General features: G+C 32.6%; 2 protein-coding genes and 1 long non-coding RNA gene across 14 annotated transcripts; all 3 read left to right on the top strand.

Annotated features, from left to right (window-relative positions):
* The first annotated feature begins 20,921 nt into the window (after positions 1-20,921).
* Positions 20,922-26,197, top strand: LOC143066940 (uncharacterized). Its single transcript, XR_012975801.1, has 3 exons — positions 20,922-21,024; positions 24,387-24,439; positions 26,007-26,197. It is a non-coding gene; the product is annotated as an uncharacterized LOC143066940 (long non-coding RNA).
* A 7,531-nt stretch (positions 26,198-33,728) lies between these two features.
* On the top strand, positions 33,729-42,196 carry LOC143066941 (uncharacterized). 2 transcript variants are annotated; one of them, XM_076239814.1, is made up of 5 exons: positions 33,729-33,801; positions 34,368-37,106; positions 38,681-38,786; positions 40,702-40,757; positions 41,243-42,196. In XM_076239814.1, the coding sequence occupies exons 1-2, from the start codon at positions 33,741-33,743 to the stop codon at positions 36,134-36,136; spliced, it is 1,830 nt and encodes a 609-aa protein (XP_076095929.1). In that variant the 5' UTR covers positions 33,729-33,740; the 3' UTR covers positions 36,137-37,106; positions 38,681-38,786; positions 40,702-40,757; positions 41,243-42,196. The 2 variants fall into 2 exon arrangements, with proteins under 2 accessions (XP_076095929.1, XP_076095928.1); XM_076239813.1 differs by lacking the exon at positions 40,702-40,757.
* Positions 42,197-51,561: 9,365 nt separating this feature from the next.
* Positions 51,562-137,255, top strand: LOC143066935 (serine/threonine-protein kinase mig-15-like). 11 transcript variants are annotated; one of them, XM_076239795.1, is made up of 37 exons: positions 51,562-51,840; positions 54,051-54,116; positions 61,605-61,661; positions 62,059-62,103; positions 62,795-62,875; positions 63,401-63,449; positions 64,439-64,500; positions 67,926-68,016; positions 68,742-68,814; positions 70,263-70,320; positions 73,550-73,604; positions 74,036-74,114; positions 74,685-74,854; positions 75,365-75,446; positions 77,591-77,886; positions 78,536-78,553; positions 79,973-80,008; positions 81,817-81,899; positions 82,630-82,784; positions 83,356-83,411; positions 83,667-83,714; positions 86,154-86,227; positions 86,866-86,892; positions 123,782-123,908; positions 124,180-124,319; positions 125,518-125,755; positions 126,162-126,227; positions 126,641-126,786; positions 127,215-127,278; positions 127,799-127,899; positions 128,695-128,844; positions 130,811-130,867; positions 131,951-132,029; positions 133,390-133,470; positions 134,134-134,273; positions 134,996-136,024; positions 136,064-137,255. In XM_076239795.1, the coding sequence occupies exons 1-36, from the start codon at positions 51,790-51,792 to the stop codon at positions 135,077-135,079; spliced, it is 3,285 nt and encodes a 1,094-aa protein (XP_076095910.1). In that variant the 5' UTR covers positions 51,562-51,789; the 3' UTR covers positions 135,080-136,024; positions 136,064-137,255. The 11 variants fall into 11 exon arrangements, with proteins under 11 accessions (XP_076095910.1, XP_076095913.1, XP_076095911.1 ...); XM_076239797.1 differs by having other exon boundaries at positions 51,563-51,840; positions 124,180-124,307; XM_076239798.1 differs by lacking the exon at positions 78,536-78,553.
* The last annotated feature ends 6,924 nt before the right edge of the window (positions 137,256-144,179 follow it).

The following is a 144,179-nucleotide window of genomic DNA, read 5'->3' as shown; positions in this document are numbered from 1 at the left end:
CTTGAAAAAAGTATTCAATATATCAGTTCGGCGAAACAGACATTCCGGTCAGACATGGAAACCTCCGCCCCCCTCCCCCCCCCCCAAAAAAAAAAATAATACGCCCGTTTTTTATTCATCATGTTCATTTAATGCTTAATAATTCTGTTGTATATTCGTTTCTAATAGCAAAAAAAAGGACAAGATTATTGTTTTCAATCCAGATACGGCCAGAATTTTTGTTAAATGCAAAAATCAGGGTCAATTTTTTATCTCTCAAATATCTCAGACTGCCTCCTCAAATCAAATGGTTCGTACCTTAGACTTTAAATCTATCTAGAGCTTATACTGACTGGGGATCATTATTCAGCTGCTATTTTAAAATAGGATGCCGATCATGGGGCGTTACGAGTTTAACATGTTTTCGTAGGTAAATATTATAATATTGCTGAGGAACTTTTTTTCATGAGAGTGTACTAATTTAGAGTATTACTGTTTGGTGGACTAATGAAATAGAAGTCAATATGTTCTTGCTCAATCCCGTGTCGCCTTGAAGGTGTTAAGATTGTCATGTTCAACCTAAGCAATTTGTGACAGTAATTTAAATTTCAAAATGACTGAGTGACGTTTTTTCGACGCACTGGTCAACTCCACCATATGAATCACATGACTTTCAGTTAGCAGTGGCGTAGCTTGCATGTATGCTCAGATGCTCAAGCATCCACATCATTTTGGCAAACAATTTTTTTTTTTAATAAATATATGATTGCATGTGTTCACAGCAGATACAAACGGTGATATCCGAATGTTACAAGGGTGAGGATTTGAAAATATCGTCCAATCATTTACAAAGCAGTATGCGTGGTCTTTCCCATAGGATCATTTAGTGTAGTTAAACAAGATGGATAAATCGCAAAAAAAGTGTTCTCTACTTTTTCGCGAAAAGTCTACGTCGTAGCTTGTCGTCGGCTATGACAAGCATAGAGGGTGCTTATAACAAGTCCGCATGTTTAGTCTGAAATCGAGCAAGTTGACAATTAAACCGTTACTAGAACACACCCGCGAAATCGCGGGCATTCAGAGCGGAGTTAAAAGTATGTAAAGTGTTGTTTGAAGTTTTATACCTCCTCCTTCATTTCCAAAATTCTTTGGTTTTCTATCAATTTCAATATGAACATACATTTAGTATGTTATGAACATTTAAGTAAGGAGCCTGTAGTTCAGTGGTTGTCGTTTGTTTGTGTGTTACATATGTGTTTTTCGTTCCTTTTTTGTACTTAAATAAGGCCGCTAGTTTTCTCGTTTCAATTTTTTTACATATTCATTTCGGGGCCTTTTAAAGCTGAGTATGCGGTATGGGCTTTGCTCGTTGTTGAAGGCCGTACGGTGACCTATAGTCGTTAATTTCTGTGTCATTTTGGTCTCTTGTGGAGAGTTGTCTCAACATGGCAATCATACCACATCTTTTTTATGGGCCAAGTGAGCTTTTCTCATCACTTTGCGTCCGTCGTCCGTCGTCGTCCGTCGTCGTCTGTTAACTTTTACAAAAATCTTCTTCTCTAAAACTACTGGGCCAAATTAAACCAAACTTGGCCACAATCATCATTAGGGTATCTAGTTTAAAAATGTGTGGCGTGACCCGGCCAACCAACCAAGATGGCCGCCATGGCTAAAATAGAACATAGGGGTAAAATGCAGTTTTGGGCTTAAAACTCAAAAACCAAAGCATTTAGAGCAAATCTGACTCGAGTAAAATTGTATATCAGGTCAAGATCTATCTGCCCCGAAATTTTCAGATGAATCGGACAACCCGTTGTTTGGTTGCTGCCCCTGAATTGGTAATTTTAAGGAAATTTTGCTGTTTTTGGTTATTGTCTTGAATATTATTATAGATAGAGATAAACTGTAAACAGCAATAATGTTCAACAAAGTAAGATTTACAAATAAGTCAACATGACCGAAATGGTCAATTGACCCCCTAAGGAGTTATTGTCCTTTATAGTCAATTTTCAACAATTTTTATAAAATTTGTAAATTTTTACTAACATTTTCTACTGAAACTACTGGGCCAAGTTCATTATAGATAGAGATAATTGTAAGCAGCAAGGATGTTCAGTAAAGTGAGTGGTACAAACACATCACCATCACCAAAATACAATTTTGTCATGAATCCTCTAGTTTTTGTAATCAATGAATTTTGTAAAATATTTAATGAATGGAGAATTTCAGAAAAGGTATCAAAAGTTCACATGAATAATTTTTAGCGCTTATCTGTATATTACTATATAAATAAAGTGTATTTACTTTCAATTCTTAGTTTAGTAATCGATCCATGGTGGTCAATTGACATAGTATACAGACCCTCTCCATTTAATAAACTCTGAACAGAATTAAAATACACTTTATTCGTACTATTTGTTTGTTCAAAGTATACAGAAAAACGCAAACCGGAAGTATAATCTGACTTAAAATTTCGTCCAATGACGGGACAATATCCGGATGCCTTTTTTCTCGATTTTCTCCCAAAATAACTTAATCTGAATAATCATATGAATGGATGACAAATGCGACTATGCACTGTACATATAGGACACAGAGTCGTGTTGATTAATTTATTGTGGAAAGAAGAGAAGCGACACCAAAAATGAGGTCTTCTCGTTTAATAGTATAGATATCCTGATAACGTTTCCTGTGACGCGAAAGACGACGTGATAAAAACTGTATTTGTATAATGGAGTATCATCATTTCTTTGCTTATAAATACCTTCTCCATCAAGTTACAAATATTTTAATTTTATTTTCAAGAAAAGAGTACCTATATCCCAGCATTACACTTATTTTATTTATCGAAGATACAAAATATCTGGAGAGAAGTAACAGCTTCAGAACAAATGCAATTGGATTTCAGTTATAATTTATATTTCCAATGGGTTCAAAATAGATGATCAGGACTTATTTTCGCAATTGTCAAAGACATTGCTGATGATAAAAGTTTCACAAAAAGCTGGCAGGAATTGTATACATGACAGTGCTAACAAGACCAGACGGACGCAGGCCGCCCGGTATTTCCATGTCCACTGCAACGCTTTAAGACAGTTAATCAAAAAAATCATTGTGAGGCTTATATTCCGAGAAAGGGGATCACTTCGGTTCCTATATTCCGAAGTTCCATGAACAGAGGTGCCGCTGTACTTGTTATATTTTTGTGATGTCAAGTGTGAAAATTTAACATTAAATATTTTTGAATTGAATGAAGGTACTTTCGAGAAAACAATAAAATTCTGTTGGAAAATGAATATATTTGGTTGGTATTTTGAAATTAAACAAAAATCTAACTAGTGTCGGATTCTAGGGGAATACTCATGCATAAATGGGAAAATGTCCAAAAAAATATAATTTTCTGCATAATATGGTCCCAACATTTTTTTCGCATCCACATCATTTCAACCCTGGCTACGCCACTGATATATATGTTCTATGGGGAGAAAAAGGAAAATTGAGTAGATGAGGGTAATATTGAGAGTTGTATGTATGTAAAGTAGTTGGGGACAGAATGTTAATTTCTTTATAAGGGCTTGATGTACTGGTCTAATGGAAGTGCAGTTTTCTTTGTTCTCTTGTGTAGTTCTTACTTTCTTAAAAAATCTGGAGTAAACATTTTAACTTCTTAAAGTACTGCTGTCAAAAATTAACAAGTTAACAGCCTTTCTTGTTACTGATTATGTGCTGCTTATAAATTAACAGTGTAGCACTTCTCAGTGACTAGATAGGGTTGCAGCTTTTCATCAATTTTAGCAGCATTATCTAACAGTTATAGATGCAGTGATCAACACACTTAACACCTGATTAATGTTTCTTTCATTCTGAGAAAATTTGCTTTCCAGTCTTTTATAAATTTCTTGGTCTAATGTTTCTTCTGTATCTTTGCTGTTAAGTTTGTAGTTCATTCTCATCATATGTGATTTTTATCAGTCTTAGAAGGCAGTAATAGTGTGTAGGGTGTATGTATCTAACATTTCATGGTTAATTTTCAACAGTCAAATCAAGTCTGTAAGCATATGCTTTATTATACCAATTACAAGCAAAATACAAAATGGGTCACTAAGACATTCTACATTGGCATACATCATTTTACATCAATGCCTCTTTTAAACTTTTCAAAAACAGCATCGGTACTCCTGTCAGTGTTTGAAACAAAGCAAAGTGGAACTAGCTTACAGTGACCTTTTAACACCTACATCATGAAATAAGTACCTACTAATTTGTACTACTAGTACATAGTAATAACACTGTCTGTCATCTGACTCTTGTGTAACCTCGGATCAAGAATATCGTGACCTGTTATGTTTTGTGCACAGTATACCTTTAAAATGAAGGTACATTATCATTAGACAATAATCAACATTTGATAGTTATTTCAAAGCTATGTGGAGGTAATCTGACCAGCATTTGTATGACATAAATGTGTCATTTTTCATGCAAAGACTTGCAAGGCAAAAAGAAGAACCATATTGCATTAGATACCATAATCGTTTATTGGGAAAGACTGTACTTTGACATTTTCATAGCTTTCTTTTGGTTTTACTCTATTGTTGAGTTACTGTCGCATTGTATGTACCCAAACGGTGACATATTCTTGGATCCTTTTGAAAACCTTCAAGGAAACCAACTAAAACTGGACTACTGAGTACATTTGTACTTTAATAAAAAAAAATATTTCACTTCTTACCACAGGAAACTTGGATGCAATGTTTTTATTTTAATTATTGTGGTAGGTTTTTCAGTAGTTATTTTATAAACATAACATATCAGTAATAGCATTGGATACTTGATTACATGTATGGGAAGTTAAGTCGCCATCTGTGTTGCGGGTTCACAGATACTATACCTTCCATTTAGGTATAGTAACGTCCCCACCATACATATCAAGTATCTGCTAATACTGATATGAACTGAGTGAGATAGATCACTCAGTTGGACCGTGACCAAGTCAACATGACCAAGTCTGTTGACTTGGTCAGACCAATGGTCAGACAGCGACCGAGTCGTGGTCTAATCCTTTCCTTTGTACCATGCATGAACTGAGTGAGCTCGATCACTCAGTTCGATTTTAATTGGGGATGTTTTTAATTTTTATCCAAATTTTAATCGGGGATGTTTTAAATTTTTATCCATATTTTAATTGGGGATGTTTTTAACTTTTTATCCAAATTTTAATCGGGAATGTTTTTAATTTTTATCCATATTTTAATTGGGGATGTTTTTAACTTTAATCCAAATTTTAAACGGGAATGTTTACAATTTTTATCCATATTTTAATTGGGGATGTTTTTAATTTTATCCAAATTTTAATTGGGGATGTTTTAAATTTTTATCCATATTTTAATTGGGGATGTTTTTAATTTTTATCCAAATTTTAATTGGGAATGTTTTAAATTTTTATCGATAGTTTAATTGGGGATGTTTTTAACTTTTATCCAAATTTAATTGCGGAAGTTTTTATCTTTTGGGGATGTTTTTAATTTTTATCCAAATTTTAATCGGGGATGTTTTTAACTTTTTTCCAAATTTAATTGCGGAAGTGTTTATCTTTTGGGGATGTTTTTAAAAGATAATTGGGGATACATGTATTTAACTTTTTATCTAAATTTTAACTGGGGATGGGCTTTTTAATTTGTTAACTGGGTCAGGTTTTTTTTATATTGGCTGTATAAGTCATGCTTTAGTCAAATCAGAGACTCTAAAATTGGTACTCCAAAAGGAAGAGACTGGTGGTCACTGCGGCCATTTGTTTCGGTGAACTAGCACCTTAAAGTCCAGATAACCCTCAGGCCAGCTGGCTAGTACATTAGCAGACAGGTACTTTTGTGCCATTTGGCATTTTTTAAACTTTTGGCAATTTTTAATTTAGACTATTTCCTTTTTATTTTAAAATATTTTTTACACCTTTTGATTAAATAGATATATTTTGGCTTCAAAATGGTTATCCAAGGATAATTTCTTTAATTAAAATTTACATCACACATTTTGGCTTATTGTAACTTTGGCTGTTACCTTTATTTTCAAAATAATGATAACCATTTAATATTGAAATAAAAACTACAACTCCAAATTGGCTCAATATTAAAAAAAAATAATGTATATGTTGAAAAGTTTAGATCTTCTTTTCAGTATTGATTTTTTTCATTCTTCCATGCCTCGTACTTCATGATTAAACTCTTTTCATCAACTAACACAATCTCATGGGGATATTTAACACACAGAGTAGGCTAACCTAGGTGGTTAAGGTTGGTATGGATATGAGAGAAATGGAGGATGGGTGAGGGTAAATAATGAGAGTGGTATGTATGGATATATATGTTCTATAGGGAGAAAAAGGAAAATTGAGTAGATGAGGGTAATATTGAGAGTTGTATGTAAAGTAGTTGGGGACAGAATGTTAATTTCTTTATAAGGGCTTGATGTACTGGTCTAATGGAAGTGCAGTTTTCTTTTTTCTCTTGTGTAGTTCTTATTTTCTTAAAAAAATCTGGAGTAAACATTTTAACTTCTTAAAGTACTGCTGTCAAAAATTAACAAGTTAACAGCCTTTCTTGTTACTGATTATGTGCTGCTTATAAATTAACAGTGTAGCACTTCTCAGTGACTAGATAGGGTTGCAGCTTTTCATCAATTTTAGCAGCATTATCTAACAGTTATAGATGCAGTGATCAACACACTTAACACCTGATTAATGTTTCTTTCATATGAAATACTAAAGACTGATCAACACGATCCCAACAAAGAAATACTAAAGCCTGATCAATATGATCCAAACAAAGAAATAGTAAAGAATACGATCCCAACAAAGAAATACTAAAGACTGATCAGCACGATCCCAACAAAGAAATACTAAAGACTGATCAACACGATCCCAACAAAGAAATACTTAAGACTGATCAATACGATCCCAACAAAGAAATACTAAAGACTGATCAATACGATCCCAACAAAGAAATACTTAAAGCCTGATCAATACGATCCCAACAAAGAAATACTAAAGACTGATCAACACGATCCCAACAAAGAAATACTAAAGACTGATCAACACGATCCCAACAAAGAAATACTGAAGACTGATCAACACGATCCCAACAAAGAAATACTAAAGATTGATCAATACGATCCCAACAAAGAAATACTGAAGACTGATCAATACGATCCCAACAAAGAAATACTCAAGCCTGATCAACACGATCCCAACAAAAAAATACTAAAGACTGATCAATACGATCCCAACAAAGAAATACTAAAGACTGATCCATACGATCCCAACAAAGAAATACTAAAGACCGATCAACACGATCCCAACAAAAAAATACTAAAGACTGATCAATACGATCCCAACAAAGAAATACTAAAGACTGATCAACACGATCCCAACAAAGAAATACTAAAGACTGATCAATACGATCCCAACAAAGAAATACTAAAGACTGATCAATACGATCCCAACAAAGAAATACTAATGACTGATCAATACGATCCCAACAAAGAAATACTAAAGACTGATCAACACGATCCCAACAAAGACATACTAAAGACTGATCCATACGATCCCAATAAAGACATACTAATGTCTGATCAACACGATCCCAACAAAGAAATACTAAAGACTGATCAATACGACCCCAACAAAGAAATACTAAAGACTGATCAATACGATTCCAACAAAGAAATACTAAAGACTGATCAACACGATCCCAACAAAGAAATACTGAAGACTGATCAACACGATCCCAACAAAGAAATACTGAAGACTGATCAACACGATCCCAACAAAGAAATACTAAAAACTGATCAACACGATCACAACAAAGAAATACTAAAGACTGATCAATACGATCTCAACAAAGAAATACTAAAGACTGATCAATACGATCCCAACAAAGAAATACTAAAGCCTGATCAACACGATCCCAACAAAGAAATACTAAAGACTGATCAACACGATCCCAACAAAGACATACTAAAGACTGATCCATACGATCCCAATAAAGACATACTAATGTCTGATCAACACGATCCCAACAAAGAAATACTAAAGATTGATCAATACGATCCCAACAAAGAAATACTAAAGCCTGATCAACACGATCCCAACAAAGAAATACTAAAGACTGATCCATACGATCCCAACAAAGAAATACTAAAGACTGATCAATACGATCCAAACAAAGAAATACTAAAGACTGATCCATACGATCCCAACAAAGAAATACTAAAGACTGATCAATACCATCCAAACAAAGAAATACTAAAGACTGATCAATACGATCCCAACAAAGAAATACTAAAGACTGATCAACACGATCCCAACAAGAAATACTAATGTCTGATCAACACGATCCCAACAAAGAAATACTAAAGACTGATCAACACGATCCCAACAAAGAAATACTAAAGACTGATCAATACGATCCCAACAAAGAAATACTAAAGACTGATCCATACGATCCCAACAAAGAAATACTAAAGACTGATCAATACGATCCCAACAAAGAAATACTAAAGACTGATCAATACGATCCCAACAAACAACACGGGGTGATCTCAAATGCTTTAGAAGTGTAATCAGATACTGCTTAACATATGGCACCCCTCTTGAATAAAATAACGAATTGACAAGAAAAGGAGCACAGTGGGTTCCAATGGGAATGTCGATTGAAATCGCTTTCTCCTAATGTTATAAAGATATCGAATATATTGAATATATCAAAAAGCAAAACACAAAAATACTGAACTACGAATAATATTTCTAATCGAATGGCGAAATCAAAAGCTAAAACACATCAAACGAATGGATATCAACTGTCATATTCCTGACTTTGACCAAGAATTTTCATACTTCGAAAATGGGGAATTCAACCTGGTGGTGTAACTAGCTTAACTTCTCCCTTGTGTGACAGTCGCATCATATTGCATTTTATTGACACTGATGCGTGAACAAAACAAACAGACTAATACTGTAGGTAAAAATGTACAATGCAGGGGTACAGCAGTCAACATTGTGTTATAATCTTAATCACAATACAAACAAACAAATATGTAACAAAGAAGCACAAAAAGGCATGTATCAAATTAAACAAACTCATTCATTGAACAGAATATAGTCTATAGTTCTTTTAGGCATAATTATCTTCTGCATTTTAATTTTACTCCGGTTTTAAGAGGCATAAGATATCAAACTCATTAGTTGAAAATAAACTAACAAAACTTTGTCAATAAGACCAAAACACAAACAACAGTATACAAAACACAACCTAGAAATTTAGAGACTGAGCAACACAAACTGCACCCAAAACGGGAATGTAATCGCAAATCCAGAATGGTGAACAGAATCTACTCCACATGTGGCAACTGTAGTGATGTTTATGTATGTACATATTCTGTGGTAAGTCTCGTTCAGTGACGTCACATTCGAATAAAAGTGGACAGGATTGTGGTTACAAAATTTGGGACAAATCCTAGGAATGACTAGATAATCCATAACGCTCATCCGTCAACTCTTACATGCGTCTATACTTTAGATGGATATATGTTTATCTTATTCTTTAAAGTCTAAAATTTGTTATTGGTAGTCTTTTGTAATATCTGGCATAAAGAATATAATTGTCCATATTCAAAAGTAAAAAAAAATACAATTTTAGTTTGTCTTTCCTATGGACAGAGAACAGTGTATATAAAGTGCGAATCCAGCTAGTTCATTTTCACTGTCATATGCGGGTATGTCTATTGTAGAATAAAGGATCATGGGAAAACTGTATTTGTTTACGTTTTGAAAATACCAAATTAATTGATTTGAAGGAAAGTTTTTACATATTTTCATTGTGATATGTCTTTATTATGTACAAACAAAAAAAAAGTTCAAATAAGTGTTATAAAAGCAACATAATATAGCATATCGACTTTTGAAAGCGATCCATTTTAACTATAGATGCGATGAATTATCACTGTTAGTGCAGTCATTTCTGATGTGGAATTTTCGAAGATGCGAGGAATTTTTATTGTAGAATTATGTGATAAATGCACTTGAAACAAATGAAAAAACTTACTTGATGACTTTAGAATTTATGATAAATGTATTTTCAAATTGAAATACAAACTCCTCATTCATTCTTTACCAAATATATAATAGCTTTCCAAACTTGTAACAAAAACGCTTCTCAAAATGTCATATTGTATTCTTCAAATTACGTTTTTCCTTGATTTAAAAAAAAATTAAAAGATATTTCTGTATTTTTTTGAAGTCAAAGATTGATATTGCGGAGTTTAAGTGATGTCTGTGTAAAATAGAGACGAGTACATTTGAGGACGTTATAATGTGATGAACATGGTTCATCAGTTTTATTTTACTAGGGTTCATCTTATTTCTTTCATCAAGCTGAAACATTGTTATACGAACTCGTTATGTTTGAAAGTTGAACAGTTGTCTACTTTCGATTTTGTTTTGTTTACATTGCTATGGATATTTATAATATTTAGAATCAGTAACGGACCGGTCGTGGTTAGCATACCCGGAAATATTCCGATCGGTAGTCGTAAACATAAGGGCCGTCATTCAAACGTTTTAGCATTAAGGGGTAGGTAATTATAAACACTCATATGAATAAGACATATGGTATCGTCCAAATTAAATGGTATGGTCCAAAACCTTAGTATATAAGCTGATGTGCTGTCAGAACAAGGGTACAATGCCATCATTACAGTCACGTCTCAGTCATTACAGCTGAACGGACGTGCTGGGCCAGCTCTCCTTTACCCGCTATCTTCGATGAGGGTTTACAGTTAGATATCAACGACTTACTACTTAAGATGACAGAAACCGATCCATGCCGTACAGATAGACGTAGTAGTTGGCGTACCCGCGTTAACATGCACTCCAAAACCATTGTATTATGGGGAGTGTTATGCCGATTAACGTCCGAGGGCTGTATCCTAGGCTGTTGGGTGATACGACCTTCATTTCACTGCCTCACGGCTTTGGTCCTGATAATGCTTCCTGTCATCTTTCGAACTACGTCCGAGATCATCTACCAGTACTCCATCATCGAGGCTAGCGGGCTGCCAAGCTGACCAAACTGGCCCTGAAAGCAGCCGTTAGTGAAGAATAAACAACAAAATAGTCAAAAACCAAAAACAACTCACCAAAACCAAGATGGCGGCCTCCATATTGCGACCTCCACTACTTGTTCCTGACCCATGGCACCAGAATATTTAAAGCTCACCAAACGCCTTCGGGCACCGAGCCGACCGTGCGAGGGCTGAAAGGCCAGTCAATGTCGTTAAACACCACCACATATAACAAGGGTCGCTTGATGGATAATCCAGACGCCTTAAAGAAGGGAAAAGGTAATTATTTACACTTTATAAAAGAATTAATAGAATCTGAATAAGAATCTATCTGCGTACCTGAATAAGGTTGCAGGAGTATTAAAGTTGTATTTACGCACCGGGTAATAGGTGCATAGGCGACTGTGCGGAAATACGTGCACTGGTTAGGCAGTGCACAGGCTGAATAAGCCAGATAGTGCACAGGATAGCGGTGCACAGGATAGTAGCGCATAGGTAGACATTAGCAAGGTTTGGAATAGTGCACAGGTTAGCACTGGTTGTTGCTTAACACAAGGTCTGTTCAAAGACAGCAACACGTCCCACAAATTGTTATTGTGTGTCAGAGGCAAAAGTTAACAAATTAAAGATAAAAATATAAGAAACGGTGCAGCTTCCAATATCCAGGGGTAAACTTTGGTACGATACCCAGAAGTCACTACCCCGAGTACGTGACATAATTTTGGTGGCAGCGGTGGGATATTGGCAAGTACACCTATACTTGATTAAACATGGACGATTTACAACAGCATATAAAGCAAAAGATAGAAAAGTTGAGACAAACTCAAAATCCTAGGTTTTTGACACCACAACACTCTACCCCAAAAGAGCAACCAAGAAACCTGACAGGTTCTGGTATTGCTCAGACGAGGCGCACGGATTTCGGCGATGTCACAGAGCGCACAGTCCAAACACAGCTTCAACGAGCTGATGATGCACCAACATTGTTTGGGCCTTACGTAAGTGAGCACGAACAGGGAGCCCGCTCTAAGCAAGGGCATTACAAAACAACTAGCGCAACGCCCGGTACCAGTAGCGGAGGTTCAGTGGAGATTTCTCCTATCTTAAGACCTAGCCAAAGGAATGCAAAACAGGCTGTCAATAACCAGGAAAAAGTACGCACGCCTGGAAAGAATACGAGAAGAGAAATCAAACTGGCCAATTATGATGGGTCTGGCGAGTGGGTTGATTTTAAATCGCACTTTGAAGCATGTGCTATCATCAATAATTGGGACGAATATGAACAGGGGCTTTACCTTGCCGCTGCCCTTCGCGGGCACGCACAGAGTGTCTTCAGTGATTTACCAACTGATAAGAAAATGAATTATGAGACCTTAGTGAAATCATTAGAAGAGCGTTTTGCTCCGCCAAATCAGAACGAACTATACAGAGTTCAATTAAAGGAGAGACGCCAGCACGCAAGTGAAACCTTGCCAGAACTAGGACAAACTATACGACGATTAGTAAACAGAGCATACCCACTAGCACCCACTGATGTAAAAGAAACATTATCAAAGGATTATTTCTTAGATGCATTGCACGATAGTGAGATGAGGATAAAAATTAAACAATCCAGACCGCAAAACTTAAACCAAGCAATCTGTTTAGCTGTCGAACTTGAGGCGTTCTACAAAGCAGAGAAAAGACAAGATTTTGTTAAACCTCAGATGCGGGCTACGCATGCAGATAATATAACAGAAGAATTATCTAAGGACGATAAGTTTACAGAAATGATGGATTCGTTTACTAAGCAATTAGAATCACTTCGAATGGAGTTAAATGAATTTAAAAACAGCGGACAAAGAAACACTGCCGATCCGGAATGGAAACGGAATCAGCAATGTTACAATTGCGGTAAATATGGACATTTTAAGCGAGAATGTAGGCTACGAAAGCAAGGTGGCAACGGGAACGGTCAATACAGGAACCACGAGAATGGCTCTGCAAGGCCAGTACATTCTCGAACAAAAAGACAGCGGAGAAAACAAATCAAGCTCAAGGTTCAAAATAACTCGACGAAAGAAGCAGGGGCATATATAGACGTAGCTATAGGAAATATAAAAGCCAGTTTTCTCGTTGACACAGGCGCAACTGTCACTCTTATATCAAATAAACTATTCAATAGTTTGAGAAAAGAAGAGATGCCAAACCTCAATCAAGTGGTTCAAACTATTATGTCAGCAAACGGCTCTGAACTAAACGTTACGGGAAAAGGTGAATTTCACATCTGGATTGATCATAACGTATATTTAGCAGAGGCAGTAGTAGCGGATCTTGCTTTAGATGGCATAATTGGTTTAGATTTTCTCAAGAAAAATAGATGTCTGATTAATTTACAAGAAGAACATATGGTTTGCAATAACCAGGTGATACCACTGAACTTCACTGGACAGCTTGGTTGCTATAGAGTGTCTGTAGTTGAAGATACACGCATACAGCCAGGCACAGAAGCTTTGGTCCGGGGTCACATTAACGAATATCCGTCAACAAAGAATGAAGTAGGCTTAGGAATCATTGAACCCTGTGACAAATTTGTAGCAAAGGACAGTGCCTTAATGGCAAGAACTTTAGTTAAAGCCTCAGAAACCGTACCACTGCGCTTTATGAATGTATCGAATGTAGTGAAGATAATAAGAGCTGGGACAATTGTAGGAAATATAAGCCCTATCCAGGACGTGATAAGCGACGACAAAAATATTACTGATATACATAAGGATCAGAACCTAAGAATTGAATTGCAAAAATTACTGAGTAATTGCAGCGAAAATCTTAGCCAGGAGCAAAAACGTGGAGTTGAAAATCTTCTCAATGAATACAAAGATCTTTTTGCAGCATCCGACAGGGACTTAGGTAGAACTAATTTGGTGCGCCACACCATAAATACAGGAAATAATGCACCAGTAAAACAACCGCCTCGCCGCACCCCCATTCATATGCGAGAGGAAGTCGATAGACATATCGATGACATGCTTGAACGCGGAGTAATTGAGTCAGCCGACGGTCCATGGTCATCTGGGATAGTACTGGTAAAGAAAAAGGATGGTACTACACGCTTTTGCGTTGATTATCGCAAGGTCAACGATTTAACAGTAAAAGACGCATATCCATTACCCCGCATCGACGACTCATTGGAGCAATTGTCCGGAAATAAATGGTTCTTTACTTTAGACCTTTGTTCGGGATACTGGCAGGTGGAAATGGCAGAGAAAGATCGCCCGAAAACTGCATTTGCCAGCCGAAGGGGACTGTTTCAATTTCGACAGATGCCATTCGGCCTTGCCTGTGCACCAGCAACCTTTGAAAGATTAATGGAGAGATTATTGGCGGGACTGCAGTGGAGTATATGTCTAGTTTATCTGGACGATATAATTGTGGTTGGAAAATCGTTTGAGGAAATGCTCGAAAATCTGCGATCGGTTTTTGATCGACTAAAGGGAGCTGGCCTTAAGCTCAAACCCAAGAAGTGCACACTATTTTCAAAGAAAGTTAACTTTCTTGGACATGTCGTCACTGAGGAAGGTGTAGCCACGGATCCAAAAAAGATAAAGAGCATAAAGGATTGGCCCATTCCAGTTGATGCGAGCGAATTACGTTCATTCTTGGGTCTCTGTGGATATTACCGGAGGTACATAGAACATTTTGCAAAAATCGCCAAATGTCTCCATCAACTAACAGAAAAAGGACGAAAGTACTTATGGACAGAAGAATGTCAGGAAGCTTTTCAAGCCTTGAAAGGAAAACTAACTAAAGCACCCATTCTTGGACATCCAGACTTATCTAGACCATTCATCCTAGACACTGACGCAAGTAATAACGCTATCGGAGCTGTGCTATCACAGGAAATTGATGGTAAAGAGAGAGTCATTGCTTTTGGAAGCAGAACATTATCAAAAACAGAACGGAAATATTGTGTCACTAGAAAGGAACTCTTATCAGTAGTACACTTCGTCAAAAGTTTTCGTCATTTTCTGTATGGCCGAGCATTCATCGTTCGAACGGACCACAGCTCATTGCAATGGTTGTTAAACTTCAAAAACGCAGAAGGACAATTAGCAAGATGGCTTGAAGTGTTGAGTACATATGACATGAAAATTAAACACAGGCCAGGAAGTCAGCACCAGAATGCAGACGCGTTAAGTAGGATACCTTGTAGACAGTGTGGATATAGCTCTGATTGGAAGGCACAACAACTTGTACAGACAGTGTCATCAAAGCCCGATGAATGTGAAAGAGACAAGGAGGACGACACAGAAATATCCCTCAAACATCTTCAAGACAATGACAAAAATTTGCAAATTGTAAGACAATGGGTACAAGATGGGCACAAGCCTAACTTGAAAAATCTAGGAGAGTACAATTATGTTATTAAAAGCTTATGGTCGCAGTTTGATGACCTGAAGATTCAGGATGGAGTACTTTGCAAAGTGCACAGAGACAACAACAAAAGTAGAGTGATAGTGCCCCTTACAGAAAGACGTCGAATACTTCAGCAGTGCCATGATAACAAGACGTCAGGCCACCTTGGCATCAAGAAAACGCAATCTAGAATCAAAGATAGGTTCTACTGGCCTGGTGTACGACATGACATAGTAGCCTATATAGCCGGTTGTGAAATTTGTGCCCAGAGAAAAGGTCCGAATAAACGGCAAAGGGCTCCTATGCAGTTGCAAAAATCGGGTTACCCAATGGAAAGAATTGCTATGGATATATTGGGAGAACTACCCGAAACCGAGAGAGGGCACAAGTATATCCTAGTCATTAGCGATTATTACAGCAAATGGACGGAAAGCTTTCCAATGCCTAACATGCTTGCATCAACTGTAGCCAATATATTAGTAGCAGAGGTTATTACGCGTTTCGGCGTGCCTACTGTAGTTCACTCTGACCAAGGCTCGCAGTTTGAGAGCGAATTATTTCAGGAAATGTGCCACTTATTACAGATAGACAAGATAGAACCACACCCTACCATCCGCAGTGTGACGGAATGGTAGAGAGATTTAATGGAACATTGGCCAAAATGTTGACGGCTTATGTTGACGAACACCATTCGAATTGGGATTGTTTATTGCCCTACGTTATGATGGCATATAGATCAGCTCAACATGAGACCACAGGATGTACGCCTAATCGCATGATGTTAGGTCGCGAAGTTGCTACACCTGTGGACCTCATGTACGATGTACCTGATTATTTAAAGAAAATTCCACAAAACAGATGGGCATGGGAACTTCAAGAACGAATGGAAGAAGCTCACCACTTTGTTAGAAAACACGTAGGACAGGAAATGGTGCGTCAGAAAAAGTATTATGACAAACAGTTAAACTGGAGCAAATTTAGGAAAGACGACCAAGTATATGTATTCTTTCCAATTCGAAAAGCTGGTCATTCTCCCAAATTCACATCTTACTGGCGTGGTCCTTTTCGAGTACTCAAAGAATACTCGGATGTGAATTATCTCATTAATTGTGGTAGACGCGGTCGACCACAGGTTATACATGTCGATAGAATGAGGTTGTGCAAGGGCCAACATCTGAGAGGAGAAACAGAGATGAATGAACTCGAAATTCAAGATGATGCTTTTGTGCCGGAAAGTGTGTTGCCCGAAATTTTCAATGAGGAGCTTGATAGTGCTGACAACATTGTTGATCAAAGTGATTCAAGGGATGAGTCAGGCTACGCAGGGCGTCCACGCAGGGTTACCAAGCATCCGGCATGGCTTCATGATTTTGTTCGATAATTTGGATCTCATTGTTGTATATATATTCCTATCATGTACATGATGTATATAAATATAAAAAAAAAATAGTAATGGAAAAGTGAAGGAATCACTATCTAAATGTTATTTGGTTGTATATTTTAATATTATGTCCGTCGGATGGGGACGTTCAATCCGATGTCCCGTGTTCAAGGAGTACCACGCTTTGTGCACGTTAAAGAACCCTCTCAACAAGCTCTTTGAGTGGTCCATAAGTGGCCGGTTGTTAGGCAAAATTATTTCATACCGGTTTTGGCTTTGATATTTTCAGTGGTTTTCAAATGTAACATTTGGCTTGTTGGTTTTAAAGGTTAAAAATTGGTGGCTCTAAAATATTTCAGCATACATGTTTCAAATAAAGATGTAAAACGATGTAAGGGTACTTATGATTAAGTTGATGTGTTTAAGTTGATGTCCGTGTTTAACGTTTCCTCCAGTGTAAAGACAATAGTATACAGTTGAGTGGGAATCTTGTCATGTCGGGTAGATCATACATCTACGAGTTGTTCTAGTGGTTAGCTACTGAAGAAGTAACGGTTATAATTGTGGTTTTTAAATGGCATGGCTCGAGGCAATACCCGGATAGAGTTTGGGACTGAAAAATGTCCACTTGATGTAGATGTTCTCAATTGATTTCGATAAATGCGGGGACGAATTTCCTGGAGGCGTGGGTAATGTGATGAACATGGTTCATCAGTTTTATTTTACTAGGGTTCATCTTATTTCTTTTATCAAGCTGAAACATTGTTATACGAACTCGTTATGTTTGAAAGTTGAACAGTTGTCTACTTTCGATTTTGTTTTGTTTACATTGCTATGGATATTTATAATATTTAGAATCAGTAACGGACCGGTCGTGGTTAGCATACCCGGAAATATTCCGATCGGTAGTCGTAAACATAAGGGCCGTCATTCAAACGTTTTAGCATTAAGGGTTAGGTAATTATAAACACTCATATGAATAAGACATATGGTATCGTCCAAATTAAATGGTATGGTCCAAAACCTTAGTATATAAGCTGATGTGCTGTCAGAACAAGGGTCGCTTGATGGATAATCCAGACGCCTTAAGGAAGGGAAAAGGTAATTATTTACACTTTATAAAAGAATTAATAGAATCTGAATAAGAATCTATCTGCGTACCTGAATAAGGTTGCAGGAGTATTAAAGTTGTATTTACGCACCGGGTAATAGGTGCATAGGCGACTGTGCGGAAATACGTGCACTGGTTAGGCAGTGCACAGGCTGAATAAGCCAGATAATGCACAGGATAGCGGTGCACAGGATAGTAGCGCATAGGTAGACATTAGCAAGGTTTGGAATAGTGCACAGGTTAGCACTGGTTGTTGCTTAACACAAGGTCTGTTTAAAGACAGCAACACGTCCCACAAATTGTTATTGTGTGTCAGAGGCAAAAGTTAACAAATTAAAGATAAAAATATAAGAAACGGTGCAGCTTCCAATATCCAGGGGTAAACTTTGGTACGATACCCAGAAGCCACTACTCCGAGTACGTGACAATCTTCCACGCAATAAATACACTTGCGAACAGAGAAATATGCATCTTGAAACGCAATGGTGACAGAAAAGCTTATAAAAGATTAACTTTCCCCAGTTGTACCCTCAACTGCTTCAATTTCCATATTCTGAAAAAGACAGTTTTGGTAGAACAAATGTTCTTGACTCGATTGTTGCTTGCATGATTTTAACTGTATAAGGTGAAACAGTCATTAAAACATGAAATGTAAGGTGTGGGCGAACTTTTTTGTTTGCATTGGTACGTGAAGTAGAGCACCCTTGATACAAAAAAAATTATCCGTAATGAACAGCTCAATACCAGAGGAGGATTTAGGGGGACAGGGGGTTGCCCCTTTTTGGGAAAACATTTGGTTACTTTTATATGGAATCACTGGAGCGGGCCCCCTCTTACATGTAGGTAGTCATTGGACCCCTACTTATAAAAATTTCTAGATCCGCGAGTGGATACTACCACAGAGGTCAAACAATGCACATTTGGATAATTGTACACAACATGCATGCTACAATTCATGTTTGATGATCTTAGACCCTTTTGACCTCTATGTGGGCTATTTCGGTAACTTGGTAAAAATCCCCAAACTAGATACAAGGTTAGATTCAGCATGTCAAAGAAACCCAAATATCCATAAGGTCTTTTGTCTATAAAAATGCATGCAATGAATACATTTGTTATTGAAGGCATGGCTGTAACAATAGGATGAAGATAAAAAAATATCTTATTCTGGGGTCTCATTGGGGAGTGTCACGCTTACAAAAAAATTGGCAATTCCGCGTCACGCTTATACCCCAACGCGACCCACTATTCTACTCTTTTCTGACTCATATTAAGCCCATTATAAATATATTAAAAAAGTGTGTTTTTAATCCCTTTTTATCCCGTCTCGTTTCGGGTTGAGCCACAAATAGATAAGATGTCATATGTGACAATGAGACAACTCTCAAAACGAGTCACAATTTATAAGAGTATACCTTTATACGTCAAAATACGGTCTTCAAGATGGAGTCTTGGCTCACACCGAACAGCAAGTTATAAAGGGCCCCAGTGTAAAACCTTTTAAACGGGAAAACCAACGATTCAATCTTTATCAAGATGTACGTAATTAGTGAAGTGTCATGGAAATGGATAAAAAAAAAACAAGGATATGGAAATGGATAAAAAAAACAAGGATATGGAAATGGATAAAAAAAACAAGGATAAAGATCCCTATACGATTCATAAGAAATTTTAAAATGGAATACATTTGAAATAAATGTTATTTCTATTGAATTTATTTAGAGTGTTTTAAAACCAAACTTTCCTCCGTAAGTTAAATTTTATCAAATCCGTCTCTTACTTTATCTATTGTTTGAGCAAGTCGGCTAAATTAAGGCTTTACGGCTAATTTCCTAATGCATGTAAAGCAAAACTTTGGTTGACTTGATTGCTTAGTTTGTATAATTGTTTATACAAACTTTGTAAATAAGATTGACATCTTTAAACAATATGTATCGGCATAGTTTAATCTGTATTTATATAATTATTATATTTGAATTAAATTGGGTGTTATCATAATGATTGTACAAAAAAAACCCAAAGCATGCACGCTAACTAAAGTCTTGCTTTACATGCTTAAAAAAAACGCTGTAATAGATAAAAAAATAAATATATCATACAGTGAAAATGCGCCGCATATACAATACTAATGAATCGCTCTACAGTGAAAATGAAAGAATAGTATCATTAGTCGACAGTAAACATGACTCGCATAAAGAAAGCATCATAGTGGAATTCAGTTCAATATGAAGAAACTGAATGACAAAACCTATTCTACGTTATACAACTTTAATAATTGTGTTGAAATGAATATTTTTTCTGCAACAACATCTTACCTGTTACGTGTTAGTTATAAAACACCTGCACGATCTGTTCGTGAAATGTCCTAAATATTCACCTATTTTGGTATATATTTCACAGCTATTTGGATTTAGGCGCAAAAAAAAACCCCGTTCGCATCTCTTACTTTGTTTTATTAGTATTATGTGTTTCTTAACATATACTTTTTAACTCATTTTCTTCATTTTCTTCAAAAATAAAAAAAAAGTCGTCTGTTTATTTACCATTCTACATCAAAAATTTCTGGCATATACAGTGAAAATGATATTTTAGGATCCGCACTTTACATACACTGAGAGAATTGAAGCTATTATTTATTTTTACTTGAATTTTTTCTTGATTTTGGCAGGTTTTAAAAGCATCCATCTGTTACACGAAACAATTCAAAGGTATTGTGATTTATAGAATACTTCATTCAATTCAATTTAGTAAAATATTGGTTTTTAAATGATTATTATTGACATAGGTATAATCTGCCTTCTTTAACACGATAAATGTTGTCTCGAGTTATATGATAGGATCGGCACATCCCTTTTATTGCATGTGCATATTGTGTTTAGTCTGCAAAAGTTGATGAAACCAGGGCGTGGCACTAATCTTATTAGCAGTAAATATTTTCAATTTCTATCACATTTTGTCGACCTTTTAGTAAGACATTAAGCTATTTCATCAATTTACAATCGGAGTTCCGTTTAATCAACTGTACAGATCTGAAACCATATTTGTGGTATGTAAAAGGCTTATATTCTATTCTGCATAAATATGCATTCATTTAAGTTCATATCGTTAGTATGGAGTATAATTTCTTTGTGTTATTGCTAATTTTTTTTATCTAGTTTTTTATATTTTTTTATTTAATTATTTTCTTATTGTTACTCGTAACTTCATTGTTACATATTTTGATATTACTCGAAATTAAAAGGGTAGGTGTGAGATATAAGAGATTTTTATAAAAATAACCACACGTTAATGTGTGTGATGGTAAAGTCACAAGTCCCATTAGTAGATTGATATGTTATGTTATATTTTCATGTTTTTTAATCAATTTGAGGAAATTTTGTAAATCTATACACAACTTTTCCAGACTATCTTTGTCTTACGATTTATTTCTTGTTTTAATGGAGACACTGCTGTTATTTTATTACTGACGGACATATTATGAGTTCTATCTGCCTTAGTTTTTGTTTTTTTTTTTATGACGTATGGTGCTGTCACATTGGCATGATGATATAAGTGAGATTCTGGTTTAGTTTTGTCTAAAATTACAAATTGTAAATGAAATTTGATCAAATATGTCTACTCTATCAAATTTATTGGACGACGTAAATAGTGACATTGCACGAGCCGTTTTTTAATGAATAGAAGCAACAAAATTATTCTTTTCTTTTAATTTCCATTTATAGAATAAAATCACTTATTCATTGCCCTATTGTTTTCTATGATAAATTCTGCTATTTTAAGCATTCGTAGCTATTTTGTCTTAAATTCAAAAAAAGAGACTGTCATTTCATGTCAAGGCGATGCTTTATTTTGTATATTAGAGCGCCAGATCCCGGAATTTTGGTAGTACAATATAATGCACTTATCGTAGCAACATATTTCCTCCTATACAAGTTTCATAATTTGTTTTATTATTCAAAAAAACATTTCAACAATGGTTTTTTAGTGATCTCAACTCATTAAGCTTTAGTTTGAAATATATATGGAATTTTTACTTTAATTCACTTGAATCAGTGTTTATGTGAATGTCACGTAACATTAAAATTAACTTAAAATATGCATAACTGTAATTTGAAAGCCATGCACTAGAAGACAGTCCAAATGCAGGCTTTTCAAAATTCGCTGTGGTCATCTTGCGAAGAGTTTTTAATGCTTCCCCGTTTTCTATATGTATGTTGTGGTGTCTGGCTGTTTCGCAATGATGTTAATTTGTAACAATTTCATACGTCCAGTAACAATTTACTTACATAGTGAACGAACATTTACATAAATCTGTAAATTAAATATTCATATCAGAACGTCAAGTTATTATATGTATTAGTGTTATTTTGGTCAAATCTCATTACATTTGGGTTTGATGTGTGAAATTTGTTTTTACTGTAATTTATATCTTTCTTCCAGGAAACAAAGTTTTCACATAAAACCGAAAAGGTTGTCGAAAAGGATTGTCTGGTATTCTTTCTTTAAACTCTTCCCCAAATAATCCAGACTATAATGGATGAAAATTAAGCTTCACGTATTAGAGTCATACCTATTAATTTAATCTGGTAGCAGGGAAGCGACACACAATCTCACTTCCAAGCGTCACAGGTGGAGCAGATATTTTAAACGTTGTTTTTATTTAGATAGAATGCGATAGAGCAATATTTGACTTTCTTCGTTTTTAGTTTAGGTATTTTTGATTTTGTTATTATAGGTACATGTATGGATTTACCACGAATGAAACGATCAGATAAAAAAAATGTAAAAGCCAACAAGCTATAATAGGTCGTATCAATGATATGCACATCTGTTGAGCAAGACTATTACACGCCGTGGGTTATCTTTTATCACTCATTATCCTGAGTAAATAAAGCGAAAATATATAAACTTTTTAAATAATAAAATCAATCTGTGTAGTTATGGAACATATTTTCTCATTGAAAAATAGGCGTAGCATCTAAAGAAAAGATTATATAGTGTTGCACACAATTGAATATATTATCTTCAACAAAGGTTTTAAAGGTCTATTCACTTAGTCACTCAGCCAATATCACCTTACGGAGTCCAGACAACACGCGTGTCTATTGAAATATCAGCTACCGATATATATTCAGACATTCATTTGGCAAAACTATAGTCGATAGAGAGTATCTTAAATAGTTAACAGCTAGAACTATTAACGAGACAATAATATCATAATTCAATAGGCTGACAATATCAGTTGACTTATTACAGAAGTTTTATAGATGATTATTTTGAACGACTATTTTTATACATCTTATATATATTATCTATACTATTAAAGAAACTCTAACCCTCCAAGAGAATTGAGTGTATGTGTGTTTAACTTTCAAACTAAAGAACAGAAACGTGCACCCCTCCCCCGACTATGAGAATTTAGTTTTTGTGAAGGACGTTTAACAATCAGACTTACTAACAGAAACTTTTGATTTGGAAAATTTGTTAGCTTAGAAAGATATAATGATAAATATGAATGATCGAAATCATCAGTAGATTATTTATTAGGAATTATGGTCCTTCAATTACCATTTTTTGTATTTTTGAGTAGAACTACTGTAGTATGTAGAGAAAAACTATAGGCAGCAAAGAAAATCACCAAAATAAAATCTGCAAATACGTCAACATGGATCCACTCTATATATGAACTAGTATACCTAAATGTATTCTTATTAATCAACTTAATAGGTGAGCGATTCAGTCTCCCGGGAATCTGAAGTTAGTTCTCTAAAAACCGATGTCTATGAAACTAAATGATAATATCATTATATTATGTCGCTTCTCAGTCTTCCGTGTCAAACTAATCACCATGGCTCTCTATCATACATGTCAAACTAATCACCATGGCTCTCTATCATACATGTCAAACTAATCACCATGGCTCTCTATCATACATGTCAAACTAATCACCATGGCTCTCTGCCATACATGTCAAACTAATCACCATGGCTCTCTACCATACATGTCAAACTAATCACCATGGCTCTCTATCATACATGTCAAACTCATCACCATGGCTCTCTACCATACAGGTAAAATGCAAATTGTAGTTAGCTATTCTTTTCTGGTTAGAAGGGAGAAATGACTTGCATGATTTTTTTAATTTAGTACATTTATAAGTGTTGGAGTTTAGTATGGCCTCCATTATTACTAAACTAGTACATATTTTGTTAAGGGTCCAGCCGAAGCACGCCTACAGGTGCGGACCAATTGTTGGACTTCGGGGTTTTTTTTACACTTCGGTCGGGTTGTTGACTCGTTAACACATTCCCATATCCATTCTCAATGTTATTACATCATTCACCCTCAAAAAATAAGATGAATTGGATTTCTACAATATGTATGCATTGTATTTATTTATGATTACAGATAGAAAATGAAAATGTTATTGGTTCTGACGATGTTCTGTATGGTAATACTCGGTAAGTATAAAATTATCGTCTACTTAACTATAGATAACGGCTTTCAACAATGAGCAAAACCACATAGTCTCCTTTAAAAGTCCGCGACTGTCAAAACTAATGTTAAACAATTCAATGAGAAGACAGTTTGATTACGGTAAAAATAATGAACGAAAATTAAATATGGTTTACAACACACGACAACCTGAATTAAAGGCACTTGACGTGGGACAGGCACATACAGAAAGTTGTGATATTAGACTAGTTTGACAGTAAAAAATAGGAACAAACTTAAGGGCTTAAATCATCAGATCGATACAAAGCATAAGTACATCTAACAAAAACACAGACCGGACGTTGCAAGGTACTTATACATTCCCATAACGAAAACGACACGAAGTACAGATCTGGGAGTACTCGCAATTACTGGCAGCTAGTTCAATGTCAATAGCGACTATTAAAAAAACATGCATCTTAGACTAAACTATCAGAAAACATCCAACATCCAATGAATTTAGTGTAGACATCATTCACTTGTTTAATGCAAAGATACAGGAATCGACAGATTGTTGTATCAATTAATATCATTTGAGTATACAAATAATATTTAGATTGATTTCAATTCACTGATTACAAAATCAATATTTTTACCAATAAACATAAAATTCAAATATCAAATTACACAGTTGAATTGGTAATATTTTAGAATAAGTTTATTTAGAATGAAATTCAAAACAGTGTGGCTGTGGCCATTGATTGACACATTAAATTCATCCATTGACTGGGAAAATTTAGGTGAACGTTTGTATGTAACGACCACTGCTCACTGTGTACTTTTTAAAGACACTTAAACTATGGGGTCACCAAAGGTTCTCAACACCTTAATAAAGTAATTCGAAAAATTAATCAGAAATAACACGATGTGTTGATTTATATCAATTATATAAATCAAAACATAAAGGTTATTCCTGATTAATTTTTCGAATTATTTTATAATTAAAGGCGTTAAGAAACCTTTGGTGACCCCACAGTTTAAATGTCTATCGTAGGTACGTCGTGAACAGTGGTCGTTACAGACAAACGTTCACGTAAATTGTCTCAGTCAATGGATGAATTTAATGTGTCAATCAATGGCCACAGCCACACTGTTTTGAATTTCATTCTAAAGGATCTATTAGTTTACCCGGGTCGTAACTAAATTTCCGGGCTCGGTAAACAATATCTCATGTAATAAAATTTAGGCTGTGCTATCCCGTTTGAAATTTTTTAACTGCAGGCACAACCAAACTTCATAACTTAATATGTGTGCCTATGGAAGAATTTAGTAAAGGTTTTAAGTAATTGATGGTAACGAAATTTCTGACTTAATAATTTACCAGCAACACATAGACTACATTGATATTATCGAAAATAACACACAAAAGATACTTACGCGACACCGTTAAACATCAATTGTATTATAATCAGTTTTATTTAGTTTTGTTGCTTTTATCATATTTAATTATTTATAAACAGAGTAGGTCAGACACATGTATTGCTACTTTGTGGTTTGTGAATGTCTATATTTGATCTTATGTCTAATCCAAAGGTACAAGTTCTCAGTATTTGACAAGTGAGTACTGTCAGGGTATCTATTGTGGAGATATGCAATCGTCAACAAAATGTACCAGCTGTTGTCAAGCCACAGGATTTAGTCGAGGTGGAGAGTGTTCTTATGACAAGTGTTTATGTTACCTTAACGAGGGGTACGTGTTGTTTAACATTAATACGTTCTTATGACAAGTGTTTATGTTACCTTAACAAGGGGTACGTGTTGTTTAACATTATTACGCTCTCATGACAAATGTAAATGTTAGCTTAACCAAGGGGTACGTGTTGTTTAACATTATTATGTTCTTATGACAAGTGTTAATGTTACCTTAAAGAAGATACGTGTTATTTAACATTATAACGTTCTTATGACAAGTTTTATGTTACCTTAACGAGGGGTATGTGTTGTTTAACATTATAACGTTCTTATGACAACTGTGTATGCTACCTTAACAAGGGGTACGTGTTGTTTAACATTATAACGTTCGTATGACAAGTGTTTATGTTACCTTAACGAGGGGTACGTGTTGTTTAACATTATAACGTTCTTATGACAAGTGTATATGTTACCTTAACGAGGGGTACGTGTTGTTTAACATTATTACGTTCGTATGACAAGTGTTTATGTTACCTTAACAAGGGGTACGTGTTGTTTAACATTATCACGCTCTCATGACAAATGTTTATGTTACCTTAACCAAGGGGTACGTGTTGTTTAACATTATTATGTTCTTATGACAAGTGTTTATGTTACCTTAACGAAGGAACGTGTTGTTTAACATTATAACGTTCTTATGACAAGTATTTATGTTACCTTAACGAGGGGTATGTGTTGTTTAACATTATTATGTTCTTATGACAAGTGTTTATGTTACCTTAACGAGGGGTACGTGTTGTTTAACGTTATTACGTACTTATATGTTTATACAACAAGTGTTTATGTTACGTTAACGATGGATGCGTGTTGTTTAACATTATTATGTTCTTATGACAAGTATTTATGTTACCTTAACGAGGGGTACGTGTTGTTTAATATTATTATGTTCTTATGACAAGTGTTTATGTTACCTTAAAGAGGGGTACGTGTTGTTTAATATCATTACGTTCTTATAACAAGTATTTATGTAAGCTTAACGAAGGTACGTGTTTTTAACATTATAACGTTCCTATGACAAGTATTTATGTTACCTTAACGAAGGTACGTGTTGTTTAATATTATTTCGTTCTTATGACAAGTGTTTATGTTACCTTAACGAGGGGTATGTGTTGTTTAACATTATTACGCTCTTATGACAAGTATTTATGTTACCTTAACAAAGGTATGTGTTTTTAACATTATAACGTTCCTATGACAAGTATTTATGTTACCTTAACGAGGGGTACGTGTTGTTTAATAGTATTACGTTCTTATGACAAGTGTTTATGTTACCTTAACGAGGGGTACGTGTTGTATAATATTATTACGTTCTTATGACAAGTGTTTATGTTACCTTAACGAAGGTACGTGTTGTTTAATATTATAACGTTCTTATGACAAGCGTTTATGTTACCTTTACGAGGGGTACGTGTTGTTTAATATTATTACGTTCTTATGACAAGTATATATGTTACCTTAACGAGGGTACATGTTGTTTAACATTATAACGTTCTTATGACAAGTGTTTATGTTACCTTAACGAGGGGTACGTGTTGTTTAATATTATTACGTTCTTATGACAAGTATTTATGTTACCTTAACGAAGGTACGTGTTGTTTAACCTTATAACGTTCTTATGACAAGTGTTTATGTTACCTAAACGAGGGGGTACGTGTTGTTTTATGTTATTACGCAATGTAATGTGTATTTATAAATACTTACTTCATACACTAAGTAGATAGTTGACAAACATTCTTAAGCTGACTTAATCAAAAAAGACAAGCCAAATCCGAACAAGCAATCAGAGCTGTGTAATTTTAATACAAAACTAGAAACAATTTACACACTTGAAAATATTACTGCTGTAAAAAAATCGACACCGCGAACTTCAAAGACAAGCATATTTTATAGAACATAGGCACATATTTTATTTCAGCAAAATAAAACTTAAGCTGTAGGAATACATCTACGATATAAGTAATGCTGTATAATTGATATGGCGAGTAAGAGAAACATTCGATATAACTATACTGATGTCATTTCGGAAATGATTTAAAGTTAACTAAAGTAAGTTTATGAACATTTTCAGTCTCTAGAAAGCAGAGATCCTAACGTGTGCTTTCGGATATACTGTTGACCTATAAGACTGCGCCAAAGACCGATTTACTTGTTTATTATATTTATCATTCATATATATTTTTGCAGATAACATCCAAGAAGACACCGGACAGTTACACTTCATGAATAAATAGCTGTTACTCTTACATTGTTATTTGAATTTTTTTTCTTAAGCCTCCAAATTCATGACTCTTCTAACATTTACGTTTTTTTTTCTGGTAAAAGGAGAGCAACAATATCGGTATACAAACTCATAACAAATACAGTGTAGTACGTAAATAAAGTTTGTTTTTTCTGTTTACACCTTGTCATATGATATAATATCAGTATACTTTTCTGTGCTGACTACAGGGCTGGTGATACCCTCTGGGAATTAAAACTCCACCAGCAGTGGCATCGACCCAGTGGTTGTAAATAAAATCATCATATAAACCAGGTTTAAATTTTGTATTTACACCAGACGCGCGTTTCGTCTACACAATACTCATCAGTGACTCTCGAATCCAAAAAGGTTAAAAAGGCCAAATAAAGTACGAAATTGAAGAGCATTGAGGACCAAAAGTCCTAAAGGTTTTACCAAATACAGCTATGGTAATCTATTCTTGATGTATAAAAGCCTTTAATAGTAATTCAAAAATTTAAAAGTTTTGTAAACAGTTAATTCATAAATATGACCATATCAATGATAAAAGAGGGACGAAAGATGCCAGAGGAACAGTCAAACTCATAAATCGAAAATAAACTGGCAACACCATTGCTAAAAATGAAAAGGACAAACAGACAAACAAAAGTACACATGATACAACATAGAAAACTAAAGAATAAACAACACGAACCCCACCAAAAACTAGTGGTGATCTCAGGATAGTTCATGTCAGCAGAGCATAGAAGTGCTGACTACTGGGCTGGTGATACCCTCGGGGAATTAAAACTCCACCAGCAGTGTCATCGACCCAGTGGCTGTAAATGAACTCATCATAGATACCAGGATTAAATGTTGTATTTACGCCAGACGCGCGTTTCGTCTACAAAAGACTCATCAGTGACGCTCGAATCCAAAAAGTTAAAGATACAGTGGACGTAAATAAAGTATGTGTGTCTGTCTACACCTTGTCATATGATATAACATCCGTTTACTGGCTACAGATTCATAACAAATAGAGTGTACTTAGTGTGTTGCTCGATGCGTGCAATTTTCATCCTGATATCCGATACGCGTCCTGATGCATGTAATAATATCTCTGATTTATGCCATACTCGTCCTGCTGTATGCGTTACTCGTCTTGATGCGTGCGATACTCGCCTTTATGCGTGCGATACTCGCCTTTATGCTTGCTATACTCGCCTTTATACATGCCATATTCTTCCTAATGCATGCGGTACTCATCCAATTCTCGTCCAGTAATACTTTGTCCTTAATAGTGAATCATGGTAAATGTGCAAATCATTACGCATAATATATCCCATATCTACTGTGGCATAATCATCTAAAAACGATAAAACTATTCGTTATATTTGAATTCATTTTAAAGTTTTGCGGTTTTTTTTTTTAATTTAGTTTCCTGATTACGATGATAAAATTCTTCTCATACACATGACTATTTATTTTTTCATATCAAAGGTGATTGCAAGAGAGTCTTCTATCAGGAGCCTGTATGAAAACATAATTCCAAATATATCTGTAATTGTTTTGCTTTATAACTATTTTGATCTGAGCGTCACTGATGAGTCTTATGTAGACGAAACGTGCATCTGGTGTATTAAAATAAAACCCTGGTACCTTTGATTACTATTTACACCACTTGGTGGATGCTACTGCTGATGGACGTTTCGTCCCCGAGGGTATCACCAGCCCAGTAGTCAGCACTTTAGCGTTTTTTATTTTTTTATTTTTATAAATTTCCTGTTACAAAACTTTGAATTTTTCGAAAAACTAAGGATTTTCTTATCCCAGGATTACCTTAGCCGTTTTTGGCACAACCTTTTGGAATTTTGGGTCCTAAATGCTCTTCAACTTTGTAATTGTTTGGCTTTATAAGACAATAACAATCAAAACTAAGTAGTAAACAAAGACTCAAAAAAACGAAAAAAAAAAGGACATTTACATCAACAGTTATAAATAATAAATAATAAACACGAACTCCACTAAAACCCGGGAGTGAAATCAGGTGCTCCGGAAAGGTAAGCATTTCCTGCACCGTATACGACACCCGTCGTGTTATTTCTTTGTTCAGTTCGGTAATGATGGAAGGTTATGACTGAGGAAGAATATCAGATATGATTTCTGACACACTTTTGTCATAATGGCCTATCAGCTCATGATGGCGACCGTAAAATTTCTTGAGTGATGACCTTAATTTAATGGATTCATAGCCCTGTCTTCGCAACTTTTGAGAAAGCAGTATTCCTCGTTCAACAAAATCAACGTACTTTGAGCTAGCTCTAGAGTAACGTATCAATTGAGACACATATAATCCATATACTGGTGCCGCTGGGATATTGCTACACAGAAATGGAAAATTGACTATAGGAAAATTAAAATCATAGCGTTTGTCAAAAATTTTGGTATTCAACCTACCATCAGTAGTCATTTCGAGAAAAAGGTCTAAATATGAAGCAGATTTATCTGTGTCGGTAGTATCTTTAATTTCAAGTTCACTTACTATTGTGACCTGAGCGTCACCGATGAGTCTTATGTAGACGAAACGCGCGTCTGGCGTATAAAAATAATAATCCTGGTACCTTCGATTACTTTTTACTCCACTGGTATCACCAGCCCAGTCGTCAGCACTTCGGTGTTGACATGAATATCAATTATATGGTCATTTTTATAAATTTCCTTTTACAAAACTTTGAATTTTTCGAAAAACTAAGGATTTTCTTATTTCAGGAATAGATTACCTTAGCCGTATTTGGCACAACTTTTTGGAATTTTGGGTCCTCAATGCTCTTCAGCTCTGTACTTGTTTGGCTTTATAACTATTGTAATATGAGCGTCACTGATGAGTCTTATGTATAGACGAAACGCGTGTCTGGCATATTAAATTAAAATCCTGGTACCTTTGATTACTTTTTACTCCACTGGGTCGATACCACTGCTGGTGCACGTTTCGTCCCCAGGGTATCACTAGCCCAGTCGTCAGCACTTCGGTGCTGACCTGAATATCAATTATATGGTCATTTTTATAAATTTCCTGTTACAAAACATTGAATTTTTCGAAAAACTAAGGATTTTCTTATCTCAGGAATAGATTACCTTAGCCGTATTTGGCACAACTTATTACTATATCACCTTTTCCCTCACAATCATTTCGGAATATTGAATTCATGTTTTATTAAAACTTTACAAAAAACCCAGAACTTTACTACAATTAAAACGTGACTATATCTTATTCTAATTAGACATATGGGCATAATTGGAAGACTTAAATCATATTAGAATTAATGTGTTTAATTGTTATTCCATATGGAAGATATAAATTCGACTTTCACGTACAAAAATGTTGTACTTTCAAGGCCAGTGTCGCATCAAAAGATGTCATCATGTATTGCCCCCCAAACACAAGTATTAACTAGTTCTGGTACACCTACATGCGTCTGTTGTAACCACAATGTATGTCGGTGAATCCGTATTACTAAGAATTAACAAGACAGAGGTCGGCAGGTCATCTTTTAATTATTCTGATTGGTTTGGATATTGAATGAAATGATTTTTATCGACATTTATGTCCGTATTTGTCATAAGATGATGAAACACACCCTCCCGTGTTAATTCTTAAATTGCAATATGGTCATGTGGTTGACTGTGTGGTTTCCATTTTGTAGCAGCTCGTCTTTGGTTTGAAGTTCCCGACTCAAAGTAAGTTATTATTAATCATAATCAAATGTATTCAGTTATCAAAAGAACAGCTTTTTATCAATGCTTTATAGCAAAAGTTACCAAACTAAAAGTATATAACCGAGAAACAAAAAACTGAGTTTATAAATCTATACAAGGTAAATGAAACCAATGATATAGGACGGACATACCGAGAGTTGAAGTGAAAGAAATAATGGCTACGATTTGGACAAAAAAATAAAAGATGCGTTTGTTGATTTCAAATATAAATATCACAATTTCGTAAAATTATATCAGAGGGAAATTTGCTATAATTATTTACTTTCATTGCCAGTTTGGCGAAGTTTTGTAAATTTAAGTTTATAAAGCATCGCTGGTGCATATGTGTCTTGCAAGAAAATAATTCGACCTCAATTGGTTCCGTTACAAGCAACATTTTATTTTACCCTTAAGCTGGGGTCACACATTCAAGATTTTTACTGCCGTCCTTGACGGGACCATTCCCGATTAAAATTTGTCAAAAGTCTGATCAAGATCCTATGAATCGTGGATGGAAATTCAAACTTTAATTAAAATTTGTAAAAAAAAATATCTTATCACGACAACAATCAGATATTGTTCAGGAAGCATCGATATTCAACCGTTTCCAAGCGAATTTGTCCCGATAACCCCGTTTTCAATCCGATTCTAATCCGATTTGTATCTTTCGCATTGTAAAATTCGACCGAGTCTGTCACGACTGCGTCCCGATTTTACCGAATGTAATCCGACAGAGACCAGACAGTGACCAGACAGTGAACCGACATTGATGGAAGTTATCCGTTTGAAAACTGTCGCCATATTCGGGATAATCAGGTACTGTCGGTACGCAATCCTATCACGGTCCGCTCTATCGCATTGCAAACGGCTTTGTCTGGTCTCAGTCGTATTGTATTCTGTAATTGTCGGGACTCTGACGTGGGTATCATTGACGAATTTCGTATTAATAACGGGACTGTTCCGGGACGGTTTCGGCAAAAACGGTTCGCAATCGACAAGATCTGAATGCCATCTGGACTCAATCGGCAAAACATTTTTACAGCAATGAAAATTTACTCATGCCCGTTCCACAGGACACCGTCCAGAATATACAGAACATTGTTAGGATTTTGATCCGATACAGCAGAATCTGTCACGACATAGTCACGCTTGTAATCCGACTAGACAAAATCGGCTGAGTTTCCCCGAATGTTACAGGACGCACCTAACTGTCGGGGTGCTTCGCCAAACTATACGGACCATTCCCGACCAGTAGGAATCTGTTAAGAACTTAAACGACTGCGTTCAGACAATGATAGGACATTCCAGATAATTGAGGATAGTAATCCGACTTTTTCACCTTTCGTGTCTTATCGCTGTCTGATCTAAAACGGGAGCAATAATCGGCAATGTGTGAACCCCGCATTAGTTGGAGATACCTGCAAAGCCAAAAAAGTAAAAAAAAAAAAGGAGGTATCATCGGAAAGACAAATAATGTTGATTGATTCGATAGAGAAAATTAGTTTAAAGCAATTTATAGGTAAATTATTTAAATTGAAAAAAAAAATGTAAACAGGTACTTTCTACAAAGAATACATCTTCTCATTTCAGACACGTTTTCAATGATGATGCTAGTGACCATTTGTTATCAACTGATATTGAGTAACATAGCGCTCTACTCAGGTAAGAATAAAGTCAATTCTTCATATTGTCCAGGTCCACACCATACGTCAATGTTTTAAGCTAACAGAATCAATACTCGGTTTTTCGTACATAGAAATAAGAAGATGTGGTGTGAGAATCAATGCCAGAGCCTAAATGATGTTACGTCGTAGAAGTTTTAACTACCATAGGTCACAGTACAAAATGTCTGTTTATTTGAGTTTTTTTGTTTATGTAATGTGTGCATAAGTAAATGCTATGAGTAAACACATTTTATGCATATATTGTAGTCAGAGTTTCGGCATTCACATGATTTCTAATACTAAGTATTCTCCATTGATAAATTCAGATATGGTCTCAACTCCTTCAGACAAAGCCGCCCTTTAAAATAAACTTTAGCTATCTGCTTTAGGTCCTTTATGTCATATAGCTTACATACACATTTAGGTCTTATACATTCTTGTCTTTCAAATGTTTGGAATTTAAGCATTCTTGGTAGATAATTCCTGTTTTGTGTTTCAGACACTTCAAAGTGATAAAGTGTTATTTTCAAATAAACTGTAATTGTTGAGTATTTATTTTTGCAGGAATAAATGGCCAGAGCCAACATGTTATTGATACAATTACACTTCCCTGGGACATTAATAGACAAGACAAACATAGACCTAAGTCTTTTGAGGAACCAACACCTGGCCATACTGGACGAAGAGACCACCATCTTTCAGGACAGCCTACCATGAATCCTTTAGGAGAAACAATAGATATTGTAGATGAATCGATGGTGAAGCGAATTCCTGATAACATGACTCACAAAAACGTTTTTGACCTTCTGAATTCGCCTAATATAAACGATCATAATACCCAACAACGTGGTAGTAAAAATGCGTCAGATGTGGCTAGGATACCTAACATACAACCGATTGATCACTCTTCTAAAGCAGCACATAGTGCGGGGTTAATAAACAATAAATTACAAAAAAATAAGTCATTTGCAAGACATATTGCACATCCTCTAGCGAATCAAACAATTTCAATAAAGCCGAATGAATCTATAATGAAAAGCGAAATGAAAGTAAGCAAACTAGGTGTAAACAAACCAATAGTTATAGCAGCTTCTTTGGATAAGATACAAGATTCTGTTCTCCAAAATAAAAACTCTGAGCATGTAGTTTTAGCACCAGATAATAAAACTGTGAATAAATCTTTAAGTAAGAAAAACTCAATCAGTAATATCCCAAACCAAATTAACGACAATAGTGCTCCCCTCTTGAAGACTAATTCGCCAAATTTCTTCTCGAAACATTCACAGCAAGGTTTACCCATGCAAATATTTACTGTGCCGTCAGAAGTGTCTGGTGATCTTCCTTTTAAGTATAATTTTTCCAACACTCATACAAACAGCCAGTCTTCTAATTATAATATGTCTTGGGATGTAGACGGCGTGGAATTTCATTCTTCTGATAAAAGCCATCAGCAAGAAAGACATGGACGTCATCGTACTGTCAATACAGGAAAAGATGTTCTCACGTTTTCTGATAAGTCAGAGCATTCTAATGATAAACAGAGGACGAAAAGTCTCCACCAAACCTCCGGTGCTATCCAACTGTTAGCGAGGAACCGCTCTGTTCTGTTTAACACTAACGAACGTACTAGGCGCGTTTTGTCGAGCGATGTGCAGTCAATCATTCGACATAATGAAACAGATCAAACGAATGAGGCTGAAAAAGTTGAATTTGTTAAAAAAGAAAGTAGCAAGCCATCAATAAGTCATTCAAAAGAGTTCAAAACCTCGCACAACACTGGAGTGTCCGTTGAAAGGTCAATTCCAGTTCTTCAAACACATCGAAAGGTCAATGGGAGACTAAGTCGACAAATATTTGGCGAACGGAATTTGAAAAAGACAGAAAAACAACTCCCACCTTCGGAAATAGTTACTCGTTTTCAGGTAAAGCGGCCTTCTGGGAAAACAATAAACGTAAGACAAGCACATAGACAAAACATCGAAAGAAATCAAGCATCCAGGAATGCAGCAGGCGTTAATAATTTTAATACTGAGATCCGAACTACAGGTGCACACAATATTAATCAGTGGAAAACAAAGTCACCATTTTCCCTTGATATATCCAAAAAAGATAATTCTGTACTCGGACATAATAATGTTGATAACATCCTCAATGTCGACTGGAAAAAGACGTTTCTAGGAGATACCCTTATAGATAATAATAATCAACACAAAGTAAATGAAATAGGATGGGAAAAACATGCAAGTCAACTTCGAAAGATACACACTAATTTAAACAATAAAAAGCCTCAAAATTTCCAACGTTCTTGGCATAATTCCTGGTGGACAACATAGAATTGATAACTAATATACATTATTAATACTTGTCGTTGTATAAGTATCTTCGACACAACTTGGTTATGAAGCCTCACAGGCTGATAAAAAAAACGATATTTGTAAAGATTTCATAGTAAATATGACAACTGAAATGACAGCTTTAATTGATGAACAAAAAAGATCATAGAAACAATGATACGGTATTGTGAATATTTTGGAGATATCATACTGGATAGTGTTATTATTGTGTCTTTCTCCTAGAATAAAACTTTAATTGAAGGTCGGGCCAGACCAGTTTGTCACCCCTTGTCACTGACCTTTTGTCACTACCAAGTAAATTGAAACAACTAAGATGTATGGATGTGTACAGACAGCCATTCGTGAAGGGTAGAGGCAAATAACTCAATTTGTTTCACTCGCAGGTTAAACATTGGTTGATGTTTTTTTTAACTAATTATTGAAAAGTTTGCATGTTTCATCAAGATATATAAGTGTTATAACAGTTGAAAATGACCCTAGTGTTGAAATAATTTAGGTAATTTTTGGGGGGTCATAAATAAATGTATCAAAATAAAAATAAAGCAATGTGCTATAAATTGATGCCATTTTTTGAAATCTTTGGCTTTGGTGCTTTTGAAAAATTCACGTTTTCTCCTGCAACAATTCTGTCCTACGTTGTGTTTTTTGTTTTTTTTTGCCACTAACTGAGTTTGTGAAGAAAAAAAAATAATGTTCGTTTACAATGGAGGTAGCAATGGACAACCCTGTATAGTATACACAATGAAATATATATGAAACATGTATTTTATATGTGAATCATTATGTATGTAGCGTCACATGACCGTTGATAATTGTATATATGATGTTAATTCAACCGTATTTAATGTACATTTTGTATTTAATTGTGATATTTCCGTCTTTAATGTAATAAACTGTCGTAAAAGAAATAAAATTAAACATAACAGAACGACTATGTTAACTGTGTAAGGTAAGTTTACATATATGTGTGTTGTTTTCAAAAAACAAATGTTCTATATAAATATTCAAAGATGAATTAGTAATACGTAAAAGATGCAAATTTTTCTCTTTTTTTTTCATTCATCGTTTTAGAGGATGATGATTAGAAAATTAGTTTGCAATATTGCATTAACCCAAAAAATAGAATGACAATTACCATTTCAAGAACACAGTCCTCGTGTATATTCATTATGTACTATAGAAGGAGAAGATATTTTATTTTACATTAAATAGGCTCACAGAGGGCATAATACCATATAAACGATTAATTAGACAACAACAAAACAAAAGTTTCAAAAACGGCTTCAGGAGAGAACACTTATGGTTACAATACTTCTTCATCTTCATATTTCATAGTGCCGATCGTGCGCGGGATTACCAGACATTCAAGGTCGTTTAAAAAAAGACTTGCAAAATTTATTTGATCATCAATGTTTTCTAGTAATTTGACCTTCAATAGTCCAGACGTTATTAATTTTATGCATCATGCACATAGGTTATATATTAGTGAGGATCACTGGAGCCCCGGGGGTTACTTCCTATACTTTAGTGGTACGAGTGTGACGCAAAACAGGGTCGCTTTTTCATGCCCTGCGGATTAGAACAGGGTCCCTTTTTTATGTTCTGCTGGTAAGAACAGGGTCGTTTTTCATGCCCTGCTGGTAAGAACAGGAATTTTTTAAAACAAAGAATTTGATTAGAACATGATCGCTTATCTAACTGTTAAAAATACAGTCCAGAACCCGGTGTAGAACAGCATCTATTTTATACGGTCTAGAACTGGGTACGTTATTCAATATTTCTGTTTACAACAGGGTATGTTTTTCAATGTTTTCTAGTTAGAACAGGGTATGATTTGGCAAGTACTGTCGGCACAGTTATACACAAAGGGATAGTCAGTAACCCCCCCCCCCCCCTCCCGCGCACTGGTGCCCAAGTCAGATTGTTGGTGTTTTAACGCCACTTTTAAGTGTCAATTCGTGGCGGCCAGTTTTATTGGAGGATGGAGGAGGAAGCCGGAGTGCCCGGAGACCTTCGATAGGAAAACTGACAACCTTAGTCGAGTGCATGCACCCACACAGGCAGGGTTCGAACTCAAAACATCAGTGTTGACTAGCTAGTGATAACAGTAGTTACTACTTAAACCACTCGGCCACCGATGCCCAAGTCGAAGTTGACAACAAATGGAAGTTTTTAACGACATTGACTGGCTATACAGCCCTTGCACGGTCGGTCAGTCCAAGTAAGAGACTTGCTCTCTACTTATATAGCTCATTGTAGAAGGTCATCAAACATTTATGGTATCAGACCCCATGTCACTCCAAAGTAGCCGTACTCTGACACAAAATTCTAAGTGTGCTTTTGATGTTGAAACTGTGAAAATTGCAAAATTTGATTGAATAGATAGGAAATTTTAATTGGTGGTCTGACATAGATATTAAAGTATTGGGGTTTTATGGTATATTTTTTGGATTTTTTTTATAAGTATATTCAACGTATATCCCTCTTTTCTCGCGGTCATACTATTTATTGTATTTTTTCAAGGTAGTGTATGTTTAAATTGTAATGATACTGGATTTCCTGCTGATATTGTCAGTGTACCTACCGTTTGTGGAACTGGCGCATAATCATCCGAGCTTCATGAAATCAGGTAAGTGTCCAATATAAGAGTTTTAAAATGTTCTGTACTATATATTACTTTAAAACCAAAACGACTTCAACTATTTACTTAATCTGTTACTTAATCTTTATCAAGATTAATATTAAATAAAATTCAAATTGAGAATGGAAATGGGGAATGTGCCAAAGAGACAACAATAGAGAGACAACAATAGAGAAAAAAAACAACAACAGAAGGTCATCAACAGGTCTTCAATGTAGCGAGAAATTCCCGCACTCGGAGCCGTCCTTTAGCTGGCCCCTAAACAAATATATACTAGTTCAGTGATAATGAACCCCCCCCCCCCCCCGAGTAATGAATGCTATATTAATTTCCAAATTGTACCCAAGAAACTAAAATTAAAATAATACAAGACTAACAAAGGCCAGAGGCTCCTGACTTGGGACAGGCGCGCAAAAATGCGGCGGGGTTAAACATGTTTGTGAGATCTCAACCCTCCCCCTATTCCTCTAGCTAATGTAGAAAAGTAAACGTATAACAATACGCACATTAAAATTCAGTTCAAGAGAAGTCCGAGTCTGATGTCAGAAGATGTAACCAAAGGAAATAAACAAAATGACAATAATACATAAATAACAACAGACTACTAGCAGTTAACTGAGATGCCAGCTCCAGACTTCAATTAAACTGACTGAAAGATTATGATTTCATCATATAAACATCAGACACAATCCTTCCCGTTAGGGGTTAAGTATCATACCATCATAACATATATGAGAAGAACATAACCCGTGTCATGCCAACAACTGTTTTTTGAATAAATGTGTTTAATTCCGATGCAAAGACCCTATAAGTGAATCAATATTAACGCCAAAATATGCAATCTTTAATGACCTGACAACCGTATCGTAACTATATCCCTTCTTAATAAGTCTATTCAAAGGTTTTGTTAGTTTTTGAGGTGAATACTGACACCTTTGTGCTTTATAAAGAATATTTCCATAAAAAATTGGATGTGAAATACCTGAACGTATAAGAAGTCTGCATGTTGAGCTATATTTACGAATGATGTCCTTATACCGATGATAAATTTTAGTAAATGTTTTGACTAGTTTGTGATATCGAAAACCCTGGTGTAATAATTTTTCAGTCATACATAAATTTCTCTCGTTAAAATCTAAAACATTGTTACATACACGAGCGAATCGTACAAGTTGAGATATATAAACACTGTAAGATGGTGACAAGGGAACGTCACCATCTAAAAATGGAAAGTCAACTTTTCATATTAATCTACTACAAAAAATGTATAAATAAATAAAATTATACCTTACAGCAACATATAAGGAAAACCCTTTAACTTAAAAGGAATGGGTTGGGGGTTATTTTTTTTTCTTAGTCAGAAAAATCTTTCACGAAAGAATTAAATTAGTTTTTCGACAGTATCAATCAAATTATTTTTTTCAAAATTGACCACTTTAAATAATTGAAGGTATGGGAGAATATGCATTCAGAATAATTGTTTTCAACAAATTAGTTATCAGAATATTTATTTAGGGGAAAAAAACATAACTCTCTCCTGATGTTAAATGGTCGTTCACGAGAAAAATATTTAATAAAACTAGGATTTCCAAAAATTGCTCTCTTCTAATCTTATTAAAGTGGACTGTTGTTAATTCCTGTGTCTGGATCATACCTTTCACAGATTACCACCACAGTCCGTGAACATTAATTTCGATATCACTGTGGATGAGTTCATCTGAAAATACCATTACTACTGTACATATAGGTTTTTAAAATGACACGTGTGGGACATCGAATCATCGATGTAAAAAAAAGGTCACAACTCAAAATTGAGTGTACAATACACAAACGAGACAAGTATAAAGCAATCAGATAAACAAGAAAAGACATGAAAACAACAGATATACTTTATTTATTACAGGAAGTGACGGAAGATTCTCGTGAAAAGAATGAATATCCTGCTTCGTATTCGACAAGGTAGAATTATCCTTGGTTGAAACTGATTAGATGTGGGGTAAAATCGATTAGGTCTGAATTGTGTCTGCTGCAATGTAGAATTAATTTCCACCATAGCAATAGGCACCACCGTTATTGTAAAACTTTTGCCTCGTACTATCATTTTATATTGACCATAAAAATATTGTTTATGAGTATTCATTGAAAAAATAAATTTATAACAAGCGATAAGGAATGTTATTTTGCACTCGATAATGTCCGCGTAATTAAACGATCGGTAACCAGTCAAAAACGAAATTCAAATTTTTCTGGCAACAATACATCGGAATTGCCCTCACGGTCAACGCGATGTAAAAAAATGAAATAAGTGCATCACAGCTATGTCAAACAACTTTTATTCTCAGTTTCTGATCTTAGGAAAAAATGGATTAGCGCTTCAAGCTATTACTTAATTATTATTTAAATGTCTACTTCACACTGGAATTGTTCCTTCTTATTTCATATAGGTATTGGTTTTCCATGGAATACTCCGAGACGTGACCACAACCTTGGTCCTACTGCTGATTTATCCCTAGGGGAAACAATTGCTGTTGTTGATCCGTCGGAAGTTATAACATTGCCGCAAAACACACACGTGTCCGGACTATCGGAGGCAATAGTCAGTGGTAAACAATCATCACCTTTTTTACAGACTAATAGCGGAGGCTTTCCGAATGCACACTTTGAGGAGGATAGACATGATTTCTCAAATGGATTATCCCACTCAGGCAAAACACAAAACCTTGCAGGATTAGAATTACAAAGTAATGGCCACATCAGAGACAATTTAAACAATCAGGTACATCATGGCACAGGACAAACTATCACAGACCTGGCAAATATAATTAAAACTAATGATCAAGGACTAGTAAATAACAATAAAGCGGATGTCCAACCTGCCATCAAACTTGGGGAAACATTATTACAGACATTAGCGAAAAAAGTTGTGTCAAAATTAGTTGATAAAATTGTAAATGTAATTAAAAAGGATAAAATTGTACATGTAATTAACCAGCAGAACCCAGGTTTAACACGACCTGGAAACTCGAATCCAGGTTTTGTCGATAGACATGGTTTTAATCTACCGTTCCTTCCCGTCGCTCACTCACATGGACCACGTGGTGAAGTCATTCCAGTTCCACGCGCAGATCATGTACATTCTCCCCACGGACATATTATCCCCGTAAGGAATCATAGACGTATGACTTGGCGGCAAAGGTACCCACATGGTTGGATTAAGTGATAAAAATAACCCGGGGAAACAATGATAAGTTAAAAGTTTCATACAGTATAAAAGTTAGATATGCAGTAAAAATAAAATTGAGAATGGAAATGTGTTTGTCTGATTTAATGTTCATTTGTATGCAAGTTGGGAAATCATGTTGGAACCCCCGTCTCCTGCTTAATTATTCCAGGACCATTCAAATAAAAACTCTTTGAATAGATATGAGAGTGGCGTATCTTTAATTTAGACGACCGACGCAACTGTAGTTTCCTTTAAATTCAGTTATGCAGGTAATCGTTTGCTTATCTAAGGTTTTCGGAATCCTGCTGAAACTTGGTAAAACAATATTAAATCTACGGACACTAGTTACGAAGTTGACAAAAAAATGAAATATGATTATTTTTTCAATAATTTACACAAGCGGAATTATAAATTATATATTTCGCTATAAGCAGTCAGTTTGGTTCAACTCATCTGAATCCGTATTCATGCGAACTTCAATTTAACACGAGACTAGTGTTATAATATTCTCAAATTTAACACTTCACTGAGATGGCACCTATTAGTGGTACATGTCTTACTGGTACCTTTTGTTCGTAATCTATAATTACAGTTTTATGGAAAATGTGATTTTGTGTCATGGATGAAAACCCCATATCATTTTTTTCCATTTTAATCAAACGAAAAACAAATGGTGAAAATATCATAATTTAAAATGAATACTCCAGAAAGTAGTCGATTGACGATTTCAATTGCTTCATTTAAGATAGTAGGAAAAAACTATTCCTTTCCAGGAAAAACACCTCCTGGACTTTTATGAAGATTTTAGGAAGACCTAACGAGTATAGATAGTCGCATCGAATACTCTGCAGATCTTGTCTTGTGTTGCTGGTTAAAATTTTTTATCTATCCACTAGTATAAAAAAAAATAAGACTTTAAGCAAAACAACTAATACTAGAAAACTATTTCCATTCAAGGGAAATAATTCATATAAAATTTTATTGACAAATTCTAATTAATTCGTTATTGACTTGTCTTAACTCGAAATGCTGTTAGATATATCTTTCGTAGATTACAGATATACTAATGTTTGCTCAGCGTTCAGAGGCAAATATGTCATGCATATTCTGGATGGGAAGTAATTACTAACAATTCTGCAAACTTGGTCGAGTAGAATGAAGGGCGGAGTAAATAAACAAGACAAAGAGTAGGGATAACATTTCAGCCTAAATTGCAACAGGTCGCATATAAACCTTCCAAAAGCTGCTCCAAGCCGGTGAAAAAGGCGTGACTCTCCCAAAATGAGGCTTCGGATTTAACTTTCCACTTTTCATTTTCGAAATCCTCTGGTTTTATCCATTTATCCAAATGCCTTGAAAAAATTTGCCCGGTGACCCCAATTTTTCTTTTTGTAAATCTTTTACATGTATAATGATAAGCCATCTGTAAAAGTCTTTTTAATAGTTTTTGAGAACTATGATAAAGCTAAGAAAAGTCAAGAGAGAATATTTTCCCGCCAAAATTTCAATGGCTAATATCTCGAAAGCAAGCACGGTGACCTATATATTTATATTTCTAACTGCGACAGAATTTATAAATGGTTTGATTAAAATGTAGTTTTACTTTTGCATATAGTATAATTCAAATGATTTATTTTAAGACATATAGAAATATTAAAATGTGGTTCGATTAGCAGTGAGACAAATATCCTCCAGAGAGATTAAAGGACAAAGATATAGACAAGCACAGGTCATCGTATGAAAGAGAAAACCCATACCTAATACAACCAGGTCCTAATACATGTAGTGTTATAAAAGACACTTGCATGACACAATTGGAAACAATTCAAAAGACAAAACGAACGGCTTGCGTTATATGTACTGAACAAGATCCCTCACAGAAATAGGTCAATCATTAAAAGAGTACGGTACAGAAAAAAGCAAAAACATCAAGTATTCATTTTATACATTAAACTGCTCACTACATATTGTCGTAGATCGCGTCCCGCGTAGTCATATTGTAACACAATTACTGTTTTACAATATCACAATGGTATGACATAACGGAAAGTGGAAATGTGTTACATACAAAGTTTCATTGTTCATTAAGACCTTCCACAAAAGCATTTCCATATATTACTTTTCATCTTTCTTCTTTTCTTCTTTTCAAAATCTTTCGTGCTCTGAGAGAAGAACTTTTTATCTTCCGAATAATATCGATATTGTGGAGAATTGTCGTCTACATTGATGGTATTGTTTTTGGAAATGAAGCGTTCTGAATTATTGTTTTTGGAAATGACGTGTTCTGAATTATTGTTTTTGGAAATGACGTGTTCTGAATTATTGTTTTCATCTACTTCACATACATTCATCTTATTTATTTTCTCTATACATCTGTCCTGCGACCCTTGTAGTTCTCTGTAATATTTTTTATGATTTGTAAGTAAGTAGTGTATAATTGGCAGTAAATAGTCCTTTTTAATAAGAAATCCCTTAGTCTTTTTACACAATTGTGGATAGAAGTCTTCAACAACTGAACCTGTAAAGCGATCATCGAGCGCACAAAATGTATTTACTCCCATTCGATTCAACATGTCCAGTTCTACTTGCCAGTCTATCTCCTGTAAGGACTCAGGCTTAGGTTCACAATCTCCTATTATAATTAAGACTTTGGTGGAGTTCTCATTCCAACTTAGCCTTTGAATTTCGTGTAAAATCCATCTGCTTTTAATTGGGTAACTATTGATTGCTTTCATTGAGCTTTTCACAAAATGTTGTAGTTTCTTTATATCGGTTGTAAAGTCTTCTCGAGAAAACAAAACATTCTTATTAGCACCACTAGTTCCATGTAACAGAAAAGAATAGCGTATACTTGGAAACCCTGTTAACAGTCTCTCGCATAGTTCTTCGATTTCAAATTTTATCTTATCTAGTTGAAATGTTTCGATCTCCGATATATTAAAAGAAAATACAATATCCAATGGCTTTTCAGGAAACAACTGAAAGTTTGATACCAGCTCATTCACATACCATTTAACAGTCTCCACACTATAATCACTCTCAGAAAAGAACTTTGGTTCGGAATCACGACATATTTCGAGATCTAAAATACTGCCATCTTTAATATCCGTTTGAAACATAGCTGTACTGCCGACTGAATACGTATGTCCAGCGTAGGACAAAACCTGCCTGGAGTCGTCGATACCTTCAGCTGTTTTCACGGCACGTTTAATGTCATTTAGAGTGCATGTATTTTGTTGAGTAAGCGTTAGCAGTTTATTTTGCTGTTTGATATTTACATACAGGGTAAAATCTCTGTCCGACAGAAAATCGACTTCTAAAATCGTGTCTGCTTGAATTCCATAGTCGTCAAACGTTTTATTTTTATCAAGTACTTTGCCTTGGTGTACTATTCTTACTTTAAATGATAGAATACTCTCACTGTCTGCAATCTCCTGGGTAACCCGTCTTATACTTTCACAACTGGCTATATTTAGGGTACACATTTGATGTTTAACTTTGAAGTACATGTCTAGGTTTTTTCACAAATGATCTTCACTTGTAATTAATTGACCATATATTCATATTATATATGATATTAGTTCTACAGCTAAATTTAACGGACCAATCAAATCGTCGTCTATTTTAAGTCTGTAGATTTAAATAACCTACACCTGAATTTAGTCAATACACTCATAACGTTATACCTATTAATAATAGTTTGTAGTTATGCAAACAAATGAAATAGGTAATTTATCGAACGAGTGCTAGATTTAAGTTTATGGTGCTACAAAGTCATCCTATATTTTGGTAATTAAAAATAATAATGTCTAAAAAAAACAATACACTTATAAAACAAAACTTTATTGGTTGTATTCAAAGATTTGCACCATAAACGGGTATTTTATATATATATATATATATATACATCATTCCAATTTAAATCGTGGAATTGTTTGTCGTCATTTATGTGAACACGTGCTTTAACTATTTATATTACTACGGAAACTGATATTATATATGATAATCGCCAAAATATGTAAATGTGAACCAATATCTTTCGATACCTTAAAATAAAAACCCATATTTCCAAATATATTAAAGTCATCGTAGGCACGGTACAATTTACTTGTTGGAAGGTTCATTCAATAAATACAAAGCAAGTTTATGATATCTCGAATTTTGAAGTAAGCTTTCTAAACTATTCAACAAATTCAATAAATGATTTTTTACAATGAGTCATTAAAAAGGGCGAAGAGGTAGACTATGACAAAGTTAACATTTTCGTGGTTTATATCTATGACACATAGAAAATTGTAAGAGACATTAAATACTTGCCACTGGACACTTAACGAACAACATTCGATCAAAAATCAGTATTTAAATTGTGCTATAAGTTGAAATCACTATTTTCTTTAAATTTTCCAGAAATATGCCACCTTTTTTCAACAGAAAAATGTACAAAACGTATTAGATAAACACAATGCGACTTTACATCCCCAAAAAAGCATGACTCCATCCTCATCCTCTGTAACTGTTTATTCCAGACTGAACACCACTTACCTTTTGAAGAAATACAATTTCACTGAAAACCAACAATTTCAATATAGTAAAATAATTTATATCAAATTCTGTTGACCAAGCATCATCGTGGTCATTACTTGAAACAGAATATTGGAGATGTATAAGAAACGATTCAATGACATAATGAACAAGAATGTGTCCATATTACACGGATGCCCCACTCGCACTATCATTTTCTATGTTCAGTGGACCGTGAAATTGGGTAAAAACTTTAATTTGGAATAAAAATTAGAAATATCATATCATATGGAACATGTGTACTAAGTTTCAAGTTGATGTAACTTTAACTTCATCAAAAACTACCTTGACCAAAAACTTTAACCTGAATTTCGCACTATTATTTTCTATGTTCAGTGGACCATGAAATTGGGGTCAAAACTATAATTTGGCATTAAAATTAGAAAGATCATATCATGGGGAACATGTGTACTAAGTTTGAAGTTGATTAGACTTCAACTTCATCAAAAACTACCTTAACCAAAAACTTTAACCTGAAGCGAACGGACGCACAGACGGACGGACGAACGAACGGACGCACAGACCAGAAAACATAATGCCCTTCTACTATCGTAGGTGGGGCATAAAAACAAATTATAAGACAAACAAGATGCACACCTTACTTGTCTATATCGCTCACCGGCTAAATTAATCGCCAGTATGATAATTGGGAATTTTATATGTACATATTATAGTTACTCTTTGAGCTGCTCATCATTTTTCAATTTATGTGTTTAACTAACCCAGCTCCTATGTACAGGTTTTTAGGTAACAAAAAAAACCCTGCAAAAACAAAATAAATCAACAATTCAGGGACAATAACTCCAAAACGGGTTGTTAGAAATATCAGATACATCTTGTCATGCTGTACATTTTTGCAAATATAGTTTTCAAAATAAAAGCAAACAAAAATGGAGAAATGTGTATTTTAGAAGCAATAAATCCAAAACAACTCAACAGATTTTTCTGGAATTTTACAGATTTTAAAATCGATTTTATAAATAAGAAGATGTGGTATGACTGTCAACAGAACAACTCTCCATCCAAGTCACAGTGTATTAAAAGTTAACAATAATGAATCGGAGGTTAAAATACGGCCTTCAACACTCAGCTTTGGATGCTTGCACGGAACAGTGAAGATATGAAGGGCCATTAGTGTAAAACAATTCAAACAGGAAATCCAACGGTCTTAATATACTAGTATATATAAAGAATAAAGAAACACTAATGAAACACACCGACAAACATCAACCCCTAAACAATGCAACAAGCTCCTTACTTAAGCAGGCTGTCTTTGTGAGCAGTTCTGAAATTAACATATCTGACCTAGGTATTAACGCCACAAACTGTCAAAATGGATTATTCAGACTCCAAAACCGGTCGACAAATGTGTCTTAAATTTCCAGGGTAGATGTATATTGCAGTGCTGAACTCTTTTGCAATGGACACGTTTAATCTACTGCTATATCCTATATCAAGCCGTTGTCGTCAAAACTATGTCTACACCATTTGCCGTAAAATTTAAACACTGAGATTAGAAAAAAACTCATTGAGATGAAAAAATGTAAACCACACACACTGAGAACTTAAAATTACACACTTATATTTCAAAAGGACATACTTAGAAAACCTATAAAAAAATGAAAAACACACACTGAGAACTGAAATTTACACACAGAAGATTCAAAAAGACATGCGCGCTGGATAAAAATAAATTTAAAAAAAAATCCCATTTCGACGGGTGCTACATGTGGAGCAGGATTTGCTTACACTTCCGGAGGAACTGAGATAACCCCCAGTTTTGGGTGGGGTTCGTGTTGCTTAGTCTTAAGTTTTCTATGTTGTGTTTTGTGCACTACTATTTGTCTGTTTTTCTTTTTCTTATTTAATCATAGCGTTGTCAGTTTATATCGATTTATGAGTTTGACTGTCCCTCGGGTATCTTTCACTCCTCTTTTTATATGACGGCAAAAATTTTGGTATTACGTTGTCGTCGTCGTCCGAAGACATTTGGTTTTCGCACAATAACTTTAGCATTAGTAAATAAAAATCTATAAAATATAGACACAAGGTTTATGACCACGAACGGATGGTTAGGATTGATTTTTGGGGTTATGGTCCAAACATTTAAGGAATTAGGGGCAAAAAAAGGGCACAAATCAGCATTGTTTTCTACTTTCCAGACAATTACTTGTGGAATTTGGAATGGTGTGTGGATGTCTCTGAAGTTTCAATACCACAAAGGGATGGTAAAATTTGGCTTTGGGGGATTATGGCTCAAACCGTTTAGCAATGACGGGCAAAAAAAGGGGGAACAAGGGTGTCCTGGTCAATGGACAATTGCTTAAAGGGGCACTAGCTACGAGATATATAAAATATCTAAAGTATGATTTTTTTTTGTTCAATCATTAATGAAAGTGAAAAAGTGAAATAATAATTCACTTTTATCAGCTAAAATGGTTCAATTTTGTCAAATTTAGCTAATAAAAATAATTATTCACTTGCAAGTGAATAACTCGACCTCATTAAACCTGTATTCATGTGAACTCCAATTTAACCCCGTAGAAAAACATAGAATAACGCATGCATAGTCCGTGTACAGTTATTTAAAGGAAAAGAATGTCAACATTGAAAGTGAAACAAAGGTAAATAATTTGATTGACTGATTCGATCCACAAAAAAATCATTCTTATTTAGGAAAAAACGACGATAAACATATGTTTTTAATCTATAATACAAAATTTAGTAGACCTATAAAAATCCAACTGCACGAGTTGCTTAATCTATTTATATCTGTGTTTATGTTTACATCGCTTATATGGTCATAGAAGTTCAACGCGAAATTTAATTAGATGACATCATTGCTAAAATTCACACCAAACGAAGCTAAATTTTATTGAGACCATGGCCTGTAAATTGTTTATTTTATACTTTTGATAGTTTAGAAAAATGTTTTACATTGTTATAAATAAAATATGAGAATTTGAGTCAAATTGGTGAACATGAATTTGACAGTTAGTGCCCCTTTAATGACAATCAGTCTTGCGTTTATTTTTAAAGTTCTTTAATTTTGATAAATATTTACGCCTCTGACAACAAGATAATAAGGAAATATGTGAAACATGTGAACAAAACATGTTTTTTTTAAATATAAAACAGTAGTGACAAGACAAAGGGAATGTAGGGTTGAAATATTCCTTCTGCATTTATCTTATCCTTAAATCATACCTGTTTATGAAATAATATTTTTTTATGTCTTTTAATCTCAGGTAAAAAAATAACTCCGGTTTGTGCTGTTGCGATTTCTTACATCAGTTTCGTTTTTCAAAACACTCTGCGAAAAAAGATGTGGAATGGTCTGAGCACCTATACATTTCTCAGATATTGATTTTTTTTTTACAATGCCAAAATGAAGATTTTTCAATGCTTGTTTCAAAAATATAATAAAAATGTATGAGTCGCCTTGCTATTTTTTATGCTATACAAATCGTGGTCCAAATTTATATCGATTGTATATGAAAAAAACACATTTTTGTAAATAAAAGAAATGCGATAGAATTTTGAAATAACTATGAAAAGATACGTTCTTTAAATGGTGTTTTCTTGATTAAAGTAAAAAAAAAATTTCAATATCATTCCAGTATATAAAAAAAATCTGACACAACAATACAACAACAAGTTCAACAATTTGTTTTTGTCGAGCAAGCGCACCAAGGAGCTGTACAGATAAGATTAAAGTGTACTAAGACATAGTTGAGGTGATTTTTTTTCATCGATCTAACTATTGGAAATTTCGATACATGACAATTAATCTAAAATTATATAGGAGAAGGGAGATTACAAACTCAGTATATTCTCAAAGATAACGAGTGAGTGATCACAATCAGAACCGATGTATTATCATAAGAACTATAATTATTATCTCCCCTTAAAAGGCCAAAATGAAAAATTGATTTTAGAAAACATTGATATTTGATTTTGTTTTAACATTTTTGATAATGCAATGAATCACTTATTTTTCTATATACAAATATGCTGTATTACACAATAATTGCAAATATGTTTCTAAATTTAAAGATTTAGGGAAAGAACTAGACCGATTATGTACTGCTATTGTACAATCCAAGCTGGTGGTATACAGATAATCTACCTTAAAAGATAAATCATATGATTTTCGGCATCTTGAATAATTCTATTGAAAGATTAGTTATAAAATAGATGAAGATCTCAAGCATGAGTTAGGCAACAAGTAAATAAGCAACTCCAGGACTCTAAAAAATAATCGGCTATTGTTTAAGCAGGAACATATTATGTTAGATATACTGTTCCCATGTTTAAGTTTAAAGTCAGACTTCAATGAATTTATACATGTCTGTCAGATATGTGTAACAATAGACATATACACCGTCTAGGAATGATACACGCAGACCAGTATATACACAGCATACCATGGTTGATATTCTCTCTGTGTGTGTGTGTGTGTGTGTGTGTGTGTGTGAGAGAAAATCCTTGCTTTAATCTACTTCTTTGGTCCATTTTTCTATTTTTTGGGGTTTTTTTTTTTTTAACAATTTTAATATTCTCAGTTCTGTAACCCATTAGATAAGAAATTTTATTTCAATGTAACCCGACTTGAAATAAAATTTCTTATCTAATGGGTTACAGAACTGAGAATATTAAAATTGTTAAAAAAAAAACCCAAAAAAATAGAAAAATGGACCAAAGAAGTAGATTAAAGCAAGGATTTGTATAATACGACTATACAAATCCTTGGTCGCATTTAGACCAGTGGAGCTGTATTTGCTCCCCACTACTGTGAATTTATTACAGCATGTAGCCACCAAACCCTCCTGTTACATCAGTAAGAATATAGGGAATAAAAATTATTTTAAAATTTATATAAGCCTGTTTATTTTTTTAGGCGATTGTACTGCAATCTTTAAAACCGGAAACAGCTGTTGGTAGTTTTCTCCCCCTGACTCATGTTACCCAACATGCACCAGCACTGTCATCCTCGTTTGTAATCATAAATTTTGTAAATTTTTAACAAAATAATGACTTTATTCTCATTTTATATTGACAGAATACAATATCAAACATACTTACAATCAAATGTATCATAAAATGTGTCTTTGCATTACCGCAGTCAACAACTTGAGATAATTTTCTCCATTTGTCTGCGGATGAGGATTGTCATTTTCGTTGAGGATGGCCTCCGTTAACGTTAGCCTGGATGATATAGATTTATCTAGTCTCCGAGTAAGTATTATTATATCATTATTCCGGTTAAAATAATATTAAAACATTTGTTTTGGGCAGAGTCTACTGAAGGATTGAGTGTTTTGACAGTTGAAAAAAGTGTAAACAAAGACTTGACACTTCACAAGAAAAAGAAAACACATTCCACAAATATTAACCACAAGTCCAATGGTCTACATGTAAAAACTTGAAGGACCAATATTAAGATTCTTATGCGTGATTAACCAGCTTTGTAGAAATCTTTCTGAAAACCAATTTTCAGTTTAATAAAGTGTTTTTTTTAACCTGCATACAAAGGGACGCAAGATGGGCGCAAGACAACCCTGACACTCTAAGAAAGCTTAAGACTCATGGAACTTCAATAAGTTCAATGTAAAATCAGACTGCCTATAATGTAGTCTCTGACAAAGTTCAAAAGGAATATAACATTTTATATTCAAATAATTGAAGTTGCTCGAATCTATATAGGTCCGCTCCCCCCAAAAAACATATTCGTACCCATTCTTGTCATTCTCGTTCCCTCACTTTCACGCCCTATATGTTCGTGCCCTACACGTTAGTACCTTTTATTGGTTTGGTAAAGGACCAGATATCAAGTTGCTCTAACTCTATGTTTAAACGTTGTTAGAGTTTAGCAATACATGTACGTGTACATTTGCAGTCCAAGGTAACAATAAATTGAGGGTCTGAGTTGACTTATTGACAGATTAGGTTAAAGAAAATAGATTTAAATAAAGTATTCAACAAATGAATAAACTAAATTCGATCTTGACTTTTTAGCTTAATTTACATGTAAGTTTTATAATAATTAATAAAAATCATTTATAATCCCTCTTTGTCAGAGTTTTCTTTATAGAAGGTTCAAGTTGTCTTTCTGGATGGTCCACAGAGCTCAAGATAAGCTGCTTATTTGGGTCACTGTTGGAAGAAATTATCTGTTACTCAAAGCTGTATCCCTGGTAAATCTAGCTATAGGGGACCAGTTCATTAAACGATAAAAAGATGTTAGTCCGCCGGAAGTGGACGATAAATGGCTGATCCGTGTTAAGATAGAGCCATATCTCTTGCACGTTAAAGACATTTAAAAGAGCAGGCTAATCCCCCTACAAGGCAGCACTCGCACCCGCAAAGTGGAAAGGGAATAATATAAGTTGCAAAACTTATTCCCAATCCACAATAAATAAATATGTTTAAACTAAACAGCAAGTCATACATGTAATGATGTATTATCAATTTTCTTAATGGAGAAGGCAACTCCAATAGAACCCATGGCTAAATAAAATCAATTACATGTAAACAGGGTTTTCATATATATATATATATATATTTATAATATTGCTCTCAAAGTAAGACAAGCTTGTGTCGAAGTTCTGACAACAAAATTACAACATCTACAAGTGGTTTTGGCCTCAAAGGTACCCCAAATAGGCCAGCTGTCAGAATTGACAAGACAACATGAGAGGCTGGAGATATCATCAATAAAAATTTACACATTGTCAATGTTGCATCTGATATTGAATGTGATCCAGTCTTCATTCATGCTTAACCACATGTCCACTAGCCCAGGCTTGTAAAATACTTCTCTACAAGCAAACAGACTTCCAACTAAATATTTAGTAAAGTTGAGCTTCAGGCTTGTGGATTCAAAAGTGAAGACTGGACGTGGTACTGATGATAGTGAAACCAAGTCTGACTCATCGTTAACACTACAGTGGGTCACACATGTTACATTTTATAATATCATAACAAATTCATTTAAAGCAAAGTAAAGGATGGAATTTTCATTTTAATGGCCAGACTTGAAAGCCATATATTGAAGGTGAACATGTCTGTCTGACAGAGTTTGTTTGACCTTGACCTTATAATTATTATTCTATTTATATTATAATTGAAATATTATTAGCAGTTGAGACAATAGTGTGTGCACTCTTGTTCAAGTAGCATTCATTTTATTTGTTACATGTACATAAATTGAACATATATTATATGTTGATTTGAGCAAATCAACATGATGGCTTCCCTTTTAGTTACAAATGTATGACTTAGTCTTGTCAAGTATTGCTTTGATGATAAATTGTAGTTAAAGAATAAAAATTGCACGTAAAAATTGTAGTAAAATTTACATGTTTCAGTTACATAAAAAATGTATACACGTACATGTTTTTGCATATTTCATTCAGCAATGTCAAGAAGGTAATATATTATTTTAGGATCCTGCTGGAATTTTTGATTTGGTTGAAGTGGTTGGAAATGGAACGTATGGACAAGTTTACAAGGTAAATACATTGTTCAATATTTATACAGCTCATAGTGGAAGGGAGGGGGGCTTTAAGTTTTATCCTTGTCTGTATGTGTACATCCCGAAGTTGGTTTCCATTATCAAACTTTGCATCAACTAAATGTTATGAAGCATATAGTTTTTATACACATTGGTTATTACTACAAACAAAGATCAAGATTAAATTTTGGTGGCACCACTTTAACAGTTTTAGAGGTATGTCCCTTTACAAGTGGAAATATTGCAGAATTTTTCATTTCCATTCTCTAACTTTAGTTTGCCTCAACCAAATGCTATGTATAAGTTTCATAGCATTTGGTTGAGGCAAACTAAAGTACAAATATACAAATTTTGGTAATTCAACTTTACCTTTCGTCAGTTATGTCCCTTTATAACTGTATATGATAAGCAAGCAGGTCTGTGTCCATTCCCCATTTATTTTTATTTACATTTAATCCTGTAAAATTGTACATGTTATGACAGGCTCTCTTTACGGGATATAAGGGAGCATTATATTTTCTGAATTGTGAATCTGCTAGTCTGTCAGTCATGTATCTGGTTAAAGTAAGGTACATTAGGTTATTAGTTTTGATCCCATTCATTTAGCTCAAATTAGACTGGAGCCTCATGTTTTCCTCAAACCATAAGTTCTTGTTTTTAGTCTATTCTGTATCAGTCTTTTGTCAGAGGTAGTTTACAATGAAGTTGTGGTCTCATCAACTTGAAACAAGTACACATATTGTCTGAGGTAGTTTACAATGAAGTTGTGGTCTCATCAACTTGAAAGAAGTACACATATTGTCAGAGGTAGTTTACAATGAAGTTGTGGTCTCATCAACTTGAAAGAAGTACACATATTGTCAGAGGTAGTTTACAATGAAGTTGTGGTCTCATCAACTTGAAACAAGTACACATATTGTCAGAGGTAGTTAACTTTTACAATGAAGTTGTGGTCTCATCAACTTGAAACAAGTACACATATTCCTTACTATGGTATTTAAACTTAAAATGTATGCCAATTAATGTTGTGGACCCACATAGTCCACTAAACATGGAAATCACAGTGCAGCAGGGAATGGTTGCCTATAGAGTATAGACACACAATTCTATTCAATTTGTTCACAATACACTTTTAAGTTTCTGAGATTTACTATAGTACTATTACATTTTGACCCATGGCCATTATGAGTTGTGTAAGTATTGAAATTTTCATTAAGACTTTAGGATTGGTTAATAGGAGAACTGTGGTATATGATACATAAATTGATGTTATTTCAAATGTACATTTACTTTTCTATCTTATATGATGTTTAAAAATTTGAATAAATTTGTTACCTGAATCATTTTCATTGATAAACATTTAAACTTCCTAAAATGGGGTTACATTTAATGTACTTACCTGTTCAAAAAGTATTTAAGTACATATATATGTAAGGTATTGTCTGATTAAGCTTCAATTTATACCTGAATTCTGTCTTAAATTAATATTATTTATTTCAATGTATATATACATGTATTTACAAAATTATGAACCATATGATATCTCAAGTAAAATGAGCAATATAACTTATGTGACCGCCCCCAGAAATATAACTTATATGACCCCGCCCACAGAAATTCTTTATGATCAGTTTGGAGATTAGTTTAATAGTGTGTTAATCTACCATCAACTTTTTGTTGACATCAGTCAGCATGTAATGATGTTAATCAGTGTGTTTACCATTGCCATTTTAAATCATGAAAACTGATGTCAATTAATATTCTAATCTAACAACTAGTACTACATAATAAACGTACCCTAAAACCTTGTCTTGTGACAAATAGTTTGAACTTTATTTTAAAATGCTGAACTTTGTCAGACAGTTTATTGCTAAAACCTGTTTTAATATTTTGTGTACATGTACAACACATTTTGTATTTATATATAGCAGATGATGTAATTAAAACCCTCTTGCTGCCGGAGGGACACATATGTCCAAACCGGCAGTGCCGGAGGGACACATATGTCCATGGATAAATTTATGCAAGCTTCTTATCAATGCTGTATCTCTTTCAATTAAAATACGGAAGAATAAACAGGGTTATGTTTTTCTCCAATTGGTCCCAAATGTAGTGGTCATTTTGTCGTGACGTCATATATCGAATGACGTTGTTGTTTGGCATGTTACGTCACAGACGTTGAGCTGTCGTATTTTCCGGCATATGAAATGCAACCTTGAAAAACGGTCGGCAGCAAGAGGGTTAAATAAAAAAATATACCAGTATATGATTTTTGAAAATAATGTTGGGTACATAAATTATACTCTAATACTCAGTCTATAAACAATAATAATGATTCCTTTATATAATGGCACTTGTATATATGTTTTAGTATTTAAGCTAATGATATTTTACCCTTTGTTTTAATATACATTATGCTTTATATATGTATAATACCACATCACCCCCACCCCAATTCGCCTCTAGTTCAGACTGATAAATAACTGTTGTAGTTTGATAGTATTATTACAATAGATAAATGATTTATGTCACTCTTGAATGATAGTTCCCAAGAAAGCATCTTAGAAAATAAGATTTATCTCCAAAACCAGTCAGAAATCTGTACCTAGTCACGACATCTGGTTTACAAATGTTCAAATTAAAAAACTTATGAATCCTAAAAGACAGATACATAATATAGAACTCAAAACTTCACACATATAACTTTCAATATTGTATCTCTTTTTGTTGGGGAAATATTTGTTTTTGGGGAAACAAATGTTATTTTCCATGAGTCGATGGTTAAGAAAAAATACTGCAGATGCCCTGATAGTTGATTAAATCTTTTGTGGATAGTTGTCTCATTGGCAATCATACTGTATTTTTAATTGTTCAGATATCTGATGTTATGCCCGTACTGGGAAATTATTTTATATATGAAATGAATGTAAAGTTATGAATAGTGATCAATTTATACAATGAGTTAACGTTTTAATTAGCAGATTGATTTGTTGGGTAAAAACTTGATATTTTAGCTGTCGATGCAAGCACGGTTGTATACAGGGTAGATACTGTATTTATAATATATACAAATGTGTGTACGATTCAATCAATGGGACTGAAATCTGAGTTTGTACATACTACATGTATGTCTGCATGATTGTATACAGGGTAGAAACTGTATATATACATGTACATGTACAATGTATGATTAAATCATTTGCGCTTGTATTGTACAACTCAGTTAGTGCATACTACATGTATGCCTGCTTGGTTGTATACAGGGTAGAAACTGTATATACATGTACATAGATATAGGAAGATTTGGTGTGAGTGCCAATGAGACAACTCTCCATCCAAATAACAATTTATAAAAGTAAACCATTATAGGTCAATGTACAGCCTTCAATACGGAGCCTTGGCTCACACCGAACAATAAACTATAAAAGGCCCTAAAATTACTAGTGTAAAACCATTCAAACGGGAAAACCAATGGTACATGTATGATTAAATCAATTGCGCTTGTATTTGTACAGTTCATTTTGTACAGACTTTGTCTATGAAGGTTTTGTATCTAAACTGTACAGGAGTAACAATGAAATACTACTACAGGTAGAGCATCCTTGTCTTACAGACATACCATCTTAGTGTATTAGATTAATTGTACAGATGTGTAGGTTTTTAGTTTGGCTTAAAAAAAATCAGTAACAAAATGATTTTATCCACAATCCATGTTCTCTCTTACCAGGGACCCAAAGTTTATTCCTGTGTTTAGATTATGATGATTATTGCGTACAGGTTCTATTAACTTGTATAGAAAAGATTTTACCCCTGAAGTGAATAATTTCTAATCTCTATGTTTAATGAAGTGTAGAATACAAATGTAGGTTTGTACCAGATTATTGTGGGTACTGAATCACAAAAACCAAGGAAGTCAATCTGGTCAGGAAGTGTAAACATGCATGTATGGCATGTCTAGACTCATTAAAATGTAAGAAGTGCAAGGTCAAAAGGTCACATATGTTATTGTTTATATTATTTAAAGGTGTAGATGTATAGTTAGAAGACTGATAAACCTTTATCTAGTCAACATTTTAAAAACAGTTCTTGATGGAATCAGAACAGATATCTAGAAATTAATGAACAAAAGAATATGTAAGGTACAAAAGAATATGTAAGGTAGGCAGCGACCAAACAACATTATAAAACCAGAAAAGACATCTGATAGTCAACCAAAGTCTTAACTATACGACAAGCATCTAATTAATATATCACAAGAACTACAGTTACAGTTTTTAAAGTAATTAGTACCACTTTCCTCTAACCTAAACATATGAATCAGAATGATGCAAACATTTTCTCTGTCAAGTGTTGTGTGCTGTTATATTAATTATGTAAAGTATGAGCAGTCAAAAAGAATGTTGTTAGCTTATGAATTAAAGAGATTTGGGTTCAATTACATTTCCTTCATTTTAGAATTTGTAATAAGAGCCTGTTATTGTTTATTCATAAGATTTACATGTGACTTGTGTTGTGTATTAAAAGATTTAGATCTCTGATTTTCAACGATTTCCTGTATTTACACCAAGGAAGTACAAAAACGTGATAAAAACAATACTTCCTTTAATTTATAAGTGGCGTGAACTCTGTGACACACTGATTGGAGGGGATTTGTTGTTTTCTAAATAGCCTATATTGAATTTTAACCTTGCAGAACTAACAAGTTAAATGAAATTATTATTTATGTACAAATGAAATGTATCTATATTAATTTATTATAAACATCTTTTATGTCTGTGGATATTATGTATACTTTTGTCAGTTCCTCTCTCTTTGTGTGTACTTTTGTCGGTTCCTCTCCCTTTCACCTGAAATATTTGATTCTATGTGAATCATGAACTGTATGATTTTACAGAGAATAGTTTTGTCTGCAATAGCATTTAATACCTGAGTTTTATTAGTCATTCTTAGAGGTTTACTGTGTGGTAATCATTGTACATACTTCACCATGGTTTGTCTGAAGGTCAAGTTTTAGGATGATGTTACACACTTTCAGAAGATTTAGAATAGACAATTCAGTCTTTTATTCATGAAATAAATGCATTTTTTTTATTTGGTCGGGTTGTTGTCTCTTTGACACATTCCCCATTTCCATTCTCAATTTTATTTGATTTCTAATAGTGTGTCAAAATCATCATTTTCAATAAATAAAAAAAAAAAGTAAATAAATTTCATTTCAATTGATGTAAAATAAAATGATAGTTTTCTGAACAACAAAAAATACTACTGTGCATTGTACACTAAAGTGCAACTATTTTGAAATGTATATCTATTGACAGTATGCCTTTTATCAATGAACAAGTTGTATCTTACACAAACACAGACTACTTGACCAGTATCAATTCAATGTATCTTACACAAACACAGACTACTTGACCAGTATCAATCCAATGTATCTTACACAAACACAGACTACTTGACCAGTATCAATCCAGTGTATCTTACACAAACACAGACTACTTGACCAGTATCAATCCAGTGTATCTTACTGTAAGATACACTGGATTGATACTGGTCAAGTAGTCTGTGTTTGTGTAAGATACACTGGATTGATACTGGTCAAGTAGTCTGTGTTTGTGTAAGATACATTGGATTGATACTGGTCAAGTAGTCTGTGTTTGTGTAAGATACACTGGATTGATACTGGTCAAGTAGTCTGTGTTTGTGTAAGATACATTGGATTGATACTGGTCAAGTAGTCTGTGTTTGTGTAAGATACACTGGATTGATACTGGTCAAGTAGTCTGTGTTTGTGTAAGATACACTGGATTGATACTGGTCAAGTAGTCTGTGTTTGTGTAAGATACATTGGATTGATACTGGTCAAGTAGTCTGTGTTTGTGTAAGATACATTGGATTGATACTGGTCAAGTAGTCTGTGTTTGTGTAAGATACATTGGATTGATACTGGTCAAGTAGTCTGTGTTTGTGTAAGATACATTGGATTGATACTGGTCAAGTAGTCTGTGTTTGTGTAAGATACATTGGATTGATACTGGTCAAGTAGTCTGTGTTTGTGTAAGATACATTGGATTGATACTGGTCAAGTAGTCTGTGTTTGTGTAAGATACACTGGATTGATACTGGTCAAGTAGTCTGTGTTTGTGTAAGATTCTTACACAAACACAGACTACTTGACCAGTTTCAATTCAATGTATCTTACACAAACACAGACTACTTGACCAGTATCAATCCAATGTATCTTACACAAACACTTTTGACAGACTGCTTGACCAGTATCAATCCAATGTATCTTACACAAACACAGACTACTTGACCAGTATCAATCCAATGTATCTTACACAAACACAGACTACTTGACCAGTATCAATCCAATGTATCTTACACAAACACAGACTACTTGACCAGTATCAATCCAGTGTATCTTACACAAACACAGACTACTTGACCAGTATCAATCCAATGTATCTTACACAAACACTTTTGACAGACTACTTGACCAGTATCAATCCAATGTATCTTACACAAACACAGACTACTTGACCAGTATCAATTCAATGTATCTTACACAAACACAGACTACTTGACCAGTATCAATCCAATGTATCTTACACAAACACAGACTACTTGACCAGTATCAATCCAGTGTATCTTACACAAACACAGACTACTTGACCAGTATCAATCCAATGTATCTTACACAAACACAGACTACTTGACCAGTATCAATCCAATGTATCTTACACAAACACAGACTACTTGACCAGTATCAATCCAATGTATCTTACACAAACACAGACTACTTGACCAGTATCAATCCAATGTATCTTACACAAACACAGACTACTTGACCAGTATCAATCCAGTGTATCTTACACAAACACAGACTACTTGACCAGTATCAATCCAATGTATCTTACACAAACACAGACTACTTGACCAGTATCAATCCAATGTATCTTACACAAACACTTGACCAGTATCAATCCAATGTATATTACACAAACACAGACTACTTGACCAGTATCAATCCAGTGTATCTTACAGAAACACAGACTACTTGACCAGTATCAATCCAATGTATCTTACACAAACACAGACTACTTGACCAGTATCAATCCAATGTATATTACACAAACACTTTTGACAGACTACTTGACCAGTATCAATCCAATGTATCTTAAAAAGTGACATGGTTTATCAAATTATAAGTGTAACAATTACAAAATGAGCTTCGTCGAATAGATGTCGACCTTATACCAATGCATATCAATTCTTCGGATTATTTACTTAGGGTTAAAAAATGCAAAAAATTTAATCTCTATGCAAAGTCTATAAATGTTTGAAAATTGACTTGATATACAGACCAAAATTTATCCTTTTCTTGGTCTATATAAGAATCTGATGTAGGCAACAACTTACATTTTAGAAAATAAGAAATCTAATAATTGAGGACAATCTTGAAAATTGACTTTTATTTTTTCAGGGTCGTCATACAAAAACAGGACAGCTGGCAGCCATCAAGGTTATGAATGTGAATGAGGTAAAGGAACTTCTCACAAATACATGTACATGTATCAATGAAGAAAAGGAAGTCTTAATCAGTCTTGCAACTAAGCCCGAGAAATTGAAGAGTAAAAAAAAATGCAATGCACTCTTAGAAAAAAATATTTGAACATATATTGTTCAGGTACATTTTGTAATAAAAGATCAAATGCATTTAATGACTCTGTAATTATCTAGTAAATGGTCTTGAATTTTTGTAGGTAAAATATGTTATTAGGAAAGATTAAACTTTTAGATATAATTAACTTATTGAAATGTTTAAAGGATTTTTGTTTTAAATCATTGAAATGTTTAAAGGATTTTTGTTTTTAATCACAGAGATATTTATGGATTTTAAGGTATTCTGATTTTGATTAGATATTATTGCATTTCAGGATGAAGAAGAAGAAATTAAATTAGAAATAAATGTTTTAAAGAAAGTGAGTATCTATATAGATCTGTTGATTGTTATGACAGTTGTTAACATGATAACTGTGTGCCACACTTATCTTAGATGACAAATTTTTTATATATAAGAAATTTATTGTGAATCTAAAAGTGACCTAAGCACATGTATTATGAACATGTAAAATTGAAAAGGTGTACAAGCCTTCAACATATTACCATTACTATCTGTAATAAGACGTAAAAAGGGGGGTGAGGCGTGGTGGCGTGGTATTTTAATCCATTAGGCTTTAATGAATATTTGTAAAATAAATTAAAGATCATGGTACATACATTAATGTGATAAGAGTTTGGGGATATGTACCAATGTGAATTATATAAGACTGGTATATACAAGACTGGTATATAAAATGTTGTATTCTGACTGGTTCAAGACCTAGAAACGTTTCTATATTCATTCATATTAGTACACAACTACATTTATTTAGTAAATAATCAAAACTACTTATTTCATATCCTATTGAACTTCATGTTTTGATTTTTACCTAAATTGCCTGATTCTTACAAAGACTGGTACTGAACTTCAGAAAAGTTTTTTTTGTATACTCAATTGATTTTTCCTTGAACTTGGTATTTAACATAATTAGCAAACAGTTTTTTTTTGTGTTTGTTTTGTAAACTTTTTATCTTAATTCTTAAAGAAGTTTCATGTTTTGTTTATTTCAGTATTCCAACCATAGAAATATTGCTACATATTATGGGGCATTTATAAAGAAAAGTCCTCCAGGCAAAGACGACCAGTTATGGGTAAGAATATTTGGATTTGAAAATCTACCAAAAAAAAGCTCATCAAACAAAATATGACCATTAGCGAGTCATGGATATCAGACATTCACAGAAAACAGTAGTATTTCAAAGAAAATTCTAGCCCATATTTAAAGATGACCAACTGAGGGTCAAATCTAGTTTTACATTATAAAGAATTTACAACAAGAAAGAAACATGCAAGCTAAGGTCATAAGATATGTTCTGTCACCTGAAATTGTACTTCATAAAACAATGGAAGAATAATTCAGCTAATTTACATAGTGTAACAACATATTTGAGATATAAATTTATTACAACAGCCTGCTCATTTTTGTCGAGCCTTCGACTTTAGTCGAAAAAGCGAGACTAAGCGATCCTACATTCCATCGTCGTCTGCGGCGTCCACAAATATTCACTCTGACTTTAAAATAAAAGACATAATTCTGATATGTTTGTTAAGTCACTCATTTCTTTCTGTCTTGTTATTTATTTCCCACACATATAGATAAATGTTTTCTATTCAAGCTGGTAATGGAGTTTTGTGGAGCAGGATCAGTAACAGATTTAGTAAAAGGTAACTGTTTATTTTTCTGTGGTTTTCTACTTTAAGTTTTTGGTTGTTTTCACTATAAGCTACAAGTTTGATATTAATTTATGCATGTTGTAAATTTTTGGTATAAAATATTTACATTCTCAGAAATCTATTATGCTTTATAGTGATGTTATACCACTTGAATCAGATATATTGTTTGATTAGCATATTGATGTCTTCTTGACCTACATTTCATGCTTGATAAACTGTTGATTATTTGTGTTGTTACTGTGTGAAACCAAAAGGGAAAAAAATGGTTACCCTTCTTCATAGACCAGCTCCTTTTGATACATGTCACCATAAGACATAAGACACATTTTACACTAAGGAAATTAAACTAATTGATATGTGTCTCATATCTCATAAACTCATTGACTTATAAACAGTTACACTTTCTACCTCTCCTGTCTTGGATCAATTGAAACAACTTTCTAAAATTTGTCTGGATTAATAAAAAGCTCAACAGGATGTGTAAAATAATTTTTATGCCCTCGGTGTATGAGGGGGGATAAAGTTTTACTCATGTCTGTCTGTACAAACATCCCAAAATTGGTTTCTGTTCTCTTACTTTAGTTTGTCTCAACTAAATGTTATGAAACTCATACACAATGATTATTATCACAATACACAGATCCGGTTCCAATATTGGTGATGCCACTTTTACAGTACTGGAGTAATCCTCCTTTACAAATGGAAAAATGGAAAAGCTGATTTTTTTGTGCGTCCATTCTCTTACTTAATTTGCCTCAACAACAATGCTTTTTACCATAAAATGAAGATCAAGTATAAAGTGACACCTTCCCCATTTCTGTTTCTTTTTATAAATATTTTAAAGATGGAAAAATGAAGATCAAGTATAAAGTGACACCTTCCCCATTTCTGTTTCTTTTTATAAATATTTTAAAGATGGAAAAGATTTCATGTACTTGATGAAGTAAAAGAGATTGAAGTTTTTTTGTTTATTATTTCAGCAACAAAGGGTAACACATTAAGAGAAGAATGGATTGCTTATGTTGCAAGGGAAATACTCAGGGTAGGTCAAATTATTTGTTTTGAGTAAGAAACCATATTTTGGTCAGTCTTTACTGTATAGATTAGATTTGTTTGCAGACCTGCCAATTTTCCAGCATTATGGGGGATATTCCCAATGAAAGTTGTTAACCTACAAAATGTATGCATTAGGTCCTCTTGTGCTTAAATTCCCCAATGGAGAATTGAAGAGTTTGCAGATATGTGTATGTACAAGATTATGAGAAAGGTTAATAATGAAAATTGCCAAAAACAGAAATTTTTAAAGTCATCAAGAAAATGCCGAATAAACTGGTTTCTAAACAGCACACATTAACTTCAAAAGAAATAAGTAGAATGCGTTTTAATTTCAAAGCAGAATGTGTTTAAATGTTTACAGATGATTTTACTTTTATTGCTATTGTAGTTGATATTATTAGCTCACCTAGCCCTTAGGGCCAAGTTAGCTTTTCTCATCACTTGGCGTCCGGTGTCGTCTGTTAACTTTTACAAAAATCTTCTTCTCTGAAACTACCAAGATGGCCGCCATGTCTAAAATAGAACACTGGGGTAAAATGTAGATTTTGGCTTATAACTCTGAAACCAAAGCATTTATAGCAAATCTGACAATAGGTAAAATTGTTTATCAAGTCAAGATCTATTTGCCCTGAAATTTTCAGATAAATCGGATAACCAGAAGTTGAGTTACTACCCCTGAATTGGTAATTTTAAGGAAATTTGGCCATTTTTGGTTATTATCTTGAATAATATTATAGATAGAGATAAACTGTAAACCACAATAAAGTTCAGCAAAGTAAGATCTACAAATAAGTCAACATGACCAAAATGGTCAGTTGACCCCTTAAGGAGTTATTGCCCTTTATAGTCAATTTTACCAATTTGTCTTAAATTTTTGTAATCTCTTACAAAAATCTTCTCTGAAACTACTGGACCAAATTGAACCAAACTTGGCCAAAATCATCATTGGGGTATCTAGTTTAAAAAATATGTCCGTTAACCCTGCCAACAAACCAAGATGGCTACCATGGCTAAAAATAGAACATAGGGGGTAAAATATAAATTTTGGCTAATAACTCTGAAACCAAAGCATTTAGAGCAAATCTGACTGGTGGCAAAAATTTTCATCAGATTTAGATATATCTGCCCTGAAATTTTCAGACAAATCTGACACTTTTGGAAATTTTACAGTTTTTATACGACCGCAAATTTTGAAAAAATTTTCGTCGTATATTGCTATCACGTTGGCGTCGGCGTCGGCGTCGTCGTCGTCGTCGTCGTCGTCCGGCGTCCGAATACTTTTAGTTTTCGCACTCTAACTTTAGTAAAAGTGAATGGAAATCTATGAAATTTTAACACAAGGTTTATGACCACAAAAGGAAGGTTGGTATTGATTTTGGGAGTTTTGGTCCCAACATTTTAGGAATTAGGGGCCAAAAAGGGCCCAAATAAGCATTTTCTTGGTTTTCGCACTATAACTTTAGTTTAAGTTAATAGAAATCTATGAAATTTTGACACAAGGTTTATGACCACAAAAGAACGGTTGGGATTGATTTTGGGAGTTTTGGTCTCAACAGTTTAGGAATTAGGGGCCAAAAAAGGGCCCAAATAAGCATTATTCTTGGTTTTCGCACAATAACATTAGTTTAAGTAAATAGAAATCAATGAAATTTAAACACAATGTTAATGACTACAAAAGGAAGGTTGGTATTGATTTTGGGAGTTTAGGTCCCAACAGTTTAGGAATTAGGGGCCAAATAGGGACCCAAATAAGCATTTTTCTTGGTTTTCGCACCATAACGTTAGTATAAGTAAATAGAAATCTATGAAATTTAAACACAAGGTTTATGACCATAAAAGAAAGGTTGGGTTTGATTTTGGGAGTTTTGGTCCCAACATAATAAGGGGCCCAAAGGGTCCAAAATTAAACTTTTGTTTGATTTCATCAAAATTGAATAATTGGGGTTCTTTGATATGCTGAATCTAACTGTCATGACTGTGTATGTAGATTCTTAACTTTTGGTCCCGTTTTCAAATTGGTCTACATTAAGGTCCAAAGGGTCCAAAATTAAACTTAGTTTGATTTTGACAAAAAATGAATCAGTTAGGTTCTTTGATATGCTGAATCTAAAAATGTACTTAGATTCTTGATTATTGGCCCAGTTTTCAAGTTGGTCCAAATCGGGGTCCAAAATTAAACTTTGGTTGATTTCATCAAAAATTGAATAAATGGGGTTCTTTGATATACCAAATCTAACTGTGTATGTAGATTCTTCATTTTTGGTCCTGTTTTCAAATTGGTCTACACTAAAGTCCAAAGGGTCCAAAATTAAACTTAGTCTGATTTTAACAAAAATTGAAATCTTGAAGTTCTTTGATATGCTGAATCCAAAAATGTACTTAGATTTTTTATTATGGGCCCAGTTTTCAAGTTGGTCCAAATCAGGATCTAAAAATATTATATTAAGTATTGTGCAATAGCAAGTCTTTTCAATTGCACAGTATTGCGCAATGGCAAGAAATATCTAATTGCACAATATTGTGAAATATCAAATTTTTTTTTAATTAGAGTTATCTTTCTTTGTCCAGAATCAACTTAAATCTTTGTTATATACAATATACAATGTATATTCACTTTTTACTACCAACTGATAAATTAAAATAATCTTTACCATTCAGTGATAACAAGCAGTTTTTTTACATCTTAATATTTTATGATGTATTTAAATGAGTAGTTATTGTTGCAAACTCCATTAGAAATTTTAATTGAGATTAGTTTTGGAATAAGGGTAAGGGGGATGTGATTAAAAAAATTGGGTTCAATTTTTCTCATTTGAAATTTCATAAATAAAAAAGAAAATTTCTTCAAACATTTTTTTGAGAGGATTAATATTCAACAGCATAGTGAATTGCTCTAAGAGAAACAAAAATTTTAAGTTCATTAGAACACATTCATTCTGTGTCAGAAACCTATGCTGTGTCAACTATTTAATCACAATCCAAATTTAGAGCTGAATCCAGCTTGAATGTTGTGTCCATACTTGCCCTAACCGTTCAGGGTTCAACCTCTGCGGTCGTATAAAGCTACGCCCTGCGGAGCATCTGGTTTGCTATTATCTTTGATATTATTATAGTTTCTAATAATATCTTTTACTATAAATTATGATTTTAACCTTATTTTACATGATTTCCAAAGCATCAGTAAATACAGGTGAGCGACACAGAGCCTCTAGTCTTATGTTATGATTTTTGTCTTTTTGTTTGTTTGTATGAAGCACTTATGATTGTCTGTGTTAGTCAATTAGTATTTCAATTAGAGCACTTGCTCAATTTGATCAAATTAATGAACCCATGAAAAGGTTGTGTATACTTTGCATATATATAATCTGCTAAAACAATGATAACTTTTGTTTGTTATTTTCAATGCTTCAGGGTTTAGCACATCTTCACCAGAACAAAGTGATCCATCGTGATATTAAAGGACAGAATGTCTTGTTAACAGATAATGCTGAAGTCAAACTAGGTAAGAAATATGCTCTATCTGATTTGATTAACACTAGTGGAAGACTAGGTTTCAGACTCGGTTTTATCACTGGTCTTTCTTATAAAATAATATCTAGTTTCTTAATTGCAATACGTCTGGATTTGTTATGTTCAGTTTCATCATTTAAACTTGATTTGATATATAAAGCTTTGAAAGTTAATTTTAATCATATTTTTCTACACATATGAAATTAAAAATGAGTTGGCAATTTGTACCCATTCATATTCATTAAGTATATATAAACATTATGATGTATGACGGTATTAACCAATGAGGTAGCAACCCAAAAACAGATATAAACAAGATCTTAGAGACACCATTCATTAAAAAACCAAACTTTAAAGTAACCAACAATAATTCATTTACCAACCAATAGTAAAGCTCTGGCTTTTGCTGGGGATAATCATAGCTTTTCATAGACACTAGATACTAAAAATACATGAAACTGAAAAACTACCAACAGTGATACAGGAGAAGATATCCAAAGTTTTGTAAAACTGATGTGGTAAAATTGAGAAATGGGAACAGGGAATATGTTCCTCAGCTTGCTCCTAAAAAAAACTGTATACTAGTTGAGTGATAATGGACGACATACTAAAATTGTCCATATTTCATAATATTTGTTATCGCACAGGCTAATCAATAAGTGGTTATCTGTGTTAACAATAAAATTATGATTTTATAATAAATGTTGTTGATTTCAGTTGATTTTGGTGTAAGTGCTCAACTTGATAAAACCATTGGTAGAAGGAACACATTTATTGGAACCCCATACTGGTAAGACCTTATTACATCATAATTATTTTGTGAATAATGTAAATTTTGTAAGAACAAATTGTCAAGATTGTCTTGAACATTCATAAAAAAATGAAAACAACTGAACTGGTTAAATGATCTCGAAAAAAACATTGTGGACAAAATTATTTACACAGAAGTATGACATTAAATGGCCCACCATGTCAAAGTCTCACATTGTTCAAAAACAAATTTTTATGCCCCACCTACGATAGTAGAGGGGCATTATGTTTTCTGGTCTGTGCGTCCGTTCGTTCGTCCGTCCGTCCGTCTGTCCCGCTTCAGGTTAAAGTTTTTGGTCGAGGTAGTTTTTGATGAAGTTGAAGTCCAATCAACTTCAAACTTGGTACACATGTTCCCTATGATATGATCTTTCTAATTTTAATGCCAAATTAGAGATTTTACCCCAATTTCACGGTCCACTGAACATAGAAAATGATAGTGCGAGTGGGGCATTCGTGTACTGAGGACACATTCTTGTTAATCACCTGAAACAATATATATGTAATTGTTTTATCTACATATCATAAATCAAATTACTTCGAAACTGATTGACCAATTATTATTTGAATTTTCTTCAACATTTAATTGTTTGTTTATAGGATGGCTCTAAAAGGAAACCATTATTTGAATTTTCCTTGTAGGATGGCTCTAAAAGGAAACCATTATTTGAATTTTGTTTATAGAATGGCTCTAAAAGGAAACCATTATTTGAATTTTCTTTGTAGGATGGCTCTAAAAGGAAACCATTATTTGAATTTTCCTTGTAGGATGGCTCTAAAAGGAAACCTTTATTTGAATTTTCTTCAACTTTTAATTGTTTCTTTGTAGGATGGCTCTAAAAGGAAACCATTATTTGAATTTTCCTTGTAGGATGGCTCTTAAAGGAAACCATTATTTGAATTTTCTTTGTAGGATGGCTCTAAAAGGAAACCATTATTTGAATTTTCTTTAAGCATTTATTTGTTTATTTGTAGGATGGTTCTAAAAGGAAACCATTATTTGAATTTTCTTTAAGCATTTATTTGTTTATTTGTAGGATGGCTCTAAAAGGAAACCATTATTTGAATTTTCTTCAACGTTTAATTGTTTATTTGTAGGATGGCTCTAAAAGGAAACCATTATTTGAATTTTCTTTGTAGGATGGCTCTAAAAGGAAACCATTATTTGAATTTTCCTTGTAGGATGGCTCTAAAAGGAAACCATTATTTGAATTTTCTTTAAAATTTTATAGTTTTTTTGTAGGATGGCTCTAAAAGGAAACCATTATTTGAATTTTCTTTAAGCATTTATTTGTTTATTTGTAGGGTGGCTCTAAAAGGAAACCATTATTTGAATTTTCTTTAAGCATTTATTTGTTTATTTGTAGGATGGCTCTAAAAGGAAACCATTATTAGAATTTTCTTTAAAATTTTATTGTTTATTCGTAGGATGGCTCCAGAAGTGATAGCCTGTGATGAGAATTCAGAAGCTACTTATGACAATAGGGTTTGTATTCTTTATCGTAGATTGTCCATTACCTTGGTTATAACTGTATTTACTTTTTCATTAATCTGTAATATATTATCTTGGGTTTTTCAAAACCAGTGTTTTAGTATTCAAATATTAAATTAGCAAAGCATTCTGAAAACAAAATTCTGCAGCAAAGTAGACCAAATTAAAATGCTTTCACATGTATGGATCACTAAAAAATATGGAGATTTTAAATGATAGTCAATGAGATAGCCAATGAGACTACTATCCACAAGAGACCAAACGAGCTGAACAGACTACAACGATTAGCAAAATCCATACTACATAGTTCAGTTTAAAAGCTCCTATGAAATTGAGAAACAAGTCCAAAAAGAGGACCAACCATTTACACTTGTTTTCTTATGATTGGAAGGTTTCAAATTTGGAATGAGCCAAAATATTTCTACTGATATCTTTATTCGCATAAAGCCAATGCATTACATCGGTACAGAGATAACAAATACAACAATAAATATTTACAATATGTACAAAACAAGCGAGAGAGGTTACAAAAGTTACAAGCCAGGAGTACAAACACTAGTATTTATATTTTTTATATAAGAACAAAGCTTCTTCAGAACTGGTTTTCTTGTACTTGACATAAGTTCAGAGAATTTAACTGTATTTTGCCGTTTTGTAAAAAATGCAGTTAAAAACTCTTTGCGTTTTTGATGGAAAAAATTGCATTCAAATATAAAATGATATTCGTCACCTATTTGTCGATTGTTACATAGACTGCAATAGCGGTTTTCTCTGATCACGTTTTGCCATCTTCCTGTTTCAATCGGCAGCTTAGTATTAGTCGTTCTAAATTGACAAAAAACAATAGCGTCTTTGAAGTCCAAAATATTAAAATATTCTTCGAATTCCAAGTTTTTCTTAAAAATTTTGTAGTTAATACCTTTTGGTGAATTTTGAATGAGGGAATTCCAGTTCTGAATATATTGATCTAGTAATCTCTGCTTTATAACAGTTTTTAACCATTCTTTATTAACAAAATTTTGTGACTCCCATATGTATGAGAAACCACAATCTTGAAATATTTTTTGTATAAACAGGATCCATTTTATCTGGTTATTATGGTGCTCGTTCATATGACGAGAAAGTTGATATAATATGAAGGAAAACTTTGCTTGTTTACCGGATATCAAATTTGCCCAGAATAGTACTGTTCGAACTTTAATATCTATTTCGATCGGATGACGACCTAGTTCCCCGTAAACCATATAATTTGGCGTTGAGGATTTCAAGTTTAAAAGAATTTTACAAAATTTTAAATGAATCTTTTCTAGGATATCATTATTACCAAAGCCCCATACTTCGCACCCATACAATAGAATGGGCTTGATCATTTTGTCAAAAAGGTCAAGTTGACATTTAACAGAAAGCTGATACATCCTTCCTATTTTCAGGACTTCGTACATGGCTTTTGAGGCCTTATCGGATAAATATTTTTTAGTCATATTAAAGTTTCCTGTTTTAGTAAAAACAATACCCAAATAGTTAAACTGCTTTACTAACTCAATGTTTATGCCATTATAAGTAAATTGGAGATTTTTTGGCAAACGTCCCAAACCAAATACTAGGGTTTTAGTTTTGTCAACGTTTACTTTCAGTTTCCGACCCTTACAATAGTCATGAAAGGCATTGAGTTGCGTCTGTAGATCCTGTGCTGTTTCGGCCAACAGCACCGTGTCATCTGCGTATAATATGATAAAAAGTTTTAGATGTATTTCTAATTCTCTTTCAAGGTCTTCTGATAAGGTTTTAAGTCCTGTAATATTTTTACTAACCAAGAAATCTTCTAAATCGTTTAAAAATAAAGAAAATAGGAAAGGTGATAAGTTTTCTCCTTGTCCTTAAGCCGTTGTCACAAGCAAAGTATTCTGAATTACAATTATTGTATGATATACGAGATTTAGTATCACAGTACATATTAGATATAACCTTATACATCTTACCATTTATATTATTTAACAACATTTTATAAAACAAACCATCTCGCCATACAGTGTCAAAAGCCTTCTCAAAATCTATAAAGGCACAATATAATTTCTTTTTCCTACATTTCAATAATTCAAAAAAAGAATACAAGGTAAAAATACTATCTGTAGTAGAATATTTTTGCCGAAAACCACTTTGATTTTCTTGTATTAAGGTAAACTCTTCTGAAAAATCATTAAGTCTTTTATTCAAAACTGCTGTAAATAATTTTCCCAGACAGCTAACGATAGTAATTGGTCTATAATTCTTTGGATCTTTGGAGTTTCCTTTGTTTTTATAAATTGGTTTAATTGTACCTATAAGCCAGCTATGTGGAATAAGACCTTCATCAAATATAATATTAAAAAGTTTCTCATAAATGCATAAAAACTGGTTTGATGTGGATTTTATGTATTCGTTTATAATTTCGTCTTCACCACAAGCTTTGTCATTCTTCAGTTTTTTTATAGACTGGAGAATTTCATCTTTTGAAAAAGGCGAATTTATATGTTCATTCATCTGTTCACATTGCATGGGATCGATCTCTGGAAGTTGCACATTTTTTTCATCTTCCGGTGCAGCATTTAAATTTTTGAAAAAATCGTGTAATTTTCCAGTGTCAATATCGGGTTGTTTCTTTCTTTTATTCTGATTTAAAATTTTCCAATATTCTTTCGGATTTTTGCCACGCAAATTTTGAATTTTATCTGAAAGATCTTTTCTTAAGTTTCTAAATTTGCTATCGAGAATGTGTTTATATGCTTTTTCGGCATTTAGCATGTCTGAATGGTTTTTAGAATGATTTTTGAACTTGAAACGTCTTTTTAATTTCCTGTAATTTTGACGTGCAAATTTACATTCCTCATCAAACCAGGGTTTATTCTTATTTCCAAAATCCCCCCTTTTCTTATTCTGTTTTACAGTATAAGTACCAAAAGTTGTCTGCCCAGACTTGACAAAAATATTACACAGATCATCTATAAGTGAATTAATCATGTTCTTATTCACTACAGTTAAATCAGTATTTGTAAGTTTGTATTCTAGTTCTGCTATTTTTTCTACATCAATATTATTTTGAAAATCTTTTATCTTTTCAGAATTCCATCTTTTTATCTTCGTAAACGTATTCTTTTTACTATTTACAATTTGTGTAATGATACTTGCTATTTGTAATGAACGTATAAAACTCAATCCACCTGACTTAATGTTTATATTTTGACAGAGTGATTTATGGTCATTAGGGATTACTGCAATAGAAATGGCTGAAGGCAAGCCACGTAAGTAGACAACATAAATATCGGGTTATAAAGGAAAGCTATATATACGTCTGTATTGTTATCATCCTTTCAATATATAAAACACTTTTTCAAAATATTAAAAAAAAAAGAGTTTTTATGCCCAATTTATAGGCATTATGTTTTTTTGTCTGTGCGTTAGTTTGTTCATTTGTTTGTCCGTCTGTCCCACATCAGGTTAAAGTTTTTGGTCAAGGAAGATTTTCTATGGAGATTTTAAGAGGTTAAGCCTGATAAAAAGATAATTTGTATGAAGTAAATCTAACATAGTCTTGTTATTTCATCTGAAAAAATTCGGAGATTTTCATTTGCATTAAAATTAATTTGATTTTTTTGAAATTTTTTCCATCATCCACAAAATAGTATGAACAAATATTAAACGAATTAAATTATTGATATTGTTTTTTTTACAGCACTCTGTGATATGCATCCAATGCGAGCCTTATTTTTAATTCCCAGAAACCCCCCACCAAGATTAAAATCCTCTAAGTGGTAAGTGTATTGTTAAACATTGTAATGATCTGCATTAACCCTTTAACTGATAGCTGCCCTGACAGAAGCAACTCTGTGACAATGGCTTCCCTTGCTATTGTGACACAAGTGAGATTTCTTCTTATTAAATATCAATTAACAAGTTGTCTCTAGTTATTTATTTATTTATTTAATTCACTTACACGGTAGACACAGTTTTATTGATGTTTTGAAGAAAAGAAAAATCATTAAAATGAAAAATGTCTATATTTTTGCGTTTAATCGTAAGAAATTACTGAAATTCGACTTTTTGACCGAAACTTATAATTTTCTAACCCAAAACTGCAAAAGAATGAAAATTTTAACAAGGTTGTAGGAATTCTTTACACTGAATGATGTTCATTCCTAGTATTTTGTACATAAAATAGCATGCCAACAGTTTTAAATATTATAATGAGATATCTTTCTAGTTTTCTCTCTTGAAAGCAATTTATATCTTGGAAACTTTTATATTGGCTCCTTATATTTAAGAAATATTATCACATTTAACATTTGATTTTGAAATCAATCTTTAGCATTCTTACTTTTCAGGTCATCAAGATTTCAGAATTTCGTAGAAACTTGTTTAATAAAAGATTACACACAGAGGCCAAATACAGAAAACCTGCTAAAACATCCATACATTAAAGATCAACCGACAGAGAGACAAGTCAGGATACAACTTAAAGATCATATAGATAGACATAAAAAGAATAGAAGGAGTAAGTCAGAAAAAAGATCAGATCATTCAGATAAAATGATAGAACAAGTAACTGAAAACACACAATAACAACCGATTCCAATTTTTTTTTCATGATTCAGTTTATTAAAATATTTCTTTAAATATTGTTAACAAAAATTGTATTTATACAAATTAACAATAACGGCCTGATTCACAAAGATGAAAAAAAAACAGTCTGATTTTGTCAGAAGAAAATCCTTAATATTTTTTTCAAAGGCATGCAATCCAAGGGAGATAATTGAACTGAAGTATATTGGAAATCAACCAATTTTTGCTTGATTTTGTTTTGAAGTAAAAAAAAAATAAAAACAGCTACCACAAATTTCTGTTAATATTCCAAAATCCATTAATTTGATTATACTCCCAAGTGTTATATCAATTCCTACATATGAATAGGTCTTTTGGGAGTCAACAATTAAAAAAAAACTGAAACAAATTGAGATTTGTATAAGAAGTTGATTATTTATTTTATTTCCATTGTTATTTACAGCTGATGACCATGATACAGAATATGAGTACGAGGGAAGTGATAATGAAGAAGAGGAAGACAATACCACACCTGGGGAACCAAGGTAACGTTATAAACAAATATAGGGAGGGTTTAAGCTAGGATATTGGGGGTTAAGTCACTTTTGTGTGCTATGAAAATCAACCATTTTTTGTGTAATAGCAAGGGACAAAGGATGTAATTTTTGTAACTAGCTTCATTTTCGACTTTGTAAAATTTTGAAGGACTTTAGGCTTGATTCACAATCAGTATTGTATGATTGGACTGTATTAGCCTTTATTATGAAAGATTCTGACATGGGATATGGAAACTTTGTTTACAATTTCTCTTCAGTTAGTTGCTGATCGACAAATGTTGGATTCATTTTTTAAACGAGGAATCACAGCAGAAATTAAATTGCAATGATTATATCACTGCAGAATCATTATCCTTATAAAACATCTAAATCGATATTTGGAAATAATTTCTATTAGTTGAAACTATAAAATCTGTTTTGGAACGAGTATAACGACTGAAGGAGGTGGTAAACAAATCAAGAATAGATCACATTTACTACTTTCTGTTTTAAAATGAAACTAAAACGGGAAGTGACACATGGATGATAAATTCAAAACGAGTCCGGATTCATCAGAAAATTATCATTTTTCGGTTTAAATTCCTTTAGTAAGAGATATATATTTGTATCTCTCATTTAGTTGAGGGCTATTCCAGAAAAAAATGTATGGGGGGGGGGGGGTTGGAAGGCAGTTTTTGTCAGCACCCGCCACCCAGGCAATTGTAATTGAGAATTATAGTGCATTATAGTGTGAAAAGTTGCTCTGATACCCATCACCCATGTATTATTAATACAATGTGCCTTCCAACGTTTTTAATCAGGGTCTATAAATAGTCATAGGAATACTTTAACGCATGCGTAGCAGACAAAACAGAAAGCACCTGTTAAACTCGTGAAAACTTTGAATAAAGTTCTATATTTTAAATGAAAATTGTTGAAAGTTTTTGATGAAAATTTATATCAATTATGACACAAATGCATTCGAATGACGAATCTACGACAATCGATCTTTAAATTATGTAGTTTGAGAAATATTGAAATTCAAATGCGAATTGTTTGGGGGGGTAACAATTTCGATCAAATGACAAAACTATACTCCAGGTTGTGGAAATGTCAACTGACTGATTTTCCTGGGGAAATAGTTATGACCCATCCAATGGCGATAACTGGATTAGTTATAATTACAACTTGTAATACCTTTTTAAAATTGATTTAAACACTTTTGTCAATGCGAAAACTCTTTCGTAAATTACAAAAGTGACAAGCGCTAGCAAAATCACTGATATAGGTCAAACACCACACCTGGGGAACCAAAATAACGTGATAAACAAATATAGGTCAAACAAGGTAACATGATTAAACAAATACAGGTCAACCACCACACCTGGGGAACCAAGGTAACATGATAAACAATATAGGTCAAACAAGGTAACATGATTAAACAAATACAGGTCAAACACCACACCTGGGGAACCAAGGTAACGTAATAAACAATATAGGTAAAACAAGGTAACATGATTAAACAAATACAGGTCAAACACCACACCTGGGGAACCAAGGTAACGTAATAAACAATATAGGTAAAACAAGGTAACATGATTAAACAAATACAGGTCAAACACCACACCTGGGGAACCAAAATAACGTGATAAACAAATATAGGTCAAACAAGGTAACATGATTAAATAAATACAGGTCAACCACCACACCTGGGGAACCAAGGTAATATGATAAAGAAATATAGGTCAAACAAGGTAACAGGATAAAACAAATACAGGTCAACCACCACACCTGGTGAACCAAGGTAATGTTATCAACAAATATAGGTAAAACACCACACCTGGGGAACCAAAGTAACGTAATAAACAAATATAGGTAAAACAAGGTAATGTAATAAACAAAGATAAGCGAACCAAGTTTTTAAAAAGAACAAATAAAAGTCAATCAAGGTAACATAATAAATTTCTAGAAGCAGAGAGGAAACATTCAGGTAGCGAAAATGATATTCACAAAGTGGTGTACAAAGTTAAACAGTTAATTTGTGATAATGTGATGCATGAGTAAAGCCTAGAGTTTCATTATTCAGATCAAATGTAAGTTCAATGAATACGTCCATAATTTTATTTATCAAACATTTATATTTTTATTTTCAGTTCAATATTACAAATACCAGGGGAATCCACATTAAAACGTAACTTCCAGCTTATACAACAGAGGGAGGGTCAACCTGGGGCCAAGCCCACAGCGCCACCACAACAGATTCACAATCAGCAACACAACAGAGGTCAAAGACCTCAGCAACAACAAGGTCATAACCATAGAGATCATGGTGGACATAGACCCCCCTCATCTCATCAGGGATGGCCAGTTTCTAGTCACTTCCAAGCTCAGCCAGTCCACCAACAACCCCAACCACAGAAACAAGTCCCTAGACAGTCCCAGATTATAGGTACGTTAGATATTGACCATTGTTATGGTAAACTTCACAAAGCAATGGGGTCAGGCTAGCTGTTAGATAATTTCTGTATTAAGAGTTGATTGGTACCAAGGTAGCTTTTTTTAATCATAGTTAGTAATCTATATATTTATGGTTAGGAGTTTTTACATTGTTTAATTCAGAAGATAGTTCCATTAGACCACTGGTTTCTTGTATTAAAAATCTGAATACATGTATATCTTCTGCACTGATATTCTGTAGCCTAATTTATAAGTGATGCTAATTTGAATGATTACCAGAATGAAATGTTTTGATTGGGTAAACATTAGAAGTACTGAAACAACTAAATAAGGTAAACTTCCAATGTGACAGCACCGAGTAGTCAATCAGTTTATCAACCATAAAGTATTTGACAGAATGAAGTGTTTTGATTGGGTAAACTTCCAATGTGACGACACCTAGTAGTCAATCAGTTTATCAACCATAATGTATTTGACAGAATGAAGTGTTTTGATTGGGTAAACTTCCAATGTGACGACACCTAGTAGTCAATCAGTTTATCAACCATAATGTATTTGACAGAATGAAACTACTAGGAATAATATCATATCTGTAAACAGAAAACAGGAATTAATTATCAACTTTATTTGTTCTTGTAAAGTTTCAGGACGTTTTATAGGTAATCTATAGTTAATCTTGTAACTAAATGAGTGATGCTTTCTAATCTTAACATCTTTCTAGAAAATTGTCACGACTTAAAAGTCATTTTTTTTTTTTTAAGATTCAAGCAACTTTTTTAGCATGTTGAATGTCTGTAATTATAACATTATTCTACATAGCATTTCAATATGTATGACAGGTATAATATATATACAACACACACATACCTAGGTTTGTTAAACAGCATGTACAATTTCCTTAAAATATTAACATGGAGACAGAAAGTACTGAAATGTTGTGAGGATGAACATGATACTATTCATTGTATTTAATTGTCAAATTTTATTGTGAGCAAATTTTGATTGTATGTGTTTTATCCATGCATTCTATGTGTTTTATCAGAGAAGTTGTGTGTGTTTTGACAATGTGTTTGTTTCTGTTTTATCCGTACATTTGTATGTGTTTAATCAGTGAGGTTGTATGTTTAATCAGTGAGGTTGTATGTGCTTTATCAGTGAGATATGTGTATGTGTTCTATCAGTGTGTTAGTAGGAGTTTAATGAGTTTGTTTATATGTGTTTTAATATTGCCATTGTATGTGTTTTATCAGTTTGTTTATGTGTTTTATTAGTGCGTTTGTAGTTTTTGATTCAGTCAGTTTGTATGTGTTTTATCATTGCCTTTGTATGAGTTTTATCTGTGTGTTTGTTTGGGATATAGAGTAACTATGGAAACCTGACTGGTGTGATCAGTCTTATGTTAATATTTGTTATGAGTAGGTTATATGGTATTTACTCTATTTTTAGTCTGTGCTGTTTGTTATGAGTTGGTTATATGGTATTTACTCTATTTTTAGTCTGTTTGTTTATGTCACCTCCTTAGTTATAGTAATACAAGTCAGATCTATAGGTCAGTTATTCATAGTGATCAGGAATTATAATTCAATAGAGATGATCCCCATGCTATACAATATATGACAGATGGTATGCTGAAACTAATACCTTTAGAATATCACTTTAAAAAAAAAATTCAAATTATATGTCAATTAGAAGTTGTATCAACCAGATGCAATTATGCTTCTTTAATAAAAGGATGATTAAAAAAAAATCATGTATGTTATAGCTTCAATGCCAAACATCTTGCTTATAAAAATGTATGTGCGAATATTGGTGTTGTAACTAATGAATATAGGTTCAATCTCTACTAAGTACAATCTTATCAAAGTATTTTCATGTGAATTACGAATAATTTCTTTAAATTGTTGCTTTTTGAAAACTGAAAAATGGATGTATAAACATGTCAAGAAATTAGATTGGAAGTTCAATATTGGTGAAAAACAATCAGGACATTAAAACATTGGAAAATGATATTGCTGTAGAGATTGTCCTATGAGTGTTGATATTGCTTATTTATTCTTTGCTGTATTTATACCTTGTAGAAGAGGAAGAGGATCAGAATGAGGAACCAGATTCAGGTTACCTCCCTTTGACATTTATACCGAGTGCTTTTATTCATTTTTGCTGTGAAACACATTTATCAACTTTTCTTGAACTATTCTTTATTATTTGAACAGTAGTTTATATAAAGCCTATTTCATTTGAAAATTACCAGGAGTCTGACCATGAATGGCCTACCTCCATCTTGACTTTAGATTAGATAATCAATGACTACAATATGTTATTATCTCTCATGATTTCAGATCAAAAACTTTAAAAATTCCTTGAAATCTATATAAGGAATGGTACTATAAGGAATGGTTACTATTTGTTTTGTTTTTATTCAAAGCATGAAATGGAAAAGTTGATAGTGTAAACATTTACTCAGATACAACATATACAGAGAAAAGTTATTAGTAATAAAGCAATATTTCACCAAATATATATTTCTCATCAGAAATGTTAATAGTACAATAGTTACAAAATGTATCAAAGGTACCAGGCTTATAATTTGATACACTTGACATGTATTTAGTCTACATAAGACTCGTCAGTGGAAAACTGTAAGCCCAAACCATTTGGAAACACCTGACATGTGTTTAGTCTACATAAGACTCATCAGTGATAAACTGTAAGCCTAAACCATTAGGAAACATAGTAATTAGGAGATGTTTTGATATTAATCATTTTGAAGATTGATTGATGATTTATATTAGAATAGAAAGTAAAACCAGTTGTGTTAAAGGAGACAGTATAAAGTCCAATTTGTTTACCCCTATAATTGGATAATCAGTAAAAGTATTCTAAATCTATCAATTAACATCCTACAAATGTTCTCATGTCAAATATATTTATTTGTATGGCTGTGATCCAGGGGATGAGGGTTATTTTATCCAGTCTGTCTGTCCTTATGATTGTCGGCCCCTGAAACGGTTTAAAGTTTGCACATGGTAGTTTACTATGAAGTTATGCTCAAATCAACTTAAACATTGGTAAACATGATTATTATGATGTGAACATTTAAAATTATATGCTAAATGAGGGTTTGAACCTGATTTCATGGAATATATTGAGAACTGGCTATTCTGCCATAGTTTTATGGAATATAGTGAGAACTGGCTGTTCTGCCATAGTTTTATGGAATATAGTGAGAACTGGCTGTTCTGCTATAGTTTTATGGAATATAGTTAGAACTGGCTATTCTGCCATAATTTTATGGATGCAGATTTCTATTTGATAGTTTTCTTTTTAAACAAAACTACAGATATTAATCAAACACTAATTAGAATGTGAAGAAATGATTAAATAAGTGGGTGGATGAGACCTACTACTTTCGTCACATATATAGACTTATCCCTTAAAATATGTCAATCTCATCTATTTTTTGGCACTATAAATAGTAACATGTCAAATATTAATCTGGAATATTTGTTACAATATAGTATATATTATATGCATGATGTGGCAGTAGACAAAAGCTATATATCTATGTTTAATATAGTATAATGGTTTTTTTTGTACAATTAAATTTTGCATGGCCATATTGTATACTTGGAGAATTCTATAGTCTTCAATTAGCTGGACAACATTAAATGAACAGATATTTATGAATGTTTATACATTTTTATCCTTTGATATTAGATAAATTATGATATACCAGCCCATAATGTTGTTAAAGTAAAGTGTAAACTTGATGTGATATTGTTTGCATGACATATAAACCTAGACGCCTGAAGTAGGTCATATATATATTTTGCAAAATTGAACATAGACGTTCAAAAATATGTAAATAATTGGAAACAACACATCATGATAATTGAGTATGTTGGTATTTTTTATATTTCAGAGCAGAGACCATTAAGTGCTGGTCATAAACCACAGGGTGACCCAAGGAACCAAATGAACAGAGGTCATAATAAAAAACCAGAGGTAAGTAGGTCTAAGAGTTTTCACATTTGTTGGAGATATTTCCATAGGGGACAGATTGTGGAAACTTTGGGAACTGTAAAAGAAAAACAGTTCCTATGCTTTATTTTTGCCACATGTATGCTTTCATTCCAATATAGAAACTAGCATTAACTAAATTGGTACATTGAACGGTGGGTCAGGTCATGAAGTTCAAACTGTGTGGTTATTTATGCAAAGTAAAATGCAATTTTATGGATGATGGCCTTAAAAAAATAGTTTGTGTATATGTTGTGCTTTTACACCTCTATCCTAAGTTAGGAGAGGGTTGGGCACTTGATCCATTTTAGTGCCATTACATATTTTAAGTATATGTTGTGCTATTACACCTCTATCCTTAGTTAGGAGAGGGTTGGGCACTTGATCCATTTTAGTGCCATTACATATTTTAAGTATAAATTTGCATGTTTGTCTAGTTTTGCTTCATGATTTAAGTTTTAATTCAATATACAAATACTGTAGATACTGTATATTCATTATTGTGTGCATTTATTATTGTGATTTTGTCATTTTAGACTTAAATGCAATTTTAATGTTTGCAATTTTGAGAAAAATCCTGTTAAATTTAGATTAAAAAAATTTGAAATGTGAGTTTAAATTATTGAGAGTATAATCCTTTCATATTTTTGACATTTCAATAGTTTCTGGAGTTACTGTACTATATTTATCTTAAGATATGTCATGTTTTATGTAGGATTTGGATGTGCTAGCTGCCCATTTGAATGAGTTAGGAGCTGCTGACAAACCAACCACGACAGTTCTTATTGAGGATGACAGGTCAGATGATGAGGAGGAAGAGGTGGTCAACCGTGACGGTACACTTTTAGCCTCTGAGCCTGCTCGTCCTTTGTAAGTATGCAATAGAGTTATTTAACAGTTGTCCTTCCTAAGTCTTTTTGTCAAGGACAAACGTTCTAGATTTGGAAGACCATAGATAATCAGTTCTGGATATTTCCCTAGGCAACAGAGTAAAGGGTCAAACAATTGAGATTCTAAAGACCATGGATAATCTGTTATGGCTATTTTCTTAAGACAACATAAATGATGATATCACATTCTTACTTGTCAATGATAAAGAACCACTTCAAAGTGAGAGAAAAATTGCTTTTGTTGATCATAAGGCTGTGTTCAAATAAATAAAGTAATCAGTTGTTCACTTTGACTTAGTCCATTTATTTATTATAAGTAAGGTATACATCTTATAAGTATATTTATAATAGGCACTATTTAGTTGGTATTAAAATTTCTCCCTATGATAATGACAAGATCAAACAATTTAAAAACAAAATACTTAAATGGTTCTTCTTCATCTAGAGAGTTGCTTGAAAATCTGTAATTAAAATAAAAGTACTTATAACTTACCAACCCACTAGTTTAGATCTGTCATACTCCTATATTATATATTCATGTTTAATTTCAGACCCCCTGGTAATTACAGCCAAGGCACATTAGAAACACTTTCTTCTATGGTTGATGGTAGGTATTACATAAATCTTAGATCAATTGAAAAAGGAATACTATCAACTCTCTTAATCAACTTCAGAAGAAAAATAAATTCAAGCACTGAAATTAAATGACTTAAAAAATGTAAATCGTTAGACTTGGATATATATATATATAGAATAAATGATCAAGAAGCACAAATGTAGATGTAAAACTTTAGGTGCAATATAAGAATATGTAAATCTGTATATACCACTTTATGTATGTGTCAATATTTGTTGATTGTAGACAACACATTACAATCTATGATTATACATGATGTAATAGTTGATGATGGTGAGTATAGATACAACAAGCAGTAACACTGAATGGGCATTAACATCATATATAACACAACGTTAAAAAAAATAAAAAAAAATTCAGCTTATTCTAAAAATAAAATTTGTTTAGCATGTCAAATTCCATTTTGCATATGTTTGAATATAAAGGTAAAGCCAATGATACCAACACAATCAGTATGTAAGGTAGATTGACTAGACAGCTGCCATCTTAGATCTTCTTTTGTAAAATTGGTGTTACCAAGCATTTATTGGGTCACTTTCATTTTCTAAAAGGATTCAAAATGTAAAAGTTTTTTTGTGCTTAGAAAAATTTATTAGCCATCGAAATTGTCCACATGTCTTAGTTATAGGAAAAAAATGATCTGAGTTGTAAAATTTAAAAGTCAATCCACCTTTACTGCAGGCATTAGTATATACCACAGACGTTAAACCTGTGGTCAGTCAAAAATGTTCTGTAACCTGCACATTCACACATAAACCTGGCTTGTTCACTGACATGTTACTATAGTATGGGAACATCAGTTTTACTGCTTATTGTATTGTGTGTGACACATTTTACAAGAATGTTGTATATAATTATGCCTTTTAATTTCAAACCAATATTTCTATATATTTTATTAGGATACCGTATCATTTTCTCAGTCATTACGTTAAGGTATTTGGATAAGATCAGATGAAGGAAAGGTTACCATGTTCGTCACATGTTAGCACCATTTATTGTTTGTTATATCTTCTATGATTTATTTCCTGCATGCTTATATTTAAATTATTTTACTGCTCAAGAAGGGGACATAACTATTGGAGAAAAATGGGGCCAACATTCTGCAGGAATAAACAAAACCAAAAATTAAGCTAGTATTTACTAATACGAGTATGAAAATTACAATTAATTACATTTTTGACTGAGGGATAAAGCTGAGTTATAATAGTGATAAAATAAGAATAAGCATGGTGATCTATCAGCATTACAATATTTATTTTCTGTTGCTATTCTTTTTTCAAAATGTGAAAAAAAATTAATGTTTTATTCTCTAATGGGGTTGATAATATTTTTATTTTTTACTGGTAATAATTTTGAAAAGCAGTCAAATAATAATATTGGTCTGTGTAGGAAAAATTGCTGCTAATAGTTCATGTCAATATATTTTGTTTCTTCATAATTTGCATGATTATATAATTATTTTAAAAGACAGTAGTTATAATACATAACTGATGTGTGTTTAATTATTAGACTTTATACTCAAACTCTAGAACCATTTTGATAACATTCTTATAGAGAAATAAATTGAGTGAACATTCATTATATTTGGGTTTTCTTTTTACAAAGGGATCCCTGGCTTTTGAAGGTTTTATAGTACATACCCTGAGTTAATGTTGTAAATCTGTACAATATTTTTATATTGGAATAGGGATCTTTTTTTCTGCTGTTTCACATCTTGTACAAAATGTGTTGTATTTTTTGTGTTATTTTGCATATTAAGGAAACATGATCACTTGCATAAAGGTTATAAGGTCATGTTCATTATGAGTTTGAAAAGCATAGCAGATTGTTTTGCACTTTATGTGATGAAGTGTTTATTATATACTTGCATATGTCTACACACTTATTATTAGCTCACATGCTTTAAGTAAGGTCAAGGGTTAGATATTGCCATCAGTAAGCATCTGTCATATGTCCATTTGTCTGTATGTCTCAATCAATGCTTAATGCAAAATCTTGGCATAGTTAGGCAGGCCTTATTTATAGTCCTTAGGATGGTAATTTTCAAACTTTTGAAGATCACTTCAAATATTATCATGACTACGCTGCTAGTAAAATTTAGTTAAAAAATGACATAATTTCTTCAATAGAGTTGACCTAAAATTTGAATTAGAATATTTAAAAAAAAATCTTATAGAGGTCCCAAGGCAAATTACAAAATTATGTGGATGGTATCCTTGCAAGTTTTGCTGGGAATACTTCTCTTATTGATTCAAAGCTAGCCATATGAAAAGATAACAGAATATTTAAACAAAGCAGAAATCATCATTATAGAGGGGAGAGAAAAGTTTGACAAATAAGGGAAGTAACTTTTCTCCTTAAATTGTTTTGTAGAATTTTCTTCTTGGACATTTAACTATAATGTCTTTAAGGCCTGTCATGAAATTACCATTGCTTAAAATTAACTAAATTGTAAGAAATGCATGTTTATGTCAATTTGCCTTTTCAGAATCTTAAGGATTGTGTGTAATCTCCAAAATGAAAATACCGATACATCATTGGTTGAATTTAATTTCCATTGTTTAGAACATTTTAAACCAATCACAACGTTTTGGTGTATGCTTTTAAAAAATATTACCCCGAATGCATTAGATCTGAAATGGTGAATTGTGTATGATCACTTTGATACTAATGGTAAGTTATAAATAAATGTAATTGTTTCTGTTTTATAAGATGGAAGTCCAAAGCTGAAGAATAAAGATCACAGTCGAACAAAGGAAGATGATGATACATTGGTTGTACGGAGGGTAAGTACACAAAAAATGTCAACAAAATATTTACAACTTTCTGATTGTTGTGTTTCCATATCTGTGAAAAAATACTACCAAGGTCGGAGAGTGGTAACAACTCAGTTGGGCCAAAGCAATGACTAATCGAATGCCAAAACTCAGTTGATTTCCCATTGTCCAAACCATCTTTTTATCGTCATATTTATCTGCTGTCATGTGTTTGTATTTTCATACTTTCAACATTAGCAGAAATGAATCAGGACTGGATATTGTTGTTGACTTAACCTCTCATTGAAAATATTTCATCCATGATAAGGATAAGATGCAAGTTTATCAATTGATAGATTTCAAAAAAAGTGACAGAAAAATAGAAGTAGCTGATAAATTTCCTAGGATAAGTTCAAACATTTAATTTTACAACCAATTAACCACCCATCAACCGCTCTAAAGGTTGTTTATCATATAAAGAGTGAGACTTTCTCCCAAAACACATTGTAGGCATAGATGGTATTTACATGCCCAATCAAAATAAGAGATGTCAGACATAGTACAACCAGGACTGAAGAAGCATGCTGACAATGTTCTAGTATATAACAAATGTGTACAGAAAAAAAGATAAAAAAAATGTATGAAAGGAAAATTTTATTTTGATTTAGCACTTAAGATCATTTAGTTGGTTTAAGGTAAGTGATGGTATAACTTGAATGGCTGATTTCTTATCTGATGTAAGGATGGATGTCTTCCTTCTTATTATATGGAAGTAAAATAGTTCTTTGACTTTACATGTATCCCAACTCTATACATGTATCCCAACTGATTATATGGCAGTCTTGTTTTTCTTGGACTATACATAATCCCCACTCATTATATGGCAGAAAAATACTTCTTGGACTATATATAATCCTGATATAGGGATGAAAACTGTTTGTATATATTGTTGATACATGTAATAATAAAACAAAATCAAGGATCAACACTTTTGGATGTTTTCCCAATATATACAATTTTCATAGCATGAAATAAGAACAAAAATATATTAGAGTTGTCCCCCTTGCACTAAAAGATATAATCATTACACTGGAATGACAAAACATTTAAACCTAAGTGATACTACAAAGGCATGTGGAACATTAAATTGCATCTATCTTCTCTTATTATTATGTGAGATTAAATACACAGGCATCTATCTTCTCTTATTATTATGTGAGATTAAAGACACCAAGATTGACATCTGCATGTCCTGATATACACTTTTATATTTACAAATGTTATTCTGATTCACCACAAAGATTTAATGCAGGGATTATCTTGCACTTACACAATATTTTATTGCTTTAATAGTGGATTGGCATATCATATGTTTATCATATGTTATGTATAGACAATGTAAAACATTGTTAGTTTGATACAATTACATGGATATATATATCTAAGAACTAGTGGCTATGTAACTTTATTAAGCCATGTTAACACATTTATATCGATGCTGCTGTAAAACTTGCAATTGACAAGTTTTTAAAGACAGTAATGTGTTTTTATCGCCTGTAATTTTAACCTTGACTGTAATTTATATGTTGGAGCATTATTTATAACACCGATGGTATTTAAGTTTAAACATATAATTATAAATTTCTCTGATGGTCTTTTGTGTCAGGAAACTATAGTTTATTGTCAAGGGGGAGGTAACCTCATCATTATTTATACCTTTGATTCAGTCACCCTTCTTAAATCAGCATACAAAATTATAGCTTGTATTTTACCAGCTTTTCCTCTCATTCATCCAAAACAAAATAACAAATGATTTTTACTTTTTTTAATACAAAATTGTCACTGAGTAGGTGGAAACTTCTTTTTAGATATAACATTAATAATTTAAAAGCAGGTGAAATATGTCTTTTGGTTGCATTCAAAATGACAAGCCATTGTTTGTGGAGACAATAAGAGATTTCTCAATACATATGATTTTATGAATGATAAATTATTTTGTTGTGTATTGTAATAGGTGAATCACAGGTAATATTATGCCCAGGTGTGATATCAGGTGTTAACAAGATTAAAGGAAAATATCTTTACACCGCAATCTAAAAGGAAAGAAGTATTTTTGTTAAAAATCTTCTAAACGGCTATTGATCGATTTATAATCTTTTTAATAGAATTTGTGCAAGTGCTTGACACTACACTACTAAGAAATAAAATGCTACAATACTGTTGAGTATCATGTATGTATGAGATCAGGAGTAGAAGCAATGATCATTATACTAATTGGACAATGAAAATTTTTCAATACAGATTCTTTAGTTCTGTCAGTAACACAGTTTGTTCCTAATATTAACACAGGAATTTCCCCTGTCACCTTCAGTACTTTCAGTATCTAAATATTCCCTAAATAAAGTCTTTTTATCATGGAAAACAGACTTAATGAAAATAAAGTGTCAATTGAATAATGGTTTTTTTTGGTCAATTATCTGGTATGATAAAGCACATTGTATCTGTGGACCTAATGTGAAAACAAAATGAGGATATTTATCATTGTAACACTAGTGTTATTATTGAGGCTAGCTGAGCAGGTGCTTGAAACTATTTATCTCAATTATTTAACATAGCTTTATTGCACCAATTTTCATTCTTAGTTTGAAGTGACTTGGGTAATTTTAGTGAAGTGGGTCTTATATTTGTGTATAATTGCCAAGCATGTAATGAAGAAAAATTTACTTAATGTCTAGATAGAATATTTGTTATGTGTTTTTTTATTCGAGTTCATCTTAAAAATGACTTTCGTAAAGCTGTGTGAAGCTTAATTCTTTAGAAAGTAGAAGAGTTAGTTATTTTGTTTATAGATTATAAGGGTTCGAAGTTTCTGTCTGGCATATGGCAGTTGTTCAATGACTATAATTTTACTAAAGACAAGTGACTATAGATTACAAGGGTCTGAAGTTTCTGGCTGGCAAATGTCTGTGGTTCAACATTAAGTTTTCAGGTTGAGGTCAGTCTGTCATTAACTATGAGTAAAAGAGAAATGGGCATAATAAAGACCTGCCATTAAGAGCGCACATTGCATTGTTAGAATTAAAGGTGCACTAAAAGTACACATAATATGGTCAGAAATAAAGATTGGCCTTATAAGTACACATGATGTGTTATTTCTAATTGATTTTCATTTTGATAATCAGTGGAAGACTTAAAAATTGTATTATCTGAAAATCTTTAATAAAACTTGTCATGTGCATGTCAAATTCCTTTTTATATTTGAAGAAAATACTTGAAATGAGTAATTCTTCAGTTCTGTCTGTGAATTCCAATGAATAGACATGATAGGGCATTTCTAAAAGCTCTTTTTGTAATGAATTTTGTCCATAAATGCAATGAAAAACATGCAACAAAATGGTTGAATTGGCATGATTGAGACCTGACATCTGAGTGTTTAATTACATATGCGATTAGCTAGGGAAACACAATCTTCTGGTTGATTGGGATGATTCATGGAAGTAAATGAAATTGGAAGCAGAAAATGGAGACAAGATAATAAATTAAGGGAAATTAGAATTCCTGTAATGAAACAAAAACCTCAGTGACATATGATGATGAGCCAAGAACACTAAAAAGGACAATAAATTAATATTTTATTGAATTATGTTTTCTTGGTTGTAACACAGTAATAACTCTAAGACTCTCTGCTTCTCAAGAGAAAACTACCACAATTATAGCTGAAGAGAATGGATGATTACATATATTGCTTTTTAACTTAATTGAAAACTTCTTTCTCAAAGCTACAGCCATAAAGGTTGCATTTCTGTACATATTGACAATGCAATTTCCCATAGGAACTCCTTTTACGGCTAAAGCTGTACCACTTTTATTATGAAGTTTTGAATAAAATCTTATCCTAGAATTGAAAGTTCATATGCACTACAATTTTTTTCAAAGGTCAAAATGTAGGACTGTGCGGCATATTTTCAACGTTTATATGCCCTGAACTTGTAACAGTTTAAACTAACACTAGTTTTCTTAACTACCCCTACCTCAAATAAAAGGTGACCCCAAATTTCAATATAAACAAATTGCACATGTATATTTACTGGTAAAATTCCCAAGTTATGTCTCTATGAGACGAAACACAGAGATCATAACTGGGAACCAGTATGTAAACAAAATTAATTTTCTATGAATATTCTAAATCTCCCCAAAAGAGGCGTATTTACAAAGTGCAACCTAAAGTTTTTCATTTTCTTTATGTAGTATATCTATGACTATTTTATACTTTTAATCATTGTTAACTCGCTTTGTTTGTTCTTATATAAAAGTCTTATTAAGAAAATGAAAAGTTCTAGTTGACAAAAACAGCTTCTGTTTGTTATGTGTAGTTTATTGATAATAACGAATTTGCATTCTAAGGAGATTTTGTTACAATATAATTCTGTTTAGTGAAAACTAAAGTTGGAAAAAGTGACCTTGTATATCTTTTGTATGTTTTCGTTGTTACTTGAATTCCTCCGATTATTGATAGGAAATAGATACTAGAAAAATATACTATAATAAGCATCGCAACATTTACTAATATTATAGATATATAACTGTGCCAAAGTTTTTTGCTGAAATAATGGAAGAGAAATATAGACCAAGGTGTGGTAAAATGCTAGTTAGAATTGTTAAAGCATAGTTAAGTAATTGTTCTTAAGCTTTGTCAGAGAAAGTCATCAGTCAGGTTAAGAAAGTCATTTATTTGTAACCACACAAAATACCTGTAATTATCACAACAATTATGTCGCCTAGATGCACGAAATTATCATACAAAATAAAAGTATCAAATACCAAAAATGTTCTTTCGAACAAAGGGAAACTTATGTTACACTCTTCAGGGTAAAACACTTTCTGGTTGAAGATAAAAAGTGAAACTTAAGTATAGAAATGTGAGATTTGGGACAAAGTATAAACAACATGCAATGATTGATTCAAGAAAGTTAATTTTATTACTTAATTTTGGATAAATACTTTTAAGGTTATCAAATTATATAAAAGAATGTGTAATAGTACAACACATGTAATTTATAAAATAGCCTTTGTAAAGTATTGTAACTACACATTTAGTTATTTGACATTTGTTTTGCTTGGTATTCTGTAAAAGGTAATAAGATTAGTCAGTTAGTCCAGGTCACATGGAAAACAAACTTGACTCAATTTATTGTGAAGTCCTCAGAGGTACCACTTGTTTTTATAAATCAATTCATTATTAAATCTAAATTTAATTAAGGGTTTTTGCCCAAGAAATTCTGAAGTTCTGAATGATTAATACAGTTGAATACTTTGTTTATTTTGATTAGAAATGGGTCAGAATATTGGCCTATGGGAATAAGCTTAGTTTTAAGTTTAGAAAAGGGGTGATACACTGAAGACTTTCATGCAAAAGCTTTCTTGTGTTATTTGGCTGACTATTGAAAAACACTATTACACTGTTTATTGCCTACTTTGCAGTCTTCAAGTTTCATAAGTGCCCTCAGAGACAAAGCTACACCAAGGGTCACTTAACACTAAGTGATTCTTCTTTGTAAAGGACCAATTAAACAAATATAACTTGTACTATTTCCTCTATCAATGATGAATTGACAACTGTTCTTAATTTTACGTTAAGGATACAACTTGCAGTGTTTTAGAAGAATCAACCATCTAAGTGCTTTACTGTACATGTAAATGTATATTTTATTTTGAAATAATCAAATGGGTTTCTAGTGACTCTTTGTATGAATCAGAACTCTGCATTATACTGGTTCTAGAGAGGTTTCTTGCAGTCTGGGTGAATAAGGTTTTTTTTCTCAGTCTGGTGAAGGATGAGGTTCTACATGTAGTTCTAATTCAATTTGGTGAAGAAAAGTTTTATCAGACCCATCATTATCTAAAAAATGAATGATAAATAGCTTCATTTAGATGGATGCACTACTCAATAACATTTCATCTGAAAATACATTTTTCAATCATTTCAAACTTATTTTCATTTGGATGAGGGAAATATAAAGACGAATACACCATCAGTGGTGAACTGGTAAACCAAGAGTCAACAACAAATCTAATGAAATATCAGAGAAATTAGCAGTGTTAAGGATTTGTCTGTATAAACTGTCAAAATAATGGGAATTAAGGTGACAAAACACAACCTTATCTTCACATAAACTCTTGTTTTATTGGTTAGATAGGAGAACTGATAACTATCAGACTAACTCTTGTTTTATTGGATAGATAGGAACATTGATAACTATCAGACTCAGATAAACAAATATTGGTTCTTTCTAGAATGGAGAGGTGTTTTTGTTTGAAGAAGATAAGGTGCCAATGGATGCTGTAATCGAACTATTGATTTCTTTCTCTGATGTATAAATGATAAATGAGGGGATTTATTTGTGGTCTCCCCATTTAAAAACAAAGATGGAATAACTAAAGTTTATAAATGGTAATGACAAATATGGCAACAATACGATGTTAGTTCATGTCTAATGGCAACAATGCGATGTTAGTTCATGTCTAATGGCAACAATACGATGTTAGTTCATGTCTAATGGCAACAATGCGATGTTAGTTCATGTCTAATGGCATTCATTTGTTAGTTCATGTCTAAAGACTTTCATATATAAAAGTTCATGTCTAATGGCATTCATTTGTTAGTTCATGTCTAAAGACTTTCAAATAAAAGTTCATGTCTAATGGCATTCATTTGTTAGTTCATGTCTAAAGACTTTCATATAAAAGTTCATGTCTAATGGCATTCATTTGTTAGTTCATTTCTAAAGACTTTCATATATAAAAGTTCATGTCTAATGGCATTCATTTGTTAGTTCATGTCTAAAGACTTTCATATATAAAAGTTCATGTCTAATGGCATTCATTTGTTAGTTCATGTCTAAAGACTTTCATATATAAAAGTTAATGTCTAATGGCATTCATTTGTTAGTTCATGTCTGAAGACTTTCATATATAAAAGTTCATGTCTAATGGCATTCATTTGTTAGTTCATGTCTGAAGACTTTCATATATAAAAGTTCATGTCTAATGGCATTCATTTGTTAGTTCATGTCTAAAGACTTTCAAATAAAAGTTCATGACTAATGGCATTCATTTGTTAGTTCATGTCTGAAGACTTTCATATAAAAGTTCATGACTAATGGCAATCATTTGTTAGTTCATGTCTAAAGACTTTCATTTAAAAGTTCATGTCTAATGGCATTCATATGTTCACATCTAACTGGTGAATAAAAGTAATTTGACTGTCCAACAAATATAATATAATAAGCCTACGTTATATAATGGAAGACTTTCAGAAGATCAGCCTCAAAGTTTTGAAGAATATTTAGTAGCATTGAGAATCTGTATCCATGTAAGCTTGTATAGTAAAGATGTGTGAAGTCTAACCTTGAAGAAGACTGTTTTTAAGTGTATTTATATTTTAAACCAGATTTGACTCTTTAATTACTAATCATTGTTGACAGAAAAGAGAAGTTTTTTTTATTTTATTTCTGATGTAACTATGATTGTCAGACAAATGTTTGATTACTACTTTACTTATGTTTGACAGATAGAAGTGTTGAACCTCTATTAATTCTCTGTCTGGTTTCCTGTTTTACTGTGTTTGATCTGGTATCCTTGTATAAAACACATTGAATGGTGTCTGATATCAGTATAAAACCTTAGATGTTTAGGTACTGTAGGAAGTAGATACTTTAATAAGCCATCACACATCAATGTAACTGCATATGATTTATTGTCTTCATTATACATTTAAAAAATTATATCATACTACTGTAACTTTTTATCACAAAACAATGAATATAGTTTTAATGTATCCAGTCTGTACTGAATGATTGTAAGAATGTTATTCCTTAAGCCATTCCAAAACAAGGGAAAGGGTTTTAATGTATCCAGTCTGTACTGAATGATTGTAAGAATGTTAGTCCTTAAGCCATTCCAAAACAAGGGAATGGGTTTTAATGTATCCAGTCTGTACTGAATGATTGTAAGAATGTTATTCCTTAAGCCATTCCAAAACAAGGGAAAGGGTTTTAATGTATCCAGTCTGTACTGAATGATTGTAAGAATGTTAGTCCTAAAGCCATTCCAAAACAAGGGAAAGGGTTTTAATGTATCCAGTCTGTACTGAATGATTGTAAGAATGTTAGTCCTAAAGCCATTCCTAAACAAGGGAAAGGGTTTTAATGTATCCAGTCTGTACTGAATGATTGTAAGAATGTTAGTCCTAAAGCCATTCCAAAACAAGGGAATGGGTTTTAATGTATCCAGTCTGTACTGAATGAGTGTAAGAATGTTAGTCCTAAAGTCATTCCAAAACAAGGGAAAGGGTTTTAATGTATCCAGTCTGTACTGAATGATTGTAAGAATGTTAGTCCTAAAGTCATTCCAAAACAAGGGAAAGGGTTTTAATGTATCCAGTCTGTACTGAATGATTGTAAGAATGTTAGTCCTAAAGCCATTCCAAAACAAGGGAAAGGGTTTTAATGTATCCAGTCTGTACTGAATGATTGTAAGAATGTTAGTCCTTAAGCCATTCCAAAACAAGGGAAAGGGTTTTAATGTTTCCAGTCTGTACTGAATGATTGTAAGAATGTTAGTCCTAAAGCCATTCCTAAACAAGGGAAAGGGTTTTAATGTATCCAGTCTGTACTGAATGATTGTAAGAATGTTAGTCCTAAAGCCATTCCAAAACAAGGGAAAGGGTTTTAATGTATCCAGTCTGTACTGAATGATTGTAAGAATGTTAGTCCTAAAGTCATTCCTAAACAAGGGAAAGGGTTTTAATGTATCCAGTCTGTACTGAATGATTGTAAGAATGTTAGTCCTAAAGCCATTCCTAAACAAGGAAAAGGGTTTTAATGTATCCAGTCTGTACTGAATGATTGTAAGAATGTTAGTCCTAAAGTCATTCCAAAACAAGGGAAAGGGTTTTAATGTATCCAGTCTGTACTGAATGATTGTAAGAATGTTAGTCCTAAAGCCATTCCTAAACAAGGGAAAGGGTTTTAATGTATCCAGTCTGTACTGAATGATTGTAAGAATGTTAGTCCTAAAGCCATTCCTAAACAAGGAAAAGGGTTTTAATGTATCCAGTCTGTACTGAATGATTGTAAGAATGTTAGTCCTAAAGCCATTCCTAAACAAGGGAAAGGGTTTTAATGTATCCAGTCTGTACTGAATGATTGTAAGAATGTTAGTCCTAAAGCCATTCCTAAACAAGGAAAAGGGTTTTAATGTATCCAGTCTGTACTGAATGATTGTAAGAATGTTAGTCCTAAAGCCATTCCTAAACAAGGAAAAGGGTTTTAATGTATCCAGTCTGTACTGAATGATTGTAAGAATGTTAGTCCTAAAGTCATTCCAAAACAAGGGAAAGGGTTTTAATGTATCCAGTCTGTACTGAATGATTGTAAGAATGTTAGTCCTAAAGCCATTCCAAAACAAGGGAAAGGGTTTTAATGTATCCAGTCTGTACTGAATGATTGTAAGAATGTTAGTCCTAAAGCCATTCCAAAACAAGGGAAAGGGTTTTAATGTATCCAGTCTGTACTGAATGATTGTAAGAATGTTAGTCCTAAAGCCATTCCTAAACAAGGGAAAGGGTTTTAATGTGTCCAGTCTGTACTGAATGATTGTCAGAATGTTAGTCCTAAAGCCATTCCAAAACAAGGGAAAGGGTTTTAATGTATCCAGTCTGTACTGAATGATTGTAAGAATGTTAGTCCTAAAGCCATTCCTAAACAAGGGAAAGGGTTTTAATGTATCCAGTCTGTACTGAATGATTGTAAGAATGTTAGTCCTAAAGCCATTCCAAAACAAGGGAAAGGGTTTTAATGTATCCAGTCTGTACTGAATGATTGTAAGAATGTTAGTCCTAAAGCCATTCCAAAACAAGGGAAAGGGTTTTAATGTATCCAGTCTGTACTGAATATTGTAAGAATGTTAGTCCGAAAGCCATTCCTAAACAAGGGAAAGGGTTCTAAGGTATCCAGTCTGTACTGAATGAGTGTAAGAATGTTAGTCCTAAAGCCATTCCTAAACTTAATTCATCTTTCAATTCCAGTAAATCAGAATCACTACTGAATTATTGATGGACTTTCAATCTTCAAATTTTAAGTGATAACACATATGTATATATTGCTGTTGCATTACTTATATGAAATAAGAAATAATCTTGAGGATGAAAGAAAGTTGCTCAAATTGTTATGGACTCTTTCTATCCTATATTGAATCATAAAACCAATACAACAGCTGATAAACTTTTAATGTTAAATAATACAAAATCCAGACTGTTTCCATAAAAATCTAAATGTTCAATTTCTTCACTCTTTGATCAAATAATTAGATTTTGCAGGATTCTTTTGAATAAATTTGTCTATTGCTTCCATATTGTGTTGTTGTTGAGATGTCAGTTTCTCTCATTATATTTACATCACTGTGTATTTGATGGTCGATTTCATGTGCAATTGATCTATCTCCTAACAACCTGCCCATTTACACTTCTGGTAATTAGACAGAACTCATTTTGTCTTTGACTAGGTTTTAACACTTCCTTTGACTAACACCCACTTGTCTTTGAAATTGACATGTTTTATGATCTTGACCAGTCATCAGCATATGTTTTATGAGCTTGACCAGTCATAAGCATATGTTGTCAATGAGTTAGCCAGTGCCATTGTTATAAACATTCTGGATTGGATCCTATTGAAGATACTGCCTATGGAGATTATGATCAATTTATGTTTATTTATTGTAATGGGCCATATCTAAATCATCCATTTTTATGTCATTTTCATCTGCAATTCATTTCAGCTCATTAGACATAAATTATTAAAATGTTAAATTATAAAGCTTTTTCTGTCAAATTCATATGGAAAATTGTGAATGCTGTAGTTTCAATTTTCAGAGCTTGTAATGTCCACACTGGCTGTTACACTAGCAAGCATCACTCATTCTATCAATATGTTATATTCATGATTTCAATTAAGGATTTTATTATACATTTCATTACACAGAAATTATATTAACTTTTTTACAGTAAGGGGTTTAGCATCTGACTTTGTTATTTGTTCAATTTAATACCTGTATAAGCCTTGATAAGTGAGATAAAAACACGTTAGCCATGACAACTTCTTCTCTGATAGTTTTAGATAAATGACGACCTCATTCATTTCTTTTCCCATATAATTTATAGATAGAACACCTTAATTGTTTACAGAACTCTGCTACTTCTGTTTGAAATTACATTGTAAATTCATTAGTCTTGTAATTTAACTTGAAATGAGTTTGTGCATTTTGTTGCACATGTCAAATATTTCATTGCTGCCCTTTCAACATTTGATTATTGTTTATTATTATCTTAATAGAGTTGTGTCCCCTAGTAAAAGGAAAGGTTACATTTGTGTGATGGCTTTAATGGAATTGTAATAGATTAAATATTTAATATTTTAAAATCCTATTTACTAATTAGAAGAAAAAAAACCCATTTGATGTTGGTTTCATGATGTTACAACTGCATTATTTTTTTTATAATTTTAAATGAAATTCTGTGTTGTAAGTCAGCTATAAGAACCTGTCTAATAAAAAGTGATGTCTGAAATAGATGACTATTTTAGACAGTTAAATCTCTCTACAAAAGGCTAAGATAGGTGCCATATTCATCTTTTAAAAGTACTACTGCATGACTTTACTTATCTAGGTTTCAGGACATAAGAAGGGACATAAAATGATAGAATGTTGTACTACTGTTAATTATCAGTCTGAATGAGAATGAGATCAACTTTGAAGTCTGTGATAGTTAAGTCAGATTACATGTTAAAAGTCAAACGAATGTGCAGCAAGCTTTTCTGCAGAACATATGTTTGTGCCATCTCTCTAATGAGATTGATTTCATAATAACATAGTTTAATTTCATACAATTCTGATCATTATTTATATGAAACTAATTAATTAAAGCTGGTGCCGTGAGCTGACTTGATTCATGTTTTGGCTATTAAAAATCTATAGAATACAGTGATTGACAGGTTAGATTTCCAGTATAGCATGTGTTTTGTACTATAAACCATAAATCAGATTTTGTAATGTGCTTAAACTTTATTGTGTGCATCCAAAATCCCGGTAAAAAAATGCTGCACATAATAGAAGTAGAAAATGAAATTAAGTACCCTATTTAGGTCATTTTGACTTCCTGATAGAAAGAAAAAATACATTCCTGTTGAATAAATGTGCATTTCATTTCATTAATAAATTAAAGTACACTGCATTCTGTAGTGGCTGTATTATATGCACATTTATAATTTGAACATTGTTGTGCATAACTTAAAAAGAGGTTTTTTGTTGCATTCTTTATTGTCAAATATATAAGTTATGCATATCCTTTTACCTTTTGAAAACGGGTGAAATATTTTAAAGCAGACAATCTTCCCTAATAGAAATCCTTTGGGTTTTTGATTGATCAGAAAAATATCAATGGTAAGTGTAATTTAGAATGTTCAATTAGACTATATTTGTCTTCAGTTATATTTTTGTTGGTTTTTTTTGGCATACTGTAAAACATGGTATGGTATGATGGTATGGTATGTGTTATGGTATGATGGTATGGTACGAATACCATCATACCATGGTATGCATGAATGGTACCATGGTATGGTATGATGGTATGGTACAAATTCCTATACCATGGTACGAATTCCTATACCATGGTACAAATTATTATACCATGGTATAACTTGATAGAATGAAGCATGGTATGGTTTTTTGAAGTAGGAAATTTTGAAAAATTAATTTAGGTAATATGAACTATGATTTTGTTTTAATTTGTTGACATTATATATATGTTTTATTTATTAAAATAATATTTTACGAAATAGATGTAGACAAACCAGATAGACTATCACTTACATGTATAAAGCTGTGAACAGAAAACAAGAGAAAACTCAATTTAAACATCTCAGATAACAAGATAAGACAGATATAATGTCCTGTTCTGACACATTATAAATGGCTGTCAATTATTCTTTGAAATTTTGGGAAGTACTGCATATCTTTTGATGATAATCTAGATAATGTAGTTAAAGTTTTATTGCATAACCTTCTGTCAATGGTCAACTTTGCCATAGGTTCTAATTTCTCAATGATATTAATGAACGATGTAGTATCCTTAATATATGTAGACTGATTTTGAACTATAAGTATAAGAAAATGATCAACATAATGACCTATAACATGCCAAGAAATCCTCGCTAAAAATTCCGGTCGACCCCCTACGGCAGTCATTAGTAGCTAAAGATTTGATTTCATTGAAGAAATTAATTTATGACCTTCATGTACGTGTCGCTTAGAACACAGCCATATACCAAATGGTCAATATTAATCATCCATGTAATTTGCTCTATGGGGTGTTTGCAGAATTTCAACGGAGGCAATTTCTTGGCATGGGAGAAAGGAAGAAAGACCAATCACAATTTGTCCTATATTTGTTTTTCTCTTTTTTAATTACATAAAAAATAACCCTTTCAAATATAGAGTTAATAAGATACAAATATTCCCTGTGGACCCCCCCCCCCCTTTTATTTGTGCTCTCTATTTTCAACCCTCGAATTAAGCTTTCGAATCTAATTAAAATTAAAACCTTGCTTTCTAACCAATCTATTCATGTACCGGACCGGCAACTTTCTTTATTTAATACGAAAATCTACAGTGCCGTTATACAGATGCATGTTGTTTGCTTGGAGTCTCCACCCGAAAGGAAAGAAATAGTCTAACTCCAAGATATTATATTCCTGCATCACGTGATTTGTACCATGTGGAGCTTACATTTGAATAAATACCGAATATGGAAAGTGAAACTACAATTCAAAACATAAAGTCGGAAGGCACAAATAAGAAAAAGAAATTTTTTTTTTTTGGCAAAAGGTGCAGGTAAATTCTCTCCGTGTTCAAAATATACATGAAATATTTGCCACTGCCCCTTTTTGTGTTAACCTGTTTTTGCTTTTGTGTTTTTAACTGTTATTTGAGACAAAATTAAACTGTTAACTGTTTTCAACTCACTGGCTGTCATCTGTTCTGTTAAAATTTGAAATGTTGTTTACTGTTTATATGAAAATGGGATTCCTGTAATTTGTTACTAGACACTTAAAGTGTTTTTGGACATAATTTGTCCCTGAGAACTGATCTTACATGTACCTGTAGTTTACAAGAATTTTAAGATTCACGCTAATCACATTAAATTTGCTATCCATTTCTTTCTTTACGGTGCTTGCTCAAAGGAGTGACATAAACAGCATATATGTAACTGCCTTTGAGTATAGTAAATCCTTCATAAAATTTAGAATGGAAATGAGGAATGTGTCAAAGAAACAACAACCCGACCAGAGAGTAGAAAACAGTCCAAGGTAAACAAAAAAAGTCGCTTACACAGTGAAAAATCTTGCACCAGGAGGCAAGCTGAAGCTGGCTCCTAAGGGAGCAATAATTTAACTTCAAAAAGGGGGTGGGGTTAGAAGTTATATGGCCGTTTTCTGAACAAAAATGTGTACTAGTTCATATAAAATAAACCTGACAATACACTCCAAAACATATAAATGAACCAAAATTTTTAAAAAACAAGACTAGAGAACAGGTTCCAGACTTGTTACAGGTGCAACAAATGTGGCAGTGTTAAGCATGTTTTGTGAGATCTCAACCCTCGCCCTATACCTCTAACCAATGAAGTTCATTACTGTCTCCTATCTATAGTTTATCCCAAAGTTAACAGGAGTGGCCACTCCTCAACCAGCTAAATCCCTGTTTTATTTAAAAGTCATCCAAACCCACCCAAGCATATACATATATATGCTCATTAGCATTGATAATGTTTTTTGAAATGATCATAGATTTTAAAATTGAACCAATGAATATTTTGTTTACATTGTTTTTCAACCAAAATTCTTGTTCCTGTTTCTCATTGAAAAAAAAATTTGTTTTGGAAAAGGTCAAAAAAGAAAGAAAGAAAACAGATATTTAATAAAATCCTGTTTAAGAATAGGTTTATTAACTTTTCAAAATTTCCTCTTTTGAAAAACCATACCATGCTTCATACCATAGCATAATAATTTGTACCATGGTATAGTAATTTGTACCATACCATCATACCATACCATGGTACTATTCATGTATACCATGGTATGATGGTATTCGTACCATACCATCATACCATACCACATACCATACCATCGTACCATACCATGTTTTACAGTATGCCGTTTTTTTTCTATTAAGAAAATTACTCTTGTGGATAAAACTGCTTAACCTGTGAGACAGTAATTGTGGTTGATAGGAGCTATTTTCTAAGACTTTTATTAAAAGGCTACACAAACCAAGAAAACAAATCAAAGTGATTTTTGTGATCTATTATTTCATCCATATGTTTTAAATGTAATGTAATTCAAGGGTTTCAAGTTTGCATTCTAGGATAGATTTTCAGAACAGATGACCAAAGATATAAAAAAGCAATAAATAAAATATAAATATTGTTCTTTGATTTCAATGCATCTGGTAAACATTTGTAACTCTTCTGTTTTTACCATCAGTCAAGTTGACTCTTTTTACTAGTTCCTGTTTGATATTCACTTCTGATCTGTCTTGTAGGATCTCTGACCCTTTACAGGTTTCTTCCTTACTTAAAACATTTAGATGAACATTATTTGCCATGCAGCTGTTTGAAGCTTTAATCAGTATATGTCAAACATGGCTTCTGAGGTTTTCTTTATTTTCAATGAAAACAGAGTACAGATGATTATAAGGATTAGAAATGTCAAGACTTCTAGACAGATTAGATGTCGGTAGAATAGAGAAGATATTTACTTCAAAAGTCTTCAGAAATAATCTTTGAAAATACAAATGTCTGCTTTAGAATATTAGCTGTCATCTTTGTACTTTTAAAAGCCACAGAAGTAACTTTGAAGTATAAGAAGGATTGTTGAAAAGTATCTCTTTTGCTAGTTTACTTACTAAGATGATGTCAATGTGCTATATATTTTAATATTTGCTCATCGTCACAAGCTTTTGTTTACATCTAGATGAATTACAGCAATACATGCATTATTGAGTGTAGTATTTGATGGAGGCATTATAACATGAATGATTGTTACAACCCAGAAGTTGTTTCTATCACAGAGGTATTTGTTATCTACTTGACACATTGAAGTGATGTATTGGTCTGAATTTTATTAAGATCAAGTCTGTTGGAACCTTGGTATGATTTTTATGGCAGAGAAGTGTGCTTTGGGGAAGATTTGATTATAAAACATCAAAGTTTTCTAATTAATGATGATAAAAAACCTCTGACAATGTCTGAAGGATAAAGATCTGCTTTTTCTCTGGTTGTTCTTACAGCAAAGATTAACAATAATACCTCATAGAATATGCTACCACACACATGTATGTGCATTCAGTATAAACAAAAGCTAGAATATGATAAAATTAAAAATAATACTAAGGAATTATAAACAAAATATTTTATTAACATAACTGTTTGATGTATCAGTGATATATTACATCTAGAGAATGTTGGAATTCTATAACAATTATTACACAAAAGGTCAACTGACAGCTTCAACAATTTTAGATATTCACTTGATGATTAGGAAATGTTATGGTGTGCTCGACTTCATTTATTCCTGAAAATTTCACATATATGGGTGAAAACATTTATTTTGTCATTGTGTATAATTATGAGATTTTATTTTACGATTTTAAAAACATAGAATAAAAAGATGTTGTTGATCTGATGTAAAGTTTTCTTTACAGTTCATTGTCTGGTCAGAGTATTAACACCTGTTTAAAAAGATTTCAATGATAAAATAGATTTGATGGACAGGTCAAAAGAACTTCACATTATGTTAAGGGTGTAGTATTCTCTATTCTGTATGACATGGGACACCAGAAGTGTTCATTTTCTGTGACGGGGGTATATCTTTTTACAATAAAAACATGTAAATCAATTATATATTGATAAAAACCTGAATAAAAATAGAATGAGGTGAATAAATTGGTTGATAAATTGGTATTTATTGTGATTAAGGAGATAACATTTTAAGAAAACTTAGTTCATCATGTAACTCCAGTATTGGAGGGAGGCCAATCGACTTACAAAGTATACAATAAACTGGATGCTCTAGTAGTTGAGATTTCTATGAATGAATTTTCATTAAAAAAAAAAAAGCTGACACTGGTCACTAGTACAATTCTATTTTTATTGAAATAATTAAATCAAAAATAGACAAATGGCGAAATGCAATCAGTTGTTCATGGTAAAGTTTTCTCCATGTTTCAAGTGAAATGCTACTAATGTTTTTGTTTGATTTTGATTGGTTGTTCATAGAACATTGTCGTTAGTGTTTTGGTGTTGTTAGTGTTCCTTTGTCAAATGTTGTTGCTGTTATCAGTTGGTGTTGTTAGTGTTCCTTTGTCAAAAGTTGTTGCTGTTATCAGTTGGTGTTGTTAGTGTTCCTTTGTCAAAAGTTGTTGGTGTTGTTAGTGTTCCTTTGTCAAAAGTTGTTGGTGTTATCAGTTGGTGTTGTTAGTGTTCCTTTGTCAAAAGTTGTTGGTGTTATCAGTTGGTGTTGTTAGTGTTCCTTTGTCAAATTTTGTTGCTGTTATCAGTTGGTGTTGTTAGTGTTCCTTTTTCAAAAGTTGTTGCTGTTATCAGTTGGTGTTGTTAGTGTTCCTTTGTCAAAAGTTGTTGGTGTTATCAGTTGGTGTTGTTAGTGTTCCTTTGTCAAAAGTTGTTGGTGTTATCAGTTGGTGTTGTTAGTGTTCCTTTGTCAAAAGTTGTTGGTGTTATCAGTTGGTGTTGTTAGTGTTCCTTTGTCAAAAGTTGTTGGTGTTATCAGTTGGTGTTGTTAGTGTTCCTTTGTCAAAAGTTGTTGGTGTTATCAGTTGGTGTTGTTAGTGTTCCTAGTGAAATGTTGTTCTTATACTTAGAGTGTATTCATAACAATTTAGCTAATGTTAAAAATTCACCAGCTTTTACTTTTTCTTGTTTAAATTAAAGGAAATCAGTTGCTTAATTTGTCTGGACTCTGTTGTACATATCTGAATGAACTATGTACAGCAGAGTCCAGACAATGATTATTATTTAAATGTATGTGATTTTGTACTTGAGTTGAGTGGTAGAATAAACAAATTGTGTTTTATAATGGGCTATTTCCTGCTACTGACATGTTGATGACCAGAATCATTCATATAAACATGTTAGGATAACCTTTTATACATCTCTATGTTAATATCTTATTGTATACAATGGAAAAGTACAAAGGAATCTGTTTACTGAATGATTTCTATTCCTGGACATTGATGCAAAGATCATTAGTTTTATTGAATTGAAACCTTCCTCTTAGACTGTAAATTATGACAATCAAATATCTTTGACTCAGAAATAGGTTTACTTTCTTTGGTCTAAAGGATATCATATAAGTAAATCATGATTTACCAGTCCTCTGATAAATATATCCAGCCACATATGTGATTTAGGATAACAGACTTGACTGATAATTTCATTATATTTTAAAACTTTATGGATTTAAATTCACCATCATAGTTCAATTGTCTTGCATTGTTTATGTTTAAAAACACAGAATAAAAAATGCAAAAAAAAATATGCATAATTGGTCAATCTTCTCTAATACATGATATATCAAGAGGAGCATGAGCTTTCAATGTTACTATGTAACTTAAGCATAAACTAAGTGAATAAACTATTAGAGTGTGCTTAAATATTTTTTTTCATACGATTCAAATATTTGATACAAAAGAAAAATCTTCTGTCATTATCTTAAAGAACAGATTACCCTTAGTTTTATGTCATAATTGATGTGACAAATTCCTCAGTTTGAATATGTGGGTAAATGGAACCAGAACGATTAAGGAGATTTATTAAGATCTTTTACAGTTTTGATATCCTTGTATTCAGTATTTTCTGACTTATTGAAAAGAAAGGGTTGGGATGTAATCGAAAGACATGCTGGTATTAATTATACAGTATATTTTCTGCCTTTTTCATGTTTGAACAAACTTATAAATTTAATTTATCTTTCCAACTTGTTTTCTAATTTATTATGTAAACATGTTTTGAAATTTGAGAATGTAGAACAGGACCTTCAGTAAGGTATTAAATGGTATGACACTGGCACCAGTGTGTGGTTGACTAAGAACAGCACAGTACAACTCTCCCTAAATATATGTCTCCACCTTACCTATATAGTCGTGTGTCAGATTTGCCTCATTTAACTTTGTCTGTACAGATATATTGTGTGTAGACAAACAAACATATTCTTTGTTCAAATGATACTTTACATTGAAATAGTTTCAGCACACAATATATATTACCAATGATAACTGTGGATATAAATGTATGAAAGGCATGTCAATTTTTATAATAATTTCACTCCTAAGGAGTGCCGGTTAAAAAAAGTATAACAGACTAACAAAAGTGCATAAAACTGACAAAATTAAATGTTACAAACCAATGGAACAAGTGAAAAAAAAATGTTGTATCCTTCGCTTGGTATAGGCCTTTTCTGATGGAAATGGTGGGTTAAACCTGGTTTTATAGCTAGCCAAATCTCCCACTTGTATGACAATTGTTTTAGTTCTGCTATATTGACAACATTGGGTGAGCAACCCAAACAGACATTATAGGTTAATTTGACAAGAGATATCCCAATTGTTTTCTCTATGCCTTTTGTTTTCTTCAGAGTTAAAAAAAAACAATTTTAGGACTTATAGGTGGTTCTTTACTAACAGGTTTCTGTTAGACTTGAATCTCTGTCTGTTATGTTATGTTCTAATTGAATTGTCATGAAGGTTGTGCTGTAGTAGGTTTTAATTTTGCATTTTGTAATAATCAACTTTAGAAGAAAGAAACACATTACCCTTCTGATTCATATTTTGATGGTTTGCAGTGGTTTGTCTTGGATAATAATATTATGTTAGTAAAAAAATCAGTGTTTTTAGTATTGTATTTCTTCATAATTTGTTTTTTCATTTTCTTCAACTTCAGATAGCAGTGGAAAGTAATAGATATTGATTATCTATAAACATTGGGATTTTAAAATATTCAGTTTCCATACTTTTCCAAATAAAACACCAATAAAGACTAAAACAGATGTCCAATGGTATAAATCCTCACACGCTACATGTGAACAGTTATCAAGTTTGGTTATTTGGCAAACAATAGAACTGAATCTTGAAGCTTTTCATTTTAAATTTTATGGCAAGGGTTTTCTTTTGATTCTGTTTCACAAGGTGACAAACCACACGAGCAAAAATTAAAGGTTTTACAGAAAAGACTTATCTGTTTAACTGGTCAAATATACCGATGATGAATTATACTTTGATCAAACAGTGATATTTTCATTCATTAGAAATGTCTCCATTATGACAGATAATGGTCAATGAATTTCTGTTTCCCTACCCTCTAGGGGTAACAGAGTAACCAGTTTGGAATGGTGACAACTAGATTATCTCCCCTGTTGATACTTAAAGACATTTGTTACCTGTTTGTGTTTACACACCTGTCAAAGGGGCATCTGTGGGCCTGTGTACACTGGGATTATCCGTGGTGAACTTTACAGGAACGACCCACCATTATATCAAATTAAATATTAGAAGAAAGACAGTACCATTTAAACTAACAATGATTTGCAAGATTTTTATGTCAGTCATTTAGTTTATATTACAAGTTATAGTTCACTTTGCATAAAGTCAAAACAAATTATATGATTTGAAAAGTTTATTTTTACATAATTTTACAATTTAGAATTATCCATAATATTTTTACTAGCAGCCTAACTATAAAAAGCACAGAAAGCCTATTTGTTATGATTTTGTGAGATACAATGGGTTCAAGATTTGTCTCTAGGAACTAATATTTCATATGTTTTATTTATTAATCTCATTTGAATTTAGGAAACAAAGTAAAAAGCCTATACCAGTAGTTTTACTACTATTTTACTAAGAATCTATACATTTTAGTTTTATTTGTTTCCCAATTAAATGAATAAAAACTTAACATGCTCAAGTAGAAATACTTTTATAGAATCTTTCCTTCATTATGAACTTTTATAGAATCTTGCCTTCATTATGAACTTTTATAGAATCTTGCCTTCATTATGAACTTTTATAGAATCTTGCCTTCATTATGAACATTTATAGAATCTTTCCTTCATTATGAACTTTTATAGAATCTTGCCTTCATTATGAACTTTGGTAGGTCTAAAGATTCTGTGATGCTTGTCCAATCATTTCCATATATGATACAATATTGAATTAGTTTATCCTGAACTTATGAACTGATACTGATAACAAGATAAACCTCTGACCTGTATCTAGATGTTCAGATAAACCTCTGACCTTTATCTACGTAATCAGGCAAACCTCTGGTCTGAATCTAGGTGTTCAGATAAACCTCTGACCTTTATCTACGTAATCAGGCAAACCTCTGGTCTGAATCTAGATGTTCAGATAAACCTCTGACCTTTATCTATGTAATCAGGCAAACCTCTGGTCTGAATCTAGGTGTTCAGATAAACCTCTGACCTTTATCTACGTAATCAGGCAAACCTCTGGTCTGAATCTAGGTGTTCAGATAAACCTCTGACCTTTATCTACGTAATCAGGCAAACCTCTGGTCTGAATCTAGATGTTCAGATAAACCTCTGACCTTTATCTAGGTAATCAGGCAAACCTCTGGTCTATATCTAGGTGTTCAGATAAACCTCTGACCTTTATCTAGGTAATCAGGCAAACCTCTGGTCTGAATCTAGGTGTTCAGATAAACTTCTGACCTTTATCTAGGTAATCAGGCAAACCTCTGGTCTGAATATAGGTGTTCAGATAAACATCTGGTCTGAATATAGGTAATCAGGCAAACCTCTGGTCTGAATATAGGTGTTCAGATAAACCTCTGGTCTGAATCTAGGTGTTCAGATAAAGTTTTCAACTGAATCTAAGGTTAATTATTGTTATACATTATTATTATTCTGTTAGAACTTTGTGAAGTTCTTTTGTTTGTTTGTTTTTTTAGCAGTTCAGCTTTTAATTTTTTTTTGGACTTTGATTTAACTTGTGTATCCCCCTATGACAGGTGTGTAAAAGCCAACGGATAACAAACTGATTGGTGATAATCTAGATGTCACAATTTGGTACTGGTTATTTTAGTCTTGTCCATTTGTAGATTTGAAGTCTGGATTCAATCTTGTTAAAGTTTATATGTCAAACATCAAGCCAATTTCAGTTATTGGTGGTTAAACTTGTCTGATAGATATCTATGATACCTAAGGGGATACTTTTAAGTCAATGTCTAAATATTTATAGAATATGTGAGGCAGGTATATCAGCTCCATCTTTATATTGTGTAATGTAATAGGTGAAATGTTTGGAAATGTAAAATCATTTATCAAATAGGTAAACATTGGAACATTATAAATATCATTATTTAATTGCCAAGAAGTGGGGAGGTATATATATACAGGAATTCAAACTATACAAAACAACAAAAGTTTAAAGGAATAGATGTTTTAGGTTTAGCTCAAAACAATCGACATGTCAGGAAGTGCATGCTAGACAGAACCCAATTTCAGTAAATTACTTGCCTATGGTTGCAGGTGGTCATAGGTTTTACCTTACCCTTTTCCCATTTAAGCCAAATAATTTTGACCTGGTATTACCTAGTAAGAGTAAAGGCTGATCGGTTATGATTCAGAACAGTGGTAACATGTCAAAGTAGAGCTTTATTTGTTGGTCACAGGTAGGGTGACATGGCTTCATCTTTTGGTCCCAGGGTAGGGTGACAATTTATTTTCTTCCATTACTAGTTTGAACCATAGGAGTCCTTGAAATCCTTGTCAATGAATTTATGACACTTTCCTTCAACAAGAGATTTAATAATTTATTTGATTATAAGAATTAGAATGCCCACTTGTTTATTGTCCATCTGTTGTTCTCACCTGGTCCCACAATAAATATGTTGTACCTTAATATATCACAGTTAGCCAAGATTATTAATTATCAATTAGTTTTTGACCAGCCGTAGTTCACAATGACATTTCACGCTGATTTTGGTAATTTGTTGATGAAATATCAGTATTTATCTTGTTGTGGTGCAGAACTTTAAGATATTTGAACATTTTGTTGGATTTTTTTTAAGTAGAAATCTACTCAAACCTAATTCTGTAATGATGACCATGTCAACTTTTCTAGTTTAAAGTTCTCTAAATTTCTTCATCTGTTTTCCTTTTACTTAGGCTCAAGGTGACTTGTAGATTCCCCTGGCAAAACTCATAATTGTAGCTTTGAGTTCCTTAATTATATGTTTGTAGCTGAAAGAATACACCATCTGCTCTTCTCTAATTTCATGTCAGGTCGATAGAAAAAAACCTTCAATTCTTATTTTTTTTTTATTAAAAGGTATAATTAAGTTAAAGATTAATTATACACACTGTTAATTATCCCAGACCTAACTGTTTGTAAAAGAGAATTGTTCTATTGGCCAGTACTATGTGATCCCCTGAACAGATGATCTATGTTAGTGTTCCATGTGCTTGTATTTATATATGAACTTTACAGGTAGATTTCACCCCACAGGTAAATCCACTGATGTAAACACAGGCACATGTCAGTGGTAGCTGGTGTATGCTTTTTAACTCATAGACCATATTTCATTTCATTTAACATTGCTGAACATTGATTAGTAAGTTGGTGTAATTAGTGGAAAGAAAGGAAGCTATCTTCAAGTGGACTTTAAGTTGGCCCATTTATAGTGATTCATTGTTGTGGAGATTTGTGTCGTTTCTTTGAAATCTAAGCTCTTGCAATAAAAATCTTTAACAAAATATCAAGGAAATATATCGTATCCTGTCTTGGAAGCCATGGTGTCAAAAGTCCTTATAGAAATTAAAATTATCCAATGGATTGTATCAAGTGTGTCCTTTCTTTGAAGTTGCAGGGTCAATAGTCTGCTTATAGAGATAAAATCAAGGAATTATAAATACTTCATTAACATTTATCATAAATACCATAACCAGATCAGTGGACATTGACAGTTCTGATTGGTCAGTGGCCAGTGGGAGGACCAATGGACAATTTATTCCATCACATGGTGTTGATTTTGTGTTAATTATACTCTTTGTCCAGTTAATAGCTGACCAGATGCCAGTGAGAAACTGACAATCTTCAGGTGTCATTGTCCAATGTTTAATTTTGTTTATGAATATTTAAATAGATAACAGAGACATTAAGTGACCGATTTAGGTTTTAAAAATAAAGTTTTTCCCAAAAGGAGAATTTAAAGATTAACCTTCATTTAGTCTGGGATTTTTTTGTGCAATTGCTGCAGATGTGCACTACATATGTAATTTGTCACAGCAGTTTAGATGAATCAGCCTTTAAAAAAATGATGTCAACTAAATGAACAATTGTTTTGCATCATTTTAAAAACAAATTTCTGGAATAAATAATTGATAAATATAGAGGATTGTATACATGACTATAATCGAATAAGTGTTGAGTTACAGTTGATTAGTTTAATAATTAACATGGTTAGCCTTCAGAAACATCAATACCCACAACCTGATTGGAAGGTTTAGTATTTAAACTCTTCAAACAAGTGATACAGAGAGTAGGGTATTGGTTATCGGTGATACCATTACAGTATTGATCGGAGGAGCATTGGTTTATACACGGAAAAACATCTCTCATTAGTAGTTTGTTAGGGTATAACTATCACCAGTATTTTAGGAACTTTGTTGTCATCCAATAGAACTTTAGATTGTGGTAATAAGACAGATTATAACCTGCTGCCTAAGGTGGCTGTTTTAGTGTTAAATCTAGATTACTGATATTTTATCAGCTTGTTCCATCAGTAGAATTTTTTTATTATCGTGAATTATTGACATATGATATATCTTCTCTGATGAAAAAAATATGTAAAAGTGTTTTATTTATTAGTGAAGCTTATTTTATTAAAGAAGGAAAAAGTGATTTCTGAAAAATTATAAAGTTGTCTGATAGCAAGGAAGTGAAGATTTATTTGTGTCACAAACGGAAGAATGTGTTAAGTTTAAAAAGCAACAACCAATTAGAAGAAAAAAAAGAAGAAGAATATTGACAGGAAAACAACACTGAGGATGTGAAATTGTTTGATTTCTCAGTATTTAGTAGTTTAATCAATCAAAATGGTACTAGAGGAAGGAATTATAGACGATTCTTTTAAATTCTATAAAATAGTGGACAATTATTACTACATTCTTGTAGAGGTACGTACTAATAATCAATAATTTACCACCCGTTTTACTTAGTAAATAGGAATTTGTAGAGGGTTGGAACTCAAGGCTAGGAATAAATAGGAACTTGTATATTTACCTATTGGTACTCAGTTATATTGTAGCCATACTTATTTTAACACTATTTTGGTACCTATACCTATTTTTAGGCTATTTATGTATAACTATGTAGGAAAAGCATCATTTTTATGCAAGGTTCCTATGTGTTCTGTTACAGGTTTAAAATGTTAGAAATACAATCAGAACTGTACAGGTTTCAAACACAACCAAATCAGTTCTGAACACTTTTATAAAGTACACTTTAATTCTGTAGCATATATCTTTTAAACAATATTTGTCCATTCATTTCTAAGTTTTAAAGGCAAAATTGATTTATTTTGTCAGAATTATGTTGCTAACATGAGTTATTAAGTGGCACAATTCAGATGCTGTTATCTTCATGCTCCTTTAGAATTTAATTAAGAAGAAGCAAAAAGTGTGTTACTTATATCTATGATATATATTTAATTTTACCAGCATGTGTGTGAGATGCATGGTATAAAATAAATATAAAGTTAAGTAAAATATCTGGTGAATTTATAAACATTGTCATGTTCAGCATACATACAGTTAATTGTATAACTACGTTGTGTTGATTGTGTGGTTGGACAACATGGAATTATGTTGTGGTTTGAGTCTCTAGTTGTGTTGATTGTGTGGTTGGACAAGTGGAATTATGTTGTGGTTTGAGTCTCTAGTTGTGTTGATTGTGTGGTTGGACAAGTGGAATTATGTTGTGTTGATTGTGTGGTTGGACAAGTGGAATTATGTTGTGGTTTGAGTCTCTAGTTGTGTTGATTGTGTGGTTGGACAACATGGAATTATGTTGTGGTTTGAGTCTCCCTTCCTTTAATTGTACAACATCACTTCTTTTGAAAACTAATTTTTGGTCAGTTCTGTTCATGTTCTTTTTTTGTCTAAATTTCATGTTTGTAGTTAAGTTGAAGTTGGTATGCATGTGGAAATATGAATGATGTCCATAGAATTATGAAGGGGGAGGGGGGGTCTAAAGATTTTTGAAAAAAAATATGATTATGGTCTTCATAAAGTCATTAGAATATTGTACTTTCTGTATGCTAAATTAAAATGTTAGACTTCTGCCTTCAGGTTTATACTAGTAAGTCTCTGAATGATAGAAGTCTGTTATCTATTGATGGTCCTTTAATTCTTCAATATCAAATTTTAAAGTAAATATTCTGTAGATATTATTGAGATATTTAGATAAAGGATTTAAAGAGGTTAATACAGCCCTATTCCCTAGCATTGGTATTTAAATTTTGTTTATATGTTTGAGCATATGGCATAGGATTTCAACATTTGTAAATATCAACACAGTTCTGATAACAAATCTCACAAGGCTAATAATTTCGCCTAAGAAAACAAAACTGACCAGCTTCAGTATCAATGGACATTAATTAAATAAACAAAATTTGTATAGATCAAAAACCACTAATAAGAACCAATTTGTCCACAGTGGTCAACTTTATTGACCAGTGTCCAGACATTATTGATTAAGTGATGACTCTTTGAAGTCCAGTTTTTAATGGTCACATGAGACAAGTTGTAATTAATACAGTTAGTCAGATGGTTAGATATAATTAGGTATCTAATGATTGCACAGTCAGGGAAGGAATGTAAGAAAGTACCTTGAAGACAGGGAATTTAACAGATTATTGAGATTTTTGTAAAATGATTCTATTGAAAGAATTTAAACTTTGATCAACATGACAAATGGAGTGACTATCTTGTTCCGTTTTCTTTCTGGTGTTTTATTGTACAATAATTTTTGAATTGTGAAAATTGAAGTTTCTCTTTTGTCCAAGTTTGTTCCCTCCCTCCATCTTAATTGTCATCTTGTCTCAGTTGGTCAACACAGGTATCAATTTTTAACAGGTGGTCACTGCAGAGGCTATGAAATACCATTCAAGCCATTGTCCGAAGTACCAACACAAGGAGGTTATATTAGAATAACTCTAGTAATAGTAGAAACTTGTTAAGATCATGAAGATTAGCTAAAAAATGTCAAATAGAGTTTTAATTTGTTTTTAAATTTCAACACATTGATCATTGTTCAGAGTTGCAGGACTTCAATATATTGATTGTTTTATGAATTGTTACTTTTGAGCTATGTAACTTATAAGCTCATGATTTGTAAAGGGCATTTAAGGTTTAGGTTTTTCCATCCTATGTATGTTCCGAAAGGGGTTTCTGTTCTCTTAATTTGTATAGGGCATTTAAGGTTTACGTTTTTCCATCCTAAAAGTATGTCCCGAAAGGGATTTCTGTTCTCTTAATTTGTATAGGGCATTTAAGGTTTACGTTTTTCCATCCTATGTATGTCCCGAAAGGGATTTCTGTTCTCTTAATTTGTATAGGGGATTTAAGGTTTATGCTTTTCCATCTTATGTATGTCCAGAAAGGGGTTTCTGTTCTCTTACTTGAGTTTGCCTCAACCAAGTATTATGAAACCCAATGCTTATTACCAAAAAACTCTGATCAAGTTTGATTTAAGGTGGCGTCACTTTTACATTTCTCTAGTTATGTCCCTTTATAACATGATATGCAAGTGGGGGCATCATCTGTGTCCCATGGACACATTCTCCATTCATTTCAGTTTCCTTTACTAATTACTCAACGGGTTATGTCAGTTTAAAATCACTGACAGTTGTATAGTTCCTGTAATATAGTCTCATGAACTTAGGGACTGAAAGTTCAAATAAAAAGACAGTATTGATCACCAGAATTTGACATTTGATTTTGTGGGTGGCTTTTTTAAAATTATACTGTTTTATTTGTAGGAGTGCATAAAAATGCATTCATTAACATTTTAATGCAAATTATTTTCTATTTATAACCTTAGATGAAAGAATATTTTTTTATTGTTAATTACTTCTAATAAAACGGTAATTACATGTCAAAATCATGGGATCTCTCCCCCACATTTACGGGATTGTAAAGTTTAGTTAATTGAGGAGGAAAATTTGATACTTCATTGTATGTTGACACTAAATAGAAGTTTTGTGAGGTTAAGGTAGTAAAAATAAGGGTACATTTGTTGGGTCAGAATAATTAGAATATGTTACTTGTAGAAATTAGTTTCTTGTAATGTTGGAACTCTCAAATATAAATACTGGTACCAATTTTGAGATCCTCAATTTCTGTATTGTCCTTGTAATATCTAACCATCCATTTCTAATTATGGTTTTGTCTGTCAGTTTCTATGCTGTTTCTTGTAAAAGTTATTGGTCAGAAAATAAAAAAGTAATTTATAATAAAAATAAATTTGACATTTTTTTCAATGAATCATGCATTGAAAGATTGATGTCATTATTTGATTGGGTTGTGAAATAGGAAATGAACCAATCACAAAGTTCTATAACCCAATCAGACGGAAGTCATTTCTCAAAAAAACATTGAATTGATGAAGATTAAGATAACAGTAATGTTTATTTGGTTTAGGGAATGAATCTGTCAGTCTGCCGAGATTTTCATATAATTACTTTTAGGGAAATTTAATGGATGATTCTTTTACAACAGCAATCAAGTATGAAATATTTGAAGCTAGCAATCTTGAAACCTTGTATGGTAGTGTGGTTTTGGTAGCAATACTTTGTACATGTTAGTAAATCAGAATATTCTGGTGAATTCAGCCTTTTGTACTTAACTATTGGCTGTATTTGGAATCTCTTTTATGCATATTAGCATAATACAATACAATACTTCCTAAATGGCAACTGCTCTATGGTGAAAAATAATAATATAATTCTCCCTGTCCCTGAAATTAGATTATAATCTAATGTCAATGTGACCTTATTATACAGAAATTATGGTCATCATCAGACCTGGAATTGTATAATTTTCTCATTATTTCCACTTAAAGTTCTGGTGTAGAAATTTTGATAAATGTTACAAATATTCAAAATGACCAGTTTGATATAAAGTTTGATTTCCTTGTATAAATTTGATGATTTCTGCTTTTAGAATCATAGATTTTGTGTTCCTCACAAAGAGAGGTAGTGTTGACATTGCCATTAACTGTGTACATATTACATTTAGATCAGGTAGGGGTTTCTTTTGACATTGAAGCTTTATAAATCAATGTTGGAGATTTCAGATTGAAAATGAGATTGTTCCTGAAGTAGATTATGGTTTGTTTGTCCTGTTTAAAATACCAAGCAAACATAAACCCTCATTTCTGGTAAAATAAGTAGGGTTTTCTTATTGTTTTTCAACAATTGACAAAAGGACTAAATTTCACGTACATAATGCTAATTCAGTGATCTGACTTTTCTTTCAATTTGACAGAACCACATATTCAATTATTTGGCCTTATTTTGCTCTAATCAATTTTTTATTACCTAGTGAAAAAGTAATTTTACAGTAAGATTAATAAGAGATTTTATGTTGTCCAAGTCTGTCCACCATATGCTGTATATTTACATGATCATTAATTGTACCTATGAACCCATTGCTGAATGTGACATGGTTTTTATGAGATTAACTTTGTAATCATCAGGTTAGCCTGAACATTGTCAGTATAATAGTTCCATAGTCTGAATGAGACAATTTTTTCCTGTGTATCTCATTGACAAGTATAATCCTAAATATGTCTGAATGGCTGTGATCCCTCTACTTATTGTTGATGTCTTTGTACTGTAACAAAATTAATGGATAGTTTCTTTCATTCACTGTTTAGACTACATTTGAACAGTTATAAAAAAGTTTGAGATGTTTATAGTAGATAACCTATAGACTTGTATACTTTTACATGGCTGTATTGATGGTGGTATCGTAACATCTAAATTTAGAATTTGTATTGTTGAATAACGAATAATTGTTGATAGATAATATCTCATCAGACAATTTTTTTCTTTCTAGTTTTAGTATCTAAATCTTTTTAATTGAATTTCACTTGATATGTAGCACAAGGATATTTGTTTACATAAAAGTTTACTAGATTTACAAGATTCCCTGTATGATGGAGATAAATACTGCCTTAATAGTGAATAATATGAGAATTGATTATTGGGTAGGAAATACCAATCTGTGGGCAACAATCTAATAATTATCGTTAGTTTATTGATCCAGTTAATTACAAATGTTGTAGTTTAACATTAACAAATCTAGCTTTTTATCCTGATTAAAAGGATATAGATTTATATTATCTGTGTATTGGTTTCTGCCTGGGAAAATTGGAAATTTTGATGTTTTCTAAGAAATATGAGTTTTAAATCTATAATTTGAGAACAAATTAGCATTTCTCTTCTGTATTTAACAGTTTCCCAGTTGGAAATAAATGCAGATTTATGTATTTATCAATTTTATTGGAAAAGTGATTGAAGTCCTGTTTTTGGCTTTAGATGAGATTGAAGCATAGGGAGAAGCATTACATGCATGGACAAAGTTGTCTATCTATTTCAGTATCTAGTCCTGTTTTTGGCTTTAGATGAGATTGAAGCATAGGGAGAAGAATTACATGCATGGACAAAGTTGTCTATCTATTTCAGTATCTAGCTGTAAAGATATAATGATGAATAATTTTACTTGTGTGAGGTCTTCAGTACCCTTCTTACAATATAATTTTTGACTTATGAGTTCTTCAATCATTATTATAACAACCAGTATGAATTGAGTCTTTGTAAGACGTGTCAGATGACACTCAGGACACTCAGCTGTTAGAATGATGTACTTTTTCACTGTCTTTTTATTCCTTTATTTCTTGTGAGATAATTATAACATTGTGATATCCTATCATGATATATTACTGGGGATCACTTTCAATGAAACCTGATCACACTTAAACATTGAGTATATAGTACCACTTTCTCTAATATCTACAGTGAAGCTCTAAAACTTGTCAGAATGGTTAACATATTACTGGAAACAGATAACACACCTTCTCCTCAGGTGTCAGAACAGGTGAGACAAGGTGAGATTAGGAACACCTCTCTCCCCGTAGGAAGATTCAGATGGCTAATCTGGCTTTTTACATCTATATGGATTGTATCAAACAATTGAAATGTGCTGTTAAATTCAAGCAAAAGCATGTTTATGAAGGAGGTCATTATTCGAGAACTTGAAAATTAGTTACTGTTAACAAAATTTTGATAGCAAACATTTTCTTCCTCTAAAAAGTGAGTTGATATGAGATAATCTAAGTGTTATGGGATAACATTTATACGGTATGTATCTGAGGCAGCAGTAGGAGGTAGATATGGTAATCTAGAGTGATGATAGAGAGTAGATAATAACTACAGGAGCTAACTTGATAACATGATCTTTCTATATGAGCTAACTTGATAACATGATTATTCTTTATATCATGGTTCATGGCAGGAGTTACTGTACAAAAGAAGAGATTTATGTTTTATTAAATTAATTAGATTCAAATATGAATTAAAATATGTAATTGTCATGGAGAAAGCCACCAAACAACTTTTTGAAGCCTAAAAACACACACAAAAAAAACCAAGTATTTCATATGAAGGACATAAGTTGAGTATTATTTCCCTAGTATTTCCAAAAACCTACTTTATTTTTGCTCTTAGTCCTTCCTCGACCACTTTGTAGCAATTTAACTTCATGATTTTCAAATTCACTTTATGTAGATACATATGCAAAAAAAAAAAAAAAAATGAAAAGTCACGAAAAAAACTCTCAGGGAAATTAGTTGGTATTTACCAAGGGGTCAGGATAAGTTTACATAAAAGTTCAATAATTTAGTTGATTGTAACAGTTCTAGTGATTTTATGATTTGTTCTATGTCAGGTGGTCACAAAATATATTTGCTGTACTCTTAAAATAGTACTATATAATATATTGGCTATGGATTGGATGTGTAGATGTATAGGACAGGATCTCAACTGTAAGATTTACTAGGTTGATTTATTAAATCTTAACAATTATTTATGGTTTAATTATGATAAGAATTATAACTCAGTTGATGTTTGACTATAAATTAGGTGGTGGATGAAAGCAGATATTCCTATTTCCTTTTGTATAGTTTAAGATGTGATTTTCAGTTAGATCAACACAATTGTGTTAATTATTTTCATGCCTGTAGCAGATTTGTCAAACTGAAATGTTTGTTTGGATTATGAAAATCATAGCTATTTATCATACTGACTTATTTATAAAGAAAACTAATGAAGCATAAGATCTGGTTGATACCACATCCAGCTATAAAATTACACAGTTTGTTTTTCTTCTACTTAAGAAAATAAATGAGTTCCCATGCAGAATTACATTTTGCCAGTTATTTTTCCACATGAAATAGCAAACTGATCTTTATGAGGTATGGTAAATATGTGTAAAGATCAAGTTTTGAAGTGGTCAGCTGTCAGTGGTCATTTTGGCTGATTGACCACTGTAAAAACAACCTGCAGTGAAAGTTCACATAAATTACTGAGAGTTTAAGTGGTCATTAGCTTATTTGAAAAGTTTGCTTAGTCCAGAAGTTATTGTTAATATCAAGAATAGTTCTATTAAAACTGAACAATGTGGACAAAGGTACAGTATAGTAGTCCAGAATGCTTTACTGGACCAAATATAAAATAAGAAGATGTGGTGCTAATGAGATAACTCTCCACAAGAGACCAAATGGCAGAAATTAGCAAACATAGGTCATCATATTATTTATTTCTCAAAGCTTTTGGAACCACTCAGACATGTAAAAAAATTATCTGATCCCTTAATGTTGGACTCCAGGAGATGATATTTCCTAAAACTTGACCTCTTGAGATTATATTTCTTGAATGTTGACCCTTTTGACCATCAATGATTAACTTCCTGTAGAATATTTTTGTTTTAAGTGTGATGTTTCTTTTCCCACAAGAAGATAGATCTTGATATAATATATGAATATAAGTGAATGTATAAGTAGCTATCTAACTGTAAAAGGTTATTGTCATTGTCAGTTGTGTTGGTTATGAAGTTTTAAAGTAAAAGGATTGTTAATATTGGCCTTTACTGCCGACTGTGTATCAGCAGTTAAACATTCTGTCATTGAATGTTTTGAAGACTATCAAATTATTCTTTTGTTTCATTGTACATTTTATAAAGATGAAAGATTATAATTTGTTTTTATTGTTTGTAAGAAAAGCCCACCTCTCCATAACCAATGTGAAAGAAAGTTATATCTATTTTAATTGACCAATGAGATTCATGTAGTGGTCTTAAACAAGCTATCCATGTGTAAGAATTATTCAATTTCTCCTCCGTTATATATATATTTTAAATGCAGTTATAAAGACTATTTAATGATTTTTACAAGGCATACAGATGGAAAAAAATGGAATATGTAATAATCCCGCATTACAAATATTGATGAATGTATACTGAGTTATGTCTAGATAGGAATGAAATACTCTAGTAGGGAATTGCAAATGTCATTTTGTGGCAATGACAGATCTTTTATCTTATAAAACGATGTCCTTTTCTGTCTTTAGGGATTGTCCTATGGTAGAACTTGGTGATCTTTTATGGCTTGGGTGAAAACTGATGCTCTTGGTCGCTCTCAAATATCATCAATTGGTTCACGATAATTGAATTAAGTCAGTTACAAAAAGCAAGTGTTAACTTCTGGCATTGGAAGCAGCTGCTTCTTCAAGTATTGAATGTTCAAAATAATTGGATGTCTGTTAAGCTTTGAAAGGTTACATTTGATTTAGAATTATGGAGCATGGTTGTAATGAGATTTTATTAGGGAGGGAGATTGTACTATATTTTAAACCTTGTGCAGTAGATAAATGATAGAGAATGTTATGTTGTAATCCTTGATCTATATAGTTATCTGAGTGACTTAACTGACCAGAGAATGTTATGTTGTAATCCTAGATCTATATAGTTATCTGAGTGACTTAACTGGCCTCGTTCTTTATATTGTTCTTAACAATGGACACTTTTAAAAACTACTGATAAATAAATGATATTGGTAGTCTAAATTACAATACACAGGCAATGGAAACCAACAAATGGTGAATTAAATCGTTTTTCCATCTACAGGATTGTAATGAAAAGTCCAATATTTACAAATTTTATGGCCTGTTTTGTTGTACTGAAGCTGTTTGAACCTTTGCTTTACTAATAAATAAGATGAATATTAAGTTTTACCAGGCTATGTTCTTAATTTTGCTGTAACTTGGCTACCTGATGACAATTTCTAAGTAGCCTGACTTGCCAAAGACAATTGAAAAGATTGAAAGATTTAACCTTTATTATTGAAATATAACTTACAGGGCCTATTTTAAGAATAAAAAGGAAAGCCTACTTTGGAAAAACCTATCTTTTTATGGATTAGAGTTTTATATGTTGGTTGGCTGATTTGGGTTTCTGTAGTAACTGAATGTTTAACAGTTGATTAAATATTTCCCAGCAGTCATATCAAAAAGCAGTAATAGTTAAAGAAGAAAGTCATCAGAAAGGTCATTTCAGAATAACCCTGGATAAATTGCAGTTGTAGAGGATAATATCTTGATTTTCTTTCTTAATGACAGCTATCTCTAATGATTTGTCAAAGTCTTGATGACTTAGGAATCTGACTCATACATCCCTCTGTAAACTGTTGATGAAAGGAATTACAGACAAGTGCTCTTTACCCTCCAACAGAGATCCTCCATTGGCATGCGGAAGCCAACCCTATTGATTCAAACTTTCATTAAATACAACTGTTATGGTTATCAATCTAACCAACACACTTTGATGGTTATGAAATCATATAATTATTTTTAAGTTTTTTTCCAGACAGGTTAGTGAGATTTCTGATGATGAAATGAACAGCGTGTGTCTGTCGTGTGTAATTATAAAATGTCAGCTTGCTAACTAGTTTTGAAATTAAATTTTAAAAAGTTTAGTGTTTAGGTCTGTAAACCATATGTTAACTTTAAAGAGGTAGACAGTCAGTTTATGTATTTTTTTACTTAGTTAAGTGGAAAAGAAATTAATAAAATTGTAAAGTTAAATTAACAATTTCCCAACATGCATCTGTAATATTCTATACTATAGTCATTTTCAGAGACAGTGCATTGAAAATAGTAGATAAAATGGAAGAACATTGAAAGAGTAAATAAGTTGTGAACTTTGGCCCACATGACCCTGAAATTGATTTTTTTGTAATTTCTCCAGAAATCAAAGTATATAACTGGGATTATATTATAGATTAAAACATTGCTCTGGATAGAAGATTTTTCTCTGGATAGGTAACATACATCCATGAAAAGACAAAATGTTGGCCATTTTACTAAAGTTTAGTCCTATTTAAACTCATTTAGTCTTTTAATGAAATCAGTAGTTGTTATTATGATGCTGCATGCAGATAATTTTGAGACAAAATCCTATTAAGTAAAACCAATATTTATTTTCTCTAAAAAGTGAATTCTCATTTTTTGATATGATCAGTAAAGACGACTAATGAAATTGGAGAAATAATGGAAAGTGGAGGATTTGTTCCTCAGATTGATACAATCTATGTTTGTCACATCGGCACTTCCCCGTCACTTACAACAAATTTCTGGCGTAATACAATTGATAGGTTTGTTAATCAAAGATGTGAATCCATTACAAGTTGACAAGAGTTTCTGATTCTCCAAAAGATTCTTCGAGAATTATTTAATATCACATCACGTTAGGCATGGTCATTCATGTCTCAGATCCAATTTTACCGACAAAATTGGATTATACGTATTGGTAATCATAGAGATAGAAGTAAAGATTTCCCTATGGAGTTACTCTGGTTTGAGTAAATTCTACTTGTGTTCACTTTTATGTGAATTGTCAAATAATTATATAAGGGTTTTATAATTAAATCTTTAAAATAAAAATGACTAATTCATGTTTTTATCTTTTGAAATTAAATTAGTCCAACTAAGAATGATTTGCTGAAAGAAATCGTGACATGAATAATTGAAATACCACAGACATTTTTAAGAGTTTTTGTATTGATTTTGTAAAAAAAGAAATGTGTTCATAAGAGTAGATCCTCAGGAAAAACTGTTAATACTTGATGTTTATGTGTCCTAATGGACAAAAGTATCAAACATAGATGACATAGGGGTATTCTATTTATATAAACATATTGACACTTAATATAATGTCTTTTGGTTGGTCAAACTACCAAATCTTTCCAATTTTACTATTAATGATACATGTAACAGTATTGAGAAATATTCTCTGTCACTCCAATTTCATATCTAACTATTGTTTCACAAATTTAATTACTGCGGCTTTGTTTATTTTCGTGGATTGCGGAAAACTCCTGTGTGGTGCTTTGAACCTCACAAAGGTTAAATATTATTAGACACTGAATGATAAAATCTGCTTAGAATTGGGAAAAATAAAGCCTGTACCTGAGATAATTATTATACCTACTGACATAGTTGAATTATCCCTTTAAAATTGAATCTGAAGTAGAGCACTTCTCAATTGGATGGCAGTTACTCTGGTCAAAAATTAACCACTCAAAACAGAAAGGCATAAAATATAAGTAAAGTTGGTAGGGATAAAACATTTCTCAATGATACCTTAATGACAAGATACATAACAAAACGCCATCAATAACTGCCTATTAACATGATGTTGTATAGTTTATCTATTGGTGTTTTATGTGTTCTCAAGCAGTCTTGCTATAGTTGTCTAACAAAATGTAGGAAAACTACAGGAATCTTCAGTTCATAAAAAATGGTTTGACTTGGGTAATTGAGATAACTGTATCATGGCTGAAAAAAAAAAAAATCAGATGTTTAAAAGAAAGGTTATTTAGAGAAGGATTCTGAGGGTATCACTCTTGAATTTTAAACAATGTGCATTACTATTAAGTTTTGTGGTTTTTTTTATTCCCCCACTGTCACTGAAAGGGGCATTAAGTGTTACCCTTGTTTGTCCGTACATACATCCCATAATTGGTTTCTGTTCTCTAAATAAAGTTTGCCTCGACGTAATGTTATGAAACTTAAACACTTGTATGCTTATTACCACAAAACACAGATCAAGTGGTATTTTGGTGACGTCACTTTTATTGTACTGGAGTTATGCAAGCAGGGGACTCATCTGTGTACCATGGACACATATCTCCATTTATTTTTTATCCATTTCATGCTCCCTTGTTACTAATGTTTAGCCTTTGTTGTCTTTACACCATTGAAATCTCCATTTAGCTTATACATTATTGTATTAACTATCATGTACCTATTGTTTATTTCAGAATAAGTCTGACACAGCTTTTGTAGAACAGCAACATGAAAGAAATAGAAAGAGTGAAGCTGTCCAGAGATCAAAGCCACCACTTGCCAAAACATCATCCAATTCTTCTGCACCAGGTGCAATTAGTGGTATGTATTTAGTTAGGTTTTAGTGATCTATGTATTCAAGTGATAAAAAACCAAGTCCTTGAGAAACAAGGGCCTGTAGCCATCAAGTGAATTAAGGCAACATACAAATAAAAAAAACATTCCATTTCTAAAAGAAACAACTAGGAGCTGTAGTCATGTGACAAATACAAAAGCAAAACAACAACAAAGTCAAGCATGTCAGATGAATTTGTATAATTACTAGATGACAGGCTATTACAATTAAACTTTAATGTAAAATGAATATTTTTAGCTTTCCAGTCCCCACGGCATAGTGCTAGCAGCGGAGCATTACCAGACTTACTGCCACCTCACACACCACCACAGTCACGATCCCCACCCACACCACAGAGACCACAAGACAAATCCAGTTCAGATGAGGTAAGCATTAAGGTGAGAAAAACAAGGTGGAAATAAACATAGTCTCATTGGCACTCGTACCACATCTTCTCATATATAGTTACACCTTATAGTTCAAACCTTCAAGAAATGATGACATCCTCTTCTAAATAGTGTCTGTTATTTGATATATAAATGACAGACCTATGTAATTATAAGATTCTCCACCAGAGACCAAATGGCATAGAAGGTAACATCTGTAGGTCACAGTATGGCTTTCAACAATGAGCAAAACCAATACTGCATAGTATGCTGTTAAAGGCCCTGAAATGATAAATGTTAAACAATTCAAACAAGAAAACTAATGGCCTAATTAATGTACAAAGCAAATGAACGAATAAGGATATACAGCAACAGTTCACAACCACTGAATTGCAGGTTATTAAATATTGCAGGTTATTTCTAATTTATGAGAAGGTCCTCTTCTTAATACTATCTGTTAGTTTATAACTAGAGGTCTAGGTAATTATTGTTTCTATGAGAGGAGATCGCTGATAGATGTATTGTTTTAAGTTATGGTGTACTTAGAGACCTACTGACAGATGTTTTGGCTGATTACTTTGTAGAGGCATTCTAGTGAAAGAAAAGATGCAAATTATGATTAAATAGCTGAAAACTATATAATTTGGCAGGATGTGCATTATTAGGTGTCAAAATAATAGTAACTGTTTATAATATGATAAAGAAATAAGGGTTTATTTATGATATGCCATAGAGTAATTGTATTGTCTCACTTTGACTTCAATCTGACTATGATGGAGAGTGTCCTTGTTAAGTACCATTTTACTTTTAGATCCATATAGATGTTACTCTGTATAGTTTGAGAATACAACCTAACATAGCAGCAATTTAAATGTTCCGTGGGGGATATTTATATGACAGGACCAACCCTGAACGAGTAAATCTCAACAAGAAACTTCTTGCTGTTTAAGATTTATTCTCTGACAACTAAAAGACACATTAACAGGACATGATCTAGAGCTATTTGAGTCATACACTGCAACAAACAATCTAACAATAAAATCTCTTTTAATCAATGAAGAATAAAAAAAAAACTTGTGAGTTAATGAAATCTGTAAAAAGAAGTGTCACAATTAATCATGACAGTTATTGATATATATGTAATATAAGTGGATTAGATATTGACCAGTACTCTGAGATGGACATTTTATTTAATTATGTTTCTTTTCAGTATCGACAGGCTGTCAGTCTGTCCAGTCAATCAATACGACACCAGAGATCTTTCTCAGCTTTTGGTTTCGGCGCTGGTGGTTCAACAATTGGTTCACAAGCATCTCGACGAGGTTCATCACAAATCAATGTTAATGTGACGCCCACACAAACAACAACAGAAGCTGTTGGTGATACTCCAGAAATTAGAAAATACAAGAAAAAGTTTACATCAGATATACTGTGTGCTGCATTATGGGGTAAAATTCAAATTCTATTTTGTATTATTTTAAGAAACTTATTCAAAAGTCCAACAAATCATACATTTTTAGATTTCAAGATGCTATTTTCTTGTAAACTGCAGTTCAGAAAAGGAAATTTTCGGTATTATTTAGACAGCATCCCAAAAGCAACAAATATAAAAAGAAAAGAAAAAAAAACATCAAGATATGGATTAGACTGTGTGTTTATACCTCACTATAACTTCATTAGCTTTTTACAAGTATGGTATATGCTGAGCATCCCTACTACCATGATTACTTCATTTTGGAGTTCTTTAAGTTTTAAACTATTTACTGTAAAATTAAACTTTCAGTTAATTATCTTTAATCACTTGACTACCCAAATTATGACGGTTAACATAATGGTCTATGTATTCTATTGTAGGTGTGAACCTGTTAATTGGTACAGAAGCTGGTTTAATGTTGCTGGACAGAAGTGGTCAAGGAAAAGGTAATATTGTCATACTTTTAAAGGTACACCTGTCTGTTCTTGTGATATTACTATGACAGATGGGTGTCATTGATTGATTGATGGCTGCTTAAAACAACCACCATTCTTGAAAATGCTTATCTGTAGATTCATACGAGAGTGCCCTCGTTCTCGAAAGTTTGGTAGTACAAAAACTAGTAATTCCGATCTAAGAAAAAGGAAACATATGTCCTCCTATTTCAATTTTCATTTAAAGTTTTGTATTATTCAAAAGAAACTTTCAACAAGTGTTCTTCTTTGATCCTAAGTCCTTACTTGTATGTTCTTTCAGGCCAGTTCAAAATTTAGAAGTATTAATCTTTTAACAGGATATGACTGGATATATCGTAATCTTAACGTACAGATTCAGAATTAATAGTATCTATCTTTTTCAGTGTACACATTAATTTCCCGAAGACGATTCCAACAGATGGAGGTTTTAGAAGGACAAAATATTCTAGTCACAATCTCCGGGAAGAAAAACAAAATCCGAGTGTTTTATCTTTCGTGGTTAAATAACAAGATATTTAAAAAAGAAGTGGTAAGTTCCCTTATTATCTGACTTATTACAAGATTTATTTTACATGAAGTTTGACATTCCCATGAGTAAAAATATTTGCAACACATGACATGATTGTTGTCAAATGAAAAGGTAGCATGAAAAAGTATGGGAAATATAATTATAAAGCTTTTGGCTGGGGTGATAAGTTCTTGAAATTATTGATTTGGCAATAATCTTTGATACTATTGAGTGGCAAATAGTCTGTAGGATGGAATAGCACAAATATTTCAGTATTTATTATTATAGAAGAAGAAGATGCTTTATTTCCATAAAATGGGCTCATAAGGAGCATGATATATATAAAATATATACTGAGATATATAATAATTCAAATTATCATACTTATAATTAATTGAAATTTTCTTTTACATGTTTGTGTTTAAATATGTTGTTTTTGTTTTCTTTAGAATGAGAAGAGAGCAGGATGGGTCACTGTTGGAGAGTTAGAAGGATGTGTTCATTTTAAAATAGGTAGGTGCAATTACAATTTTGTATTACATGAAGTATAATTGCAAGCAAGGGGAGATAATTTTGTTGAAAATTTTAATTTTGTTTAATTTTGTTATTGAATGTAATAAATGTAATAAATGTCAGTATACTAACATTGTGTTGCTGTAGTAAGTTCCTACAAAACCAAGCAATGGAATTGTGTTGTAGGCTGAGGACAAGTTAAATTAAGTATTCGTCACAAGGTCATTCCCTTTATACTGCAATTCATACAACTATATACCAAATGAAATATTTTGGGTAAAAACCAACAAATTGAAGCATGTTACATAAAAAATCTGTTAACCTGTTTTCAAATAATAAGGGAACATTTTATTAACGTCCCTAGTAAAGAGGTATACATTTGAGACTTTCTCATAAATATTTATATGGTCAATGTAATTTGACTATGCAAATAGCACAGCTAAGTATAAATATTTTGATCTAATATCTAACCTCTCTCCTTTATAGTAGTTTATTATCAAGAGTTTGATTATTTTTTTAGTAAAATATGAGAAGATCAAGTTTTTAGTGATAGCTTTACTGGACAGTATAGAGATTTATGCCTGGGCACCAAAACCTTACCACAAGTTCATGGCATTTAAGGTTTGTCTTATTTAATTTATTAATATATATATAGCTATATGTTGTATAGTCAAAATCTACTTCACCCTACATAGTGACTTCTATACTAAACACACCCTACATAGCGACTTCTATACTAAACACACCCTACATAACAACTTCTATACTTAACACAACCCATGACATCAAATTGATTTCAGTTTTCCTCAAAGAGATTGGGTTTTGTTTAAATTAAATAGTCCTTATAGAAATGAAACATCCAATAGTCATATATTTTCCATCAATTGATTTTTTATAGCACAATGATAAATTTGTCACTAGGTAAAGCATGTGACTTTGTTTTAGATGCTACATTGATTGTGATGATTATATGATTAATTGGAATAACCATGTTGAAATCACAGTACTTTTGTCACAAACGATGTATGTTTTAAACTTGTGTTTGATTATATGATTAACTGGAATAACCATGTTGATATCATGGTAGATTTGTCATGGATCAATAACAATTACCTGTTGATTAATTAGCTCCAGGTGAATCAAATATAAATATTATCTAATAACCGCCCTCTAATAACAATTGACAAATACCTGTGAATCATGTGAATTATAAGTTATTGAATATATATCGACATTGTTTTGTTGATTTATCATATTAGCTATTCTTTACCTTCAGTAAATCAATAATCAATTATTGTCTTTGTACATAATTACTTCCATGAATCCTTTGCATGCATTGATATAATATTTCGTTTTAATTCTAAAGCTAATTGGATGTGAAATCAGTCATTATGAAATCTCTATTTTATCTTTCAGTCATTTACAGACTTAGCTAATAAACCACAGATAGTTGACCTGTTAGTAGAAGAAGGTCAAAGATTAAAGGTCGTATATGGATCAAATTGTGGATTCCATGCAATAGACGTGGATACTACATCAATATACGACTTATACATTCCCTCACACGTAAGTTTATGCCTATCATTGGGAAGGTCTTGATAGCTAACTAATCAAAAGCCATTTGGATGACACCATCTTAGAGTGAATGATTATCTTAGTTAGAATGGAGGAGCATTTCAAAGGTCTAATCTAAATAGCTTTTGATAAAAAATAAAGCCTTCATGACCAGTACATAGGCCACAGAATGTAGACACGCTTTGATATGTATAGTTAGTCATATTTGGATTTGACAAATTTTTTTATCAAAATTTATATGATGAGTTTTGAGTGATCCATTAGACCCTGTTGTGATTCTTTAGACCCTGTTGTGATTATCCGTTAGACCTTGTGATGATCCATTAGACCTTATAGGGATACATTAGACCCTGTAGTTATCCATTAGACCTTGTAGTGATCCTTTAGACCATTGTGTTAAACTTGCGATGATCCTCTCCTTTAGATGAAGTAGTGGTCCTAGACAGTAGTCAGTTTTCGGTTCAGCATTATTATAAGTAGCATGACAGAACTTAGTGTAGGTTATAGTAAAATTACTGTAAAATTTCTTTGATTAATCATTATTGATGATGTCAGATTGGCAATTATGCAGGTTTTTATTACACTTAGATTGAATTGGACAAATTTAGATTGAAGTTAAAAAAAGGCACTTATACTGTTTGAAAGAATTTTAAAAAAAATTCATAACACTTAGTTGTTAGGCCTTCAAGTAAAGTGTTTGGAATTAACTGTTCAAGGAGAGACAACTCTAGAACTATTCTATGTTTCAAAAAACAAAGGTATTATCTGGCCTGTCTACACCATTGTGAAATTTCACTCGGACTCCCTTTATCAACCAGCGAAATCTTTGAAATCCACACAATTTTACATCTAAAATGTGTTAATGTTTTTCATGTCACGTAAGGAAAACTTTGAGATTGGCAAAATTAAACTTTACTATGCTAACTGAAAATGGTGTCTATGTCTTCGTGTCTGGTAATTAGGAAATCCCTTTATTGGTTGGAATGAAACTTATACAAAAATTCAAGTTCACTGTTCAAAAAAAGAAAATAATGGAAAAATGGTTTCTGAATGGTATCCTGGTTTTTTGCCTGCTTGTCTTGAATGAAACTTATACTGATGGAATATATAGGTAAGAGAGGAAAGCCTTTAGATATTTGGATCATAAGGTCAAATTTACTATTTCTAAACATAGTAAACAAACAGTTGAGTTTTGAGATGGTATCCTGGTTTTTGCCTGCTTGTCTTGAATGAAACTTATACTGATGGAATATATAGGTAAGAGAGGAAAGCCTTTAGATATTTGGATCATAAGGTCAAATTTACTATTTCTAAACATAGTAAACAAACAGTTGAGTTTTGAGACGGTATCCTTTTATGAACATATTTATACAGGTGTTAAATTGGCCATTATAGTACATGTTTTATCTTTCCCTTCAATCATTCTAGTATTTTGAACCCTTGAAGTATATATATATATATATATTCTCTCAAAAGATTGCAGTGCTCAACTAAGGGTCACACAGGCATGGCTTTGCAAATTTGATGTCCGATAACAATTGAAAACACTAACAAATGAACATTCTTCAGTTGATTACAAAGACTTAGAAATAGCTTTTATCACTTGCTTATTACACATTTAAAAGCTACTTTGTCAATGCTTATTAAGCCTGATCAGATAAGCTATTAGCACAAGGCATTTTTAAAAAACAATGATGATATAGGTGAAGTTAGCTCTTTTTACTTGACTGAGCCTTTATAACAGACCTCTTTTGTTTCAAACTTTCACACTGGAATATTTTAACATTATCTACACTGGATTTTAATTTTTTTTCAAATAATGATTACATATATATTTCAAGAATTTTGATACAAAATTAAGTTATTACAAATAACTTCTATCACTTTTTTTAGATAGAGCATATAGGTAAATTTGTGAAATCTGAAGTTGAATTTCCAATATTTTGTTTCACTGTAGTTCCGTGGAAATACAGACGCTACCCACCATACAGGGGTATCTTTTTATGTAAACCAGGTAAAACTTTTACCTGCTAATAGAATGGCTACCTGTGTTAGTGACCGTTGGCATTGCTAATAAGGTCTTCTTATATGTAGGCTGTAAAATGATAAAAGACCCACATCAAATTCACTTCTCATATGTTTATGTTTTAGTAATGTCAAATTTCTTTTATTAGCAGTGCCAATTGAATATTTTGAATTAATAATTTGGTGATTTTAAATGCATGGTTTGAAGAAGAAAAAATGGAATATTTATTTTTATTTTTATTTTGTTCATTTTAAAGTTAACAGTGGTTTTACAATTTAAAAACTGATTTCAATATTTTTGCACATTACATATGTTTACATATATTTTTGGGAAGGTTTTCAGTATTTGATTGAAAGTTATTTTATCTCAGAATTCTAATAATAGTTTTGAGTTGTACGAGAATATTGGCCTGCTGCTTTCTGTATAAATGCTGCCCTTGCCCTGTCACATGCTTGATGTATATATTGAGTACACCAGTCCCATTATATGCGGCATCAGATATATATCAATGATGCATGGTATCTAGTCGTTATGCTTGATTTAATTTCACCTTTTATTTTCATTATATATTGTATGGGCTGTTCCTACATGTCACATGATCATGGGTGTCTGTGTATCAGTTGATATGATGTACTGTGGCTTCAGTATTATTTGTTGAATACCAATGTTGATGGATATCATGGGTACTGGTGAACCAAGATATTAAATGTTCTACAAATGACATATTTCATATTATATAGACTTTGGCTAACCCCCAAAATAAAATATCCATGAACATGTCAGCTTTCCTTAATCCAAGAAAATTGGTACCCACTAAAAAATAACTGAATCCACAGTATTTATATTGTATGTAATAAATCTTGTCTACTGCAGCAGTTTCAACTTCATTAAAAGAAAATTTTAAATTCAGAAAATATCTATCCATGAATCTGTGTTTAACTATTCTTTCTAATACTTTGCTATGTAATAATCATTTCATTTGTGAAAATTACAGATTATTTATTGTATTATTAAAGCAGGCAGTTACTAGTATATTGAGAGTTTTCTGACAATGACTGATTTATTTTTCAGACTCAACTTCCTATAACTCCCCACACCATAGTAGTTTTACCCAACTCTAATCAGATGCAGCTTTTACTATGTTACGACAGTAAGTACTTTTATTACAATACTAATCAATAATATTATGTTCTTATTTATTAACTCAACCAAACATAAAACACTTATCTATATAATACAAAACTCGTTTAAATAGCACATCAATAATTGTGACACCCTTGGATAATCAACCTGTAAATTTAATAATTTTATAATTTTTTATTTGGAAAAAAGCCTCTTGCACTTGAAAGCATGAAATTCAACCAATAATGTTTTATATATCCGATCAACTTGACCAATCTATAAAAAAAACTATAAACATGTGTACCTTCAAACACAGCCAACTTGTATTGATATTTGTACAACTTGATAAATATGGTAATATCACAAAAAAACAGAAAAGATCCTTGTCTCATTTGGTTTGTAATTTACAAATCAGTAGGTAAAGGTGAATGAGTCTTTATATTTCTCAATTTCTGATGACTGAGTAAATCTATGCAGAAGTTATCAATAATTAACAACATTTTGTAAAGACTTAGGAGATTATTCTCAATGAGAATGTTCCAGACCGTATGAGTATTTGGACCGTATGCGTACTTTTTCAAAATACGCATAAGGTCGGACTGTACGTGTATGGTCTGATTAACATTAAGAAGTTAGTCAAGTTTATTAGATACAAATGTATATAACAGATCAACAGAACTTATGTCTCAAATTAATATAAAAATTTCAATAGTAATGGAAATAAAAACTTAATATTTTGACTATTTAAAATAATCACGCTTATTTAATCTGTTAATCTCCTGTATTTAGCATGTCAGTAATTCGTTAACTGCATGCAGCCCATTATGCTCATTGAAATTGAAGTTATCCGAAGTAAACATAATGTGGGGAGACAATTGTTATAGAATATTTAGGAACTTTACAAAAAAAGACAAAGGAACATGCATGAACAAATCATGTTAATGTAAAAGAAAATATGACGTTCCTTGTGGTACATTTGTAGCAAGTGTCACCTTGGTCCAGAGTAATAAAATAGGATTCAGATATACAATTAAACAAATATTTAATGTCAATTGTTCGCTTATTCACTTTATTCATCTATTTGTTTTAATAACAATTTGTATTACTAAAAATAAAGATTTTGATAAATGTTTGTTTAAATTTAACCCATATGATCCCAAAACATGTTTGCTCAGCTGGACCGTACGCGTACGCTCCAAATACTCTTATGGTGTGGAACAAGTATATAGTCAATACAAACAACACTATAATTTCCTCTTTCATTTTAAAATGAAATTTAGTTTTTTACAAGTAAATACAGGAATATGGGATGAAAGTATGATTATTATTAGTATAAGATTTTTAACCCTCTTTCTAGATTTGTGTTTACACATGTTGTGTTTTTTCAGATGAAGGAGTATATGTAGATACTGGTGGAAGAATATCGAAGAATGTGATCCTTCAGTGGGGAGAACTACCTACATCTGTTGGTATGTATGGAGGCAGTTGTTAGAGCTATGATATGGCTAATTCATCAGCATTTATGTAGATTTGTAGTCTTTGTCTGCTCTTTGGAAGGGTTGTTGTCTCTTTGACATATTCCCAATTTCATTGTCTTTAACCATCCAAAATAAACATTTTCCAGATGGTAACTTCAGTTTCCCTTGTTTATTTTGAATGAAACTTAAGATAACAGAAGAAAAAGGGAAGGGGGAAGACAATAAGCGTTGGGGTCATCAGGTCAAAGTTCAAGGTACATCTGTAACAGAAATAAGATTTTTTGGGGAAAGGGGAGGTCTGGATGTTAGCTTCAGTTTCTTTTATTGTTGAAAGTGTGAACTAATGAAGAATATTTAAGAGATTCCGTCAAAAAAACCAAATTTGGAAGACATTGAAACTATAAACAGCTTTTTGAAGCAACTGTGATTATATTACATATTATATTTTATAAATTTATACAATATTGATTTTATGATCAGTGGGTCACAGTCCCATTTGCTTAAAATAGGTATTCATAGTTTGAATGTCTTCAAAATTAATGAAATAGCTAAAAAGATGGTTTTACTAAAATCTTTGTCCTACATTTAAAAGGGGAGATCATTCGGTAGCAACACATACATGAGTTATAGGATTTGTTTGTTGTTTTTTTCCAGCCTACATCAGTACTGGTCAGGTAATGGGATGGGGTAACAAAGCAATAGAGATACGAGCAGCTGAAACTGGACATTTGGATGGAGTCTTCATGCATAAAAAGGCACAGAAATTAAAATTCCTATGTGAGAGGAATGATAAAGTAAGTTGTAATAAAATATTCAGTACTCTTCACATAGTTATTTGCCTTCAAATTGTTGATTTTGAAGGAAAACTCATGTTTCTCATTATATCAAAGAACAAGACAAAAGTAAGAAACAAGAATTATCATAAAAAGGAAGATGTGGTATGATAGCCAATGAGACAATTCTTCACAAGAGACCAAATGACTAACACTTTAAGGTGGTACCTAACACTACAGGGAGACAACTCTGTAAAATCAGCTAAATGTTTAAATTACGTTGTATTGTTAAGGGATATTAAGCTTCTTAATGATCAAAATAAGAGTTTGTCGAACTGCTATATAACCAGTGTAATTTTTGTGATAAATTGGTTGGTTCAAATTTTTTTAATTTTTACATTTTTGTCAAAGGGTCAAAGTAAAAACTTTGTCAAAATTTTATGAAAATTAAACGAGCCAGATTAATTTTAGTAAAGGTGTTGGGTACCACCTTAACTGCCTTGAGTGAATAAAAATATTGTATCACACTTGATGCAGTGGTAGAATCTATATGAACAACATGGTAAAAATCAAACTTCAGCTGTAATAAACATGTTACAATTTACATTTGTAATAAACATGTTACAATTTACATTTGTAATAAACCCTGTGATGAGTTTGATAATCAGACAATCTTGTTAGAATCAGTTAAGTAAGCTTTCTCATCTCAAGTTTTTTATCAATTTTATCTTTTTGTATTGCAGGTATTTTTCTCCTCCATGCGATCCGGATCTTCATGTCAGATCTACTTTATGACATTAAGTAAGCCCGGCCTGGCTAATTGGTGATGTCTTATCAGTGTACCATTGCATAATAACCATTGTATCACTGTATCACCATCCTTTGATTCTATTTATGTCTGTTTGGCTGGATGAGGAAATTTACATTTAAATGTTCACAAGCTTTAAAGGACACAATTTAAAGTGAGAATTATTTTCGATCTCATCTTTGTTTGGTGGCATCAGATAGAATTAATGGATTTTGAGGAACATGAACTTTTAATGACCTGACCTTTGAAGAATGGACAAGGAGACAATGAAAGATTAAATTCTTTGCCTTTGTAAAAGGAGAAATAATACAACAAGCATAAGTGCCAAAATTAACTATTTGTAAATATTATACAGTTTTACATAGGCACTCAAAACCACAAAAATGTATATTGTAATATACTATTTTGAATTGTGCATTTTACCAACTTTTGAATGACCATTCAGAAGGCATTACAAATGATGAAACTGCATTGTTAAGAATCAGGTTTAAATGTACTAGATTATTATTTCAAATACTCATTTTTTTTTGCTAGGTTTATGTTTTAATCGATTGCATTAGATCGGTAGGAAATCATGAAAAAAATGCAAGAATCGTATTTATGTCCTGCTTGGTTTTTATAAATCATGCTTATGAAATATCTTATGAAAAATTATAGATCTTCATATTAGTTAAAAAAAAAAATCAGGAAACTTGAGAAAATTCAAAACAATAACAAATGCAGTTCAACATTTTAATTCTATTATGAACTAAGAAATGTTTTCTTTGAAAAGATCAGTTTAGTAGAACTAAAATGATAATCATTTATAAGTACACTGTTAAGAAAAACAATCAGTACATATAAATTACGAGGTCAGGGTATATTATATTGCTTCATAATATACATTATATTTATTGTAGAATGCATTCTGTTTTGTATGTTTCTTTTGATCTCAATTAACTGATGTGCGATTGGATATAATAAGGTCACATGACTTGGCCTCTGTGTGATTGGATATAATAAGGTCACATGACTTAGTCTTTGTTTTCCTATGAATTCAGGTTACCTGCAAGGAATTAATAAAACTTGATAATATTTTGCTCACAATTTTTACAGATAATTAGTGATGTAAACAAACAAAAATATTTAGGAGAAAAAAGGAACAGAAAAATGGATGTATTTTGTATAAAAAAAATGTAAAAATGTCTATAAAACCAGTATTTAATAATATATCACTTCATATTTTTGTAAACATTCTAGTCATATTGTATGCAATACGACCAAATATTTAAAATGAAAATAAACAAATGTTAGCTTTGTTTTTACTTTATACTTCGTGAAAATTAGTTGAATCATTAATGTACAGAAATCTACAAAGGTTTTTATTATAACAAAATGAGGTCATTTGAAAAGATTTCTGGCTCAGTTTATAATTTTTTCTTACCAAATATACTCTGGGTTTATAAAATGTAATATTGAACTGGTTTTATTCAAGCAATTTTATTTATTAAGGGCTGACTAGTTTTACTTGTGTATAATTAGATGAATTTGATTCTGTTAAGCTCAGAAATATTGTTGAAAGTTTTATTTGTAACAGACTGAATGAAAATTTTATGAGGTTTTAATTGTTAAGTGTATTGTATTTTATTAAGATTTTTTGTAGACATCGTTGATAGACTATATAAAGATCTGAGTAACCTTACAGGGGTCAATTGACTTTTAAATTTTTACTGTAAGTGTAGATTTTGTTTTATATCCGTTACAAACTGCTCAATGATGGGAGTGAAATCCCCTTACAATAATCCTGTTCAATCCTCCAGAAACTTCTTCAAAATATCGGTGAATTTTAATTATAAGACTATGTATCCATGGTTGTCAACAGTATTTCATAATTGAAAGAAATATCATTGGCAAAATATCTGTGAAATTGATATGTTCAATTATCTTTGTAAAAACTTCAGTTTTTCATGACAATCTTTTTTTTGTTGTTTATAACCTAGAGTTGGTACTGCCTAACATTTAAAAAGTTACTCTGCCAAAACAATAACATTATACTATGCAATTAAAAAACCCTTAATACTGTTGCCAGACCTATACTTTCTTAAAAGTTTTTTTGTTGTTATTTTATTTCCATTAAAAAATTGACTTACAAAGTCATTGTAGCTCATGCTTATGAGAAAGTGCAATTTTACAAGATAATAAATCTGAGTTTCTTATATGTTTTTCTTGTTATTGAAATATTGTGAATTCCTAACCAATAATCCATGTATCTGAACTACTTAGTGGTCTGTATAGGTGACCACTGTTTACCTTGTAGACAATTCATAAATGTATTATTATCCCCCTGCTCCAATGGAGGCCATATACCTGTTTACTTTTACATTATAAGAATAAGATTCCCGATGGGGAAACTTTCCAACAGAGACAAAATGATGTAGAAGTAAGCAATTGTAGGTCACTGTACAGTCTCCAACAATGAGCAATACCACACAGCAAGCTATAGATGGCCCTGAAATAACAAATGATGTAGAAGTAAGCAATTGTAGGTCACTGTACAGTCTCCAACAATGAGCAATACCACACAGTAATTGTAGGTCACTGTACAGTCTCAACAATGAGCAATACCGCACAGCAATTGTAGGTCACTGTACAGTCTCCAACAATGAGCAATACCACACAGCAATTGTAAGTCACTGTACAGTCTCCAACAATGAGCAATACCACACAGCAATTGTAGGTCACTGTACAGTCTCCAACAATGAGCCATACCACACAGCAATTGTAGGTCACTGTACAGTCTCCAACAATGAGCCATACCACACAGCAATTGTAGGTCACTGTACAGTCTCCAACAATGAGCAATACCACACAGTAATTGCAGGTCACTGTACAGTCTCCAACAATGAGCAATACCGCACAGCAATTGTAGGTCACTGTACAGTCTCCAACAATGAGCCATACCACACAGCAATTGTAGGTCACTGTACAGTCTCCAACAATGAGCAATACCGCACAGCAATTGTAGGTCACTGTACAGTCTCCAACAATGAGCCATACCACACAGTAATTGTAGGTCACTGTACAGTCTCCAACAATGAGCAATACCACACAGCAATTGTAGGTCATTGTACAGTCTCCAACAATGAGCAATACCACACAGCAATTGTAGGCCACTGTACAGTCTCCAACAATGAGCAATACCGCACAGCAATTGTAGGTCACTGTACAGTCTCCAACAATGAGCAATACCACACAGCAATTGTAGGTCATTGTACAGTCTCCAACAATGAGCAATACCACACAGCAATTGTAGGCCACTGTACAGTCTCCAACAATGAGCAATACCGCACAGCAATTGTAGGTCACTGTACAGTCTCCAACAATGAGCAATACCACACAGCAATTGTAGGTCATTGTACAGTCTCCAACAATGAGCAATACCGCACAGCAATTGTAGGTCACTGTACAGTCTCCAACAATGAGCAATACCGCACAGCAATTGTAGGTCATTGTACAGTCTCCAACAATGAGCAATACCGCACAGCAAGCTAAAGGTGACCTTGAAATAACAAATGCAAACAATTCAAACAAGAAAGTTTATGGCCTGATTTATATTAAAAACTATAAATGTAAAATAAACATGATATACAGCTACAAAATATAACAAAATACAAACACTGAAGTACAGACTCTAGACTTGGGACAGACACATTAAGATATCTATATCAAAAAAATACAAACACTGAATAACAGACTCTAGACTTGGGACAAGCACATTAAGATATCTATATCAACAAAATACAAACACTGAATTACAGACTCTAGACTTGGGACAGACACATTAAGATATCTATATCAACAAAATACAAACACTGAATTACAGACTCTAGACTTGGGACAGACACATTAAGATATCTATATCAACAAAATACAAACACTGAATTACAGACTCTAGACTTGGGACAGGCACATTAAGATATCTATATCAACAAAATACAAACACTGAATTACAGACTCTAGACTTGGGACAGGCACATTAAGATATCTATATCAACAAAATACAAACACTGAATTACAGACTCTAGACTTGGGACAGACACATTAAAATATCTATATCAACAAAATACAAACACTGAATAACAGACTCTAGACTTGGGACAGACACATTAAAATATCTATATCAACAAAATACAAACACTGAATAACAGACTCTAGACTTGGGACAGACACATTAAGATATCTATATCAACAAAATACAAACACTGAATAACAGACTCTAGAGTCTAGACTTGGGACAGACACATTAAGATATCTATATCAACAAAATACAAACACTGAATTACAGACTCTAGAGTCTAGACTTGGGACAGACACATTAAGATATCTATATCAACAAAATACAAACACTGAATAACAGACTCTAGACTTGGGACAGACACATTAAGATATCTATATCAACAAAATACAAACACTGAATAACAGACTCTAGACTTGGGACAGGCACATTAAGATATCTATATCAACAAAATACAAACACTGAATAACAGACTCTAGAGTCTAGACTTGGGACAGACACATTCAGATATCTATATCAACAAAATACAAACACTGAATAACAGACTCTAGAGTCTAGACTTGGGACAGACACATTAAGATATCTATATCAACAAAATACAAACACTGAATAACAGACTCTAGACTTGGGACAGACACATTAAGATATCTATATCAACAAAATACAAACACTGAATTACAGACTCTAGAGACTTGGGACAGACACATTAAGATATCTATATCAACAAAATACAAACACTGAATAACAGACTCTAGACTTGGGACAGACACATTAAGATATCTTTATCAACAAAATACAAACACTGAATAACAGACTCTAGACTTGGGACAGGCACATTAAGATATCTATATCAACAAAATACAAACACTGAATAACAGACTCTAGACTTGGGACAGACACATTAAGATATCTATATCAACAAAATACAAACACTGAATAACAGACTCTAGACTTGGGACAGGCACATTAAGATATCTATATCAACAAAATACAAACACTGAATAACAGACTCTAGAGTCTAGACTTGGGACAGACACATTCAGATATCTATATCAACAAAATACAAACACTGAATTACAGACTCTAGACTTGGGACAGGCACATTAAGATATCTATATCAACAAAATACAAACACTGAATAACAGACTCTAGACTTGGGACAGACACATTAAGATATCTATATCAACAAAATACAAACACTGAATAACAGACTCTAGACTTGGGACAGACACATTAAGATATCTATATCAACAAAATACAAACACTGAATTACAGACTCTAGAGACTTGGGACAGACACATTAAGATATCTATATCAACAAAATACAAACACTGAATAACAGACTCTAGACTTGGGACAGGCACATTAAGATATCTATATCAACAAAATACAAACACTGAATAACAGACTCTAGAGTCTAGACTTGGGACAGACACATTCAGATATCTATATCAACAAAATACAAACACTGAATAACAGACTCTAGACTCTAGACTTGGGACAGACACATTAAGATATCTATATCAACAAAATACAAACACTGAATAACAGACTCTAGACTTGGGACAGGCACATTAAGATATCTATATCAACAAAATACAAACACTGAATTACAGACTCTAGAGTCTAGACTTGGGACAGACACATTAAGATATCTATATCAACAAAATACAAACACTGAATAACAGACTCTAGACTTGGGACAGACACATTAAGATATCTATATCAACAAAATACAAACACTGAATAACAGACTCTAGAGACTTGGGACAGACACATTAAGATATCTATATCAACAAAATACAAACACTGAATAACAGACTCTAGACTTGGGACAGGCACATTAAGATATCTACATCAGCAAAATACAAACACTGAATAACAGACTCTAGACTTGGGACAGACACATTAAGATATCTATATCAACAAAATACAAACACTGAATTACAGACTCTAGACGTGGGACAGACACATTAAGATATCTATATCAACAAAATACAAACACTCAATTACAGACTCTAGACTTGGGACAGGCACATTAAGATATCAATATCAACAAAATACAAACACTGAATTACAGACTTTAGACTTGGGACAGACACATTAAGATATCTATATCAACAAAATACAAACACTGAATAACAGACTCTTGACTTGGGACAGGCACATTAAGATATCTATATCAACAAAATACAAACACTGAATAACAGACTCTAGACTTGGGACAGGCACATTAAGATATCTATATCAACAAAATACAAACACTGAATTACAGACTCTAGACTTGGGACAGACACATTAAGATATCTATATCAACAAAATACAAACACTGAATAACAGACTCTAGACTTGGGACAGGCACATTAAGATATCTATATCAACAAAATACAAACACTGAATTACAGACTCTAGACTTGGGACAGGCACATTAAGATATCTATATCAACAAAATACAAACACTGAATAACAGACTCTAGACTTGGGACAGGCACATTAAGATATCTATATCAACAAAATACAAACACTGAATTACAGACTCTAGACTTGGGACAGACACATTAAAATATCTATATCAACAAAATACAAACACTGAATAACAGACTCTAGACTTGGGACAGGCACATTAAGATATCTATATCAACAAAATACAAACACTGAATTACAGACTCTAGACTTGGGACAGGCACATTAAGATATCTATATCAACAAAATACAAACACTGAATAACAGACTCTAGACTTGGGACAGGCACATTAAGATATCTATATCAACAAAATACAAACACTGAATAACAGACTCTAGAGTCTAGACTTGGGACAGGCACATTAAGATATCTATATCAACAAAATACAAACACTGAATAACAGACTCTAGACTTGGGACAGACACATTAAGATATCTATATCAATAAAATACAAAAACTGAATAACAGACTCTAGACTTGGGACAGGCACATTAAGATATCTATATCAACAAAATACAAACACTGAATTACAGACTCTAGACTTGGGACAGGCACATTAAGATATCTATATCAACAAAATACAAACACTGAATAACAGACTCTAGACTTGGGACAGGCACATTAAGATATCTATATCAACAAAATACAAACACTGAATAACAGACTCTAGACTTGGGACAGGCACATTAAGATATCTATATCAACAAAATACAAACACTGAATAACAGACTCTAGACTTGGGACAGACACATTAAGATATATATATCAACAAAATACAAACACTGAATAACAGACTCTAGACTTGGGACAGGCACATTAAGATATCTATATCAACAAAATACAAACACTGAATAACAGACTCTAGACTTGGGACAGGCACATTAAGATATCTATATCAACAAAATACAAACACTGAATAACAGACTCTAGAGTCTAGACTTGGGACAGACACATTAAGATATCTATATCAACAAAATACAAACACTGAATTACAGACTCTAGACTTGGGACAGGCACATTAAGATATCTATATCAACAAAATACAAACACTGAATAACAGACTCTAGACTTGGGACAGACACATTAAGATATCTATATCAACAAAATACAAACACTGAATAACAGACTCTAGACTTGGGACAGGCACATCAAGATATCTATATCAACAAAATACAAACACTGAATTACAGACTCTAGACTTGGGACAGACACATTAAGATATCTATATCAACAAAATACAAACACTGAATTACAGACTCTAGACTTGGGACAGACACATCAAGTTTATTTGTTATGTAACATGCCGACTATCAATAAAGTTTTGAATTGAATTATGTGGCAGGGTTATGCATGTTTACAGGCTCACCAACCTCCCCTAACTAGGGACAGTGGTGCAACATCCCATTATAAGAACAAAGTATAAAAATCAGTTGAAAAGGGCTTAACTCATCAGATTGATACACAACACAAAAGACACAGATCTGTCATATATTTCACAGGAACGTGATAACAATGTCATTTAGTACCAAGCTTAATCTAGTACTGCTATAGTGTTTCAAATTCTTAAATGTTACTTTCTGTATGTCACAAAACAAATACCTTTAAAATGCTTTATACGAAATTTACATCACATTTTCATCCTTAATTACAAGTGATGACTTCTTGATATCAGGTCCCCCCTTTTTCTGGTTATTCCAAACCGGCGACAAATATTTAGTTCTATAAAAGTTCTGTTACTGTTGCTAAAAGCTAATAAGTGCCATGCACAAGAAAGGGAAAGTTCTGTATTTTTCACTTTGTAAGTCTTTGTTAATGCAAAAAATTCCATAAGCATAGCTGGTAATCCAGTGAAACTGCACAGTTGTTTGTATCCAAAGTGAGACCTACAAGGCTTTGGATACAAGGTTTCAAGTTTCTTTTTGATTTGATCTTTTTTATGATTTGTTTAGAAATTTGTCAAATATTTGTAGGAATTTTAACTTGTAGTAATATAGGATGATGGTAAATATTCAGGCGTGGATCCAGAGGGGGGGTTCCGGGGTTGGAACCCCCCCCTTTTTTTGGACGATGAATGCATTTGAATGGGGACATGTAATTGGAACCCCCCCCCCCCTTTGTCCTGGGTTAGGAACCCCCCCTTTTTAAAATGGCTGGATCCGCCCCCGATATCATTTACTGTTCTGTTTTTCTTCTTATATTTCTAACTAGAGGCTCTGAATAACTTTAGCTCACCTGGACTTTTGCATTCTGATCATGTCTGTCACAAATACATAAATACTCAGACTGTTTCACATAAAGCCTTCATACTTGGTAAGATTATATGTCTTCATAGTTGCCTGACCATGCTATATTGTCAGTTTTATATGAAACTTTTTCTAGGAGTAATGGGACTTTGACCATTTTCTTTTAGTAGTGTACTTGTAAAAATGACACATTCTCTGGTTCTGTTTATACTTAGAGGAATTAATTCTCATGTGTAATATACCATTTTGAACATTTTAACATGCAAGGCACTTTGCAATTGATTTATTATTGAGAGACTTATTTAGAGACTTATTGAGAGACTTTTCCAGAAATATCTCATATTTGGTCGAATATTAG

The sequence above is a fragment of the Mytilus galloprovincialis genome, chromosome 3 (genome assembly GCF_965363235.1).
Source record: "Mytilus galloprovincialis chromosome 3, xbMytGall1.hap1.1, whole genome shotgun sequence".
Lineage (NCBI taxonomy): Eukaryota > Metazoa > Mollusca > Bivalvia > Mytilida > Mytilidae > Mytilus > Mytilus galloprovincialis.
This window is presented reverse-complemented; position numbering and strand designations above follow the sequence as displayed.

What these genes read in the sequence shown, in the direction of transcription:
- LOC143066941 (XM_076239813.1), top strand. Translation starts at nt 33,741, where the DNA reads ATGATGATGCTAGTGACCATTTGTTATCAACTGATATTGAGTAACATA. An exon ending in TAACATAGCGCTCTACTCAG is followed by an intron (nt 33,802 to 34,367) that starts GTAAGAATAAAG and finishes TTATTTTTGCAG; the next exon opens with GAATAAATGGCCAGAGCCAA.
- LOC143066935 (XM_076239795.1), top strand. Translation starts at nt 51,790, where the DNA reads ATGGCCTCCGTTAACGTTAGCCTGGATGATATAGATTTATCTAGTCTC. An exon ending in TTGCAAGGGAAATACTCAGG is followed by an intron (nt 64,501 to 67,925) that starts GTAGGTCAAATT and finishes TCAATGCTTCAG; the next exon opens with GGTTTAGCACATCTTCACCA. An exon ending in AAGCTACTTATGACAATAGG is followed by an intron (nt 70,321 to 73,549) that starts GTTTGTATTCTT and finishes ATATTTTGACAG; the next exon opens with AGTGATTTATGGTCATTAGG.